This window comes from Equus asinus, chromosome 17, assembly GCF_041296235.1.
Source record: "Equus asinus isolate D_3611 breed Donkey chromosome 17, EquAss-T2T_v2, whole genome shotgun sequence".
Classification (NCBI taxonomy): Eukaryota; Metazoa; Chordata; class Mammalia; order Perissodactyla; family Equidae; genus Equus; species Equus asinus.
Window position 1 is genome coordinate 41,743,440 of NC_091806.1, and position 121,896 is coordinate 41,865,335.

At 45.1% G+C, this 121,896-nt stretch overlaps 3 protein-coding genes and 1 pseudogene across 8 annotated transcripts; 2 read left to right on the plus strand and 2 right to left on the minus strand.

Annotated features, from left to right (window-relative positions):
• Positions 1 to 25,451: 25,451 nt before the first annotated feature.
• Positions 25,452 to 32,009, plus strand: LOC106841610 (phospholipase A and acyltransferase 4-like). 3 transcript variants are annotated; one of them, XR_006515271.2, is made up of 4 exons: positions 26,393 to 26,417; positions 28,291 to 28,464; positions 29,011 to 29,255; positions 31,130 to 32,009. XR_006515271.2 is itself a non-coding variant. In XM_044750265.2 (3 exons), the coding sequence occupies exons 1-3, from the start codon at positions 26,372 to 26,374 to the stop codon at positions 31,358 to 31,360; spliced, it is 522 nt and encodes a 173-aa protein (XP_044606200.1). In that variant the 5' UTR covers positions 25,452 to 26,371; the 3' UTR covers positions 31,361 to 32,009. The 3 variants fall into 3 exon arrangements, 1 of the variants encoding a protein (XP_044606200.1); XR_011495147.1 differs by having other exon boundaries at positions 26,398 to 26,417; positions 28,291 to 28,382; XM_044750265.2 differs by lacking the exon at positions 28,291 to 28,464 and having other exon boundaries at positions 25,452 to 26,417.
• A 6,915-nt stretch (positions 32,010 to 38,924) lies between these two features.
• On the minus strand, positions 38,925 to 52,693 carry PLAAT2 (phospholipase A and acyltransferase 2). 3 transcript variants are annotated; one of them, XM_044750156.2, is made up of 7 exons: positions 52,176 to 52,291; positions 51,862 to 52,081; positions 50,788 to 50,878; positions 49,214 to 49,276; positions 48,591 to 48,699; positions 45,139 to 45,407; positions 40,352 to 40,993 (listed from the first exon to the last, which is right to left on the minus strand). In XM_044750156.2, the coding sequence occupies exons 3-7, from the start codon at positions 50,827 to 50,829 to the stop codon at positions 40,880 to 40,882; spliced, it is 597 nt and encodes a 198-aa protein (XP_044606091.1). In that variant the 5' UTR covers positions 50,830 to 50,878; positions 51,862 to 52,081; positions 52,176 to 52,291; the 3' UTR covers positions 40,352 to 40,879. The 3 variants fall into 3 exon arrangements, with proteins under 3 accessions (XP_070344157.1, XP_044606091.1, XP_044606092.1); XM_070488056.1 differs by lacking the exon at positions 49,214 to 49,276 and having other exon boundaries at positions 38,925 to 40,993; positions 52,176 to 52,693; XM_044750157.2 differs by lacking the exon at positions 52,176 to 52,291 and having other exon boundaries at positions 51,862 to 52,150.
• A 17,158-nt stretch (positions 52,694 to 69,851) lies between these two features.
• Positions 69,852 to 111,707, minus strand: PLAAT3 (phospholipase A and acyltransferase 3). Of its 2 annotated transcripts, none has more exons than XM_044750030.2 (5): positions 111,497 to 111,707; positions 110,922 to 110,987; positions 95,806 to 95,908; positions 91,753 to 92,021; positions 69,852 to 70,129 (listed from the first exon to the last, which is right to left on the minus strand). In XM_044750030.2, exons 2-5 carry the CDS (start codon positions 110,934 to 110,936, stop codon positions 70,028 to 70,030), a joined length of 489 nt encoding a protein of 162 aa, XP_044605965.1. In that variant the 5' UTR covers positions 110,937 to 110,987; positions 111,497 to 111,707; the 3' UTR covers positions 69,852 to 70,027. The 2 variants fall into 2 exon arrangements, with proteins under 2 accessions (XP_044605965.1, XP_044605966.1); XM_044750031.2 differs by lacking the exon at positions 111,497 to 111,707 and adding an exon at positions 111,228 to 111,485.
• Positions 75,503 to 78,540, plus strand: LOC139040848 (E3 ubiquitin-protein ligase MSL2-like; annotated as a pseudogene).
• Positions 111,708 to 121,896: the final 10,189 nt, after the last annotated feature.

Here is a 121,896-nt window from a genome sequence, read left to right on the forward strand (position 1 = left end):
GAGACTGGATATGGGGTGGCAGGGACAGGAGGAGAGGGGCAAGTCTGGATAACTGTGGGGAGTTCCCAGAATTCCCAGAGTTGCCCCAGAAACAGAGACAGGGCTGCCCTGAACCATGTCAATGGGTGGGAGGTGATGAGGAAGTGAATTCAGGAGGCACTTCCAGGGTCAGCAATGGTAGTTGGTATTGGAATGAGAAAGAGGACAAAGGTCAGCTGACCCCTGGCCTCAGATTGGACAGCCTGGGATGAGGGATAGAGGAGGTTTGTCATTCTCGGAGATCAGGCACAGAGAGGGAGAAAACTGAAGAGTTCATATGAGGAGGCTGTGGTGCTCTGGGCCAGGACAATGAGGATCGGGAAGGAGGTGTGGAAGGAGAGGAAGGCAGGGGCAAGTCAGGCCCAGGGGGAGAAGTGGCAGAGAAGACCCAGCTCAGCCACGGCCCAGCTGACTGTTCTCAGGAAAGTTCCTTCACCTCTCTGATCCTCAGCTTGTCACCTGATCAATGGAGTGATGCTTCCTTCCTAGGGACAGTGTGAGGGTTGCAGATATTGTAGGAAAAGGGCCGGCAGAGGCTGGCTGTGTGAGGGCAGCAGCCCCATCAGTGCTGGAAGCTGGGCAGCCCCTCAGGGTCCCCTCCAAGGCTGAGGTCTTATTAGGATGCTGTCAGTTTGTGTCTCTTAGGTGGGCATCTCCAATGGTGGATGTCCTGAGGCTGGAGGAAACAGAGTCTGAGGAGGAGCAGGTGCCTGGTATAGCTGTGGGCAACCAGGGGCGGGAGGCACGATGAGGACTTGAAAGTCTGTCTGGGAAGGGCAGAGAATCTCAAGACTGATCAGCCCAACTTTGCTGGGGATGGCCCTGGGGCTGCCACATGTACACTCTTGTGTCAACACACTTAGGAGCACATGCACAATGCACCTGTATACGCATCCTCAGTGTGCCCACATGCACACACAACAAACCTAGAGACACACCACACAGATACAGAACACAGTGCACACACATACATACAACACACATGCACACAACACACACAACATACATGTACCCAACACATCTATGTATATGCATAAAATGGCAGACACATACCACACACATGCATGATATACACACACTGGACAGATCCCCACTCTCCCACTTCACAAGGTCGTTTTTTCCAGGCTTCCAGCTCCTGGTTGTGGAGGAACGTCTAGAAGTGACAGCAGGCTGAGGACCTCAGGGGGGCCAAGAGCTCTTCCTTCCACCCCAGGCTCTCACCAGGTGATGAATATCATCAAGGGGGCCCCAGGTCAAACCAACCTCTTCAGTCAGGGCCTTTGCTGTTGCCTAGATGCCTGTCAACACCATCTTGGGTTTTTTTGTTGCAGTTTTGTGTGGAACCTGAGCCTGGAGACCTGATTTTCCATATTGGCTACGAGCACTGGGCCATCTACGTGGAAGGTGGCGATGTGATCCATCTGGCTCCTCCAAGTGAGGACTGTTGAAAATATAATTTTTTAAATGTTTATTCAGATAATGAGATCAATGGGAAGAAAGAGCTGAGCAAGGGAAACCTGAGTTGGATTTTCCCTGAGCAGTACTTGAGCAGACCGAACCCTATGTCCTGTTGAGTCATCACAGGGGGTCCCATAGGTCCTGACAGAAGCAGAGAAAGAGGTTCATAGGCTCATCCAGTGAAGCTGGGGACCTTTAGCACTCAGGTCTGTCCAGCTGACCAGTTTTCCCTAGTATGCAGACTCTCATATGACTTCAACCAGCAAAGTTTCTGAGGGTCTACAATCTTAAAGTAAGTTTCTCTTAAAGATACTTTAAGATCTGTGGTCTAAGGTCTGTGGTCTTAAAGAAAGAAGTGTGTTTCTCAGTGCTATGTTATTTGTTCTCATGTGGTTTCACAGACAACATGTTTTGAGAGTATTTACTTAACACTCCTTAACAGAACAAGCTCTCATAGGCTTACACATCAAAAACAATTCTCATACAAGTGCACAGTGAGTATATGTGAAAGATTTATTTAACTCATTGATAACAGAAGCAGCAGGATGACAAAGCCAGTTAAAAGGAGAATGCAGGGAACATATGAATGCATAGACAATGAAAGAAACAGAAAGCTGGAAAAAGCCTACCAAATTCAATGCACGTGGTTTGTGTCCTACAGCGTGATGGTACCACAAACTTTGATGTTCTCTTCTCCACCAAGTGTCTGCATTCTCACTGGACAAAAATCATTGTCATCTCGATCAGAATAATATATGTGCATCTGATCAGTTTTCTACAAGTTATCATCTACCTTGGCAGAGTTGTAAAAATATCAAAATTGATGGTAAATGGTAAAATAAGCCCACTTAATCCAGATGACCCTGAGGAGGGCCTGTCAGAGAAAGCATGACAGTGAGGACATGTGCTCCTTTTTGTGCCTAACTTCCAGGATGTGGATAGTTTTTTTTAAGGAAATGGATTCTAAGTGGAAACATCAGTCTTTAGAAGAGAAACAGAAAATAAACATACTTAATTAACATGTCCATTAGTGACTCTCCCTCTTTGAAAATAAAACCTGGACTCACCCTAGGATGGAATTTGGATTCCATGAGCTGATGGCTCTTCTGTGGCCCTCTCCATGTGCCCAGAGTGGTGCCCGGTCCTAGGAGAGAAGACACTCACGTGAGGGATTCCCTAAGGCTCAGCTCAGCACCGTGGAAGGAGCCTGCCCTTTGGAGCTTGAGAGAAGCAGTTTCACATTCGGGTTCTAGCACTTTCCACAACACAGAAAAGTCTGAAAATGTCTCTCTGAGTCCACTATTTGTTGTAAAATGAAGATGATGATACTTACCTTGGAAGTTAAAAAGGAGATTAAATTAGGTAATATGTGAAAAGTTGCCCAGCATAGTGTCTGAAACACAGTGGGTACTAAAACAAATTTGACCTCTTTCTGAAATTCACAAGTACACAAATATAAATAAATCATTACTGTCATTATTTATAATGGCTAAATTTGTGAACAACCTAAAAGCTCAGTAATAGTGGACTGGTCAAATAGATGACGTACATTCATATAATGGAATGCAATGGCAGCTATTGACAATCCCAACAGTCATTGACTTGAAAAATATTCACAACTTGTTAAGTTAAAAGAGAAAAATCTGTGACTCCTCCAATCACGTTTTTGAAAGGAAAAGAAGGAAAAGCTCAATTGTGGATTCCCTTCATCCTTCTTTCCTGTCTGGTCCCTACCCTTTCACTACCTCGCCTTCCCATACAGCTCTGGCTGACAGCATCTCTGATTCCAGGTGAGAAGCCTGGGGCTGGCATCTTCTCCAGCATCTCAAGCATCTTCTCCAGCATCTCAAGCATCTTCTTCATTCTGAGCAGCAGGGCAGTGGTAAAACAGGAGCGCCTGCAGGACGTGGTGGGAAGCTGCCGCTATTGGGTCAACAACTACTTGGACCACAAATACAGGCCATGGCCTGTGAACCAGATCATCAGTTCTGCAAAGGAGAAGATTGGTGAGGAGACGGAATACAGTGTTCTGGGCAAGAACTGTGAGCACTTTGTCACCCTTCGGCGATATGGCAGGGTCTGCAGCAGGCAGGCAAGGCCCTCTTTGGGCTGATCCCTCTGCTTCCTGGAGGTCTGCTTGGGGTGGGAGTGAGCGGGCGGTACAGCCAGAGGGGAGAATCACTGTGAAGGACACAACATGGGCTCGTGGGGACCTGTTGGTCAAGAGGCAGCATCTCTGAGCTCAAATCTTGGATCTGCTTCTAAGCCACTGAGGGTCTTTGGACAGGTTACTTCCCCTCTAGGACTCAGTTTCCCCATCTGCAGAAGGAGGAGTTACATGGAGGACCTCTGGAGTCCTGACCAGCTCTGACCTTCTGGGATCCTTTGCCTCTAAGATCCACCCTGAAAGGCAGCTCCTGAAGCCCCCGGGTTGTCAGGGAGACTCTGGGCCAATTCAGGTCCGTGGCCCCAAAAGGCACTCAGGCAAGGCATGCTTAAGGTCAGGGGGCCTATGTAAGAGCTCAGGAACATTTTTATGTAATATCTGGGGCACAACTTGTACCTCCTCCCCCTTAACAGTCTTCCAAATTTCTTATCTGAAAACACACAGCTAAGAAGTGGCAGAAGCAAGATTCAAACCCCAAGCTGTCCCCCTCTAGAGTCTCTGCTGTTTCCTGCCACACTACATCACCTCCAGAGCTCCCAGCCCAAGTGGTTGAGTGGATGGGGGGCCCTGCAAGAGATGCAGATGAGGGCAGGAGGAGCAGATTTGGGGAGAGAAATCAAGAGTTTGGACGTGGTGATGGGATGTTTGAGGTGGCCAGTGTCAATGCAAATAGTCCATATTTCATCTATAAATCAAAACTGGGGTGAGTTTAATATATGAGCCAGTTTGGGGAAAACAACCTTCACCAAGGAAGGAAGCACTCTGAAGCATCAGGGTGTACAGAATGGTTATATGCCATCTTGGGACAAGGAACATACATCAAATATGACAGGAAGATGCCTTTTTTCACAGTCACGAGATGCTTTGCTGGCACAGCAGGTCAGTGGTCAGCAGGTCTGTGGTCATGAGATGAGGATGGTAGGTCAGTAACTAATCCTTACTTTCTGGGAAGAAATGTTTATCTATAAAGAAATGCTGATATGGGGGAGGCAGCATCCCTATCTTTGTAGGCATCATTTGTGGCTTTGGGACATTACAACTGTTTATAGCAGGTGTACAAAGCATGCTTGACAGTTCATGTCAGCCCTTTCTGGAAAAACAAGGTCAGGACGAGTTAGTTTTACACCAAATGACTTCCTCATATACTCCAATATATCTTATTGCTTGTCATTTATTTATCACTGGTTAGACATCTAGGTGCAGATAGTGTAGCAGTTGGACATTTGAGTCTGGAGTTCAGGGCTGAGGTGGGGCTGGAAATGGAAGTTTCCAGGCTGCACTTGCAGACAGTACACAACGTACAGTGAACTAAAGTGCCATGGCTTCCCGAAACTTCCCCTCAGCTTCCCCCACAGCCCCTCCCTCGCAGGGGAGTTGCCCAGGCAGAACCCAGACCACAAAAAGTCCCCAGTCTCACCCCCGGAGCAGTGGGGGAAACCAAAAACAAAGCCTGCTCCCTACCCACCCCGAGTCAGGGACGAATGTCCTCACCCAGAAGCTCACACAAAAGGAGTCCATCAGCCCATCCTGCAGGCTGTCAGGACAAGCCCAGACAAGCCCACCACTAAGTGGTCACGACTTCCCGTTGTCCAGGAAATGGGGCCTCTGGGACACAGCCGGCTCCCTCCCTGGGAGAGGACTCTGGGCTGGCCAGCTCAGAGGGAAGCTGAGAGGCCAGGCCCGAGGGAGGACGGGAGAATGAGCGTGGATTCCGGGCCCTGGGGAGGGAGGGAGAAGTGCCTGGACTTGCTGTGGACTCTGAACACGGCTGCTCACTTCCAGGTGGAACAGGCAGTGATTGGAGGAGAGGTGACCCTGGGACTTGGAATCCTGGGTGTCATTGGATATTCTCTTTTGAAGAAACGATATCAAAACCAATGACAGCCTGAAGAAGCCACAGGATCCTGCATTAGAAGCCGCTGTGGAGGCCAGAGGAGAGGGCCTCCCAAAGCAATTCTGTCTGCCTGACGATCTCACTTGGGCAGCATGTAGTTCCCTCCCTCGCTTTTCCTCTCTCACTGGCTGGAGGATGGGCTAATTGTACCAAGACTGAAGAATCGATACATCTATCTATCTGTCCCTTCAGAAAGGATTTCCACTGTGTTTTTGTAGACTTCTGACCCAGAAAGGAAGAACATACCATTGACTCAGCGCCTGTTGGTACTCCCAGCAATGTCTAGCTGTGTGACCTTTCGGAAGCTCTTGAGTCTCAGGGCCTCAGCTCCTTCTCTGAGATGGGGGTCATGATCCACTTCACAGTGATGTCATGGGGATAAAATAAGATGATGTGTAGAAGACCGCTGCACGATGTCCAATACCTGGCGGGTACTCAGTGGGTTGTCTACATCATTCCGTGCACACTGACCGTTGTTGTAATTAGACATCATCTCAGGATGCAAAAGAAAAAAATTTAATTATGTTCCACTCTAGTCACGTTATGTGGTGCATATATCCCCTGACAACACATAGACATCTCCCAGCATCTTCTTAATGACCTCCTTCTGTCAGCCCTCCTTTTCAGAAAGTATCTTTCTTTTTTAACTCCAAAGACTAGTCCTCACCCCTCTGTGACTACCAGAAGGAATTATATTATCTTTCCATGACCACACTGCCATGGCTCAAGCTGCCCCTGGGTTGAATGCTGAAAATTAGCCCCCTCAGTCTTTAGGGCTGTGAATACTCTGTATGATGCCAAGTGGGGGCTACGTCATCATACATCTGTCCAAACCCATAGAATATACAGCACCCAGAGTGAACCCTAACGTCAACTACGGCCTTTGGGTGACTATGATGTGTCAATGTTGGTTGATACATCTGCCCTGGGATGAGACTCAGGCTCCCAGGAGCTCTTAAGTGGACAAAGACTGGTGCTGGCTCTGCCCCACCCCTGGGTGCCCCTGTACCAGGGGTGTCACTTATGCTGGGCTCACCCACAGTCCCTTCCCAGTGAAACTGCCTCTGTATCAGGTTGGAACTATGTGACCCTGCCCCATCAGGCAGAGCTGATTGGCCTACTAGGGGTCGCCTGACCCAATGGCAGCCAATCTGTAGGCCAAAATAGGATGTGACGAGCTGAGCCGATCAGATTCTCTCTCCCGAAGGCAGCTGGAGAGATGGAGCTGAGCTGATGCAGGAAGAGAAACCACAGGAGGGGATGTGGGATCAAAGACTTGAGGGTTGGCTGAGTCACATTCATGGCTGGCAATCTTCAACACAATTCCAGCCACTGAGGTCCCGGGCGCTGAAAGGCCAGTGGTTCCTGTTCTTGTCCATCATAGATCTGTCTACCCCCGCCCCTCCTGTATCCTCACACCATATGAAGAATACAGCCCTCCAAGAAAAAAAACAAGAAAAGCAGTGAATGGCCAGGACCCACTTCCATGTAGCTGGGAAGGAGCCTGTATTTGTCAGCTTGGGCTGTGTGATATGATTTATAACAAGAAATATATATGTGGTCTTAATTCCCATTTCTAGCACACAGCTCCTAAAACCCTTGGAATTTTATTTTTATTGCGGACATATTGGCTTTTACCATTGTGTAAATTCCAGGTGTACATTATTACATTTCAGTTTCTGTATAGATTGCATCATGTTCACCACCAATAGTCTAGTTTGCATCCATCACCTTACACATGTACCCCTTTACCCCTTTTGCCCTCCCCCCAGCCATTTTTCCTCTGATAAGCACTAATCTGTTCTCCCCATCTATACGTTTGTTGCCTTCCACATATGAGTGAAATCATGCAGTATCTGTCTTTCTCTGTCTGGTTTATAATGCCTTCAAGGTCCATCTATGTTGTTGCAGATGGCACAATTTTGACTTTTTTGGCTGACTAGTATTCCATTGTATATATATACACCATATCTTCTTTATCTATTCATCTGTAGAAGGGCACTTGGGTTGCTTCCACATCTTGGCTGTTGTGAATAATGCTGCAATGAACATAGGGGTGCATAAATCTCTTTGGATCATTGATTTCAAGTTCTTTGGATAACTACCCAGTGGCGGGATAGCTGGATCATATGATATTTCTTATTTTTAATTTTTTGAGAAATCTCCATACTGTTTTCCATAATGGCTGCACCAGCTTGCATTCCCACCAGCAGTGTATGAGCATTCCCTTCTCTCCACATCCTCTCCAACATTCGTTGTTTTTTTGTCTTGGTAATTCTAGCCACTCTGACCAGAGTGAGGTGATATCTCATTGTAGTTTTGATTTGCATTTCCCTAATAATTAGTGATGTTTAGCATCATTTCATGTGTCTGTTGGCAATCTGTATATCTTCCTTGGAAAAATGTCTGTTCATGTCCTCTGCCCATTTTTTGATTGGGTTGTTTATTGTTTTGTTGTTGTTGTTGAGTTGTATGAGTTCTTTATATATTTTGGAGATCAACCCCTTGTCTGATAAATGATTTTCAAATATTTTCTCCCAGTTGGTGGGTTGTCTTTCCATTTTGCTCATGATTTTCTTTGCTTTTCAGAAGCTTTTTAGTCTGATATAGTCCCATTTGTTAGCTTTTTCTTTTGTTTCCCTTGCCCAAGTAGACATGGTATTCAAAAAGATCCTTATAAGGCTGATGTCAAAGAGAGTACTGCCTATATTTTCTTCTAAGAGCTTTACAATTTCAGGTTTCCATTCAACTCTTTAATCCATTTTTGAGTAAAATTTTTTGCATGGTGCAAGATAGTGGTCTACTTTGATTCTTTTGCATGTGGTTGTCCAGTTTTCCACACACCGTTTATTGAAGAGACTTTCCTTTCTCTGTTGTATGTTCTCAGTTCCTTTGTCAAAGATTAGCTGTTCATAGATGTGTGGTTTTATTTCTGGGCTTTCAATTCTGTTCCAGTGATCTGTTTGTTTTTGTGCCAGTACCATGCTGTTTTGATTACTATACCTTTGTAGTAGGTTTTGAAGTCAGGGATTGTGATGCCTCCAGCTTTGTTCTTTTTTCTCAGGATTGCTTTGACTATTCAGAGTCTTTTGCTGTTCCATATAAATTTTTGGATTCTCTGTTCTATTTCTGTAAAGAATGTCATTGGACTTCTGATTGAGATTGCATTGAATCTGTAGATTGCTTTGGGTAGTGTGGACATTTTAACTGTGTTTATTCTTCCAACCCATGAACATGGAACATCTTTCCATTTCTTTATGTCTTCTTCAATTTCTTTCAATAATGTCTTATAGTTTTCAGTGTATAGGTCTTTCACTTCTTTGGTTAAGTTCATTCCTAGGTATTTTATTCTTTTGGTTATGATTGTAAATAGGATTGTAGTTTTAATTTCTCTTTCTGCTACTTGGTTGTTAGCTTATAGAAATGTAACCAATTTTTGTATGTTGATTTTGTATCCTGCGACTTGACTGTATTCACTTATTGTTTCTAAAAGTTTTTTAGTGGATTCTTTAGGGTTTTCTATATATAAAATCATGTCATCTGCAAAGAGTGACATGATTTTCCAATTTGATCCCTTTTATTTCTTTTTCTTGCCTGATTACTCTGGCTACGATTTCCAATACTATGTTAAATAAGAGTGGTGACAGTGGGCATCCTTGTCTGGTTCCTGTTCTTAGAGGGATAGCTTTCAGTTTTTCTCCACTGAAAATGATATTAGCTGTGAGTTTGTCATATATGGTCTTTATTATGTTGAGGTATTTTCCTTCTATGCCCATTTTATTTAGAGTTTTTCTCATAAATGGATGCTGTATCTTGTCAAATGCTTTCTCTGCATCTATTGAGATGACCATGTGATTTTTATTCTTCATTTTGTTATGTGGTGTATCACATTGATAGGTTTGCAGATGTTGAACCATCTCTGCATCCCTGGAATAAAACCCACTGGATCGTGAGGTATGATCTTTTTAATGTATTGTCATATTCGATTTGCTAGTATTTTATGAGGATTTTTGCATCGATGTTCATCAGTGATATTGGCCTGTAATTTTCTCTTTTTGTGTTGTCCTTGTCTGGTTTTGCTATCAGTATAATGTTGGCCTCATAGAATGAGTTAAGAAGCCTCCCCTCCTCTTCAATTTTTTGGAAGAGTTTGAGAAGGATAGGTATTAAGTCTTCTTTGAATGTTTGGTAGAATTCACCAGGGAAGCCATCTGGTCCTGGACTTTTATTTTTTGGAGGGTTTTTGATTGCCGTTTTAATCTCTTTACTGGTGATTGGTCTATTCAAATTCTCTCCTTCCTCTTGGTCCAGTTTTGGAAGGTTGTATGTTTCTAAGAATCTATCTATTTCTTCTAGATTATCCACTTTGTTGGCGTATAGCTTTTCATGGTATTCTCTTATTATCTTTTGTATTTCTGAGGTGTCTGTTGTAATTACTCCTCTTTCATTTTGGATTTTATTTATTTGAGCCTTCTCTCTTTTTTTCTTGGTGAGTCTAGCTAAGGGTTTGTCAATGTTGTTTATTTTTTCAAAGAACCAGCTCTTGGTTTCATTAATTTTTTCTATTGTTTTTTAGTCTCTATTTTGTTTATTTCTGCTCTGATTTTTATTATTTCCTTCCTTCTGCTAATTTTGGGCTTTGTTTGTTCTTCTTTTTCCAGTTCCTTTAGATGCACTGTTAGATTGTTTATTCTGGATTTTTCTTTTTTGTTGAAGTAGGCCTGAATTGCTAGAAACTTCCCTCTTAGATCCGCTTTTGCTGTATCCCATAGATTTTGGCATGTCGTATTTTCATTTTCATTTGTCTCCAGGAATTTTTTTATTTCTCCTTTTATTTTTTCATTGACTTAATCATTGTTCAGTAGCATTTTGTTTAATATCCACAGTTTTGTGGCTTTTCTGATTTTCTTCCTGTAGTTGATTTCTAGTTTCATACTTTTGTGGTCAGGAAAGATGCATGGTATTATTTCAATCTTCTTAAATTTATTGAGACTTGTTTTGTGGCCTAATATCAATCCTGGAGAATCTTCCATGTGCATTTGAAAAGACTGTGTATTCTGTGGTTTTTGGATGGAATGTTCTGTATATATCTACTAAGTCCATCTGGTCAAATGTGTCTTTTAAGACTAGTGTTTCCTTATTGATCTTCTGTTTGAATGATCTATCTATTGATGTAAGTTGAGTGTTAAAATCCCCTACTATTATTGTGTTACTGTATATTTCTCCTTTTATGTCTGTTAATAATTGCTTTATATATTTAGGTGCTCCTATGTTGGGTGCATAGATATTTACAAGTGTTACATCTTCTTGATAGATTGTTCCCTTTATCATTATGTAGTGTCCTTCTTTGTCTCTTGTTACAGTTTTTGTTTTAAAGTCTATTTTGTCTGATATAAGTATTGCTACCCTTGCCTTCCTTTCTTTGCCATTTGCATAGAGTATCTTTTTCCATCCTTTCACTTTCAGTTTGTGAGTGTCTTTAGGTCTGAAGTGTGTCTCTCGTATGCAGCATATACATGAGTCTTGTTTTTTAATCCAATTGGCCACCCTATGCCTTTTGATTGGAGTATTTATTCTATTGACACTTAAAGTAGCTATTGATAAATATGTATTTCTTGCCATTTGGTTACTTTTTTTCTGGGTGTTTTAGTAGTTCTTCTCTGTTCCTTTCTTTTTCTCTTTCTCTCTTCCCTTGTGGTTTGATGGCTTCCTTTAGTAATGCGTTTGCTTTCTTTCATCTTACTTATTTGCTTACTTATTATGGGTTTCTGGTGTGTGATTACCATGATGATCCTGTATAATATTCTATGTATAACAGTCTATATTGAGTTGATAGACTCTTCAGCTTGACCTCTTTCTAAAAGTTCTACTTTTTCACTCCCATCCTCCCACATTTTATGTCTTTGAAATTATATCTAATCTCTTCTCTTGTGTGTATCTATCCATTTACCCTCTTATCATTGAAATAGGTAATTTTAGCACTTTTGTCTTTTAACCTTCATATTATCTTCATGGGTGGTTGATCTGCTACCTTTACTATATTTTTACCTTTACCAGTGATTTTATTGCCTGTTTTTTCAATTTTGGGTTTTCTTTTGATAATTTTTGTACCCATATTTGTGCTCATCACTTTCCTGCTTAAATAAGCCCCTTCAGAATTTCTTGTAGAACTGGTTTCTTGGTGATAAGCTCCTTTAATTTTTGTTTGTCTGGGACGCTCTTTATCTCTCCCTCCATTCTGAATGACAGCCTTGCTGGATAGAGTATTCTTGGCTGTATGTTTTTTCCTTTCAGCACTTTAAATATGTCATGCCATTCTCTTCTAGGCTGTAGGGTTTTGACTGAGAAGTCCGCTGATAGCCTCACGGGATTTCCTTTGTATGTCACTTGTTGTCTTTCTCTTGCCGCTTTTAGGATTCTCTCTTTAACTTTAATTTTGTCATTTTAATTACAATGTGTCTTGGTGTGGACCTCTTTGGGCTTATCTTGTTTGGAGCTCTCTGTGCTTCCTGTACCTGGATGTCTGTTTCTTTCCTTAAGTTAGTAAAATTTTCAGCTATTATTTCTTGAAATAGATTTTCTGCCCCTTTGTCTCTCTCTTCTCATTCTGGGACACCCATAATACGAATGTTAGTGTGCTTAATATTGTCCCAGGGTTCCCTCAGACTGTTGCCATTCTAATTCTTTTTTCTTTTATCTGTTCAGCTGGGGTGATTTCCTCTAATCTTTCATCTAGCTCGCTATTCCATTCTTCTGTATCATCTACTCTGCTATTGAGACCCTCTAGTTAATTTTCATTTCCAGTATTGGATTCTTCATTTCTGATTGATTCTTTTTCATATGTTCCAATTCTTTGTTGAGGATCTCAGTGCATTCATCTAGTCTTCTCCCAACACCTGGGAGCATCCTTATCAGTTTTTATTTGCACTCTTTGTCAGGTAGATTGCTTATTTGTGTCTCATTTAGTTCTTTTTCTAGGATTTTGTCCTGTACCCTTGCTTGGAATGTATTCTTTTCTCTCCTCATTATGCCTCTTTCTCTGTGCTTATATATATATATATATATGTATTAGGTGAGTTGGTTGTGTCTCCTGATCTTGGAGAAGTGGCCTTATGTAAGAGATGCCTTTTGAAGCCCAGCAGTGTGCTTCCTTCTCATCACCAGTCTAAATGATCCAGGCGTGACCCCTTTGTGGGTTACTTGTGCCCTCCTGCTGTGGCAGGGTTGCTGTTAATGCAGGTACCCAGGAAGTCTAGTCTTTCCCTCCCTGGCCATCTGTTTGTAAATCTGGTTGGGGAGCCTCAGGACCACTGGCTACAAGGTCTAACAGCATAGTCCTGTTGCAGTTTTCCTGTTAATCAGGTAAGTACCCAGTGTAGCTGGTTGCTAGGTTCAGGGGCTTAGAGCTGCTAAAGGCCTCAGGCCTACAAGGCTGTTGTCAGTTCTCTTAGGGGTGCAGCTGAGTGAGACTGGCCCTAGGCATGGGAGCACTCAACTCTTTCAGGCTTTGGAAGGTGGGGCTGAGCCTTTGTATGGCTATTTATGAAGCAAATAGTCTTCTGCCACTGACAAGCCCTACCTCCCACAGGCCCACACACACCATCAACACAGTCCTGGTCCATGCACACTTCCCAACCCCCTGGAGTATACCCCAATGCCCCACTGCAGAGGCCCCCACCTCTCCACCAGTGCCCTCCACAGTTCACCTAGTCCTCGCATAGGCCCTGTCCCACAGAGGCTGACACACTCGCCTGCCTGTAGAGGATCAAGGTACCCAGTCGATGCAGGCCAACAAGTAGCCTGAGGGCTTGCTGTTGGGTGGGGCCAGTCCATAGGGCAGGGTGCCTGTCCTGGCTGAACTGGATTAAATCTGCACTCTAGTGGGTGTGGCAGACTCTTGGGCTAAAAGGCCAGGGGAAGAACTTCCATGGTGTCTCCCAGGGTCTGTGTCAGCATGCCTGGACCAGGTGACAACAATGGCCACCACGAATGTCTCAGTCTCTGGAGAGGTCTCTCATCTCACCGAGATGCACCTGGAGCCTACCAGTGAGTCTCTTTTCACCAAAGGACTGTCAGCCTTCTTTCTGGTGATTTTGTGTTGCTCTTTGAGCTGGGTGAGTTTGTGCATAGGCCCTTTAAGACCCAACTTTTTTTGGCTTTTGTCTGATAGCTTTTCTGGGGGTATTCCCTGCTGCATTTAATAGCCAGCAAAGCCAGATAGCAAGACCCTCATCTCAGTTGTGCTGAATCTGAAGCATGCTTATATCAGTATAGGGCCCCTGCTCAGGACCTCACTCCTCCAGGGACGGCTGCATACCTTAGGGTGGCTCCCACCTGCCTGACTGAGAAACCCCAATGCTCGTGAAGATGACTTTTTTTCTCTCCAGAAGGAATTTCTGCCTCAGTTAGGACTGTCCCTTGTTGTGACAGTTCTTTGTATCCAGTTTTCAGTTTTCTATCCAGGATAATTTTTCCAAAAATAATTGCAACCTGGGCTGTGTTCATGGGAGGAGATGAGTTCAGAGCCTGCCTATGCCGCCATCTTGATGAGATAGCACTAAGTTGTATATATTTAATTGTAAAAGGTCATAAAGGGAAAGGTCAGCCTCCATATCCCCCACTTCCAACCCCCAACCACCCATTTCCCCCCTTTAGAGGAAAACATCAGTTTCTTGGTATCCTTCCAGAAATATCTTAGACTATGTATACTTTTAAATGAGCTTTGTTAAATCTTATATCTATATAGGAGAATATTTGTTAGTGTAAGATGTAAGAAATAACAATGAAACACCATGTAGCAACAACCTAGTTGCAGAAATAGAAAATATTCAGGATCTTAAATAAGTCCCATGACACAAGAAAATCTGTACACAGATGTTCATAACAGCATTGTTTATAATTATCCAAAGGTGGACAGAACCCAATCGTCCATCGACTGATGATAAACAAAATGGGGTATGTTGATACAATGGAATATTATGTGGCCATAAAAAGGAAGGAAGATTCATTCTACAACATGGAAGATTCTCGAAAGCATGCTAGTGCAAGAAACCAGTTCCCAAAGCCGCATATTACAAGATTCTATTTATATGTAATGTCCAGATATTACAATGGGCAAATATATAGAGACAAAACACAGATTAGTGATTGTTTAGGGCTGAGGGGGTTAGCGAGGCTGGGGGATGACAGGTAAGGGGTATGGATTTGTTTTTGAGGTGACGAAATGTTCTAAACTTCATTGCGGTGATGGTTTCACAACTCTGAAGATACTAAAAACCACTGAATTGTACACTTTGAATGTGTGAACTATATGTTGTGTGAATCATTTCTCAAGAAAGCTGTTATAAACAAAGATTGGCCCCATGTTCCTCTGCCTTCTAATATGGTTGTAACCATTCTCCTGAATTTTGTGTCCTTTACTGTCTTGCTTTTTGAAAACATTTACATATGTAAATATATCCCTTTACAATATATGTTAGGTTGCATTTTCTGAATTTGGTAAAAACAGAATCAAAAATCACGCATTCCACATTATTTTTGCTCCAGATTAAGTTCCATGTTGATGGACTGTAGCCACTGTTCATTCGTGTTCCCGATATTCCCGCTGTAGAATGCAGCACAGTTTAATTATCCTGCGTCATGTCAATGAGCAGCGTGGGTTCTCCCAGCGTGTCGCCATTACTGACCAAACTGCCAGGAGCATCCTCGCACAAGCCTCCTGGTGTACCTGGAGGCTCTTCTCTAAGCAGACGCTTTCACACTCTTGTGACCAAGACCCACAGTGAGAAATACATTTCACAATGCGTCAGGATATACATAGACTTGAAGGATGTAAACAAAAGTCTTACCAAAAATTTACCAAAAAACTAGATGAGATACACTCTGATAAATTCTATTCTCTATCATTCTGTTTCATTTAATGTTTTTAATAATATTGACTGTTACTCACTAAATTGACATTATCACTCAAGGGTCCCAAACCAGAGTTGCTGGGCGGTACGGTACGGCTGTCTCCAGCTTCATTAGAGAAAGGATGCAACATGAAGCTTCCCACTGGCAGCAGACCAGAATGGCGATTGCTCAACATCTTTTTCAATGTTTGTCAGCACGGTAGCTGTAGCACAGGATCTTTTAATTCACATTTCTATAATTGCTTATGAAGTGCCCCACTTTGTCACAAGTTTATTGAAGGTTTGTATTTACTCCTCTGTGGAGGGGCCATTAACATATTTGTCTATTTTCTGTTGGGTTGTTTGTCTTTTTTCTTATCGATTTGCGTGTTATTTATATGTTAGGAATACTAATCCTTTGTCAGTTTTTGTGTTACAAACATCTAGTGTTCCCTTGTGTTCTCATTTACTTGTATGGTGTATTTTGATAAACAGATGTTCCTTTTCCTTGGAATCAATTTATCTTTTTGTGCTTTACTTTCTTTTTATCCATTTTTGGGGGGTGTGTGCTTATGAACTACAGCGATGTCATAAAGATCTTCCCTTCTAAAAATTTTTTATTTTTGCCTGTGATGGTTAATTTTATGAGTCAATTTGACTGGGCTAAGGGATGTCCATTAGCCCAGGGTAACACATTGTTTCTGGGTGTGCCTGTGAGGGTGTTTCTGGAAGGGAACAAACACTTGAATTAGTAGGCTGAGGACAGAACATCACCCTCTCCAGTGTGGGCAGGCATCATCCAATCTACTCAGAGCCCCAAATAGAACAAGGAAGGTGGAGGAAGGACAAATGCTTTCATCTTGAGCTGGGATTGCCATCTTCTCCTGCTCTCAGACATGCGAGCTCCTGGTTCTCCAGCCTTTGGACTCCAGGGCTTCAACCATCCGCTCCCCTGGTTCTTGGGCCTTTGGACTCAGACTGAATTACACCACCAGCTTTGTTGGTTCTCTCCTTGCAGATGGCAGGTCATTGGACTTCTTGGCCTCCATACTGTGTCAGCCAATTCTTACAATACATCTTCTCCCATATCCTATTGGTTCTGTTTCTTTGAGGCACACTGACTAACACATTGCCTTTCACATTTAAGTCTGAAATCCCCCCAAAACTGACTGTTTCTGTACAGTGCAAAGTCCATATGGCTATTCAGTTGCTTGAGCCCCATTTATTGGTTGAGGGTCAGCAAACCATGGCCCACAGACCAAATCCAGCCCTCCACCTGTTTCCATACAGCCTGGGAGGTAAGAATGGTTTTGCATTGTTAGATGTTTGAAAAAAAATCCAAAAAATGCTAATATTATTTCATGGCCCATGAAAAGTGCATGAAATTTAAATCTTGGCACACATAAAGTTATGTTTTTGGCTTTTTTATAAATAAAGTTTTATTGGATACACAGCCATGTATTACAATACATAGACGAGTATTGCCTTGGGCTGCTTTCACGCTACAACAGCAGAGTTGAATTGCTGCATTGGACGCCTTGAGGCCCACAAAGCCTAAGATGTTTACTCCCTGGCCCTTTACACACACGGTTGCCAGCCTCTGAGTAATTCTCCTTCCTCACAGATCAGCAGAGCCACCTCTGTTGTGAATTAAGGGCTCATATATTTGCAGGTCTGTTTCGGAGGCTGCACTCTCTTCCTCTCTCAGCTTAACTCTCCCTGCACCAAAAATGCACTATCTCATCACAGTGATCATCGATAATAAATCTTGATGTTTCAGAGCATAAGTCTCCCTGCCTGGTGTTCCTTCGTGGTGATCAAAAAAGCTAACCCTCTCTCTTTACTTTTTCTATATTCATTTTAGAATCTGGTTGCAAATGCCAGGAAAGACCCTATTGGGCTTGGGTTTGGAATTGCATTGAATCTGCAGATGAATTTGGGAAGAAACTGACATACTCATGGTATTGAGGTTTGCTATCCATGAATAATGTATCTCTAACCATTTGTTAGATTTTCTTCAATGTCCGTCAATATTTTCTCCATAGAGACCTCACGCATGGGCTGCTTGAATGTTTGGTAAAACCCGCCTATAAAACCATCTGGGCATGCCATTTCTTTGTGGGAAAAATATTCATTACAGATTTAATTCCTTTAACGGCAACAGGATTTCAATCTTCTTAAATTTATTGAGGCTTGCCATGTTTCCCACCAGATGATCTATTTTGGAGAATGATCCATGTGCACTTGAGAAGAACATATATTCTGCTTTTTTTGGATGGAATGTTCTCTATATATCTATTAAGTCCATCTGATCAAGTGTTTCATTTAAATCTACTATTTCCTTGTTGACTTTTTTTCTGGACGATCTGTCCATTGTGGTGAGTGGGGTGCTGCTGAGGTCCCCTACTATTATTGTGTTGCTCTTAATTTTTCCCTTTAGGTCTGTTAATAATTGCTTTATGTACTTTGGTACCATTGTGTTAGGGGCATGTATATTAATAAGTGTTATGTTCTCTTGGTGGAATGTCCCTTTTCTCGTTATATAGTGCCCCTCTTTGTCTCTCATTGTCTTTTTAAACTTGAAGTCTGCTTTGGCTGATAAAAGTATGGTAATTCCTGCTTTATTTTGTTGGCCATTAGCTTGGAGTATTGTCCTCCATCCCTTCACTCTAAGCCTATGTTTGTCTTTGGAGCTGAGATGCGTTTCCTGGAAGCAGCATATTGTTGGGTCTTGTTTTTTAATCCACCCAGCTACTCTGTGTCTTTATTGGAGAATTGAATCCATTTACATTTAGGGTGATTATTGATATCGAGGGCTTAATACTGCCATTTTATCTCTTGTTTTCTGGTTGTTCTATGTTTCCGCTGTTTCTCTTTCTTTGTATTTCTGACTGCCATTTCACTTTGGTGGTTTTCTGAGGGAGATTTCTCAGTTTTCTCTCTTTTTGTGAATTGTGGCTGTGCTCTGATTTTTTGTTTAGTGGTTAACTGTGAGGATCGTATGAAAGATATTTGTGATGAGATAGACTTTAGGTGTTCCCTCTTTGGGGGCTCAGCAGCACTGTGAGCGCACAGGCGCGTGGGGCCTGGGCTGTGTTTACCCCAGTGTGTAGACCTGCTGCAGTCTCTGCCTGAGGTCTTAGGGGGTCACTGCTTGTCAGTCAGGGCTTACTCCCTGGAACCCAGGCTAGGGCCACTCCTAGGCGGCACAGGAGCACGGTGGGCTCCCCCTCCTCCCTGGGAGAGTGAGAGTGATCACAGGCACGGGCAAGGATTACCACTGCCTCCTCCTACAGTTGCCCTGGGCATGTTCCCACTTTCAGCATGCTTGCGTGCCAGGTTGGAAAGCATTCATGTGCATGCACATGGCTGCCAGGGGAGAGCAGAGCATGCTCACTTACCTCTGCCACTTCCCTGGGGTCCAGTCCATCCAGTTGATGTATAGCTGTGTGTGTCTCTCAGGCATCCTGTGGTGCTGCGTGGGCTTCCTCCATTGGTCAGTGGATGTCCATTTAGTTGTAGTTCAAAAGGGAGAGAGACAAAGGGAACAGCTCACTCTGCCATGTTGCTGATGTCATCCCCAAATGCTTCATTCCTATGAGAACTCTGGGATGTAGATGGGATAGAGGGATGAAGAACAGCAGACTGGCTAATAACTGCTCAGAAATCACACAGCTGGTCTATTGGGCACCAGAGTCAGAACCAGCTCTTATGTCTTGGCCAGTGCACGTTCCCAGAGTTCTCCATTGGCCATCCTCGTGAACATAGTTCCCCAAGCGAGCAGTGCTGTCTCAGGAGGAAAAACACCACCCTGCGTTCAAATCCTGATGCCTCAACAAGCTTAAATTTCAGGATTTAGGTGAATTCAGGGAGCTCACATGGAAAGGTACGAAATTACATCAACCTAGCAGGGTGCTTGTGAGAACCTATGAGTCAAAATCACTAAAAATGACTCATACCGAGTTGGAACTCAATAAATGATGGCTCTTACTAGTATTGTGAGAAATAATTTGTGGGCCCCACTGATGTTGTCATCGCTCCCTCCCCCAGCACGAGCAGAACCCTGGAAAATGAGGCCTCCTGCCAAAGGTGTCTCACCTGTGGGACCTAGCGCAGATCAGTGAGGAAGGGCTCACCTTGCTTTCCACACAGGGGCGTACTCCATCCGTTCACCAAATTTCTCTTTTACAGAACTGATGCTCACACCCACGGGTCAGGGTCTGTATTATATGTAGTCCAGGGCCTTGTTGACCTGGTTGCTTAAAGATGATGAACTCACCTGGGAATCACAGACTGAGAGACTCTCAGCTCCAGACAGTCTCAGGGTGCAGGGCAGACAGAGGAGGGAAAGGAGCAGGACAGGGAGATCCAAGCTCACCTTTCAGGTGCTCCACTGCCACATGTTCTCTTTCTCTCTCACTATGTATGGGATTCAACGATTCAATGAATCCTGCTCTTTTCATTTGATTATTCTGAAGGAGGCAGCTCTTCTTAACTACCTCCTTTGTGCCAGGCCCCATGCTGGTGGTTGACATGCTATCTCATTTCATCCCTTCCTCATCGCAAAGGGGTAAGTGTTATCCTCCCTTTATCAAACTGTCTCTTGAGCCTCAGGGGGATGGAGCAGCACACCCAGGTCTCTGCTTAGATGTTATGGAGCCAGGATTCGGAACCAGGACTCACAAACTCTGAAGGGCCTGCTCTCTCCATGGAGCCAGGCTGACACTGTGCGGACCTTTTGCAAACAAGTTGTGTTTGGGACACATGAGAGGTTTTACCAAAAAAAAAGCAACACGAGTGATGTACAACAAATTCCATCCTATAGGGAATAAAGGTCCAGAGTCTTTTATTTCCAAGGAATCCAAGGTTCTCGGTAGGAAACAATACAGTATTACAGTTCAGTGCGCACATGTTCATGCTTCTAAACTCAAGGGCTGATAGTTAAACTGAAAATCCTTTCCTATTTGCAGGGGCCAGATGGACCTCATTCTCATCTCCCATGTAGATGGTCCAGTGCTCATACCCACTCCGAAAAGTGTCAACCAGCTCTCCAGGTGTGGCGTTTGGCTTGCCTTTGATAGAGCAACCAGATGTACATGAACTGCAAACCCCCTTCCCCTCTAAGAGAGTAGCTTCTTTTGGGGAAGGGGTCATGCTGCAGCTTCATCTCATGGGAAATCAGGGAGATGGGAGCTCTTGTCACATGAGAGAGGCCAGGTCCTCCTGTCACCCTCATGGCATCCCCTTTGTGGAGGCCCTGGAGACCTGAGCCCAGTGACCCACCCACTCACCCCTCCTCCCCCACCACCCAAGATGAGGGGAAGGAGGAAGGGAGCAGGGAGTGTGCCTGCTGAGTACGCTTTCATTCTGTTGTGTGTTCACATGCACGTGCCTGTGTGGATGTGTTAGTGTTATTGCACTGAGTTTTTAGAATATCAGATAAAATAGTAATCAAGACCCAAAGCATTAATAAGAATAACCGAGGATACTTCCTGATCATACAATGTTACTTCGGTGTCCCCATTTTTACCCTCTCTGCTTGCAAAACCTATGTAACCAATCCCTGTATTAAATTCCACTGTTTGAAATACTGAATGTGTTCCTGAGTGGACAGTGACATGGAGAGCTGGCTCTGCCTTATCCGAATAAGGAACACAGACCACATTCTCATTTCCCACATTCATGACCCAGTGCCCTTTGTCAGAACATAAAATTTCAATCAGCTCTCTAGAATTTGGCTCTGGTACACTGTTGATTATGTGAAAAAATGGGTATAGATAAATCTGAGGAGTCTCTGGAAATGTCAGCTCCCCTGGCTGGGGCAGATCTGTGGATCAGTGACAGGAAGGAGAAAATGCTCCTCACACATGGGATCATTCCCCGCTGTCCCAGTTAGTGCCCACTAATGGCTGACAGTGCTGAGACTGGAAAAGATCCCCCCAGGGACAGAGGGAGTGAAGGGGTTTTCTGGATGTGTAACCCGTTGTGGCCCTGGGATGACCATATGTCTAGAGTATGTGTTTTGAGTGACTGTGTCCATGTGTGTCTGAGTGGATGTGCACGTCCACCTGTACAGATGTGACCAGACACCTGCAGAGTGTCATTGAGCTCCTTGTTGGTCCCACCTGGATGAACTAGAGCTTATTTGAGTAAGTGGCAATTTGAGCATTTAGGTTGTTTCCAAATTTTCATTCTTATTAAAATAATGTTGTGAATAGCTTTGTACCTTTGTCTGATGAGGAAAGAGAACACCACTTTCTCAGTACTTCCTTTCTGCCAGGCACTTATGCTGGATTCCTTTTTATATATTATCTCACTTAATCACCTCCATCACCTCACAGGGTAAGTTTTATTATCCCCATTTTATCAGACTATCCATTCAGCCTCAAAGAGATTAAGCAGCGTACCCAAGGTCTCTGCTGAGCTGTTGTGCAGCCAGGATTTGGAACCAGGCTCACAAGCTCCAAAGGCCCAGCCCTCCCTGTTGAAGGGCTGACATGGTGTGGACCATTTAGAAACAGGTTCTGTTCCTCACATTCCTCTTACATTCTATCACCTGGCACATGTGATTTATGGAAAATATGCAACTCAACTGATGTAGAATAACTTCCATTTGACAGTGAATAAAGGTCTCCAGTATTTTATTTCCACAAGGACAAGCTATTGGGCTCATCAGAACATAATACTGACCTTAGTTGACTGAAGGTTCCTACTTCTAAACACAAGACTGATGTTTAAATAGAAAAATGTGTCCCTAACTGGAGAAGCCACATCAACCAATGACCATCCTCCAATGATCACAGCAAGGGTAAAAATTGCCATCACTTGCCCAGGTTTTGGGGTTTTCTGCCACAGAGAAACCAGGAGACGAACAGAGAGAAAGGTGTGTAGACTAAGCTGCAGCTTCCCCAACCAGGCACCAGTATTCCTGGGTAAATCCAGCAAGGGGTGAACTCGTGTCACATGGAGGGTGCCCCAGCCTTGCTGTCACTCATGTGGGGCTACCCTTTGTAGGGGTGCTAGGGACTGGAGCCCAGGGAAATGCCTTCTGAGAGATGTGGAAGACGAGGGTTTGTCCAGGGAGGTGTGTATGTGCATGAGTATATTGTGTGTGCACTCACTTTGTCTGCGTGTGTGAGGTGTTTTCTGTTTCTGTGCAGGTGGACACATGTGCCCCATGAGCAAGCACATTCAGTGTGAGCACCATGCACAACCCAGGAGACGTGGGAGTTTGCTGTTTCCCCTTCCGTCTTTTCAGACTGACCTCAGGGCCAGACCATGTTCCTCCTGCCCACTGCGTCCATGGCCACATGCCACAGGATTCCTTCCTCAGATTCCCTCTCCAGCCCCGGCACACCCATCCCCAGGAGCTGACACCCAGAGAGACAAAAATTAATGGGAACGTACTGCTGGTCTCCCACAACCACCGCCAGAAGGAGCCTCTCTCCCTCTCTCCATCAGGTAACTGCAATTCCCAGATGTTGGGCAGTAGGGAAAGGCTGCAAATTGGAGGGGACCCTGCACCCCCAAAGGAAAATCCTGTCGGTGGGGTGTGTTACAGTGTTTTAGAGAGAAAGGCTCAATGTCCCTATCGGAATATTTTTGGCTCCAAGTTATAGAAGTTAATTAGAAGTTCATTAAATGATCCGATTTTGCGTTCTACATACCATTATCCACTGAAAGGAACCAGACTCTTGGAGAAATGACTGATTCCCGAGTAGGGACAGGGAAAGTACAAGACAAACCCGGATTATACTGCTATGCCAGAAAGTCAATGTTATAGGTTGAATTGTGTCCCCCCCCCCAATTCAGATGTTGAGGTCCTAACCCTTAGTGCCACAGAATATGACTGTATTTGGAGATAGGGTCTCTAAGAGGTAAATAAGTTAGACGAGGTCACATGGTTGGGTACTAATCCAATTGGTGTTCTTACAAGAAGAAAAGATTAAGACAAACACAGAAGGCTGACCATATGAAGACATAGGGGGAAGGCGGCCATCTACAAGCCACGGAGAGAGGCCTCAGAAGAACCCAAACCTGCTGACACCTTGATCTTGGATTTCTAGGCTCCAGAATCATGAGAAGATCAAATTCTCTTGTTGAAGCCACCTAGTCTGTGGTATATGTAATGGCACCCGTAGCAAACTGACATACTCTACCTTCAAAGCACATCAAGAATCGAATCACTTCTTGCTCCTCTGGTGTCTGGAAGACTGCAAACTGCTCTTCTGCCTCCACCCTCGACTCCACAGACTATACTCAACACGGGAGCGAGACGTAGTCTGTGAAAACTGCATGAGTCAGAGCATGTCACCGCTGTGCCCCAACCCTCCCCTGGCTCCCATCTAATTCAGAGTAAACATCAACACGGGGACAACAGCCTGCAGCCCATGTACATCGGGCTCTTGTTACCTCTCGGCTGTTGTCTCCTATGACCTGCTTCCTGGTTTCGGATACCTGGCCAACACCTGCAGGTTCAGGGCCTCTGCAATGGCTGCTTCCCTGCCTGGGACACTCTCTCTATGGATATGTGAAGGGCTTCCTCCCATCTCCCTGAATTCATGACTCAAAGGTCATCTCCTCAGTGAGGCTGTTCCCAACCACACTATCTGAAATCTCACCTCCCCATCATCCCTATTCCCCTTCCTTCTCCATTTTTCTCAGCATTTGGCCATCTCACATCATATCTATCTTACTAACTTACTAAATCTATCTCCCCAACAGGAAGGTGAGAACCACAATGGCACCGATTTTTATCAGTCTTCACTGATGGATCCCCAAGTGCCCACAACGGTGCTTGGCACACAGTAGGTGCTCAGTCGATACTTGTTGATTAAAGGTCCAAGGTGAGGTCCTACCGTGTGCTGGGTATTGCATGAGATCATCATCTCAGAGTTAGACCTTAGACTGCCACTGGCACTTGCTCACCTAGGGAGCAGTGCACCCTCGATGACTGGCACTACCTCTGCCCTCAGATGCCTCGTCCTCCCTGCTCTTCTGGTTGACACGGCAGGTTATGTTGTGACATGAGGGAGGACCCTAGAAATATCTGTGGGGATAAATCCCAGAGCTAGCTGAACATTTTTCAGGGAAGATCGATGCCACAAACTGCTCAAGAGCTGAGCCAACCTGACAGCAGAGCCGCTGAGGAGGAAAGAAGGCTGGAAGGTGAGGCAAGAGTCACATCCCAGATGTGGAAGCAGGAGAGGAGCAGCTGAGGGGAGAGGCACAGAGCTCAGCGGCAGAATCCTCCTGACGGCTTCTACCTTGAAGATGGGCCTCGGTAACTGAAGCCCAGTGACAGAGGTGGCTCCAGCTGGGCCAGCAATGACCCGAGTCGCCACCTTCTGGAGCTCCAGGTCCACAGACTTACTGCCTCTCTACTGACAAGGATGAAGCCCCCACTTTAAAGAGGAGACAACTGAGACCAGGAGAGGTCAGGCGAAGACCCAAAGTGACACTGCTTGAAAGAGACAAGGCCTGGCTGCTTTCTTTTTTCTTTTTCCGTTTTGAACATAACTTTAACGCAAGGAGGTGAACAGTCAGTGAATCTTTTACTTCTTTTACACATTAAGCTCTTTTGGAAACAGAACGGGCAGTGCCAGGCCTGGGGACAGGAACAGAGGAGCCAAGGGACTTTGGACCCCTGTGTCTGGAGCTCTGTCTGGTCAAAGGAACCTGGGGCAGGGGCTGATGCTGGGAGAGGCCGTGCCCTTCCTGAGTGCCCTGGGCGCAAGCTCTCTCTGATGGGGGCTCTGCCAACATCCACAAGCCTGCTGCGTACTCTTCCAGTCTCCAGTGAGTCAACCACCCCCACTTTCATGCCAGGTCCTATAGGGAATCAGGTGATTATTGAGAACTGGTTCCAGCCTCTTTGTAATCTCATAATAAAGCTGTTTGTTATGGTGGATGGAAGTAGGTGAGTGCACCTCATGTGCTGGTTGCCTAGTTTTTAGCCACCCCCCTCCATACACATCACTGTCACTCACCTTCTCCCAGGCTCACAGAGCCCTGCTGTTCACAGGGCAGCAGGAGCCCCTCCACAGATCCAGCTGATGCATCGTGATGGTCTGAGCCTGCCAGGAAGGCCCTTCCCCTTTACCCACGATTGGTTTGGGAGTGAAAATGTGACCCAGATCTGGACAGTGAAAGGTGGGAGCAAGACAGCCAGGGGACTATGGGAAAGATTTTACTCCCTGAAAAAAGGGGACAACTGATGAGAAATATCTCCCTCTACTGCTTTTGGACATTGCCAGGTGAAACTGTGCCACTTGAGGCTGCTGCAGCCGTCGTGGACCACGCAGGGTGTGACCACAGACACAGGTCCAGTGTGAAGGAAAAGCCTGGGTCCTCAGTGGCCTTTGAGCTGCTGAATGAACCTGAGTCACCGGCCTCCTGGTTTCCCGTTACAGAGACAGGCTATTGAAACCTCTCTTCTGCTTCTTGCAGCCACATGCATCCTGTGGGGGCAATGAGCTCCTGGGCCCCACATGATCCAGCGCACCCACCATCTGAAGGCTTTCCCCATGGAACACTGTACCCATCTGGCTTGGCCCATGGCTCCTGACCCAATATTTTCTGAAGTCGTTACCAGACAATGGCCTATGGTGTCCCCTGAGGATTGACACCTCTGTGCCTCTAAATGCCGCCCCTTCGTGCAGCAGGAACACTTGCCCAGGGCTTCTGTTGGGAGAGACCTGGGGTCTCTCAGGCAGGGGCAGCTTCTCAGGCTCCCCTCCTGCTCTGACTGCTTCCAGTGGCTTTAAAGGCACCAGTGATTCCATGTTTTGATATAAATAACCATTGGCCTTTCCCTTTAGAGCAAATATTTAGTCTCTTTAAAAAATGTTTAGTGTGGAGTTATTTTTAAAGGGTGTCAGAAGGAAAGCAAAAGTGAAAGTCTCGACTTCGGTATAAAAGCTGATGCAGGAGCAGCAGAACCCCAGAGCCCCGGGACACCATGGCTCAGGTAAGTCCCCGGGACATTTCCATCAGTGGCTCTACTGCTGGGGGGCCACTCTGCTGCTGCAAAGAGCTCAGTCTGGGTTCCTGGCCTTGGGCAGAGTTAACTACAGAGCTCGGAAATGCTGTAGAAGGCTTTTGTGCAAAACTGTATTTGTGATTTAAAAGTCCCTTTTCCTGTGGACTGAGAAGCCTTCTAGCACTGTAAGCCTCTCCTCTGTGTCTGGTACAGTGTGTGTGGGCGGCTGGGACCCCTGTGTGGGAGGAGCTGTGGGTGTCTGGGAGCTGTGGCAGCCTAAGCTGGGGGTAGCTGGGATGTGGATCATGGGGGGGGCCCTGGAACTGGGAAGTGAGTGAACCCCCTCCTTGTCTGCTCAGCTGCTGGCTGGAGTTTGGGGCCTTCCCAGCTCCAGTCCTGTCTCTCTCCTCTTTCCCCCACGGCATTTGTCCTGCCTTACTAAGTGCGTTAGAATTTCAGCATTCTGACTCTGAAACCTCCCTTCTCATCAGCCCTGATCTGCAGATTGATGCAAGTTCCAGGGAGGGGCAGGCAGAGCTCGGTGGTGTGCAGCTGAAAGGAACCAGCTGACTCGGGCTATTATTAGAAATGGGAAATCTTGGAGGTCACACTGCACGTTCTAGAGGGCAGACCACCCTGGGTATAACCGGGCTCTGAGGAAGGGCTTTCTTGCTGCCAAAACAGAATCAGGGCTCTGTTGCCTGGGAACCCATCTCCCTACAGGCAGGGCCCAAGCTCACAGTTCATCTCCCACCAGCTGCTGTGGACGGAGCCCGGGCCTTGCCTTAGCCAGTTAGCTTCAGAGTGAAAAATCCCTTTGTGATTCCAAACTGAAGATGGTCTTTGGGCCTGCCCTGCCTGGCTGAAATGGGGGAGGTGCTGGGCGGGAGACCTGTCCCAGTGACCCTCCAGGCCTCTTCCACGTACATTTCCTTGACCCCCATTCCAAGCCAGACCCTTCGCTGGATCCCAGAGATGCAGGGAGGCGGGAAATGACAAGTATACAGGATCCGGCTTGAATGGAGCTCAAAGCCTAGAGGGTGTGCAGACAGGCACACAGTCCATACAGGGAGAGGTGGAGGTGCCGGGGAGCCTGGGGACCCAGAGAGCGGCTGCCAAGCCAGGCTGGGGCTTTCCGGGCAGTTTCTCAGAAGAGTGATGTCTGATGGGAGGAGAGAGGTTGAGTGGGGGGTGGGGGGTAGGTGTTTGGGGACAGAAATACCTCATTTGCAGAGCATCAGAGACAAGAGCAAGCTTTGGGGTGAGGGACAGGAAGTGACTCAGTCAGCCTGGGGGGAGCGCAGATCACAGGGAGGGTGAGGAGGGATGAGGGGGCGCTGGTCATGAAGGGGCTGGGAGCTGCCCAAAGTCGTGCCCTGTGCCCTGGGGCCAGTGGAAAGTCGTGGCCAGATGGGCCCTCTGGGAGGGCCACAGTGGGTCCTGGAGAGACCGGATGTGGAGTGGCAGGGAGGGACAGGGGGCTGGCCCCAGCATCTGCATTCTTACTGGACAAAAATCGTTGTCATGATGATCTGAATCATATATTTGCAGCTTATCGGTTTTCTACAGGTTGTCATCTACCTTGGCAGAACTGTAAAAATATCTGAATTGATGGTAAATGGTAAAACAAGTCCACTTCATCCAGATGACCCTGAGGGGAGCCTGTCAGAGAAAGCATCACAGGGAGGACGTTTGATCCTTTTTGTGTCTAACTTCCGGGGTGTGGACAGTTGTTTTTTAAGGACATTGCTTCTAAGTGCAAATATCTGACTTTAGATTAGAAACTTAAAATAAACATGCTTAATTAGTGACCTCATTAGTGACTCTCCGTCTTAAAAAATTAAACCTGGACTCATCCTAGGACGGAATTTGGATTACATGAGCTGATGGCTCTTCTGTGGCCCTCTCCACGTGCCCAGAGCGGTGCCGGGTCCTAGGAGAGAAGACACTCACGTGAGAGATTCCCTAAGGATCAGCTCAGCGCCATGGAAGGAGCCTGCCCTTTGGAGCTTGAGAGAGGCAGTTTCACATTCAGGTTCTAGCACTTTCCACAGCACAGAAAAGTCTGAAAATGTCTCTCTGGGTCTAATATTGGTCGTAAAATGGAGATTATAATATTTACCTTGAAAGTTAAAAAGGAGATTAAATTAGGTAATATGTGAAAAGTTGCCCAGCATAATGTCTGAAACACAGTGGGTACTAAAACAAATGTGATCTCTTTCTGAAATTCACAAGTACACAAGGATAAACAAATAAAAATATGATTTACTGTCATTGAGTATAATGGCTAAATTTGAGAACCTAAATGTTCACTAATAGGGGATTGGTCAAATAGCTGTACATTCATTAAACAGAATGCGACAGCAGCCATGACAATCCCGTCAGTCATCGAGTTGAAAAATACTCGAAGCTCGTTGAGTTAAAAGAGAAAAATCTGTGACTCCTCCACTCACATTTGTGAAACGACCTACAGCAAAAGCTCACTGGTGGATTCCCTTCATGCTTCTTTCTCGTCCTGCCCCCTCTCTCTCACTACCTTGCCTTCACTTACAGTTCTGGGTGACACTCTCTCTGATTCCAGGTGAGTACCCTGGGGCTGGCTCTTCCAGCATCAACTCTATTCTGAGCAGCAGAGCAGAGGTGAAACAGCAGCCCCTGAGGGACGTCAATAACTACTTGGACCACAAGTACAGACCACAGCCTGTGTACAAGAGCATCGGTGCTGCGAAGGAGATGGTTGGTGAGGAGAAGAAGTACAGTGTTCTGAGCATGAACTGTGAGCACTTTGTCACCGAACTGAGATACGGCGCAGCCAGCAGCAGCCAGGTAAGGCCCTCTTTGGGGTGGTCCCTGTCCCTCCTGGAAGTCTGCTTGGGGTGGGGGTGAGCGGCTGTGCAGCCAGAGGGGAGAATCACTGTGAAGGATGCAAAATGGGCTCTTCAGGGACCCGCTGGCTGGGAGCAAGGACATCTGGGCTCAAATCTGGGATCTGATTCTAAGCCACAGAGTGTTTCTGGACAGGTTACTTTCTCTCTGGGCCTCAGTTTCCACAAGTGCAGGAGGAAGAGTTAGTTGGAGGGTCTCTGGAGTCCTGGCCACCTCTGACCTTCTGGGACGCTTCAGCTCTAAGTCCACCCTGACAGGCAGCTACTGAAGCCCCCAGGGTTGTCTGGGCCAACCCAGGACCATGGCGGGTCTCCTAAGTCCCCCAAAAGCACTCAGGCAATGGATACTCAAGGTCAGGGGGTCTATGTAAGAGCTCAGGAACATTTTTATGTCAGATCTGGAGCACAGCTTCTACTCTAGACGCTTTCATAGTCTTCCAGATTCGTTATCCCAAAACACATAGCTAATAAGTGGCAGCAGCAGGATTCAAACCCCAGCTGTCCCTGTCTAGAGTCTTTGTTTGTTCCTGCCACACTACAGCACCTCCAGGGCTCCTGGCCCAAGTGGTTGGGCGGATGGGCGACCCTGCAAGAGACGAGCATGAGGACGGGAGGAGCAGGTTTAGGGGGAGAAATCAAGAGTTTGGACAGTAACAGGATATTTGAGGAGGCCAGAGCAAATAATTCATAATCAATGTATAAAAGAAAGCTGGGGTGAGTTTATTACATGAGCCAGTTTGGAGGATGATGACCTGGGAGAAAGCAACCTTCACCAAGGAAGGAAGCACTCCGAAGCAATGGGGTGTACAGAGTGGTTATATGCCATCTTGGGACAACGAGCATACATCCAATATGACAGGAATATGCCTTTTACTACCAACACGAGATGCTTTGCTGGCACAGCAGGTCAGTGGTCAGCAGGTCTGTGGTCGTGAGATGAGCATGGCAGGTCAGTAACTAATCCTTAGTTTCTGGGAAGAAATGTTTATCTATAAAGAAATGCTGATATGGGGGAGGCAGCATCCCTATGTTTAAAGGCATCATCCTTGGCTTGGGGACATTATAACTGTTTATAGCAGGTGTACAATGCATGCTTGACAGTTCATGCCAGCCCTTTCTGGAAAAACAAGGTCAGGACGAATTAGTTTTACACTGAATGGCTTCCTCACAGATTCCAATACATCTTATTGCTCGTCATTTATTTATTCCCAGTTAGACATCTAGGTGCAGATAGTGTAGCAGTTGGACACTTGAGTCTGGAGTTCAGGGCTGAGGTGGGGCTGGAGATGGAAGTTTCCAGGCTGCACTTGCAGACAGTACACAACGTACAGTGAACTAAAGTGCCATGGCTTCCCGAAACCTCCCCTCAGCTTCCCCCACAGCCCCTCCCTCGCAGGGGAGTTGCCCAGGCAGAACCCAGACCACAAACAAGTCCCCAGTCTCACCCCCGGAGCAGTGGCCCCAGGGAATCAGGCACAAACCCCGCTCCCTACCCACCCCAAGTCAGGGACGAATGTCCTCACCCAGAAGCTCACACAAAATGAGTCCATCAGCCCATCCTGCAGGCTGTCAGGACAAGCCCAGACAAGCCCACCACTAAGTGGTCACGACTTCCCGTTGTCCAGGAAATGGGGCCTCTGGGACACAGCCGGCTCCCTCCCTGGGAGAGGACTCCGGGCTGGCCAGCTCAGAGGGAAGCTGAGAGGCCAGGCCCGAGGGAGGATGGGAGAATGAGCATGGATTCCAGGCCCTGGGGAGGGAGGGAGAAGTACCTGGACTTGCTGTGGACTCTGAACACGGGCTGCTCACTTCCAGGTGGAACACGCCATGTGTGTACTGATAGGCATGCTGATCATATTCATCATGCTCATCATACTCGTAACCTGGCTTGCCGCGTTACTTGCCCCTTCGAAGAAATCACGTCAAAACCAGTTCCAGCCTGAAGAAGCCACAGGATGCTGCATTAGAAGCCGCTGTGGAGGCCAGTGGAGAGGGCCTCCCACAGCAACTCTGTCTGCCTGGCACTCACACTTGGGCAGCATGTAGTTCCCTCTCTCGCTTTTCCTCTCTCACTGGCTGGAGGATGGGCTAATTGTACCAAGAGTGAAGAATCGATACATGTATCTATCTGTCCCTTCAGAAAGGGACACACTTTCACTGTGTTTTTGTAGACTTCTGACCCAGAAAGGAAGAATGTACCATTGACTCAGCTCCTTTTGGTACTCCCAGCAATGTCTAGCTGTGTGACCTTAGGGGGAGCTCTTGCCTCTCAGAGCCTCAGTTCCTTCTTCTCTGAGATGGCGGCCACGATCCACTTCACGGTAACATAGTGAGGATCAAATGAAAGGATGTGTAGCAGACCCCTGCCCGATGTCTAGTAACTGGCAGGTACTCAGTTGATCGTCGACATCATTCTGTAGACTGACTATTGTCATAAAAGACATTCATTTTACTCTCGGGGTGAAAAAATAGAAGAAGAAACTTCATTACCTCCCAGTCCACTCACATCCTCTGATGCTTGAATCCCCTGACAACACATAAACATCTCCCAGCACGTTTCCACTGACCTCCTTCCCTCAGCCCTGTTTTTAGATAGTGTTTTTCTTTTTTAGCTCGAATGTCTAATCCTTACCCAGCTGTGACTACCAGATGCAATTATGTAGCTTTCCATGAGCAGATGGCCACGGCTCAAGCTGCCCCTGGGTTGAATGCTGAAAATTAGCCCCCTCGGTCTTTAGGGCTGTGAATACTCTGTATGATGCCAAGTGGGGGCTACGTCATCATACATCTGTCCCAACCCACAGAAGGTACAGCACCCAGAGTGAACCCTAATGTCATCTATGGCCTTTGGGTGGCTATCATGTGTCAATATTAGTTCACCAATTGTAACAAAAATGCATCCTCTGCTGTAGGATGTTGATCATGGGGGAGGTGATGCATGTAGGGGGGCAGGAGGCCTATGGGAAATCTCTGTAACTTTCTCTCAATTTTTCTGTGAATCTAAAACTGCTTTAAAAAAATAAAGTCTTTAAAAAAAAAATGTGCAACTTCAGACTATCCCTCTGCTAGTTCCCAGCATGCCCTGGGTGTGGTCTCAGAAGTGTCAGTTCCCCATGTTCCTGTGCGTCTTCACCCAGCCTTTGCCACCAGTGACCCTACTGAATGGCCACTCCCTCTGGCCATCCTCCCCGGTGGTCACCACAGCCCCTACCACTCTGCCTTGAAGATTACAGATGTCACCCTCCCCTGAGCGGTACCTTCCCAAGCATGCAGTGCTGGTGGGCCCCTTAATGCCCCCAGCACAGTACAGACGAGGCTGGAACTATTCACAAGACTCCCCTGGAGGCTCAGGGCTTTCAGAAGGTTGAAGAACAAAGAGAGTAATTTGAAATTGCTTCTACCAAAGGGGGCCTTGCTCAAATCCCCAGGCTGAAATGTCAGCCTCCATGTTGAAGTTCCAGAAGGTCCATGCCTGCCTTGCCCCAGGGCTACCTTTGGTCAGAGGGCCTCACTGCTCTGTGCAGAGTCCAGGCCCAGTAACCAGAAGGCTGAGAGAGAGCCTTTCTCCCTTCCTGCTGTCTAAGGCTCGCCTCCTGGGCCTCATGTCCTGTCCAGGATCAATTACTCCAGCCCGATGGACAGGGGAAGTGTCCAGGCCCTTCCAGGGGGAGCTTGGCCTACACGACCAGGTCACATCCCCCTTACGATTCTCTGGCATCCACGTACCTGCCCTTCATGGCGATTCTCACAGCTGCCATTGAACACTGATCCATGAGGTTCTTTAAAAATTTCCCTCTCCCCACTAGACCTGCAGGGACCCCAAGAGCTGGGACTGTTGGAATTTGTTAAACTGGGACCCCCGTTATTCACAATGCCTGGCTTACCATAGTGCTCGATAAAAAGTTGTTTACTTAATTAACAATTTCATTATCTAATACATAGAAAATACAACTCTCTGTGATTGGAGGAAAAACTTCTACATGAAAAAAGTCGTCATCACTGTAACGCCCACCAGAAGTGTGTTGCTGTGATGTTTAAAAATGCACCAGACCAGTTGCAGACCCCTAGCCTCTGGACTGACTTTTCTGAACTGGATTTCTCTAAAATGTGAAAAGTAAATGTAATTAATAAAAGCATACTGTACTTTCTCCTAAGCTTTCTCTCACTTTTTCTTTGTAAGTCTGGCTAGGAGTTTGTCAATTTTATTTATCTTCTCAAAGAACCAGCTCTTTGTTTCACTGAGCCTTTCTACTGCCTTTTTTGTTTCAATAGTGTTTATTTCTGCTCTCATTGTTATTATTTCTCTCCTTCTTCTGACTTTGGGCTTTGTTTGTTCTTCTTCTAATTCAGTTAGGTGTAGTTTGAGATTGCCTATTTGGGAAATTTCTTGTTTATTAAGGTGAGCCTGTACTGAGATGAATTTCCCTCTTAGTACCACTTATGCTGCATCCATATGAGTTGGTATGGTATGTTTTCATTTTCATTTGTCTCCAGATATTTTTTGATTTCTCCTTTAATTTCTTCAATGATCCATTGCTTGTTCAATAGCATGTTGTTTAGTTTCCACATCTTTGTCCTTTTCTCAGCTTTTTTCTTGTACTTAATTTCTGCTTCACAGCAGCATGATCAGAAAACATGCTTGGTATTATTTCAATCTTCTTAAATTTATTGAGGCTTGCCTTGTTCCCAACATATGGTCTATTCTTGAGAATGTTCCTTGTGGACTGGAGAAGAACGCGTATTCTGCTGTTTTGGCCTGGAATGTTCTATATATGTCTATCAAGTCCATCTGGTCTAGCTTTTTGTTTAACGCCACTGTTTTCTTGTTGATTTTATGTCTGGATGATCTATCCATTGATGTGAGTGGAGTGTTGAGGTCCCCTACTATTATTGTGTTATTCTTAATGTCTTTCTTTTAGGTTTGTTAATAGTTGCTTTACGTACTTTGGTGCTCCTGTGTTGGGTATGTAAATATTTATAGTGTTATTTCTTCTTGACGGAGTGTCCCTTTGATCATTTTATCCTGCCCCTCTTTGTCTCTCTCTACCTGTCTCATCTTGAAGTCTACTTTGTCTGATATAAGTATTGTGACACCTGCTTTCTTTTGTTTGCCATTGGCTTGGAGTATCATCTTCCATCCCTTCACTCTGAGCCTGTGTTTGTCGTCGGAGCTGAAATGTGTTTCCTGGAGGCAGCATATTGTTGGGTCTTGTTTTTTAATCCATCTCGTCACTCTGTGTCTTTTTATTGGAGAATTCAATCCATTTATGTTTAGGGGGATTATCGATATATGAGGGCTTAATGCTGCCATTTTATCACTCATTTTCCGGTTCTCCTGCATTTCCTCTGTTTCTCGTCCTGTTTATTTTGGTCTACCAATCAAGCTATGTAGTTTTTTACATCACGTTCCTTTGTTTTCTCCTTATTTATTATTTGTGTCTCTGTTCTGCTTTTCTGCTTAGTTATTACCCTGAGGTTTGGATTCCAAATCTTGTGGATAAGATAGTCCTTTTCTGATGGCCTCTAATTTCCTTAGACTAAACCGATTCAGTCCCTTTCCTCTTGCTCTCCTAAGTTGTTTTTCTCACATCTTATTCCATCTTGTGTTATGAGTTTGTGGTTAAAATGACAAGATTGTCTTTGTTTTTGGTATTGTCCTTCCCTTTGTCTTTAATGCTATACTTGAGTATTTGCTATCCTGCTCTGACTCTGTCTACCTGTTTAGCTCCTTACTCCGTGCTTTATAACCCCTTTCTCCTTTCTTTTTTTCAGGTATGAGGGACTTCTTGAAGATTTCTTGGGGGGGGGGGCAGTCTCATGGCTATGAATTCCCTTAGCTTATATTTGTCTGGGAAAGTTTTTATTTCTCCATCATATCTGAAGGATATTTTTGCTGGATTTGACTATGTCATTCCAGTCTCTCCTAGCCTGTAAGGTTTCTGAAGAGAAATCTGCTGAAAGCCTGATGGGGGTTCCTTTGTAGGTTATTTTCTTCTGCCTTGCTGCCCCTAGTATTCTTTCTTTGTCATTCAGCTTTTCCAGTTTCACTACTATATGCCTTACAGTACGTCTTTTTACATTGACATATTTAGGAGATCTGGAAGCCTCTTCCACATGAATTTCCTTCCCTAGGTTTGGGAAGTTCTCTGGTATTATTTCTTTGAACAAGCTTTCTGCTCCATTCTCCTTCTCTTCTCCTTCTTGAATACCTATAATTCTTATGTTACATTTCCTAATTAAGTTGGATATTTCTCAGAGACTTTCTTCATTTCTTTTCAGTCTTAGTTCTCTCTCCTCCTCTATCTGGAGCATTTCAACATGTCTGACTTCAATTATGCTGATACGCTCCTCTATGGTGTCTGCTTGAGCGTTCAGGGAATCCATATTTTGTTTTACTTCTTCCATTGTGTTTTTCATCTCTAATATTTCTAATTGATTCTTCTTTATAGTTTCAGTCTCTTTTGTGAAGTAGCTCCTGAACTCATTAAATTGTTTCCTTACCTTCTCTTTTACCTCGTTGGGTTTTCTGATGATAGCTGTTCTGAATTCTTTGTCATTTATATTATATATTTCTGCGTCCTCAGGAGTGATTTCTGGGTACTTGTCATTTTCTTTCTGGTCTGGAGGTCTAATATAGTTTTTGATATTGCTAGAGGTAGTGGCTCCGTTCTTTCCCATCTGGCATTATTTGGTCGCAGTTACTGCCTAGTGCCACTAGGTGGGGGTCAAGAGCCGTGTATGCTGAGCCCTCTGCCTTCAGCCAAGATGCCAGAGGCTGGAGCCGGGTGCTGGGCGGGTGAGGGGAAGAGCGCTTCCTCCTGTGAGCTCTCAGGGTTTTCTCCCTCTGCTCTTGCTATCTGCTCTCCTGGGATGTTGGCTTGACGAGGCCATCCCCTGGGGAAAGCTTTCACCCTGGCAGAGGGCTTCCCTCCAGGCTGCAAGGGCCCTTGGGAGTCCCTGATGTTCCCGAGAATGAACGTCCCCTCCTCCATTCCTTCCCTCTAGGAGGCCTCCTGGGGTCTCAGATTACAGAACTCAGGGGAGGGAGTGAACATTTCTCATACTCCATTCCAGCTCCTCTGAGAGGGGCTCCAGCCTCTCCGCCCTCCGTCGTATGGCTGTGTGGATATATCTGACGTTTTTTGTGTTGTGTTTGGGTGTCCTCTGTTGGAGTATGGATGTTTTTTCCTTTGTGTATTGGAGGGGAAGGATGTCTGAGAGACCTCACTCTGCCACGATGCTGACATCACTCTGCACTTTCTCCTGATAAGCTCATAAAATGGTTGTGCTGCCTCTGGACAATCCTTGGTCTCAAGAAAACTTTGTTTTAGGGCTATAACTTGCTTTAGAGAGCATGCATATATTCCACAGACTCAGGAAAAGTTAGGAAAAGACTCGGCTCAGGAAAAGTTAATCCAGACTGGTGCTGGAGAAACAAGAATCCTGAGGCCTGTGTAGCATGATGCAGGTTCCTCTTTCAATGTCATTCTGTTACTTTTGTAAGACAGCATCTCTGTCCCCATCTCAGAGCTGTGGGACAGCTGGCAGGACACAGGGAAGTCCCCAATGCTGCCCTCCTGCCTGGTGGATGGCTGGGAGTTTTCCTCTGTGTGCATCCACCAGAATCACCATGTTCTGAAGGTGGTTGGGATCTGGGATGACAAGGACATAAGAGAAACAAGTGAGCTTTCAGGGTAGCCAGCCGACTGGATGCCCCACAGAGACGTTCTCCAGGGGAGAGACCCTGTGCTGCCCTGGGTGAGGGGACAGGGGAGCCACCTGCCAGGGTAACAGCAGTGCTGAGAGCACTTGGACCCCTCAGCAGCCCCTCTTGCTGCAGAGAAAGGGCCAGTGTCCCAGCTCCTCGTGGCTGGGTCACCTGGAAACCTGCCAGAGTCAGCACCAGTCGCTCTCATTGCAGGTTTTGGGGGGACGGCCTCCTAACCCCAGTCTGTTTCTATCTGCCCACCTGGTGCCTCAAATTTGCCATATTGAATTCAGATTTTAGCATTTGCCTTCTCACATGACATTTACATTCAATCTCTTTTTGAGCCACTGGTATTTTAGTAAAAATGAGTCCTTTCATGGCTTTCAGCTGTCTGGTAGAACATGGAAGAAATGGGACTTCAGATGGGTAAGTCTTGGTGTGTGTTTGTGTGTGAGGGTGTGTGTAGCCTGGAACCAGGGTGGTGGGGAGGTGGGTGTGGCTGTGGCAGGTGGATTCTTTGAAATAAGTGATCAGGGTGGGAGTAGGGGAAGCAACAAGGGGTCAGGAAGGAGGGACGCTGAAGTGGGAGGTGGGGGACGTGAAGACAAAGCCCACTACAGATTTCCCAGGAGCCCCCTGCATCCTACACAGCATGAGGGTGAGTCCTGCTCTGGGAGCTTCAGGAGATGAGGGGGGCGGAGGGCTCTGTGGATTTCCTCGGGAGGGCTGGTGAGGAGTGAAGGCAGGAGGCCAGGTTTGTGGGGATCCCCTCTGCCTTTCCTCCTCAGGGCACATGTTGGCCCCATCAGACTGCTCTCTACGCCCTCCCTGTCTGCTTTGCTCTCTGGGCAACTCTAGCTGACCTCCTTCCTTGAGACTTTTCCAGAAAGGAGTAATTCTTAGTCCCTAGGCGCATTCTCCTGCTGCCTCAGAAACAAGAAGGATAGAGGCTGGGTTCCCCCAAGGACTCCCAGGTGTGGCCAGCTTCTACTCAGGAAACCACACCCAGGGCAGCAGGCTGGCACTGTGTCTGAAAGAAGCGGCTCACATGTCTTTATCTCTGATCACCGGATGTGTTTCGAATCAGCACACTGAATATTCAAAACGGTTTTTCCTTGGGCAAATTAAGGATTTGATGATCAGCGTAACAGGGGTAGAAAGGACCTCTCACTGGCGAAGTGGGCGCTGTTCACGGGAGGTGGACTGGCTACCGCATCTCAGACCCTCCTCACCTTGTGGGAGCAGAGTGTGAGAGAGGAGCCTGCAGACCGTTCCTTAGGGGCGACACCCGAAGCTGATCTCTGACTATGCCCGTGCCCTCCCTGCGGGATGATTTCTGGTTACCTAAGGCTGACTGTTCGGACAACAGAATCCTGCGCTGAGTGAACCTTTCACACAAGATGGGGTCACAGCACCTAAAAGGACAGAGGCTTGTGTCTTCATTGAACTTTCAGAACAGGATGGATGAACGCTCTGTGCCTCCGTGGTGAACACGTGTTTAATAAATGCCTGTGTGCGTGACGTAATTTGGTGAGATTTGCTCTCATTATAAGCTGTAGGTGAGGCTTGGGAAAGTAGCTAAGGTGAGCTCACGCAAACGTTTCAGTGGTGACCATTATTCCCAAATGGAAACCCAAGAGCTGTGCGAGCCATGAGAGCTCAGGTGCATTTGCCGCAGTGGGTGACAGGCTGTGGCTCAGAGAACCGGTTCTGCACCCACAGTGGACCCCTCACAGGTGCTGGCCCTCTTATCTTCACACCTTGGGCCCTCAGTGCAGACAGCCGGTCTCGCCAGGTGAGGGGTAGGGGCCAAGGGGACAGAGCCATCTTCCTTCTCTAACCGCTCCTGATGCCTCGTAATGAAATGGGCATTTGAGACACGAAAAGATAAATAAAAGGTTTGGAATCAAACATTTTATTATCCAAATAGTAGTGGTAGTTTGGGGAATGAGACCTTATGAGCGATGTGAGTTCCACCCTGTAATTCCAGCCATTGAATCTGCCCTGGGACAAGACCCAGGCTCCCAGCAGCTCTTGAGGGGCCAAAGACTGGTGCTGGCTCTGGCGCCTCCCCTGGACCCCTGTAGCAGGTGTGTCACTCCCGCTGGGCTCACCCACAGTCCCCTCCCAGTGAAACTGCCTCTCGTCAGGTTGGAACCATGTGACCCCGCCCCACTGGGCAGAGCTGATTGGCCTAGTGGGGGTCACCTGACCCTACGGCAGCAAATCCGTAGGCTTAGCTACGATGTGGTAAGCCAAGCCAATCGGATTCTCTTGCCCACAGGCAGCAGGAACTGACCTGGGAGAACCAGAGGCAGCTGGAGAGATGGAGCTGAGCTGATGCAGGAAGAGAAACCACAGGAGGGGATGTGGGATCAGAGACTTGGGGGTGGCTGAGTCACATTCATGGCCGGGAATCTTCCACACAATTCCAGGTGATGAGGCCCCAGTCCCTGGCAGGCCAATGGTCCTTGTTCTGTCCATCACAGTTCTGTCTCCTCCTGCCCCTCGCGTATCCTCACATCACATAAAGAGCACAGCCCCACCAAGAGAAAACTAAGAAAAGCAGTGACTAGCTGGGACCCACCTCTGTGTAGCTGGGAAGGAGCCTGTATCAGTGAGCTCCAGCTGTGTGATATTGTGACTTATATAAGAAATATATACTTAGTCTTTATCCCGGATTCTGAGTTCCTAAAACCCTTGGAATTTCATAAGCGGTGAGAATGATAAAGGTGTCTTTTATGTTAATGAGGTGACTTTTGGAAAGCCCCTAGGTCACCTAAGGAACTGGTTGCCAGTGGAGCCAACCATGTGATTAGAGGGTTGGAACTTTCCATCCTGCTCCCTAACCTCCCTAAGCTTTATATGATGGAGGATGTGCGAGGGCCAGGAGGAGACAGAACTGTGATGGACAAGGAGGGGAGAAGGGCTGGAGATTGAGTTCAATCACCAATGGCCAATGATTTAACCAATCAGCCTATGTACTGAAGCCTCCTTAGAAACCCCAAATCCAGGGTCCAGAGATCTTCCGGGTGGATGAGCTGTGGAGATTTGGGGAGAGCGACACACTCAGAGAACATGGAAGCTCCGTGCCCCTTCCCACGTACCCTGCCCTATGCATCTGCCCTATATCATCTTGTAAGACTGAACCCTGAAGCTGTGGAATTGACCTATCTCCCAGTAGCTGGAGTCAGAACTGAGTTGAACTGTAGGACACCCAGCTGGTGTTAGAGAATTGCTCGGTGGTGTGTGGAAAACACACACACACACACAGACACTAGAATTTGGTATCAGAATTGGAGGCTGCCATAACAGCATACCACAGACCTGGTGACTTAAACAACAGATGTTTATTTCTCACAGTTCTGGAAGCAGAAAATTCCAAGATCAAGATTTGGTTCCTGGTGAAGACCCTCTTCCTGGCTTGCGGATGGCTGCCTTCTCCCTGTGTCCTCACATGGAGAAGAGAGAGAGAGAGAGAGAAAGGGAGAGAGCTCTGGTCTCTCTGTCTTCTTGTAAGGACACTAATCCCGTCATGGGGGCCCCATCCTCATGACCTAATGGTAATTATCCCCCAAAGGCCCCGCCTCCAGGTCCCATCCAATTGGGGGTTGGGGCTTCAACATGAATTTGGGGGGACACAAACGTTCAGTCCATACCAGAGCCCAACTGTGTCTTCAATAGAGTTCACGCTAGCCTGCATTTCACCAAATAAAACCTTCCAGCACTTTTATTTAGCTCCATTAAAATAAATCTAAATGATCACAAAGAGTGAAATCAATAAACCAAACTCCATGCCTGCTGGCCAAGCCAGATTTCTCCATAAAACGGGCTGCTCTCAGGGCAATTCCCTGGCCTTATTGCTTTTCCCGCTTGCTTCTGGTCCTCAGGATCCTGATGAGTCCTGCGGCAGCCAGGCCTACCACTAGGATGCCTGCTGTCACACCTACTGCCGTGACCATATCAGTGACCTGCAGCAGAAGAGAGGAGGGGTCACACTCAGCATCAGGCGTCTGACCACAGATACATACACCAAGAACCTTCATCTCAGGAACGATCTCTCTGGCCCTTGTTCTCTTTAGTGGAACCACAGAGGGAACAAATATGGGCAAGGAGGGCAGATCCCAAGAGGGCAAGCCACCCAGGAAAGAGGGGAGGAGGTGCCCGGTGGGGAAAGAATGAGAGGAGGAAGGAGCTGTAGGTGTGAAATAGAGACTCGAATAGAGACTCGATCCCCCTGTGGGGATTTAAGGCATAATAACCCTTCAAGGAATGGCTGTGGAAATGACAGAGGGGCAGTGCCCGGATGTTCCAGGTCAGGGCTGGCCAACTGGGCACCTTGAAGCAAGTGTGAAGCTGAGAAACCAGCCCTGTGAATTCTCACTACCCAGGGTTTGAGGGCAGAGAGCGCGCCTGGATTGTTCTCGGAGTCCCAGGTACTCACTCAGCCCACCTCCAGGCAAAGGAGGCACTCAAGATTCGTCTGCTGAACAAATGTCTTCACTATGAGTAGCACTGAGGCTGTGCTTCTATGAAATAAGATGACCACACTTGTGATCTGATAGGAAAAGGGCTCTGATAAAGGAGGTGGTCATTCTGAAAAAAACACACGATGCAGTAGAGACATAAGGTTGATCCCTGAGCGTCAGTGTACTTGGCACAGCTGGTGGGAGCCTGTGGGCCCACCCTGCCCACATCACTGTGTCAGGGGACCAGCAAAGGCCACGAGAATGGCTGCTTTCCAGCTGTCAGCACTGGGCTGGGCACTTAACAGTCACCGTATTTTTCTTAATCTTCCCAACAGCCCTACTTATAACCGTAGTATATTCCCACTGTACAGAGGAGAAGACTGAGGATGGACAGTGTAAGGAACACAAAGCCACACAGCTGGCAAGTGACAGAGCCCAGAGCTGCCTGACATCCTAGCAGACACACTTAAGCCCTTCACAGCCAGGGAAGTGAAAAACTGTAAAGAATTGGTCAGTGTAAATGTGATTAGGCCAGTTGTGTCTGCTAGTTGGCAAATACGGAAGTTAGGATTCTACCCTCCCACGAGACAGGGGACGGGCTGGTCCTTCCTAATGACTACATTCAAGGGAATGGCTTCCAGGTCCCGGAGGGAGAGCTTCTGCGTTGTAGGAGATACACTACACCTCACAGGGGCAGAGGCGGGATTCATAGCTGTAAGCCCCTTTTAAGTAAAGGCTCTAAGACAGGGAGGTCAGGGCCCCATCCTCAGACGTTGGCTGGAAGGAACAGTAAGTTCTCCTGGCAGCAGGAGCTTTTCCAGGCAGGCATTTAAGGGGAGCTGGGGTCACCCTAGGGACGTGGCCTCCTGTTGCTGGAAGCCCTGCTAGAGTTTGGTCGTCTCTAGCGCAGAAGTTCTGATGGAGTCGTTCTGTGCGAAGAGCTCTGCCCTTCTCACAAGTCCACTTTCTTACAGAGAACGAGGCGGACAGAGGAGAGTCTAGACAGACAGAGTCAGAAGAGGAGTGGAAATTAATTTCAAAAAATCTTAACTAAATTGGAGTGAGGAAGGCCTGTAGGGGGAGCTCTCATGCCCTGTCACGCATGTCACTTAGACCAAATAAGGGAAAAGATGGACAGGAAATAAAGCTGCTTTACTACTGAAGGAAGTGCAACAGCCCAGCCAGTAAGAAACGCCACAGCCCAGCCAATGAGAAACGCCACAGCTCAGCCAATGAGAAACACCACAGCTCAGCCAATGAGAAACGCCACAGCTCAGCCAATGAGAAACGCCTCAGCTCAGCCAATGAGAAACACCACAGCCCAGCCAATGAGAAACACCACAGCTCAGCCAATGAGAAACGCCACAGCTCAGCCAATGAGAAACGCCTCAGCTCAGCCAATGAGAAACACCACAGCTCAGCCAATGAGAAACACCACAGCTCAGCCAATGAGAAACGCCACAGCTCAGCCAATGAGAAACACCACAGCTCAGCCAATGGGAAGCTGTTGCTGCCCTGCACTCTTACTTTCCCCCCATGGACTTTCCTTTAGAAAGGCCCCACGCCCCCCCCCCCCCCCCCCCCGCCCCTTTTCTCTATAAAAGCAGCTCCTCTCCTTTCTTTTCCAGATTTGCCTGTGCTCTACCTAGCATGCACATCCTGAGTTACAGTTCTTTTGGCTTTTCCCGAGTAAACTCATTTTGAGATAAAATAACAGGCAAATTTTCTTTCTAAGTTGACAAAGCAGTGAGAGGGAGAAAGAAAGGTAAGCTAATGAGTTACCTGCAGTGGAAGGAGTTCAGAAAGAGGGGCGGCAGGGCAAGGGGCACATTAACTGGATGAAAAGACCCGCCTCCCCCGAGTCCCTCCTGCTGTCTCGACTTGTAACCCCTCAGAAGCACAGCAGAGGGCCAACCACCCTCGAAAAGCTGGGGTCTCCCACGTTGATCCTGGGGGCTTCAGCACAGCCTTTGGGCAAGCTTTTAGATGCATGATACGGCAGCTCAGCCCCACCCCCCAGCCTGCCACCCCTCCCTACCAGAGGCAGGTCTACCCTCCCCAGCTAAAAGGAGGGGGACCCCATCAGCAGGGTGACTGCCCGGCACCCTGGAGCAGTTCCCACTGGGCCCCGGGGCCAGGAACGGTGCCTCAGCTAATAGCCCGGGCTCCATCCTGGGGTCCTCATTTCCAGCAGTTGTGGTTCTCTTTGCCCACCTCCCCTTTCACCAGAGCCCTTCTCCTACCTTACAAAAGAAGCCTAACCTTCAGCCATCCTGCATCTACAGTGCATGGCCTAAGGTGTAAGCCTTCCTGGATGCCAGTAGGGACGATTCGGGAATGCTCTGCTCCCAAACAGACAGGACTTCAGGGAGAAATATGTCACCACAAACCCACCTCCTGGGAAGCTCCCTCTTATCCATCTAGTGTTTTAGATTCAAATTCTGAAGTCAGACAGTTGTCGTAAAAATATGCTTTAACATGTCTATTTGACAAAAATTTGTCACTTTTTTTTCTAAAAGAAATTAAGTTTGACTGATTGGTTTGACAATACTGCCTGGCTTGGCTATTTAAATTACACGCAACAGTTTTCATTAATTGAATGAGCTAAACGTGCAACTCCAAGGATATGAGGAAAATATGTACTTAAAGCATGTACACCATGCACAATGTATCAGAAATTCCATCCTCTGAAATGTTTTGTATTTATGATTTTTTAAAATGCCTGACATCACCTAAACATGTGTGCAGGGGTACGTGGTTTTTCACATTAATTTAGACCAGGAATCGGCAAACTACGGCATGTGGGTCGAATCCAGCCTGTCGCTTGTCTTTGTGAAAATGCCTTTACTGGAGCGCCGCCTGGCCCTTCGGTTACATATTGTCCAAGGCCGCTTTTGTGCTACAAAGCTACCACGGCAGAGCAGAGCAGCGAGACCATCTGGGCCACAGAGCCTCAAATGTTTACCATCCGGCCCTTCACAGAAAAAGTTTGCCTGACATGACCTGGGCTGTTCCTCCTCCCGGCTCACACTGTTCCCTCTGCCTACACTTCTCACTGCCCTATTCCCTGGTAATCTCCAGCTCATTTTCCAGTTTCAGATTAATCAAAAGAATGAAGTCAGACTCAGCTCAGGTGTCACCTCCTCTGTGAAGCCTTCCTTGCTCAAGGCCTTGGGAGCAGGACAGACCTGGGTTCAAATCCCACCGCTGCACAGTGGCAGTCGCGTCCTAGAGACTCAATGCCTAATTGTCCAGTGAGTTTGGACAAGCTACTCAAGTGCTGTGAGACTCAGTTTCCCCATCTCTAAAGCGGGCATAATAGCACCTGCCTCTGGGGCTGTGGGAAGGGTCCATCTCAGGGCCAGGCGGCCAGGGAGGGCTCGGCAATGGGGCTGACCATCATTCTGTGACTCAGGTCCTGGGCCATTGCCCCCTAACCCCACTGGTCAGCTGTGCCGACTTGCTGGTCTCCCCGCCCTCATCCCCACCGCAACTGTGACATCCTCAAGGACAGGGATTCTGTCTCTGCTGTTTTGTCTTGTTCATGCCCCTGTCTCCACCCCAGCCCAGCCCATGCTGACACCCAGCGACTGTCAGCTGAGGGAACGGCCTGGGTCCAGGGGACGGGACACGGGCTGAGGACGCACCTGGTCGCTGCGGGAGATTTCATAGCGCAGCTCGTTCACAAAGTGCTCGCAGTTCTCGCTGGTCAGCGAGTAGGGCCACACCTGCCCCACCAGCTCCTCCGCCCGCTGGACGATTTTGTTGGAAGGCAGCGGCCGGTACTTGTCATCGTGTTTGTTATTGACCTGGTACTTGTCCCTCCCGGCCACGACACACAGCGGTTCCTTCTTCACTATGGCCTTCTCAGTCAGGGTGCACATGATGCTGGAGGCAGCAGCTCCCGCGATGTCATCTGTGGATTCACACAGAGGAAACAGGGAGTCCGACCCGGGCAAGCCCACAGGGGCTCAGAGCGGGCCCAGCAGGCCGCCCCAATGCCCTTGGCACCATCAATATGGATGAGCCAAGGAAGGGTCTGGCCATCCTGCCTGGCCTCAAGAACGAGTCAGACTCCAGCCTGGGTGACTCTGGAGAAGTCACCAGAAGTCCCTGGGCGCTGGTTTCCTCATTTCTAAAGCAAAGGACATGAGTTGTTCTGAAGGACCACATGACGTCCCCGACAGAGTCAGGTCAAGGCAGAGCCATGCAGGGCAAAGAGAGGAGGCAGAAGACATGCAGGTCCTCATCCCAGCTTCCCCTCGCTAGCCTGTGGCCTGGAAACCGTCACTGGGCCTCCCTGAGCCAGAGCCGTGGGGCCCGCAGGCGAGGGTGGCATTTAGAAATAGTAAGAAAGGAAGCCGCTGAGCAGGACGGAGGCCTGACCTGGGAATCCAGGGCCCAGGGTCAGCCCTGGCTCACCGCTCTGTGACTCAGGCAAGTCCCTTCTCCTCTCACCCACTTTTACCATCTACAGATTAAATCGGGAGGGTGCACACTTCCTAGATCTAAATTCTCCGATTCACTTCTAAAGGGGACCCTGGCCTGCTGCCTCACCCAGGGAAGCTGGAATGACACGGCGAAGTGATCCCCCCAGAACCCTCAGGTTGGGGCTGTGGACCCGCTGGACGAGCCTGGCTCACAGAAGGCCTCTTGGTGTAATGTCAGTCTCTGAACAGTCAATTCATCTAATGACCAGCTTCTAAATTCATTTGTGTGTGTAATGTTGACACTTTAGTTCACTGGATTTTATTTTCTTTTCAAAGGGCATTTTAAAAAATGTCTCTGCCCCCGCTCATTCCAGCTGCAGGAGCAGGGATGGGGCGGGGAGACCCTCTGCCAAGGAAAACCAGAAAGGGCAGCCACAAAGAGAAGGGGACACTGGAGGAAACAAGAGAAACATAGGCATAAAAATATATCGTCAAGAATTTACTCTTTTTCATGAAGAAACACATTGTCTCCTCCATCTCTGCCCCTCAGGAGCCCTCAACCCCCGGTCTCTTCTTCTCAGCTTCTAATTTTCCCTTTTCTGCCCCTTAGTCTTCCATCTCTTTCCTTCGTCCTCTCCCCGCCTCTCTCCCCTAACTCCACCCCTCAGTCTCCCCCAACGCCCCCCCTCTTTCCCCTTTTCCTCTCCCTTCCCATCCCTGCCCTCAGCCTCCCTCTGTCTGAGACGGGTTTCTTCCTTTCGCCAGCAGAGGGCGCCCTCCTAATTGCTGTGAGGAACTTGACAAGAGTGGCAATTTCTTGTGCCAAACATTCGCTTGCCATACCACCGACCCCATAATCCCAACCCTAGATGTTACCCAGAAGAGATGAAAACCTATGTTCAAATATATAAAACAAACCTATATGGGAATATTTATAGTGGCTCTAATAATTATGTCAAAAATCAAAAACCACCCAAACATCCTTGAGCTGGAAGTGGATAGACAGAGGGTGATCCACCCACACAGTGGGCTAGTACTCAGCAGCAAAAGGAACAAAGCACTGTCACGCGCCACAGTATGAACGACCCTCAGCTGCATTATGCTAAGTGACAGAAACTGGACACAAAAGGCAACATTCTGCATGATTCCATTCCTATGACAGTCTGGAAAAGGCAAAACCATAGGGGCAGAAAAAAGACCACAGGCTGCCAGGAGCTGAGGGTGTGGGACCTGGGGGTGCATGGGTTGACAAGGGGCGTGGGGGAACTTCCGGTGGGGGTGGGGTGAGGGAGCTCTTCTTTATTTGTTTTGTGGTGATGGTTACGTGATCGTAAGCATTTGTCAGAACTCTTAGAACCGTATATGAAAAAGGGTAAAGTTTACTATTTGTAGATTATTCCTCAAAAAGCTGTTGGGGGGGTCATCAAGAAGACGTGAAGGCCAGTGGACCCTTGAGCTGGACCTGGGCAATTGGAGGCTCCTCGCCCCCTCCCCTGTCTGTGGAACGTGCATCCCACTCACCTCCCCCGCTCTCCGAAGGTGTTCCGGGGATGCAGCGTTGACAGGGAAATGTGGTGAGAAGAGTATCTAGACCGGCCGCGTGACTGAGCCCAGTGAAAGCCTCTATGTCAACTTTTAAGATGTGGCGGCAGGTGCAGAGATTTACTCATTTTGCAGCCACACAAGACAAGCCTCACGAGTAAGTGCCCTTCCTTGTTGAACCGCCACCTACCAATCCTGAGTGGGGGAGTGGGGCTGCCTTTTTCTGCGGTCTCTCCCTGCCCTCCGAGGACGGGGGGCAAGTTTCAGATTACACCCGGGAAGCCCCTGAGTAGGTTGCATAGCAGCATTAGCCTGAGTGTTTAAGAACTGAATTTGAATATATATGCACGTGTGTATATATATATATATGTGCGTGTGTATATACATACACTCGCTGTACAGCTGCTTTTAATGTTTGTAGACCATGTCACTATCTGCAGGTATCTATTGTATCTGGCCAGTTCCCTGCTATTGAATGGTTTCCAGCGTTTCTGCGTTTTCTTCCATGGCACGATGCTCCAGAAGGAAAGGGAGGTTGGTTCAGCCCACGGCCAAGCCCTGCGCCCCTGTCTCCCGCGCCCTCCTTCCTCTCATACCTCAGCAACCCCGGAGGTAGATTCTTCTCCCTGCTCGACAGAGGGCGCAGCTGAGCTCAGCGAGGTGAAGCCACGTGTGCGCCTCACACAGTGGATGAGCGGAGCCAGGGTTCCGAACTGGTTCTGTTTAACTGAGGGACCCACACTCCTTCCATCACTCTGTGCAGCCAGCTGTCAGTTATTCGAAGGGAACAGCTGCTTCTTACTCTTGTCTGTCCCTCCAGAACAGCAAATGCATAGGAGATTGGACCCATGAAGGGTAGGTTCCCAGCCCAACCGCCCCCGAGTGGGTTGGCTGGAACTAAACCCCGTTCTCTCAGGGGATAAAGGTCAACAGTCTCTCTCTCCAGGAGCTCACTGCTTCGGAAGAATTGCAGTTCGTACACCTCGCAGGAAAGAGCATGATTCACTCAGCAAATGGCTGCTAAGTGCCTACCATGGCAGGCACGGAAGTGAGAACAAGCACATAATTGTGCCACTGTTCCCACTCTCCACCTCAACCCTCGTGCTTAAACAGAGGACCATCCTTACCTGCGAGAGCCAGGTGGACCACATAGCCTCCTCCCACGTAGATGGCCCAGTGCTTATAGCCAAAGCGAGAAATCTCAATCAGGTCTCCAAGTCTTAGTCTCGGTTTTGTCTGCGAAAGAAAAACCAGAGACAGGCAGAGGTGAGTCCTCCTAGGGAACATTCTAGAACCTGACCTGCAAGGAGCCCCAGCCCAGCCTGCAGACTCCCTCCGTTCATCGCATGCAGGAATCAGGGAGGAGGGAGCCCTCCTCGCACAAGTGGGAAGCCCGTCCTTTACTGAGGCTGCTGGGCTGGAAATGAGCTCCTCAGAGGACAAGGAAGAGATGGAGAGGGTGTCCATGAGGGGCAGTGTGGGCGGGTGTGCAGCGTGGGAGTGTGGTGGAGTGGTGTGCACAAGCTGGGTGTGAACGAATCTTATGCACAGTGCATGTCTGTGCCAGCGAGTGAGTGTGTGATTCCCAGGAGTCCTAAAATACCCCATAAAGGGCCTCCCGCCTCTTACGGGGGCCTGCGTGATGCTTGTCAGTTACAGAGCTCCAACGCGCAAAGCCCAACATGCCAGACACAGTGCTCAACAAGCGATCCACGTTATGCATCACTGCCTGAGTGAGAACTCTCATTACCCCACTTGACAGACGAGAAGACTGAATCTCAGGAAGATTAGGGAACTTGCCAAAGATCCTTCCCTAATGAGTAGAAGAGCAAGACTGAAACCAAGTCTGAAGATTACAATCCCAAAATGTCGCAGTCAAGCCTGCGGCCACTGAAGTCTGAGCTCCAGGCCAACAGCCGGGCTGGGGCTCACGGGAAGTGGCGGGCGTTGGTGGAGGGGCAGCGCCCTCTGGAGTTTACATGAGCAGGAGGTATGTTGACCCATCACACTCAGAGTGCAGATACGCCCTTGCCAAGGGAGTCCTGTCTCAGGAATGCTCTGAGGCCAGTGGGCACCCACCCTCCCCCTGACTCAGCTGAGCAGGGCCACACGGCTGGACCCTGACGGGGGACTGAGCTGCTGCTGGGAGGGGAGGATGCCAGCCGACCGGAAGTCTGGTGGGGAGACATGGCTGAGAGTAAGGCCTTTGACGCCAGGAGTCAAGAGTCAACTTGACCCAAAATGGGACAATCTGAGCATCAAAAAGAATAATAACTGCACATAGATCGAAACACATCAAATATGTTAAAATCCATGTGTTCATAAGGATATTTTTAAAACGCTTTGGAGAATGCAAAAGAATCACCTTATTACTCCAAAAGCTGGTAAATAAAGGAAAAGATTCAACCATTTCCTAAATGAACTGTACTCAAGGAATCAAATTAAAAACTATAGCAAAACCCAAACCCGCAAAAGAACAGTTCTAAGGTAACTATATCTATGCAGACAAATGAGTAGAAAAGTATCTAGAAGGACATACACCAAGCTGTACAGGGAGGAACTGTCTACAGTGGGGAGGATGGTGGAAGGGGACTTCAGCTTTAATGCTAATAGTTTCAATTTGGGTTTTGATTTGTTTTTTGGGTTTTTTTAACAAGGAAAATGTATTCATGTGTTTATTTTGGAATTAAAGAAATTAGTTAAGAAAAAAAAAGTAATGGCTGTGGAGTCAGACCCGCCTAGGTTTGAATGCCCTCTCTGCCTCTTGGGTGATAAAGTTGCGAGTAATTATTCCTCCTTCACGGGGTTGTTAAGAAGATGAAATAAAAGCCTTTGGTAGGGTGTCAAGATGCAAGGATCACTCTGGAATGCGGCCATTATTGAGCCGGAAGGAAGAAGGGACATATGGAAGAGGAATAAAGAGTTGGAGGGAAAAGGACACTGGTGCTATTGGGAGATGAGGGGGGATGAGAAGACGCTTGTGACAGCCCCCCACCATGGTCCCACACGGCTGTGAGCCATTTTCCTGCCCCTCCTTCCCCAGCTCATTCCACCTACCGAGGACAGTGTGGCTGAGGAGGGGGGCCTGGGCAGTGGGGCAGGGGCTGCCTTCTCTGAGCCCACCATCCCTGCCCCATCAGGACAACCCAGAGCAGCCCACCCCTTTCCTCATCTCTTTCCCCTTCCCCACCTGCCATCCCCAGGTAGCCGGGCCCTCAGGCCTCAGCACTACCGGTGCCCAGAGTTGCAGACCAACAAGAAAACCCCCCACATCACCACTAACAGAGTCATTGTTTTTCAAATAAAAGCTGAGTGGGAACTCACCGGAGCCATCCTTGTGTCAAGACTGCGTCTGTGTGTTGCCATCTGTATGTCCAGCCTTCTATTCCTTTTCAGTTTCGTTTTCCCTCTGTCCCTGCCCAGGCAGACAAATATTTAAAATTGTGAATCACAGGGGGCCAGCCCAATGGCGTGATGATTAAGTTCCTGCGTTCCCCAGGGTTGGCAGGTTCGGATCCAGGTGCGGACCCACACGCCACCGCTCATCAAGTCACGCTGCGGCGGCATCCCACATAAAAAATGGAGGAAGATTGGCAACGGATGTTAGCTCAGGGCCAATCTTTCTCACCTAAAAAACTAAGAACATGAATCACAATTATACTGTAATAAAATAAATAAATATGAATCAAAGTTCACATTAAAGATGTTCTATCTTCAAGTAGGGCCAGGTTACACGCCCAGTAGACAAGCAGGCCTGGAAATCAGTGAGAGAGAAGAGAAATCAGAGTTTGAATGTAGATTCAGAAGGATTTGGTGATGGTTGAGGTCAGGGGCATGGTCAAAAATCACCAAGTCCCAGGTCAGGTCAGAGAGGAGAGGAACGAGTGAAGTCAGGTGGGTATGGGGGTGAGTCAGGGTGGAGAGAGCAAGGCCAAAGTGGACGAGTTTCAAGAAGAAGGGAGGAGCTCCAAGGAGATCCGAAAACTGGAACTGACCATGACCAGAACTTACAAACGTTTCCACCAGCCTCAAAGTCCGTGGAACTAGGCAGAACATGTCATCAGAGGCGCATTCCCCCCGCACTGGAAACCGTGAGCCTGCTGGGCCAGGAATATGGCAAGAGACCACTCCACTTCCTCCCTCTTGCCCACAGTTCGGAAACACACATTCTAAACCCAGTGGAAACCCAAAGTCCGCTACTGCCTGGCTGTGGAGGGGGTGCTTCTTTAGACACCAGCGTGCTACCCCGCCCAAAGCCCCAAATAAGTATCTGACAGCCACTTACGGGCTGTAACATCCTGGGAAAACTGGGCAGGATGCCGTGGGTGGAAGTGACGATGGCGCTTAGCATCCTCACTGTGGGGCATGTGGGCCGGGAAGTGAGGACCAGTAACTTACCTTCTCTAGGCTCTTAAAAAAAGAGAGCTTTATGGTCAGGATACAGGTGGACTGGAACAAGACTGGACAACCAGTCAGGATTTAAGGCATCTCTGTAGACCAGCCACTCTCACAGCAATGCGGTCTTGCCCCAGTGGAGACTCAGCCTCTGTCAGCAGCTCCACTCCAGTTTCCTCTCGCTTCAGTGGGACAAAGAGAGAAGTACTCCCCTTCCTCCACTCTGCAGGAAGATAACGGGATTAGCTTAGCTTATGACCTCCTCCCCGTTGGCTGGAGCCCTTCGGGCTGGACCCCACTGGACACTGGACACCTACGAGTGGCTGGCTTGAGTCAGGTGATCTCAGTTGGTCCAGACAGTGCCATCCCCTTGAAACAACGTCACAGCCCTGTTTCCTTGAGCAGGCAGACTTGGCTGGGCGCTGTCAGCTGAAAAGAATTTGGGTGGGGCTAGCACAGTGACTAACTGAGCTGTGCTGGTTGGGAAAGGAAGAAACATTACTGACCCCATTCTGGAGCTTGTAGCTTTTCCCCTAATCCAACCTGTTCAGGGTGTCAAAAAATCAAGTCCAAGAGCCACATGAAAGGAGAGTCATCAAAGCAAGGGCTGGTGGGCTGGGGATTCTGCTTGTCCCACTGCTTACTGTCCATGCAGCTGCTGGGCGGGAAAGGGGCCAGAGTGCTCCCAACTGGGCAGAGTGGGCAGGGAGGGATGAGCCACATGAGCTAGGACCACAGCCTGGAATAGACATTTTTGCTCTTGCATGTGTATCCATATGAACATATATATTTTAAATTGTATAAAAGGCCATAAAGGGAAAGATCAGCCTCCATACACCCCACCCTTAGCCCCCAGCCACCCAGTCCCCCTCCTTAGGGGTGAATTTGGCAGTTTCTTGGTATCCTTCCAGAAATATCTTACACTACATGTATTTTTTAATGAGTTTTATTAAATTTTATGTCTGTATAGAAGAATATTCGTAAGTGTAAGATGCAAGAAATAACAATGAAACATCCATGCACCAACAATCGAGTTGAAGAAATAGAAAATATCAATATGTTAAATAAGTCCCATGATGCAAAAAAATCTGTACACAATATTCATAACAGCGTAGTTTATAATTGCCCAAAGGTAGATACAACCCAATCATCCATCAACTGATGAATGGATAAACAAAATGGGGTGTATCCACATAATGGAATATTACGCAGCCATAAAAAGGAAGGCAGTACTGTTTCATGCTGCAACATGGAGGATCCTTAAAAGCATGCTATTGAAAGAACCCAGTCACAAAAGCTGCATATTATAAGATTCTATTTACATGTAAGGTCCAGGAGGGGCAAATATATTGAGACAAAAAAAATAGATTAGTGATTGTTTAGGGCTGGGGACTGAGGAGGCTGGGGGATGATAGCTAAAGGGTATGGAGTTTCTTTCTGAGGTGATGAAAATATTCTAAAATTGATTGTGGTGATGGCTTCACCACAATATACTATTATACTAACACTCACTGAATTGTACACTTTAAAGTTTGTTCGGTTTTTTTTTTTTTTTTTGGAAGAGTCACCCTGAGCTAACCGTCTGTTTCCAATCTTCCTCTTTTTCCTCCTCCTTTTCCCCAAGCCCCAGTGCGTGGCTGCATATATGATAGCTGTAGGTTCTTCTAGTTCTTCTGTGTGAGCCACCACCACAGCATGGCCACTGACAGACAAGTGGTGTGGTTGCACACCCAGGAAGTGAACCCCGGCCGCCAAAGCAGAGCATGTCGAACTTTAACCACTGGCAATCTGGGCTGGCTCTGAATTGTAGACCTAAATTAAGTGAACTGTGTGGTATGTGAATTATATCTCAATAAAGCTGTTATTAAAAAAAAATTAGCCTCAGGTCTTCTCTCTCCTAATACGGTTGTAGATACTCTCTTGAATCTTATGTCCATTATTGTCTTGCTTTTTGAAAACATTTTACACATACAAATATATCACTTAACCATATATATCAGGTTGCATTTTCTGAATTTGGTAAAAACAGAATCAAACATCATGCATTCTACAACTTGACTATTTTTGCTCAAGATTAGGTCCCCTTTCGATGGACTGTAGCCAACGTGCGTTCACGTCCACAGTGTTCCCACTGCAGAATGCAGTGCAGTTTACTTATCTGTTTCTCGTCCATGGACATTGGAGGTGCTCCCAGTGGGTAGCCATTACCGACTAAACTGCCACGAGCATCCTCACGCAAGCCTCCGGGAGACTCCTCTCCGAGCAGAAGCTTTCAAACCTTTTTGACCAAGACTCATAGTAAGAAATACATTTTACAATGTGTCAGGACGTAGAAGACTGCAAGGACGTAAATGAAAGTCTAACTGAAAAATCTACCAAAAAACTAGACGAGACGCACTCTGATAAATTCTATTCTCTATCATTCTGTTTCATTTAATGTTTTTAATAATATTGACCATGACCCACTAAATTGACGTTATCACTTAAGGGTCCCAAACCAGAGTTGCTGGGTGGTAGGGTATGGCTGTCTCCAGCTTCCTTAGAGAAAGGGTGCACATGAAGCTTCCCACCGGCAGCAGACCAGAATGGCAATTGCTCAGCATCCTTTTAAATATTTGTCAGCACGTTAGCTGCAGCATAGGATCTTTTAATTCACATTTCTATAGTTACTTATCAAGTGCCCCACTTTGTCATAAGTTTATTGAATGTATTTACTCCTCTGTGAAGGGCCATTAATAAATTGGTCCACTTTTCTGTTGGGTTGTCTTTTTTCTTATTGATTTGTCTGAGTTCTTTATATATTAGGAATACTAAGGCTTTGTCAGTCTTTGTGTTACAAATATCTTCTCCCAGCGTTAGCCTGCCTTTTCATTTACTTTTATGGTGTGTTTTGATAAACAGGTGTTCTTATTTCATGGAATCGAATTTATCTTTTTGTGCTTTACGTTTTTTTCAATCCTTTTGTGTGTGTGTGTGTGAGTGTGCTTATGAACTACAGCAAGGTGACAAAGATGCTCCACTGTGTTTCATTCCAAAAATTTTGTATTTTTTCCTGTGATGGTTAATTTTATGAATCCATTTGACTGTGCTAAAGCATGTCCAGATAGCTGGTAAAACGTTATTTCTGGGTGTGCCTGTGAGGGTGTTTCTGGAAAAGAATAAACACTTGAATTAGTAGGCTGAGTACAGAAGATTGCACTCATCAGTGTGGGTAGGCATCATCCAATCTATTCAGAGCCCCAAATAGAACAAGGAAGGTGGAGGAAGGACAAACTCTCTCTTCTTGAGCTGGGATTGCCATCTTCTCCTGCTCTCAGACATGGAAGCTCCTGGTTCTCCAGCCTTTGGACTCCAGGACTTAAACCATCCGCTCCCCTGGTTCTTGGGCCTTTGGACTCAGACTGAATTACACCACCAGCTTTCTTGGTTCTCTCCTTGCAGATGGAAGATCATGGGTCTTCTCGGCCTCCATACGGTGTGAGCCAATTCCTATAATACATCTCCATATATACATATATCTCCTATTCATTCTATTTCTTTGGGGAACGCTGACTAATACACTGCCTTTCACATTTAAGTCTGAAATCCTCCCCAAACTGGCTGTTTCTGTACAGTGCAGAGTCCATATGGCTATCCAGTTGCTTGAGCCCCATTTATTGGTTGAGGGTCAGCAAACCATGGCCCACAGACCAAATCCAGCCCTCCACCTGTTTCCATACAGCCTGGGAGGTAAGAATGGTTTTTGCGTTATTAGATGTTTGAAAAAAAAATCCAAAGAAGACTAATAGTATTTCATGACCCATAAAAAGTGCATGAAATTTAAATCTTGGCGCACATAAAGTTATGTTTTTGGCTTTTTTATAAATAAAGTTTTATTGGATACACAGCCGTGTATTACAATACATAGACGAGTATTGCCTTGGGCTGCTTTCACGCTACAACAGCAGAGTTGAATTGCTGCATTGGACGCCTTGAGGCCCACAAAGCCTAAGATGTTTACTCCCTGGCCCTTTACACACACGGTTGCCAGCCCCTGAGTAGTTCTCCTTCCCCACAGATCTGCAGAGCCGCCTCTGTTGTGAATTAAGGGCTCATATATTTGCGGGTCTGTTTTGGAGGCTGCACTCTCTTCCTCTCTCAGCTTAACTCTCCCTGCACCAAAAATGCACTATCTCATCACAGTGATCATTGATAATAAATCTTGATGTTTCAGAGCACAAGTCTCCCTGCCTGGTGTTCCTTCGTGGTCATCAAAAAAGCTAACCCTTCCTCTTTGCTTTTTCCATATTCATTTTAGAATCTGGTTGCAAATGCCAGGAAAGACCCTGTTGGGATTGAGTTTGGAATTGCATTGAATCTACAGATGAATTTGGGAAGAAACTGACATATTTGTGATATTGAAGTTTCCAATCCATGAATAATATATCTGTCACCATTTATTAGATTTTATTTAATGTCCGTCAATATTTTCTCCGTAGAGACCACACGCATGGACTGCTTGAATGTTTGGTAAAACCCGCCTATAAAACCATCCGGGCATGCCCTCTCTTTGTGGGAAAAATATTCATTACAGATTTAATTCCTTTAACAGTAATAGGACTGCTTAGATTTTCTACTTATATTTGGTTCAATTTTGGTAACATATTCTTCTTGGAACGTATCAGTTCCACCCAAATTTTTCAATTCGTTGTCATAAAGTCATTTATTGATATTTCTTACTGTTTGCTTGATCTCCTTAGCATCCATAGTTATGTCTCCTTTTGTATTTCTAAAACTTTGACTTGTACATTCTCTCTTTTGTTTTCTTTTTTTTAAGATTTTATTTTTTTTCCTTTTTCTCCCCAAAGCCCCCCAGTAAATAGTTGTATATTCTTCATTGTGGGTCCCTCTAGTTGTGGCACGTGGGACGCCACCTCAGCGTGGTTTAATGAGCAGTGCCATGTCCGCACCCAGGATTCGAACCAACGAAACACTGGGCCGCCTGCAGCGGAGCAGGCAAACTTAACCACTCGGCCACGGGGCCAGCCCCAGACATTCTCTCTTTTATATGCTTTTTTGCTTCATTTGTTTTTGTTCATATTTTTAAAATTTCCTCCTTCTATTTTTTCCCCTGTCTTTTCCTGCCTTCTTAAATTAGATGATTAACTCATTAATTTGCACACACTTTTTCTTTCTGCTTTTTAATGTTATGTTATTAAGGTCATAATAATTTATGACATTGTGAAATTTCAGTTGTATATTCTTCTTTGTCAGTCACCATATAAATACGCCCCTTCACTCCTTGTGCCCACCTCCCAACCCCCTTCCCCTCTGGCAACCACTAAACTGTTCCCTTTGTCCGTGTGTTGGTTTATCTTCCACATATGAGTGAAATCATGTGATGCTTGTCTTTCTCTGTCTGGCTTATTTCACTTAACATAATACCCTCCAGGTCCATCCATGTTGTTGCAAATGGGACAATTTTGTCTTTTTATGATTGAGTAGTATTCCATCATGTATGTATATATATATATATATATATATATATATATATATCTCACGTCTTCTTTGTCCAATCATCAATCAATGGGCACTTGGGTTGCTTCCACTTCTTAGCTATAGTAAATAACGCTGCAATGAACATAGGAGTGCATAAGTGTCTTTGAATTGTTGATTTCAAGTTCTTTGGATAAATACCCAGTAGTGGTATAGCTGGATCATACCAGTTCTATTTTTAATTTTTTGAGAAATCTCCATACTGTTTTCCATAGTGGCTGCATCAGTTTGCCCTCCCTCCAGCAGTGTATGAGGGTTCCCTTTTCTCCACATCCTGTCTACCATTTGTTATTTTTTGTCTTGGGGATTATAGCCATTCTAGCAGGTGTAAGGTGATATCTCATTGTAGTTTTGATTTGCATTTCCCTAATGATTAGTGGAGTTGAGCATCTTTTCATGTGCTTGTTGGCCATCTGTATATCTTTTTTGGAAAAACGTCTGTTGATATCCTCTGCCCATTTTTTGATCAGATTTTTTTTGTTGCTGTTGTTATTGAGTTGTATGAGTTCTTTACATCTTTTGGAGATTAACCCCTTGTCAAATAAATGATTTGCAAATATTTTCTCCTGGTTGGTGGGTTGTCTTCTCGTCTTGCTCCTCGTTTCCTTTGCCTCCTTTTTCTTTCTTGTTTTTTATTATTTGGGGGGGGGGGGTGGAGTAGAGTATTAGCCCTGAGCTAACATCTGCCTCAAGTCTTCCTCTTTTTGCTGAGGAAGATGGGCCCTGACCTAAGATCCATACCCATCTTCCTCTACCCTATATGTGGGACGCCTGCCACAGCATGGCTTAACAAGCAGTGCATAGGTCTGCACCCAGGATCCTAACCAGTGAACCCTGGGCCACCAAAGTGGAACATGTGAACTTAACTGCTGCACCACTGGGCCAGCCCCTCCTTTTTCTTTCTTAATATAAGAATTTATGCTATAAATTTCTTTCTAAATATCCTTTTACCTGCATGGCCCAAATATTGATATCTAATCAATTGATTAATTAATTGATATCTAATATTTTTGTCATCATTCAGTTATAAATATTGTATAATTTCCATTATGTTTTCATCTTTGACTCATATTTTATCTAACAATTTATCTAACATAAATTTCTAAAATTTATGAAGGTACAGGGTTTTCCTAGCTATCTCTGTTACTGGTTTCTAACTTAACCGCATTATGGTTAAAGAAGATGATCTCCATATTACTAGTCCCTTGAAATTTGTTGAGACATGCTTTAAGGCCCAGGATATGGCCAGTTTTCATAAATGTTCCTTTGTGTGTGGTTGAAAAGAATCTACATTCCACAATTGTCCTATATATGTCCATTAAATCAACTTGGCAAGTTTTTCAAATTTTCTGTATCTTTACTGACTTTCATGTCTCCTTGAGTCATGAGTTCCTGAGAGAGGGGTATTTAGACCTCCCACTATGATGATGAATTGGTCAATTTCTCCCTGCAATTGACAAAAATTTTCATTATCTATTTTGAGACTTTTACTAGATGCAAACAAGTTTAGAATTATTATATCTCCCTAGTGGGTTGAAACTTTTATCAGAAAGTCTTTGGAGTGTTTTCCAATACCAACACCCAATTCTCTGATTCTCTGGACACCAGCCAGGGGTTCAACAACTCAATTCAATTATGACACTAAGTATTCAGAGTTAGCAAAGACCCCACAGCTTAGGGCTCATTTGTACCAGACTGCCCCCCTCCACCTTCAGACACCATTAACAAGCCCCAGGTCACTCATGCTTATGTTGGTGGGCTATAAATCAGGCATTTCTATGACCCTTCCTGAGGTTCAATAATCGCTAGAACAGCTCACAGAACTCACAGAAGCAATTTACTTACATTTACCAGTTCATTATAATGCATACAACTGAGGAACAACCAAATGGAAGACATGAATAGGGCAAGGTATGAGGGGAAGGGTGTACGGAGCTTCCATGCCCTTTCTAGGCTTGTCCCTCTCCCAGCACCTTGATGTGTTCACCAGCCAGAAGCTCATCAAGTCTTCTTTTCCAAGAGTTTCTGTAGAGCTTAATCTCCAGCCCCCCTCTCATTCCCAGAGATGAGTGAGTGGGGCTGAAATTTCAAACCCTCTAATCACTTGGTCTTTCTAATCACCAGCCCCATCTTAAGGCTATCTAGAGCTCCACCCTAAGTCACCTCATTAGTATAAACTCAGGTATTGTCAAAAAGGGGCTCATTATTAATGACAAAGGCACTCCTATCACTCAGGAAGTTTCTAGGGTATTAGGAAATCTGTGCCAGGAATCAAGGAAAAAGACTAAATCTATTGTATACTATATCATATATTTTATCCTTTTTCTGTCTGGTAATAATTTTTGCCTTTATCTTTGCTGATATCAATATAATTATACCAGCTTTCAGTTAGTAAGTATGTAACTGCACAAAATTGGGGTTCTCTTGCCCAATGAACATTAAAGACACCATTGACTATGGCATCAGCTTTTGGGGGAGATATGAACTTTATTCTGTGAGATTGATCTGCAGGGAGACAGAGGGAGATCCATCTCCCACATTCAGGATTTGGGGTGAAACTTAAGAGATTAGGGAGAGCAGGCTGGCACACAGAAATGCTGGTAGGATAGGTTCATATTTAAGGGCTTTAAGCATTTATGGTAAGGTTTGAAATATTTATTACAGAGTTCTGAACATTTATGATGAGGTGGGGAAGGAATTTTAGCATCAGATCTTCCTGAATGAGGGACCCCTTCACTTTTGACAAGAGTCTGACTTTTAAGTTCTGGTCATGTCCTGGTCCTCTGGATTCATGGGGAGGAGAATCTTTGGTTCTGCAGTCATTTCTGGTCATGATTTCTTCTTCTGTGTATACTCTGGCTACATGACTTTGCAAATTTTCTGAAAGGCAGTTCTTGATCACTCTGTTGATAAGAGATGGGGTCAGTTGAACTGGTCCCAAAGGGCATGCAGTTAAAATCCTCCATTTTTGTTGTTCATTCCTCAATCTTGAGGGATATAGGGCAGTCACTGCTTTAGCTAACTCCTGCTGGTGAGGGGCATAGGTTGTTCCATTTCTCTGAACCAGTCTCTTAGACAATGATGCAGGTTGGCTCCAAAAATTAGGCCTATACTGTGTAAGCAAGTAACCAGGTATTTAATAAGAAGCATTTCTAGAGAAACAAAAAGAAAAACAAAGTAAATAGTTGGAGCTAATTATAAACCAGTTTCTGAGCCCAGCGGGCAGCCAGTCAGGAAGATTTCTAGATGTCAGAATTGAAGCATCTTTTGCAGCTTGAAATGTCTTTGATGATGTCACTGGGTGTTCAGGTATCTTCCTGAGTGGCTTTCACAGCAATAGACATGAATCTCTCTTCAGTTTATATCAAGTGTCCAGCCTCAGTTTGCAAAGCTTCAGGAAAAAGGACAGATTCAGTTCTCAATGATCTCAAATGAAAATGATGGAAAAAACTGAAAATATTAATTTGAAGATTTGTAACCAGATATTTCAGGAGACCAGAATTCTGGATCCAGGCCAGTTTACAGTTAGAAAATAAAAACCTCAAAAGACAATTAGCAGAACTAGAATCTAATATCCATTAATGTGTGTTATAGTTTTTGTTGAAACATAATTTTTACCTCCAAAATCACCCTCATTTTTACCAAACATAGCCAAATTAAGACTCATTTGTTGGCAAAAGAAAAAGTCTAGTTTCAATGATCTTGGTCCAATTATTTACGTAAGTGCAGCAAGAATGGAAATTGATCATATAGGCTCTTATAAATCTGTTTTGCTTCAACTTTTCATAAGGAATCTCAGATTGAACTTTAAAGGCCTCTCACGGCCAGGAAAATCAAGCCAAGGACTTGTCATTGGACTCTTCCTGCAATACCTATAGATCAGGGTGAATTCCTCTCTTCTCTTGAGGTTTCCCCAAATATTCTGAGGTTCTTTGCATCTGCCAGGGAAGTGACCTTCCTTATTAACCTTGTAAGGTTGCTGGGAACCTGTAAGCAAGGTATCAGACCAATATTTCCAAGTGGCTTTTATTCCATGAAATCAATCTTTGTCCCTTAGCTGCCTTGTCATATCTGAGTCTGCATGTTTCTTTCAATGTGACATTCAAATCAAAGCTTTGGTAATATAACCAATGTTTCTAATTGTGTCCTGTTATAAGGAGAACAGATTCTTAGTGAATTTATGCAAATAACTGTACTGCTATGAAAACAATCCTCACTCACTAAGAGTTTTCAAATTCTGGAGGGATCAGGTAGGGAGAAAAAGGTGAATGTTTCAATTCTGCTTACAAAGGTATAATTTACCAAATTGCTATAAGTTATAGTTATCTTAAGAGAAAAAGGATCCTTAAAAATCAGCAATATCTCAAATGAAAAGTCATAAAAACTATAATCATCCTCACCAGTTCATTCAGTCCTATGTAATTGATTCTCGATCTTAATCTTCTGTTAGCAGTTTTATGAGGCCATCAGTTTCTCCGTTACAATGAGTAATTTCTTACCCAGCTCAGTTTTATAACCTGAAAGTTTATTAGAAACCTGTATTCTAGAGTAAAAGTCAGAGATCTTTCCACGAATCTCCTTGAAGATGAAATACATCTGCAGAAATATCAGAGTAAAACAACAACTGTCTGAAAATGACATAAGACTCAAAAAAAGGCAACTGACAGAGAAGCTTGGCTATTTCTGTGACATGCAACTCTTCAAAATAATAAGAAGAATTATGGCTAACAACCAGGACAGATCAGAATTTTAGGGATGTTATATAATTTTTAAAACACTTATGTCAATAACATTTACCCACATAATATCACAGGTCCCTATGAAACAATGCTTAGTTATTCATTTAACCAAGGTGACAATTAAAGATTTTCAGGCATATGCAGAGAATTAAATAGCTATAAGAAAAACCTTACCACCTGTGATTAAAGACCTCATAAAAACAATACAGGAAATTTATTTTGACAAAACATAAAATACCTGCCCTTCTGGTAGACTACTGAAGAAAATCTTTTCATAATGCCTTTATCAAGAGCGGACTAAAAGTTTAAGAAAATCATCCTTTCAAGAGAGAGAAAATAAAATTTTAATTTTTGCAATAGCTTACTTTTTACATTAAAACGTTTATTTAACTGAATTCATTTTGATCTTGGCCAACTTGGCCATGTGCAAAATTCTTTCTTCAGGGTTCCTCTTCCACAAACCTTCTATAACTTCCTTTTTACATTCAGAATTTGTCCCATGCCTTCTTTCTTCTTCCCTAGTACTTTAGGACAACTTTATCTTTCTTAACAAAACAAACAAAAATATTTCCATTCTTTATTCCTTCTTTACTGAAAACATATATCTTACTTTCCTTGAATACAAAGATGTTTCTCTTATTAATTTTTAGTAGCTTTAGTCACATATATTAATAAGAATTTTTAACCCTTACAGACCTTAACTTTTGGTGAAAACTAAGAAGTAAGCAATTATAAACTGTCTTTTACATTAGCATTCTGTGGTTTGGCAAGTTAATAAACACTTTTCATAATTTCCAGAAACATGCTACTTCATAGTACAATTTTTAATAAAATACAAGACACGTTTACTAATAGACCTAAACATCTTTTAGTTTCTCTGTATAAGAAGCCCAAAGTAAGTAAACTTAGACATGTTTAGCAATAATGTTTCAGTATTTTATCTTATTTGAAAATGACTCAGATATTCAATGGATTTTTTTATCATTTAATTTCACTTAGCAAAACTTCAAAGTTTCAATTTGCCAGAAAGATTTTGGAAGTTATTTTTAAAACACATGCTATAACACACAATTATTGTTAAAAAGTTCACCCAATGCTTTTATCTTTTTCACATCTATTTAGTTTACTCACTCCCAATAATTATATTTAGATTGCCCATAAAACTTGATGAGACATTAGACAAAATTAGCTATTATTTTAAGTTATTATTTTTGTTAACCAGTTTTGTCATAGAGATAACATTAGCTTATTTGACCAACAAACGTAGAATAAAGGCGGCATGTCTGCATCATATCCAATGCTGATAATCCAGAGGACATGCCTATTTTAATCAAACCAACAATCTTAAATAAGCTTTCAGTTACCAGAGATTAATTTATATCATGTTAACTTTAAAGACATTTGGGTTAGTTGCTATTACATTTAGAAATAATTTCTATAAGTGCTCACTTTAAGCCAATTAAATAGAGCTCTTTAGAATGTACACCATCCAGAGGTGAGATATGACACACATACACAGAGATTCCACAGCTATTGTTTTAAAATTACTCCATGAATCAGGTACAGTAATTCAAAGCTCCCTAGTTACAAACCTAACTTTTGTTTTAAGATTTTTACTAATATTTGTGGAGAAAACACAAAAGATTTTAGATTTTTGGCAAGGGTGCTCTTACGGCCATTTTTCTTTCCTTTTTTCCCTTTCTTTCTTCAGTCTTAGGAATTGGTGATGGGCTAGATAGTCCCTGGAGAGTTTGCAAGCTCTTTGAGATAAGGGAAGTGGCTGGAATCTGAACTACCTCTAGAGCTACACTTCCAGTCTTACAAGGATTTTTTTAAGGACAGTTGCTCTTTATTCCTCAGAGATTGGGTTGTAACTTAAATGACATTATAGGTTGATCTGCCTGTCCAACTACATCACAAAGGCACAAAGAAAGCATTCAAGTGTCCGCCAAGGTGGAGTTTCTGGGGCATATTTGTCTTATTAGTTTGCAACATCCCAACATCTATGAGCATTTTGAAAGGAACAGGGGAGGCTTTGGGATTGGAAAAAGGACAAGTAAACTGTGAACCACTTTCTAGAGTGGTACCTCTGGTCCTGCACAGATTTGCAAGAAAAAGATGGTTGTCTCCAGTTTCCCAAAGAACTGGATTACAGTCTGAATGATAAAAGAGGTTGACCCACCCTTTCATCTACATTTTTCCAATTGCTTCTTTATACCAGGGAGATTTTTAACTTAAGAGGTGAATCGAAACATTTTTATGTTCTAACACTTCAGGACAAGGTATCACACCTTTAAAAAGTTTGCACAAAGTATTTAATAAATGCCCTCTTTCCAAGTGTACAATTCAATTCTAGACCAATTTACCCGGGCAGGGAAGTGGGGGAGGTGAAGCATTCATTAGCATCTGTGAGACCAAGAAGGGAAGCTGAGATTCCAAATTTGATTTGGTTCTTAAGACTAGTCATTACAGGGGCTGGCCCCGTGGCCGAGTGGTTAAGTTCGCGCGCTCCGCTGCAGGCGGCCCAGTGTTTCGTCGGTTCGAATCCTGGGCGCGGACATGGCACTGCTCATCAGACCACGCTGAGGCAGCGTCCCACATGCCACAACTAGAAGAACCCACAACGAAGAATACACAACTATGTACCGGGGGGGCTTTGGGGAGAAAAAGGAAAAAATAAAATCTTTAAAAAAAAAAAAAAAAAGACTAGTCGTTACAAGAGCTCTCTAAATACTTTTCCAATTTAGAAGTTTTTCCAATTTAAAGATCCATCCTCTGGCCATTGACAAGTAGGATCTTAATAGCAACTCAAACCAATAAGCCTTTTATGGTTTAACTATGGATGCAAGAGTCATCCCCTAAAGAGAGTGCAAAAGAAGTAGCCCTCACAAGACCCAGACAGTTCACCCCTAAAATAATCCAAGAAAGCAAAGGCCTCCACTGCATAGGTGGCAGTGCACTAACAAGCAACAAAGGTTGAGAGGACAAAAGGCCCCTGATGGACTGAGGCCCCTCATGACAAACGCCCCTGAGAGCTGACACAGCTGGACAAAGAGTACATCTTGGAACCGCAGTCTACTAGACTAGTCACCAAGATGCACACAGGTAACGTGCATCCTCCATATGGCAGAGACCAAAGAAGTCACAAAGCCAAGCTCTCAAGACAAAGAACAAGAGAAAAGGAAAACTTCATCTTACATGCACAGTAACAGCTGAAGCTAAGCCTTGGGTCTCTTGGAGCCAAACTCACACCTGATAAGGAGGTGTCTCAGGGTTTGGGTTTGTGTGTGTTTTACAGAGTACCTTGTTGCATGGAAACTTTCTTGAGGTTGGCAGGGGACCTGTGTCATTTTACCCCATTCTGAGGCCAACTTATACCATCATAGGAGTCTTCTTGAGGTGGGGAGCACTCTAATGGCTCTTAACTGCTTGACCCACGCCCACCAATTTTGAGGCCTCTTTTGTTTCTGAGATGCCTTAAGCAACAGCTTTCACCTCATGCACATATTAACCCACAGCAAAATTCACTGCAGGACCAGCCCAGATGATAGGCTTATGGAGGTGCCTGAGTCTTTCCCTGTGGTTTTCCTTTTTATGACAACAGACACAAAAGACAGAGACAAGGAAAACAGTGACCATCTCGGGAAGGAGAAGGATCAGTAAACCAATGAGGACTCAAACAAAATTTCTCAGAGTCACTGAATAACCACTTGGCCATTTTCTCCAGAGTCTAAAGAATATCGTGGGCATGTGGTGGTGTAAAAGAATATCACCTTTTCCTGTGTCATGGGGTCACAGCTAAAAGTCACCCAATTTGGGAAAATGCAGCCTAGGAGGCTGTGGTGGAGGTTGAATTAGCATTTCCCATTGTTTCAGAATTTAGACCCAGCTGGTCAAGAGTAAATTTATGCTGCAGTTAGAACCAGATCTCGAAAATATCGGGTGTCCTTGAAACCAAGATCCTCACAATGAAGGCCAAACCAAGACTTCCTTCTAACGGCCAAGGTAATTTCCCTGAGGCTGACAGCTGTTTGGTAGGACCCTTAGCCACAAAAGGGGGTGCAACCGGCATTGCTGTCTGACCATCTCTGACCACAAAATGGGTGCAAACACATTTTTGCCCACCCATATTCTTTGGGACCCTCTCCCCCATCTGAAGACTATCAAGCCAAGCCCTCAGGACACAAAAAAAGTTTGGTAAGATTCTAAAGTTCTTCATAAACATTTACAGCTTCTGGAAGCTTTAGGTCAAAAGTGCAGCCCTTGACTTTCTAAAGATTTCTCCGTGTTTCTTGGTTTGGAGGCTCAAAAAGAGCCCAGAATGGCCATTGTAGTTTTAAATTATCCCAGGTTAACTTGCCAAGCTGTTTACCATTATTCTCATTTTAGGGGGCTTTTCCAAAGGTGGCCACAACAAACAAGGTAATTTCTGTCACAGTCACCGAGAAACTCAGTCCCCAAAACAGCCAATACGATTTGGACAACCATTAACACACAGTACAATTCTACATATAACACAGACCAGAATTACTAGCTAGTTTTCCAGGAGTAACTCAGAACCAGTGCCAGGAGCTACTCAAAACAAGATTGCCGGGGGCAGCTCGGAACCAGTGTCAGGACTTGCCCAGATCCAGAAGCAACTTCATGAGTGAACCTTTTTTCCTGCCTCTAATTATCTTGGATGGTTCAGACCCAAGGTTTGGCACCCAGTCCACCAGGATTCCCCAGGATACAAGATAAACTTCTATTTCCAGGAGATCAAACCAGAGAGACGAGGTAAGGGACAGTCACTTTCTTCAAGTTACTCACCCAGAGCCCAGAGACATCTTGATCCAGAAGCTGTATCTTCACCCAAAAGAAAAAAATGCCTTGGGGCCTGGAGCACCACAGCAGGGAAACAAGAATCGAATCAGTCGAGTGTCTAGAAAAAGTTGTCTGGGCAGCTACTTATGGTCAAGGAAAAGACCCCACATCCTGCTGAGGGCTCCAGAGCCTCAGGCAGGCGGTCACAGGACCTTGTCCCTTCTTGGTCACCAAATTGTTACCACACAAAATTGGAGTTTCCTTGCCCGATGTGAATTTAAAAACCAATTAATTATGGCATCAGCTCTTGAGGGAGAAAGCTTTATTCTGCAAGATTGATCTGCAGGGAGACAGAGGGAAATCTGTTTTCCTGATTCAGGATTTGGGGTGAAACTTAAGAGGTTAGGGAGAACCTGCTGGCACACAGAAATGCTGGTGGGGCAGGTTTTGATTGGTGGGCTTCAAGCATTTATGGTAAGGTTTGAAACATTTAGGACAGGGTTCTGAACATTGATGATGAGATGAGGAAGGAATTTTAACATCAGATCTTCCTGAATGAGGGATCCCTCACTTCTGATAAGAGTCTGACTTTTAACTTCCAGTCACGGCCTGGTCCTTTGGATCCGTGGGGAGGAGAATCTTTGGTTCTGTGGTCATTTCAAGATTCCTTCTTCTGTGTATGCTCTGGCTACGTGACTTTGCAAATTTTCTGGAACGCAATTCTTAATCTATTGACAAGAGATGGGGTCAGTTGAACTGGTCCTGGAGGGCCCACGGTTACAAGTGTACCAGTTCTTACTTAGTATTTACCCAGCATATTGTTTTGTCCTTTTAATTTTTAAAAATTATTATATACTTTACTGAAGTAGATTCCAAAGTCCTATTGAAACCGTCAAGTTCAAATTTCAGATATTTTAAAGATGTTTACTACGTAGCTTTTTTAACACAGAGAAAGTACTATAAAGACTAGTATGATGACCACCCACACACCTACTGCCTACATTAAAAACTTATTGTTTTACCACATTTGCTTTATCTTCATCTTTTTTTTTAATTAGGCCATGAGTTTACATAAGACTAATACTATTATCACACTTAATAAAATTAATAATTCCTTAATATTCTTTAATACCCAGTTAGTACTCAGATTCCCCCAATTACCCCAAATTGCTTTTATAATTGTTTTTCACATTTAGTTGTTTTTGTCTCCAACGTCTTTCAATTCAGGACAGTTCTCATGCACGCTCAATTTTTCTCCTTGATAGCATTAACTTTTTTATCATAACAGACTAGCTGTCATGTAAAAAGTTCATCCTTTTAATTTCAATCTTTGTGTCCATATATTTTAAGTGTATCTGCTGTGAATTGTTCTCCCTGAATTAGTGTTCTAATCCAGTGTGCTGGTTGTCTTTTATTTGGCAAGTTTCGTCTATTTATATTGATGATGATTAACAATATATCTGGAATTAGTTCTTCCACATTATGTGGTTATTTCTACACATCCCACTTTTTTATGTAATTTTTCTTTTTTTTTTTTTAATTGAAGTGGGTGTTTTTGCTTTGCCTCCTTGTGTTTATTTTTCCTCCTTGCTTTTTTCTCCATAATTAGTTTGGAGCTTTGCACTCTGTGTATCCCGGTCACTTTATGCCATGTGAGAGAGGGCTCCAAGAAACCTACCCTTTGGGCTTGGCCTGTGTCCCTTGGGTTTGGGGAGCCTGAGAACTGGCACAAAATGTTCCATCAACAACTGAGGCAAAAAGAAAGGAAAGGGCACTGGAGAAAACTACTCTTATACCAAGACTGGGGCATAGACTAGGCACATGTTTATCCTGGACCAGATTTGAGCCAAGCAGGAAGGAGCTGGCTGGGAGCCATTTGTAAATCCCTTCCAGGATTCCAGTAGACAGATGGTCCCCCAGACAACCAGGGCTGACAAAGGAAACATTCGCAACCAGTTAGAGAAGCCTTGCCCTGTGGACTGAAGGACAGCTGGCCCCAGGAGAGCATTTCTGAAGAACCCACAAAAGCCCCTTTCAGAGAACTGTCACTCTGAACATCTGCCAAGCCCAGCGAGCAGCAAGAGTAGACCCCAGGGCCCCAGCCACAGATGGTCAGAGTTCACGCCTTCTCACCAGCCCCTCCCGCAGCAGTCCACCCTGGAGACATCAGTCACGAGGCCTGCCGCACCTTCACCAAATAAGGGCGGAGGCAACTTTGTACCATGGGACCCCGCCCCATTGAGCTGAGTTGATTGGCCTAGTAGAGTCACCTGACCCAACGGCAGCCAATGGGTAGGCTGAGCTAGGATATGGTGAGCTGGGCCAATCAAATGCTCTCTCGGGAACTTGAACTGGGAGCGCCAAGCAGGTAGCGGGGAGAGACGGTGCTGAGCTGATGCAGGAAGAAAAGCCACAGGGAGGGGGTGTGGGATCAGAGACGGGGACGGGGCACAAGCTCAAGTGGTAAGGAAGCAGGACCACTGAAGGTGGAAGCAACAGGGCAGAGAAAAGATGGAGGGAGCAGAGGGAGATAAGGAGTTTTAACAAAATTGGCAAGAACATATACTGAGTTTCCTTATGGCACAGGTTTGGTTTGGTTTGGTTTGAACGCCACTGAACATCTACAGACTCCAGCGGCCAAGTCCTAGAAGCCCTCCTGGGTCTAGATCCAGGCCAAGTGTCCTGGCTATCCGGTGGATCCTGTTCTTCATCAGTCAGGTCTATCCATCTTGCCGCCCAAGTGTATCCTTACAACCAGAAACCCCCATTACTTGAGATAACCGGAGTTGGTCTCTGTTTCTTGCAAGGTAAAGAATGCAGCCAGCAAAGAGAAAGTGAGAGAAAATCATCAAAGAGCCAGGACACAACCAGGAACAGAGCCCAGCGTGTGCCCTCAACAGACTTCACACTAGGCAGTTCTTGCTGCATTTCCTCCAGTAAAATCTTGCCTTCTTGGGCTTTATTTTATTCTGTGAAAATAAGCCTTATTATAAAACAGAATGAAATCCACAAACCAAACCTCAAAGCTTCTAGCCAAACAAGACACCCCCCTTAATATATAAAGTCATTGCAGACAGGACAGTCCCTTCAACTTATTGCTTTTGTCGCTTGTTTCTTGAGAACAAGACTCCGATGAGGCCCACAGCTGCCAGGCCCACTCCTGCGATGCCAGCTGCCATGATGGCGTCTCTGACCTGCAAGAGAGAGGAGGGCAGATCAGACTCCGTGTCAGGAATGTGAGCACAGGCCATACTTGCAACAAGAACATTCAGTTCAGGGAGCCTCACATGCCTCTTGGCCTCCTTGACAAACTCAGGAGTCAACAAATAATGGCAGTAAAATGAGGAGAAAAGGGCTGGATGGGGAAAGAATCTGGGGATGGAGCCAGCTGGCCAGGAGTGTACGGGCCTGAAGAAGGAAATCTGATTCACCCTGTGGGTATTTACAGCACATAAATCCCCAGAGCGTGGCTGTGGAAAGGACAAGGAGACAAAGCCAGGATGGTTGAGATCCTAGCTGGCCACCAGGGAGCACTTGAAGCAAGTTTGAAGTCGAGAAGGAACTGCTATCGAATACTCAATAAACTATGACCTCACTCTCTTATTAATCGCTGTACCCCCAGCACCCAGTCCTGCCAGGCTCAGGGGTACTCTTTACGTATTCTTAAATAAATGACTCAGCTATGAATAGTAGTGCTGTTATACTTTAAATTATTAGGATAGCTGACTTGTATTGCTTGTACTAGAAAAAAAAGTGCTGCAAACTTAAAGTAAGTTTCAAGGTGAAAATTGAACATGTCAAATTTCACTCTTTCTTGAAACCCAACTAAAAATAAAGTAAGCTATTTGTTTAGGGCATAATCCACCAGGACCCAGAGAACACTAAATTCTAAGGCAGCAGTGGGAGAAGCTGAGGACCAATCCTAATTATACAACAGAATCCTTGAAAAAGATCACCTGTTGGCACCTCTGGAAGTAGGAGAGAAAAAGAGAGAGCTTTAGCTAGGTCCCTGGACCGCCCCCGCCCCACCACCACCACAACAGGAGTCTGAAAGTTTATTCACTTGAGAAGGGACAACAGAACATTTGGGGGCCTGGAAATCTAGAAGCACATGTGAGGATGTGAGTATCATCACAAACAAGAGACTGAGAGACAATAAACATGCAAATGTGAGACTCTTGCCCTCCTACCCATCTCTGCTCCCAGAACCTTACCCTCCACACAAGAGACAGGAAAGCTTTTCTGGGGAATCTGACCAACCCACATGGAAACGACAAAAGTTACCCATACTGAGGATTCCCAAACAAAGAGCCCACCCAGCTCACCCGGAAGTGAAACTCAAAGTCAACAAGCCACTGCCCCCTCCCAGCTCAGGCAGAGCTTCCATTCAGTAGCAAGCCCTTAATCCTGAGCACACAACCAAGGTACCAGACATCTGAGGAAGACCTCCCGAATAGAAGACAGAAAGCAAAACAAGCAGGAAAAAGGCCACTTGGAGAAACAGAAACCATATATAGAAAAGAAAATGTCTTTTAAAACTATCACTAGAGAATAAGAAAATATATTGCATCCAATAAATAAGATGCTATAAAGAACAATAGAGGGGCTGGCCCAATGGCACAGCAGTTAAGTTCATGTGCTCCACTTTGGCAGCCCAGGGTTCACTGGTTCAGATCTGGGCATGGACCTACACACTGCTTATCAAGCCATGCTGTGGCGGGCATCCCACATATAAAGTAGAGGAAGATGGGCATGGATGTTATCTCAGGGCTAATCTTCCTTTAAAAAACAAAAAGAATGTTGAGAGAACCAAAACAGTTCTTAGAAAATGAAAATATGATAGAAATGATAACCTCAAAAGAAAAGTTGAAAGATAAAGTTGAGGAAATCTCTCAGAAGGAATAGCTAAAAGATAAAGATATAGAAAACAGAAGCCAAATATTAAAAATAGCCAAAAAAATATAAACTATATATATAATCAACCCAGACAGTCTGGCATCTGAATAATAGCCATTCTAGAAAGAGATAATAACAGAAACACAGACAAGGGGACTCAAGAGTGAAATAATTCATGAAAATTTACTAAGACCAAAGGATGTATGTTTTCAGATTGAAATGGTGCTCCAAGGCCCACCTTAGTGGATAAAAGCAGACCTATACCAAGGCATGTTATTGTGAAATTTTAGAACACTGGGTAAAGAAAAGATATTACAACTGGCAGAGGAGTAAAACAGGAAATAGAGAAAAGAGCAAGAATCAGGATTGCCTCAGATTTCTCAAAAACAATTCTGGAAGCAATAAGACAATGCAACCATGCCTCCAAAATTCTAAAGCAAAATGATTTCTAACCTAGAATTCTATACACAGACAAACAACCAAATCAAGTCAGAGGGTAAAAAAAATCAGAGTCTCAAAAAATTTACCATCCATCATTTTTCTGGAAGCTTCTAAAAGAGGTTCTACCTAAACAAGGGAGCAAACCCAGAAAGAAGAGACACAGAGCCAGTCCTGATTGCCTAGTGGTTAAAGTTCAGTGTGCTCCACTTCGGCGGCCTGGGTTCGGTTCCCAGGCGTGGAACCACACCACTCATCTGTCAGCAGCCATGCTGTGGTGGTGGCTCACATACAAGAACTAGAAGGACTTACAACTGGAATATGCAACTATGTACTGGGGCTTTGGGAGGAAAAAAGAGGAAAAAGAAGAGGAAGATTGGCAACAGATGTTAGCTTAAGGTGAATCTTTCCCAGCAAAAAAAAAAAAGAAAAGAAAAAGAAGAAGAGATACAGAAGATGGTGCTCTAGTGCAGGACAGAATAGATGGGAATTACCCTAGAGTGATGGTAAGGGGAGATCCGAGGACAACAACTTTGTACCAAGTGTACAGAGTAACTAGTAGGTGGAATAATAGCCCCCTAAAGATGTCCATGTCCTAATTCCAGGAACCCGTAAGTATATTATGCTATGTGGTAAGGGGGAACTAAGGATGCAGATGGAATTAAACTTGCTAATCAATTTACCTTAAAATAGGGAGATTATCCAGGGGTGCCCAATGTAATCACAAAGTTCCTTAAAAGATGAAAGAGGGAGGTAGAAGAGTCGCGTCATAGTGATGCAATGTGAGAAAGACTCAGCCAGCCATTCTGACTTTGAAGATGGAAAGGGGCCACAAGCCAAGGTTTGTGGGGCAGCCTCAAGAAGCTGACAAAGGCTAGAAAACAGATTCTCCCCAGGAGCCTCCAGAAACACAGCCCCAGTGTCATCCTGATTTTAGCCCAGAAAGACCATTTTCGGACTCCTGACCTCCAGAACTATCAGACAATAAATTTGTGTTGTTTTAAGCCACTAAGTTTGTAGTAATTTGTCACAGCAGCCATAGGAAACTCATACAGTACCAAATCCAGATTAGAGCAGTGGGACTCGAGCCTGGCATGTTCAGTTGACTGTCATCACCATTGTCCTCTCCCATGTACTCTCTTTCTAACCCAAAGCACCTTCTGGGGGATATGGTCTACCTAAATAAGAGAAAGAGCAAACAAAGAAGAAATGAAGAGACTGTGGAACCAAGGAATCCAATCCAAGAGAAAGGCAGGGGAAATCTGAAGGATGACAGCAGAGGATGTCCTAGAGTGAAGGATGCAGTCAGCCAAGGACCAACCAGCACAGACAACAGAATGGCTGTCTCCAGGATGGATGTACCCAAGAAAAACATGCTAGAACTGATGGATTGCTTGATGGGATTTCCCTCGTGGAACACTGCACTGAGAGCTAATTGGATGCTGTAGGAAGAACTGACAAGAGGTACAAGGAAAACTAAGCAATGAAAGGAGGTAATAATTATCTTCAAGAAAAAAGAAACCCCCTCCTCCCAAAAAAGGAAGGAAACTATCACAATGCACCACAGCACTCAACTGTGAGTAAAATTTGCATAGGCATAAAACAAACACTGGATATTAATTTAATAAAAATGTATAATATGAAATTATACTGAGAGAATGGGGGAGGGAGAGGGGCTTATGGTATTAAACAGTTTAACCCTCACTTACCATTATAAGAGGTCAAAAGAGCATATCCAAAATTTCTGAATAAAAAAGACAGCAGTATACACATATTGTTTCAAAATTCAGAAATAGGTAAGTGCCAAAATAATTGACTAAAAGAAAGAAGAGGGGTTGCCTCTTGGGATGGAGGATGGGAGGAGTAAGAGGGGTGGGGCAGGGAACTCCGTGTTTTGTTATAAGTCTTTGAGCACTAGTTGTCTTTTCAAGTTCTGTGCCTGCATTACTTTGAAAAACTAAAAATTAAATTTCGCTAACTTTTCCAGGAAGAAGAACGAAAGATGAAGAAATAGAGACATGCACAGTAAGCCCAGGAACCTGATGCAAAACCATATTGCACCTGCTAACTTCAAACGTCAACACCATTTCTACAAAACTGGAAAGGCAAGAGATGAGGAGGAAACCATCCCTTAGTCGAGGCAAAGATTACAGGCAGTTTTAGGAAGACAAACAATTAAGCATCTTAGCGACTAGTCACAAGAAAATGTTGCTAATATATTACACAGATAACTATGCTGGCACAGATATAAGAGAAGCAACTGATTACCATTCTGATATGTTGGCTTTGTCCAGTGACGGGCCATTGCTTTGAGAGGATATGCACACACAGATACACAGCTCAGACTTATCCTTCACTTCATTTGAAACATTTGCCTTTACCTTTGACCTCTGATCTTCAATCTGGTTTATCTCAAGTGCCTAAAAGTGCACTGAATATTCCTACTGGTGTTTCAGATTTTAGAGATTTGTCACTTTTAATAAGCTTTCAGTAGTCAGCATTGGTATAGCTAGCTCTTCTTTCACCTCAGCATTCAAGTCCATTTGATGTTCACAACACTATTCACATACAGCTCAAGGCCCTATCTTACAGTCTGCTGACAGACTAAAACATGGTAGCCATGGACTTGAGCTCCAGTGGAATTAAGAGGTTCAGATTCAGTGCAGATAAGGAGCCTCTGTTAATGAGCGTTAAGGATGCACTCCAGGAGTGACGTCAGCATAACAGCAGAGGAAGCTCTTCCCCTGGACTCTCCCCTCTAAGATACAACCAAAAGGACATTCATACACCAGCAGAGGGCATATACACATCACAAAAGACGTCTGGGAGACCCACGCAGCCATACGCCTGAAGGTGGTGGTGGGGCTGGGTCCTCCAGAGGAAGTGGAAGCTGATGTGGAGGAGCTCTGTGGAGAGAGCCAGCCCCGGTGGTGGGAAGTACACAGGTGAGAAGGGTGCCCTGTCTCTGCCAAGTACTCTAGGCCCAGAATCGTCTGGAGCACAGTGTGGTGAGCATGGTAGTGGTGGCAGGGAAAGGGTGTAGGCACTCCAGCCCCTGGTTCACCCAGAGCAAGGAGTAGAGTGCTTGGTGGTGGCAGCAGGAAAAGTGTGCAGCCCCAGAGCCATCCAGAGCACAATGCGGAGAGTGGCAGCCATGGAGGGGATAGGGCACAGCCAAGAGGCACCCCGACCCCCGCCCAGTACTCCAGCCCCAGAATCATCCAGAGCACAGCATGGAGAGTGTGGCAGTGGCAGCAGAGAAAGGGAAAGTGCAAAGGCCTTTCCATACAGAGAGACAAGCAGGGGCTGGGAGCAGCACTGGGGAAGGAGAGTACTCTTCCCCCTGCCCAGTGCTCCAGATCTGCCATCAGTCAGTCACTCAGAGAGAAAAGCAGTCAGTGGCTGGAGCTGGGGAGCCCCTGCTCATGCTGGGCCCAGAATACACAGCACCTGATGCCCATCCTGTGGCAGTATGTGGCAGCTGCGACCTGATGAGGAAACAAAGATCGACTCCATCAAGCAGCGTGAGTAGGTATATTAAAGCTCCAGACCAGAAGGAAAGTGACAGGTACCCAGAAACCAACCCAGAAGAAACAGAAATTCATAACCAAACCAACAAAGAACTCAAAACAGCTATCATAAAAAAAAAAAACAAAACAAAACTCAGTGAGTTACAAGAGAACACAGAAAGACAAATTAACAAATTCAGGAGCTTCTTCATAAAGGAGATTGAAACCATAAAGAAGAACCAATCAGAATTGTTGGAGATGAAAACCACAATGGATAAAATAAAGAAAAATCTGGATTCTCTAAACAACAGAGCTGACAATATAGAGGCGAGAATCAGCCAGTTAGAGAATAGTACTATAAGAATGCTTCAGAGGGAGGAGAAGAGAGAACCGAGACTAAAAAGAAATGAAGAAGCTCTCAGAAATATCTGACTCAATCAGGAAATGCAACATAAGGATTATAGGTATTCCAGAGGGGGAAAGAAGGAAAATGGAGCAGAAAGCTTGTTCAAAGAAATAATAGCTGAGAAGTTCCCAAACCTGGGTAGTGAGCTGGAAATCCATGTGAAAGAGGCCTCCAGATCTCCTAACTTTGTCAAGGTAAAAAGACCCACTCCAAGGCATATAGTAGTGAAGCTGGCAAAAATCAAGGATAAAGAAAATATACTACAGGCAGCAAGGCAGAAGAAAATAACCTACAAAGGAACCCCCTAGTAGGCTTTCAGCAGATTTCTCAGCAGAAACTTTACAGGCTATGAGAGAGTGGAATGATATATTCAAAATCTTGAAAGACAAAAACTTTCAGCCAAGAACACTCTATCCAGTGAAAATCTCATTCAGATATGATGGAAAAATAAAAATTTTTGCAGTTAAACAAAAGCTAAGGGAGTTCATCGCCACAAGACCCCCCCATAAGAAATCCTCAAGAAGGCCATCATACCTGAAAAAGAAAAAAAAATAGGAAAGGGGCTACAAAGCCCTGAGCAAGGAGATGAATAGGTAGGCAATAATCCGAAAATGGCAGCTCTCTATGAGCTCGGGTTAGTAAATGCTGAACTCTAACATCAAGGATAAAGAAAAGGACAACACCAAAACAAAAATGATCTCAACTTTTTGACCACAAACTCACAACACAAGATGGAAAAAGATATGACAAAAATAACTTAGAAGGGGAGGAGAAAAAGGATGGAATCACTATAGTCTAAGGAAATAAGAGGCTATCAGAAAATGGACCATCTCAACTACAAGATTTTTTATACGAACCTAAGGCTAACCACTAAACAAATAATTAGAACGGAGACATTTACAATAAACAAGGAGAAAAAGAAGAAAACCAATGGAGAAAACTACTTAATCAAATTGGTAGTCCGAAATACACGGGGTGAGAAACAAAGGAAATGCAGAAGAACCAGGAAACATTCAATAAGATGGCAGTATTATGCCCTCATATTTCAATAATCACCCTAAATGTAAACAGATTGAATTCTCCAATCAAAAGACAAGGATTGGCAGGATGGATTAAAGAACAAGACCCAACAACATGCTGCCTCCAGGAAACACATCTCAACTCTAGAGATAAACACAGGCTCAGAGTGAAGGGATGGAAGACAATACTCCAAGCTAATGGCAAACAAAAAAAAGCAGGTGTTGCCATACTTATATCAGCAAAGTAGAATTCAAGATAAAACTGGTAAAGAGAGACACAGAGGGGCAGTATATAATGGTAAAAGGGACTCTCCACCAAGAAGATATAACACATAAACTTGTATGCACCCAACACAGGAGCACCAAAATACAAAAAGCAACTATTAATAAACCTAAAAGGAGATATCAATGACAACACAGTATTAGTAGGGGACCTCAACACCCCACAAACATCAATGGACAGATCATCCAGACAAAAAGTCAACAAGGAGATAGTGGACTTAAACAAAAAATTAGACCAGCTGAACTTGATAGATATATAGAGAGCACTCAATCCAAAAACTGTAGAATATACATTCTTCTCAAGTGCACATGGAACATTCTGAAGGATAGACCATATATTGGGAAACAAGGCAAACCTCAATAAATTTAAGAAGGATGCACTCCAAAGCTTGGAAACCATTCCCAACACAGAGGTCTGTTGCCTCATTCACAGTCCAGCAGGAAGGCCAGTGTATCCCACGGCCCTTTCACCAGCTTCCTTCCCAGTCTCTTAGCCATGATGTCCTCACATTCGCCATTTCAACCCTTCATGTTTTATCAGGTCCAACAGCAACACTGAAGGTAACACAACTGAATAGAAATGATCCAGATCATCAAGCAACAGTGAGAAAGTTCAGCCTCTTCCTATTTCTAGCATTTTCCAGGACCCAACTCTGGGGGCATCAGCTCCTGTGACAATGCAAAGAAGGAGCAAAATCTCTTGTCAGCTTATAGCAACCATTCCCAATGAAAGCACAATGGCCAAAATCAGCAAAACTGTACTTTTTCCCACTGAAGGCATGAAAGAGTGTTGTGAACATGGATCAGGAAATCTCACCCTAAAACCAAGCCAGGCACTTAAGTAGAGTCAAGAGCAGCAAAGGAGAAGATTCTTAATCATCATTTTATGCCAAGAAGTCCAATGAAGACAGTATACTGAATCCCAGGAACAAAAAGGATGAAAATGTGGGGGAGTTCTCATCAAGATGGCACTGTGAGCAGACGTTGAACTCGCCTCCTCCCACAAACACAACCAGGTTACAACAATTTTAGGAAGAATCACCCTGGATTGAAAACTGAAAACTGGATAAAAAGAACCCCCACAACAAGGGACAGTCCTGACGAAAGCAGAAGAGGCAGTAACTCCAGCCAGAGAGGAAAAAAGCCACCTTTGGGAGCAGCGGAGCTTCTCAGCTGGCCAGGCGGGAGCCAACCTAAGGATATCCAGATAGCATCTCAAGATGCCTAAGAGTCTCGTGCTACTATACATCGGAAGGCAGACAGACTTCCCACTGGGAGGAGGTGGAAATAGGTGAAAACTCTCCAACCCCTGACCCCCGACCCCCGGTCAGCCTAGTTCCTGCAGGAGGCTCTCTTCCAGCGGACTCCCCCATAGCATCGCCACACACCAAGGGCGGGAGTGTGCACTCACCAGCAGAGCGATGGTGGAAACAGGTGACAACAGCCCTACTCAAGCCCCCCGCGATTACATCTAAGCCCAGGGGGAATCCCCAGGGTCCCGCACCCACTGGCAGGGAAGGCCTCCGCTCGCCATTAGCAGGGAGGCACCGCCCAGAATACAGAACAAAGGGAAGCTCCCGGCAGGCGGATTCCCTGGCACGGCACCAGACCGCAAGCTGCTGCTGGGTCCACAGCCTCCGGCGCACGGGTCAGTGCAGGGGGTGCCTGGACTTCCCGTGGATGTGCTTGGGGACACGGTTGGAGGTCCAGCACCCGGCTCTGTGGCCCGGGGGGAGGCTCCGGGGTCCCACACCCCCCCGGCAGGGAAAGCCTCTGCTTGCCATTAGCAGGGAGGCTCCGCCCAGAATCCAGAACAAAGGGAGGCTCCCGGCGGGCAGATTCCCTGGCACTGCACCAGACCACCAGCTGCTGCTGGGCCCACGGTCTCTGGCACAGGGGGTGCCCGGACTTCCCATAGACATGCTTGGGGACTGGGTGGAGCTCCAACACCCGACTCTGAGGCCCAGGGGAACGCTCCAGGGTCCCGCACACCCCCAGCAGGGAGGGCCTCTGCTCGCCATTGGCAGGGAGGCCCCGCCCAGCATCCAGAACACCAGGAAGCTCCCTAGAGCAGAATTCCCCACAAGGCAGCAGCTTACAAACCACCGCCAGGCCCACGGACTCTGGCCATGTCCTAGATGAGGCAAGGGGCTCCCAGAGATCCCGTGAGAGTGGAGTGGGGCAGAGTGGAGCTCTGGTGAAACGGCTACGTAGCCCAGGGGGGAACTCCAGGTTCCTACAGCAGCCTCAGTGAAAGCCTCTGCACAGCACTAGTGGAGAGGTCCTGACTGGCAATCGCAAGGCAGGAAGGCCCTGGGGCAAAAGTAGCACAGCCAGGTGAGCTAACAACAGACTGCAGAAGATACCCATAGCTCTGCTGGGACCTATAGTGGACAAGTGTGATCTTGTGGGCTCTGTTTGAGACAAAGCAGCGATTATAGGTGATCCTGCTCCTGGCTGCTGGGAAAGCCCACAACACCACTGCAGACCACAAGGAGGGAGCACGTCTAAGTGGGCTGCAACAGTAGGCACCAGCAGCCTGAGGCCTCCTTGCGATTGCCCCCACAACTGATGAGGGACCCCACAGGACCACTGTGACTACGAGGAGGGGTCCAGGTCCAGTCAGTAACAGCTGACAGAGTTCCTGGTTGGTGCAGTCTAAACAGCTGCCCCCACACACACACCAGTCGCAACAAGTGGAAGCAGCGACTAAACTCTATCTCTATGCGGAGGCACAAATCCACACCATCAAGCAGTATGAAAAAATATATTAAATCTCCAGAACAGAAGGAAAATGATAAGCACCCAGAAAACAATCCCAAAGACAATGAAATCTATAACCTAAATGACAATGATTTCAAAACTGCCATTATTAAAAAATTCAACGAGTTAAAAGAGAATTCAGATAGACAACTCAATGAGTTCAGGAGCTATGTCAAAAGAGCTTGACACTATAAAGAAGAACCAATTAGAAATACTGGAGATGAAGAACACAATGGAGGAGATTAAGAAAAATCTGGACTCCCTGAACAGTAGGGTCGATAATATGGAGGACAGAATTAGGAATTTGGAGGATAGGAATATAAAAATGCTGCAGGCAGAGGAGGAGAGAGAACTAAGACTAAAAAGAAATGAAGAAACTCTCCGAGAATTATCCGACTCAATTAGGAGATGCAACATAAGGATTATAGGTATACCAGAGGGAGAAGAGAAGGAGAAGGGGGCAGAAGGCCTGTTCAAAGAAATAATAGCTGAGAACGTTCCAAACTTGGGAAGAGAGATGGAACTTCATGTGACAGAAGCCAATAGATCTCCAAACTTTATTAACACAAGAAGACCAACCCCAAGGCATATAGTAGTGAAACTAGCAAAAGTCAACGACAAAGAGAAAATACTAAGGGCAGCCAGGCAGAAGAAAATAACTTACAAAGGAAACCCCGTAATGCTATCAGCAGATTTCTCAGGAGAGACCTTACAGGCTAGAAGAGATTGGAATGAAATATTCAAAACTCTGAAGGACAAAAACCTGCAGCCAAGAATACTCTACCCAGCGAAAATATCCTTCAAATACGATGGAGAAATAAAAACTTTCCCAGATAAACAAAAGTTAAGGGAGTTCATCGCCACAAAACCTCCTCTTCAAGAACTGCTCAGGAGGAACCTCAGTCATGAAAAATCAAAAAAAGGAAAGGGGTGACAAAATCCAGAACAAAGGAGATAAGCAGAAGGACAATAACACAAAGTAACAGCTCTCCATCAGGACAAAATGCAAAAGAACCAGAAAACAAGTGATAAAATGGCAACAGTAGGCCCCCACATTTCAATAATCACTCTAAACGTGAATGGATTGAACTCTCCAATCAAAAGACACAGAGTGGCAGGATGGGTCAAAGAAGAAGATCCAACAATATGCTGCCTCCAGGAAACACACCTCACCCCAAAGACAAACACAGACTCAGAGTGAAGGGATGGAGAACAATACTCCAAGCCAATAATGAACAAAAGAAAGCAGGTGTCGCTATACTAATATCAGACAAGGTAGACTTCAAAGCAAAACAGATAAAGAAAGACAAAGAGGGGCAGTATATAATGATAAAAGGGACACTCCACCAAGATGACATAACACTTATAAATATATACGCACCTAACACAGGAGCACCAAAAGTCATACAGAAACTATTAACAAAACTAAAAGGACAATACAATAATAGTAGGGGACCTCAACACTCCATTAACACCAATGGACAGATAATCCAGACAGAAAATCAACACGGAAATTATAGAATTAAATGAAAAATTAGATCAGATGAACCTAACAGATATATATAGGACACTTCATCCAAAAACAGCAGGTTACACATTCTTCTCAAGTGCGCATGGAACATTCTCAAGGATAGACCATATCTTGGGAAACAAAGCAAGCATCAATAAGTTCAAGAGGGTTGAAATAATATCAAGCATCTTTTCTGATCACAATGCTATGAAACTAGAAATCAACTACAAGAATAAAGCTGGGAAAGGGCCAAAAATGTGGAGACTAAACAACATGCTACTGAACAAACAATGGATTATTGAAGAAATTAAAGAAGAAATCAAATATTATCTGGAGACAAATGAAAATGAAAACACACCGTACCAAATGATTGGGATGCAGCAAAGGCAGTCCTAAGAGGGAAATTCATTGCAATACAGGCTCACCTCAACAAGCAAGAAAAATCTTACATAAACAACCTCAAATGACACCTAAAAGAATTAGAAAAAGAAGAACAAACAAAGCCCAAAGTCAGTAGAAGGAGGGAAATAATAAAAATTAGAGCAGAAATAAATGATACTGAAATAAAAAAGACAGTAGAAAGGATCAATGAAACAAAGAGTTGGTTCTTCGAAAAAATTAACAAAATCGACAAACCCTTCGCCAGACTCACTAAAAAAAAAAGAGAGAAGTCTCAAATAAATAAGATTAGAAACGAGAGAGGAGAAATCACAACAGATACCGAAGAAATACAAAGGATCATAAGACAATACTATGAAAAACTATATGCCAACAAATTTGAAGAAATGGATAAATTCCTAGACTCATGCAACCTACCCAAACTGAATCAGGAAGAAATAGAGAATCTGAATAGACCAAGCACAAGTAAAGAAATAGAAACAGTAATCAAAAACCTCCCCAAAAATAAGAGTCCAGGACCAGATGGCTTCTCTGGAGAATTCTACCAAGCATTCAAAGAAGATTTAATACCTATCCTTCTCAAACTGTTCCAGAAAATAGAGGAAGATGGAGCACTCCCTAATACATTCTATGAAGCCAACATCACCCTGAACCCCAAACGAGACAAGGACAACACAAAGAAGGAAAACTACAGGCCAATATCACTGATGAACATAGATGCAAAAATCCTCAACAAAATTTTGGCAAACCGAATACAGCAATATATCAAAAAGATTATACACCATGATCAAGTGGGATTTATACCAGGGACACAGGGATGGTTCAACATCCGCAAGTCAATCAACGTGATTCACTACATTAACAAAATGAGAAACAAAAACCACATGATCATCTCAATAGATGCAGAGAAAGCATTTGACAAGATCCAACATCCATTTATGATAAAAAACCCTCAATAAAATAGGTATAGAAGGAAAGTACCTCAACATAATAAAGGTCATATATGACAAACCCACAGCCAACATCATACTCAACGGACAAAAACTGAAACCCATCCCTCTCAGAACAGGAACAAGACAAGGGTGCCCACTTTCACCACTCTTATTCAACATAGTACTGGAGGTTTGGGCCAGAGCAATTCGGCAGGAAAAAGAAATAAAAGGAATCCAAATAGGCAACGAAGAAGTAAAACTCTCGCTGTTTGCAGACGACATGATCTTATATATAGAAACCCCCAAAGAATCCATAGAAAAACTATTAGAAACAATCAACAACTACAGCAAAGTTGCAGGGTATAAAATCAACATACATAAATCAGTAGCATTTCTATATGCTAACAATGAACTAACAGAAAAAGATCTCAAGAACTCAATCCCATTCACGATCACAACAACAAGAATAAAATACTTTGGGATAAATTTAACCAAGGAAGTGAAAGACCTATACAACGAAAACTACAAGACCTTCTTGAAAGAAATCGAAGACGACATAAGGAGATGGAAAGACATTCCATGCACATGGATTGGAAGAATAAACATAGTTAAAATGTCCATACTACCTAAAGCAATCTACAGATTCAACGCTATCCCAATCAGAATTCCAGTGTCATTCTTTAGAGAAATTGAACAAAGAATCCTAAAATTCATATGGGGCAACAAAAGACCCCGAATTGCTAAAGCAATCCTGAGAAAGAAGAACAAAGCTGGAGGCATCACAATCCCTGACTTCAAAACATACTACAAAGCTACAGTAATCAAAACAGCATGGTACTGGTACAAAAACAGGTGCACAGATCAATGGAACAGAACTGAAAGCCCAGAAATAAAACCACGCATCTCTGGACAGCTAATCTTTGACAAAGGAGCTGAGGGCCTACAATGGAGGAAAGAAAGTCTCTTCAACAAATGGTGCTGGGAAAAGTGGACAGCCACATGTAAAAGAATGAAAATCAACCAATCTTTTTCACCATTTACTAAAATAAACTCAAAATGGATCAAAGACCTAAAGATTAGGCCTGAAACAATAAGTCTTCTAGAAGAGAATATCAGCAGTACACTCTTTGACATCAGTTTCAGAAGAATCTTTTCAGACACCATAACTCCTCAGACGAGGAAAACAATAGAAAGAATAAACAAATGGGACTTCATCAGACTAAAGAGTTCTTCAAGGCAAGAGAAAACAGGATTGAAACAAAAAAACAGCCCACTAATTGGGAAAAAATATTCACAAGTTATTTATCCAACAAAGGGTTAATCTCCATAATATACAAAGAACTCACACAACTCAACAATAAAAAATCAAACAACCCAATTACAAAATGGGCAGGGGACATGAACAGACATTTCTCCAAAGAAGATATACGGATGGCCAATAGACACATGAAAAGATGCTCATCATCACTAATCATCAGGGAAATGCAAATCAAAACTACACTAAGATATCACCTTACACCTGTTAGAATGGCAAAAATATCCAAAACCAAGAGTGACAAATGTTGGAGAGGCTGTGGAGAAAAGGGAACCCTCATACACTGTTGGTGGGAATGCAAACTGGTGCAGCCACTATGGAAAACAGCATGGAGATTCCTCAAAAAGTTAAGAATAGAAATACGTTATGACCCAGCCATCCCACTACTGGGTATCTATCCCAAGAACCTGAAATCAGCAATTCCAAAAGTTCCATGCACCCCTATGTTCATCGCAGCATTATTCACAATAGCCAAGTCATGGAACCAACCTAAGTGCCCAGCAACTGATGATTGGATAAAGAAGATGTGGTGTATATATATATATATACAATGGAATACTACTCAGCCATAAAAAAGGACAAAGTTGTCCCATTCACAACATGGATAGACCTTGAGGGTATTATGTTGAGTGAAATAAGCCAGACAGAGAAAGACAAACTCTGTATGACTCCACTCATAGGTGGTAGTTAACATATGGACAAAGAGAACTGATCGGTGGTTGCCAGGGGAAAGGGGGGTGGGGGAGGGCACTAGGAGTGAAGTGGTGTACCTACAACATGACTAATAATGATGTACAACTGTAATTTCACAAGGATGTTAACTTTCATAACCTTAATAAAAAAAATCTAAAAAAAAAAAAAGAGTTAGAACTAGGCAGGAAAGTTGGAATTGCAAAATTCTTGTCTTGTTTTGGGGGAAGGTTTATGTACCAATTAGCTCAAGATTTTTATAAAATAAAAAAGTTTAATACTAAAAATTTTAAGGGCAGCTTAGGAGAATAAAAACAATGTAGGAAATCAAAGCCAATAAGGAGAATTTTAAAAGAAAGATCTCATAAAGAAAATAAATAAAATGGCAAGAATAAATCCAAATATATCAATAATCAAAATAACTGTGAATGAATTAAATGCCCCTGTAAAAGAGAAAAAAAAAAAAAGGATGAAAATGTGGACTTGGTACCCAAAACCCACATCCTTACATGATGCTGCCCTTGATTCTCTAAGCACAGAGCTTGCCTGGATTGTGTATGTTGTGGCTGCTAAAACTCCTATGTGACCAATGTAGAGAAGAATGTGGAGGTCTTCCCTGGTATATATATGTGTATATATATTGGCACTGCCCATGCTTATCTGGGCCACAAATATGTCCAGCATAGATGTGTGAAACGGCGGGAAATGCACCAGTGTGACTAACATCACAAGGTACCCAGAACTGACGTTCTCAGCAGCCAGAATGCATGGAAAGTAATAAAAAGAAACTTGAACGAAACCGGAGTTGGGAAGGCCAGTAGGGGGAGCTCTCATGCCCTGTCATACATCATCAATTACACCAAACAGGAAAAGATGGACAGGAAGTAAAACTACTTGACTACTGAAGGAATATTTCTCTCCTCTCGGGGCAGCAGCTCAGCCAATGAGAAACAAACACCACAGCTCAGCCAATGAGAAGCTGTTGCCGCCCTGAACTGTTCCTTTCCCCCAATGGACTTTCCTTTAGCACAGCCCCTCCCACTCCCCCTTTTTCTCTATAAAGGCAGCTCCCCTCCTTTCTCTTCTGGATTTGCCTGCGGTTTGCCACAGCACGCACATCCTGCTTTGCAATTCTTTTGGCTATCCCCAAATACACCCATTTTGAGATAAAACAACAGGCAAATTTGCTTTTTTAGTTGACAGCACGATGACAAAAGTTCGGATGAAGCTACTGGACCTGAGGTTCCATTGCCGGTCAGTCTTCAGACCTTCCTCTTAAAGGTGATTAGGCATGACTCTGTGGCAGCTGTGGTTCTGTTCGGCTAACTTGCTAGGGAACCTGCATAAAACCACTCGTATCCAGCATTTTCCTTCCTATACTATGTGTCAGGGCGGGAGAAACGGTTTGCCGATAATGGAGGAAGCACAATATGCCCCGAGTTACAGAACCTCATAGGGTGAGAACAAATGCTGATGCAGCTGGTTCGTACAAAGAATAGTCTGTCCAGGAAAGCAACAATAACCTCATTGTTTACGGTCATGCTTTGTACAGAGTCAAAGAGTATAATTAAATACAAGAAAGTGGTACCTAGTTAGTCCTGATGGTGCAAATTTTACAAGGAAAGAATCTGCCTAAGAATCAGCGCTACCTTCAGGCGCCATTGATGATTTTCTTGTTAAAAGGCTGATGGGTCCAGCCCACCCACGGGGCTGAAATTACAGTTCTGATCTTGAAAATGGGCGACATGGTGTGCATCACAGGTCTTAAATCAGAATATTATGAAAGAGAAAAAGTCCCTCATTAGAAATGCTAAGAAATCTGCCATTTTTTAAAGCAGGCAAACTGGAATTCTATCAGACTGCAGACAATTAGCTGTTAATGCTAGACAGCTCCTCTGAGTGAAGCCCCTATTTAGTGAAGCCTGAACTGTTTCTGGGGAAAAAACAAATTCTGTGTTTTCTTCACTTTCAGCAATGTTCTAAGTGGATAAAAGAGAAAATGAGAAGAACAGTGTCATTCTGAAGGCAATTGAATTTAGACTATGAGAGGTTAAAAAATAAAAATGGTTACAAAATATTTGTATAGCAATTTGCTTTGTTTAGAGTAATTTAAAAATAATACCCTGCAATTTATCCAGATTTATGTAATATACATACTGCCATTGGCCACATCTTTGATTTCCATTTATCTAAATATTTTATCTGACACTGAATAGACTTAAGTATGAATGTAGCTCCTAGTTGCTTTTTTTTTAAGTAGTATTAAATATGGAAGCTTATTTACGAAAGCTTACTAAATATACCTTTTTGAAGCCTGAGTATTTTTAAGTAGGTGTCAGGCAGGAGAATCTATTTTAAACATTCTTATGCATGCAAAGCACAAACTACATTTTAAACTACAGTTTCAATCCGTCACTTGCCTTTCTGACCAGGAGGTTAGAGGAGTCACAAACTTCAGTTAAAGGAAACCTAGTCTGCTTCAAAGAGCCCAAAGCAACAACAAATGACGGACCAGATTCTTAAAGACCAAAATGCGTTCATGAGTTAAATGGAAAGGAGAAGGGCTGCTTCGACAGCACTTACAAAGGAAACCACTGCTGGACGTTTTCCTGTAGCTACTAACTCCACCGTCTCCAGTGAGATGGGACGTGGGTGGAAGTTACATTTTAATGTGGCCACCCCGTGTATTGTGATCATTACTCACGGAGCCAGTAGTTCTCAACTGGCACAGCTTTGCCCCCTGGGGGAACTGAGCCAACATCTACAGACATTTTTGGTTCTTACACCTGGGGATCAGGGAGGGAGTGCTGCTGGCACGCAGTGGGTAGAGACCAGAGACACTGCTCAACCCCCTGCAGGGCACAGGGCAGGTCACAACAATGAGGAATTATCTTCACTGTCAATGGCCCCAAATGTCAATAGCACTGAGGTTGAGGAACTCTCATCGTAGGCCAAGAAATGAAAGAGGAAATCTTTGGAAGATGGCACCTCTGTTCATTTTGTAGTCGATTCTGGTTTCCTTTTCTGTGGTGGGGTCCAGAAGAATTGTTTATGCTGTTTTATTGTTGTTGTGTTGCCATCGTTCTGCCACTTTTGGGTGGACGGGTAGGTGCACAGGGCTAACGCCATAGGAAGAAACGTGTGATGCGTCCAATTTGTATTGTTTCATTTTGCAAGAAGAGTTGAATTATTGTTTATCAAAAGAGTAAATGATAGAAAATATTTTTTAGTTATTTCACTATCTCAAGAGTTGGAATTGCACTTAATTACTCTAAATATTATTCATGCCTGGTGACATACGTATTTTACTAAATTATGCGACAATTTTGCATTGATACAAAATATTCTACTTACATAAACTTGTGAACCTGTTCTTTCATCTGCTTAGTTTAGTTTAGTGATTAATAATCACTAAAGAATAACTAAAAATGAAATGATTAGGAGATATCTTATAAATCTATCAAATCTTCCTAATGCAGCACCTTGAATTTCATAGGGTATTTTATGGCTTCACAAGTTTGCAGCATAATCCTTTTTTTTTTTTTTTTGGTGAGGAAGATTGGCCCTGAGCTAGCATCCATTGTTGCCAATCTTCCTCTTTTTTTTGCTTGAGGAAGACTGTCACTGAGCTAACATCTGTGCCAATCCTCCTCTATTTCATGTGGGATGCTGCCATAGCATGGCCTGAAGAGCAGTGCTAGGTCCGCACCCTGCATGTGAACCCATGAACCCAGGCCACCAAAGCAGAGTGCGCAAACTTAACCACTATGCCACTGGGCCAGCCCCTGTAGCATAAATCTTTATGTGGAGTTTACTGCTGCATAGGAGTATGGAAATTTACCTGAAGTAGAAGCCATGCATGAGTGAGGATCTCAATTTTGCGGCAATATCACCAATGATGAAATCAGATTTATTTAGCATAAGTTTCTCTTTTTCATGCTGATATTGTCACTGCTACTTTTTTTAAAAAAGAACTTCTATTATACCTAAGTCTATCAATAAATGTTAGTTTTCCAATTTAAAAAGATAATTAAATAGAAAACAGGCGAGAGACAATAAGAAAATCAGAGGAGGGGCCGGCCCGGTGGCACAGCAGTTAAGTGTGCACATTCCACTTTGGTGGCCCCGGGTTCACCAGTTCAGATCCCAGGTGCAGACATGGCACCGCTTGGCACACCATGCTGTGGTAGGCATCCCACATATAAAGTAGAGGAAGATGGGCACGGATGTTAGCTCAGGGCGAGTCTTCCTCAGCAAAAAGAAGAGGATTGGCAGCAGTTAGCTCTGGGCTAATCTTCCTCAAAAAAAAAAGAAAGGAAAAGAAAAGAAAATCAGAGGAGCGGTCTTAGGGGTCCAACATCCAAATAATAGGAGTTCCAGAATGAGAGAAGAGAAAATAGAATTTCCCAGAACTGAAGGAATGGGGTGTCCAGATTGAAAGGAGCCATCAAGTGCCCAGCACAACACATGAAAACAGATCCACACAAGGTCTATCACAGTGATATTTCAGAACACTGAGGATAAAGAGAAGATTCTACAAGCTTCTGGAAAGGAAAAACAGGTCACATACAGAGGGTCAAAGGTCAGAACGCTTTCAGACTTCTCGACAATAATAGCATAAGCTAGACAACAATGGAGCGATGCCTTCAAAATTTTGAAAAAAAGTTATTTTCCGCCTAGAATTCTATATCCAGCCAAACTATCAATCAAAATATGAGGGGGAAATGAAGACATTTTCAGGCAGGCAAGGTCTTTTTAAAATGCATCCTTTCTCAGTAAGCTATTAGAGGATGTATTCCACCAAAACAAGGGAGTAAACCAGGAAAGAGAAAGATGAGAGCTACAGAAGATAAAAGCATTAATAGGAGAGAGAACTGAAGGGGATCTCTGGGGTGCTGGTAAAGAGAGATACCAGGATGGCAGCTGTGCATCGCCAGGTGCGACTCAAGACAAATGTTTTGAAGGCCATTATCCCCAAGAGATAGATGTGTTGAGTGGCATCGTCCTCCAGATTCCTTCTTTGGTTGCATCACCTTTTCAAGCGGAGGTACTAATGAGGTTCTTCTCCTGGCCCTGCCCACTGGCTTCCCCAAAGGAGGCTCTTAGGAACTCTCAGGGAAGTTGAAGCCAGACTGACTCAGAAGCTCTCGGAGTCTTCACCAAACGTTGGCAATATTGCCCTTTCCTTATCTAGCTAGATGTATACTTGCTATTCCTACACTTTTATGTTAATCACCTTTCACATTCATATATATACATAGAGGGAGACAACAATAATAACACAACTGACTGAAGGAAAAAAATAAGAGAATGCCCACTGGAAAAGATCGCATAGCTCATCACAGAGATGACTAGGTAACCAACATGGGGGTGAGTGTCGTAAACAGCTGGTTATCAGCAAAAGAGGAAAGCTGGGAGTGATTCTTGGAGGTGGTGCTGGTGAATGACTCGCCATCACGTCACTGCGGCCCAGAGAGGCCAGTGGACAAGGCACTGGGTGAACCGAGAAAAAGAATGAAGATGAGGACAATTACGACACCTCTACTGCTACAATTTATTGTGTGCTTTCTGAGCTGGCACTCTGCTCAGCATAAAGATGCTCTTATTGAATTCATACAATAACCCTCCAGGATCAGCATTATCATTTCTTTTACCAAGGTTTCGAGAACTTGAATAAATCTGCCAAGTTCATAAAGCTGGCAAAAGGCAGAGCCCAGATCCAGCCCAGGTCTGCCCGACTCCAGGATCCCATGCCCGTGACCACCTCCCCGAACAAGAAAGAGACCACATCTCCAAAAAATTAAAAAGTAATAAAAATAAACAATCTGGCAGATCTTAACCTCCTCATTCATTGAAACAAAAAATCCTACTTTTTGCATCGACAGGCCTCTAAGAACTTTTCCAAACAATATTCTCGCCAAGAAAAAAAATTGGTGTCAAAGGTGCAGAAAGGGAGAGAAGATGAGAGAGAATGAGAAGGAAGCTAGTTACTCAGGAGAAAAAGAGATTCAAAAAACAGAGGGAGCAGGGCCACAGTCAAACTAAGTAAATGAACAAAAGTGCATCCCAAGGGCCCCTGGACTGACCCTGGGGTTTCAGCGGGGCTGAGGACAGTGTTTTTATAAGCATGAAAAGCTGTGTCAAACAAACCTGGACTTCAAATCCCACGTCTGCTACAAAGTCAGCACCGTTGCAGACAAACCCCAGGAAAAGACAAGCCCCAGGTCTGGAGACTCGACACAGATTCGTTTGATGAAACGAATGGCCGTCGACAAGCTATTTAAGTGCTGGGAGCCTCGGTTTCCCCATCTGTAAAGCGGGCATAATAAAAACTGCCTCTGGGGCTGTGGGAAGGGTCCATCTCAGGGCTGGTCGGCCAGAGAGGCAGGCTCAGCAACCAGGCTGACCGTCATGGCTATGACTCACGTCCTCGGCCGGCGCCCCCTAACAGCACTGGTCTGCGGTGCCAACTTGCTGGTCTCCCCACCCCCGTCCCCACCCCGACAGTGACGTCCTCAAGGGCAGGGATTCTGTCTCTGACATTTTGTCTCGCTCACACCTCTGTCTCCACCCCAGCACAGCCCAGGCTGACACCCAGCCACTGTCAGCTGAGGGAACAGTCTGGGTCCAGGGGACGGGACACAGGCTGAGGACGCACCTGGTCGCTGCGGGGCACTCCGTAGCGCAGCTCGTTCACAAAGTGCTCGCAGTTCTCGCTGGTCAGCTTGTACAGCACCTCCTGCCCCACCAGCTCCTCCGCCCGCTGGATGATTTTGCTGGGAGGCAGCGGCGAGTACTTGTCATCGTGTTTGTTATTGACCTGGTACTTGTCCCTCCCGGCCACATCATACAGCAGTTCCTTCTTCACTATGGCCTTGTCAGTCAGGGTAGACATGATGCTGGCCGCACCAGCTCCCGCGATTTCACCTGTGGATTCACACAGAGGAGACAGGGACTTCAATCCTGGGCAGGCCCGCGCGGGCCCCCAGCCAGGCATCCACCCTTGCCACTATCCACAAAGGAATAAGCAGGTGTGGAAGACTCAAAGGGGAAGGATCGGACACATGCTGTGTGGCTTTGGAGAAGGCGTTTGCTGTCTCTGGGCCTTGGCTTTCTTATCTGAAATGAGGAGTAGTGAAGTTCCATGACTGGCCGTGATCTTTTTTTAACCTAGAGAAGCTGGTCTTCTACATCCTGTGACACTCAGTGGGACTCTCGGTTATGCAAATATGGGCCCTGAGCACCCCCATCTCCCTGGGGGAATAGAATGTGACCTTTGGTGATTCCATCAAGGCTACACTTCCTTAACATATGCGAAGCTGATCACTGCAGAAAAGCTGGACAATCGTGGAGACGGCACTTGGATAAGGCAAACAATCCATGACTGAATTTAGGGAAACGTCAGACCGGGCAGGATGCATCGTGGTTAAACACAGAGAATAGAGAGTCGACAGCCAGGGTTTGAGTCCCACCTCCCCCATTACCTGCTGTGTGACCTTGGGCAAGTTGCTTAACTTCTCTGAGTCTCCGTTCCTTGTAGAATAGGGACAATGACAGTCCCTACCTGTCCCTAGGGTACCACACAGGGAGCTGTGGATTAAAGAGTTGGCAATGCACAGTGCCTTCACCAGGGCCTGTGAAGTACAGGGCAGTGCCCTGCAGTGTCGGCTGTCATTATTATTGGGGTTGTTCTCTACGCTGCCTTCCAATTCTCATTTCTACCATTTTCTCATTAGCGTGAGGTTAGCCCTCCTCGCCTCACCTGTTTCCCAAGATTCCTGCGAAGCTCGAGTAAGAAGATGCAGGTAGAGCATCTTTTCCCTTTAAAGAGCATCCCTCACCCAGTGATGGGTGGTACCTGTCCACCCAGATCCCTGTCATGCCTTCCCCTGCCCCTTGGCCACCAGTTAGACCCACTCAGTGCAGAGAGTCAATCAATACTTAGGCCCTACCCCGTGCCAGGCCTTGTCCAAGGTGCTGGAGACAGTGGCGTGAACTAGACACCACACCTGCCCTCAAGTAGCTCACATTCTAGTGAAAGGACACTGACAATGAACAAGAGAGAAAATGAGACACTTTCAGGTGCTGAAAATGCTCCAGAGAAGAAGAAAGACAGTAACACAGGAGAGGATAACGAGGGGAGGCTGCTCTGGCTCCGGCTGGGGAAGGCCACCTTGGGAATGGTCACGTGAGTTGACAATTGAATGATGAGGGGGAGGCAGCTGAAAGCCAGGGAGAGCATCGCAAGAAGAAGGAAAAGCAAGGGCAAAGAGCTCAGGGAGGAAAGAGCGTGGCATGTTCCAGAGGCTGCAAGGAGGCCAATGTGGCTGAAGTCTGGGGACCCGGGAGGAGGGAAGACACCGAGGAGGGTCAGAGAGGCAGCAGGAGCCAGACCATGCCACGCCTCACACGCCACACACAGACTGATCTTATTCTACGTCTGATGGAAATGCCAAACCAGAATTCTAAGGAGAAGAGTGATATAATCAGCTTTATACTTTAGACCGATCACGCTGGCTGCCCAGTGAAGCAGGGACTGACCATAAGTGGGCAAGAGGCAGAGAGACCAACCGGGAGCCACGGTGGAATCAGATGAAGGAAGATGTAGCTTATAGCAGGACACAAGCAATGGAGATGATGAGAAGTGATCAGATCCGGAGGCAGTTTTGGAGATAAAGCCAACAGAGTTTCCTCATGGCTTAGCTATGGGGTGAAAAGGATCAAGAATGCTGCCTAGATTTTTGGCCTGAGAGCTGGATGGTGTCATCCACCAGAGCCTTCCATGTGGGGCATGTCAAGTTCAACACGCCAATTAGACACCCAGGTGGAGATGCCAAGTAGTCAAGAGGTTATACAAGCCTGTAGCTGAGCAGGGAGGCCTAAGCTGCGGACATGGGCTTGGACTATATGGACAAATAGAAGGCATGAGAAGGGGCCGGCCAGGTGGTGTAGCGGTTAAGTTTGTGCGCTCCGCTTTAGCAGCCCGGGGTTCACCGGTTCAGATCCCGGGCACAGACCTATGCACTGCTTATCAAACCATGCTGTGGCAGGCAGCCCACATATAAAATAAAGGAAGATGTGCACAGATGTTAGCTCAGGGCTAATCTTCCTCAAAAAAAAAGGAAGGCATTGGAAGCCAGGGGACCCAATGAGGTCACCTGGGGAAAGTAAGGATTAGTGATATGGGAGAGGAGGATCCCACACAGGAGACCGAGAAGGAAAGGCCCAGTGGGAGAGGAAGAAAGACAGGTGCCAGGTGAAGAACAGAGAGGTCACTTGTGTCAAGTGCTGCAGAGAAGCTGTGACCAGAAAATCAACCCTTGGCTTTGTCAAGACATGGAGGGTCTTTTGGTGGCCTTGATAAGAGCTGTTCCAGGAAGGGGTGAAACAGACAGCCTGGTGGAGGGAACTGAATTGAGAATAGGAAGTGAGGAATCGGTGATGGCCATGGTAGACAAGAGACCTGCTCTTTGGGGAGTTGGCTGGAGAGGATGTGAGGTCTGGGGGTGTTTGTTTTATCAACAGGAGATATTACATGGTTTCTATGCCGATAGGAATAACCTAGTAGAGAGGGAGACGATGATAATACGGAGGGAGGCAGGGAATTTGAGGAGCAAAGTGCTTATGAAAGTAACAGGTGGGGGTCCAGGACCCACATATAAGGGCTGGCTTTCTAAATGAGGGCAGGGGCACTGTGCATTTTAACAGAACAAAAGGCAGATTATGTGGGGACAGGTATTGGTGGTTTAGTTAATCAGGGGTGGGGAAGATGACATCTACTCTGGTTACTCCTGATTTCTCTATAAGGACAGCGGGAGGCCATTAAAGGGATGAGTGAGAGACATATCCAAGAATGTCCACAGCAACTGTGTTCACAGTGACCGAAAATTGGAACCAATCTGACGTCCATCAGCAGAAGAATGGATGACAAATTGAGATGTATTCATATAATGGAAAACCCACAGCAACGAAAAAATACAAACGATTACCACTCAACGTGGATGACTCTCACGGGCCCAGCAAAAGAACCCAGGCCAGACTGTGATTCCTCTCACATGAAGTTCCGAACAAACAAAACTAACCGATGGCAGGAGAAGCTAGAATAGTGGTTGCCTCTAGGGAGGGGAGAGGATATCGAGGAAGAACGCAGGATTAGGGTAGGCAGAATGTTCTAGATCTTGATCTGGGTCATTGTCACATGGATGGATACATTTTTTAAAAATTCACTGACTATACACTTTATTACATTTGTGCACTTTACTGTATTTATATTATACCTCAGTGTGAATAAAAAGTTTAAGAAAGGGAGTGGGGAATTCTCACAACATTTCTCCAAGTCAAGTATTCTTAGCCTCATTTACAGATAAGGAAACCGAGGCTGGAGAGTAGAAACTGGGTTCATAGCCAAGTCTGCTGCCCAAAAACCGATACCTTAAGAGTTGAACGTGGTTTATCCAAAACCATGGTATATAAACCCATAAAAGCAGAGCTGCCCCCTGGGAAGCCCATCTCAGGCCCTCTATAGAACCCCTAGGGTTCCAAGGAGCAGAGTTTGAAAACCACTGCCCCACACCAAACTGCCTTCTTGTAGCACCCAGGAACCACCCGCCAGTCGGGAAGCAAGGAGAATGTTGGGGCCACCTGTTACCCACAGCTCCGCCATCTCCCTCTCCTCCCAGCCCCAGCACAGTGGAAGCCCAGGCGTCCTTACTTGGGGGGGCCAGGTGGATCACATATCCATCGCCAACGTAGATGGCCCAGTGTCTGTAGAAAGGGCGGAAAATTTCAATCAGGTCTCCAGGCTTGGGCTCCGGCTGCAACACCAAGAAGAGGACTGTCAGAGGTGACAGGAGCGAGAACTGGGAACCAGGTTGCAAAGGCTGGGGGCCCTGCCAGAGGATGTCAAACCGGGAGGGTGAACCACAGACACTCCCCAACCTAGCCCAGTGGTTCTCTGGCAGAAATGTCCTCCTGGCTGCTCATCCTGATGATGAGGGGGTGTGTGTGAGTGTTAGTGTGAATGGACAAGTAAAGGCAAACACTGTCTCCTCTACACCGTACTCACACCAACACTTCCGACACCAGATATGTGGGTTTTCCAAGCAATTCAATTCTCAATAGACAAGGACTGGGGGTCCCACAGTTTACCTCAGTTCTGACACTAACTGCACAGGGTTAACACAGACCCCACAGGTTAAGGGCTCAGTCCCACGAGAGTGCCCGCCCCCCAGTTCAGCTGCCAGTCACAAGTCCTGTTGTCACCTGTGCTTCTGACCAACCAGCTATAAATCAGAGGTTCCCACAACCCCTCCTCAGACTCAATAATTAGCTAGAATGGCTCACAGAACTCAGGAAAATGGTTTACTTACTGGATTACCAGTTTATTATAAAGGATACAACTCAGGACCAGCCAGATGGAAGAGGTACATAGGACCAGGCATGTGGGAAGGCACACAGAGCTCACACGCCCTGCCCCGGCGTGCCACTCTCCCAGCACCTCCATGTGTTCACCAACCCAGAAGCTCTCTGAATCCCTCACGTTAGGGCTTTTTATAGAGGCTACATTACCTAAGCGTGATTGATTAAATCATTAGCCACTCGTGATTAACTCGGCCTCCAGCCCCTCTCCAGCCCCAGGGGGCTCGGAGGTGGGATGGAAGGTTCCAGCGCTCTAATCCCGGGTTGGTTGGCTGGCTCCTCTGGCTCCGAGCCCTCAACACCTCGTTAGCATAAACTCAGAAAAGGGTGAAAGGGGCTTGTTATGAATAACAAGAGACTCTCCTCTCACCCCAATCACTCAGGAAATTACAAGGGTTTTAGGAGCTCTGTTCCAGGAACTAGGGAGGAAGACCAAAAATATATTTCTTATCATATCACACTGAGTGCGGGTGTGGGACAGCGCATGTATGTGTGTGTGCCTGTGCCGGGGAAGGTAGCAAGGATGCTGAAATGCTGCTCAGAGCCCCACGCTGTTAGGGGAGCACGGAGCAGGGCTGGAGAAAACTTCCAGGAGGGTCAAGAGCACTTTCATTCAACGTTATTGAGGTGCCAGTAACAGACGTTGTGCTGAGTGCTAGGGGAGGGGGGAGGGGGTGGGGCAGGACTTCCGACTGGGACCAGCATTGGGGGGATGAGCTCCTCTGGTCCAACCCAGTCTTAAATCTTATCTCCTCTGTCCTTTGTAGTCTCCACTCGCAGTCACGGCCTCGTGCCCTTCAGTGCAGTGAAGAGCGGGGCGGGGGCTCTGGCTCTCCTGTTCTTAAAGCACAGACTCACAGGGGTTTGCCCACATCCCGCCACCACGCTCTGTGCGCCTGACAGATGCTCACCCTTGTGTGGCTTCCCTTGGGATGAAAACAATGGCCAGTGGGAACAGCCAATCACAACTCTACAAAGCCCGTGAAGCAGGGTCAATGGCAGTTCATTTCTATTTATAGAAACACTAAAACCACAAACAAGATGACATATAGTAGGAAAAAAAATCTTTTCACAGGAATTTTACAGATAAATCATGTATTCTTCTGCAGCAATTATAATTTATCTTCCAAAAACAAGGCACCCTGACCTTACTGAGAAGCTATTTCAGAACAAGGGACTCTGGTCGCAATTTAGGAATCCCATTTGTTTTCCAGAATGAAAGAAAAAAAAGGGGCCAGCCCCAGGCTGAGTGGTTAAGTTCCCTGGCTTAGGTGGCCCAGGGTTTCACTGGTTTGAATCCTGGGCCCAGACATGGCACCGCTCATCAAGCCATACTGAGATGATGTCCCACATAGCACAACTGGAAGGACCTACAACGAGAATATACAACCATGTACTGGGGGGGGGGGGGGGGGGGGTTGGGGAGAAGAAGAAAAAAAAAAGATTGGCAACAGATGTTAGCTCAGGTCCCAATCTTTATATATATATATATATATAAATTGTTTGGTGAGAGTTAGAGGATCTTCAAGGATCCCCCAAGGGGAATTTAACTGGGGGTCTCCACAAACAAGCAAGGCCGTAAAGACAAGACAGGGACCCAGCCCCCAGGGAGGCTACCAATTGCACAGTAGCACGTCAGTAACAAGGTGTCAAGTAACAGGCAGCCAGCAGGTGCACAGACCCAAGGAGTTCACCGTGCTCCAGACAAATATCAATGAAAGGAGACCTACACACAGAAACAGGGCTGGAAAAAAAATTCTTATTACGATGACCAACATACCTACAAAGAAACTCAGACTTTATAACACTAAACACCAAAAGATAAGGGACCAGCAAACGCATGATGCTAAGTGGAAGAAGCCATACCCACAAAGCAACGTCATGAATGATTCCAGTCATGTGTCATTCCAGAACAGGCATCACTTGACGACAGGAAAGCGATCAGTGATTGCCAGGGGCCAGGAGTAAGGAGAGGGGTTGACCACAGAGGGGTGTGAGGGAATTTGGGGGCAGTTCAACTCATGGTTATGCAATGGTAAGTGTTTATCAAAACTCATAGAACTGGGGCCAGCCCCGTGGCCGAGTGGTTAAGTTCGCACACTCCGCTTCAGCGGCCCAGGGTTCACAGGTTCAGATCCTGGGTGCAGAGCTACACACTGCTCATCAAGCCATGCTGTGGTGGCATCCCACATAGAAGAACTAGAATGACCTACAACTAGGATATACAGCTATGTACTGGGACTTTGGGGAGGAAAAAAGTGGCGGGGAGAAATTGGCAACAGATGTTAGCTCCAGACCGCTCTTCTTCACCAAAAAGCATACCTTAAAAAAAACCTCATAGAACCGAACTTAAAAGGGGTAAATGAGACCTTAATTTTTTTTAAAACAAATTTTTAAAAATAAAAATGAAAAAAATTTTAATGAATATCTACAGTTCGAAAGGAAAAAAGTTGTGATTTTTTAAATACTCAAGCAAACTGCCTGTCCCTTGTAAGGGGAAAAGACACAAATTTCCAAATACACACAAGTTCAAAATCTAATACCACTCAAGGACACTTCTTTTTCAAAATGAAGTGAAAGCAGGTGGACTCACTCATGGAGCCCTGTGCACTTGTTCGAAGTAAGGGCTCAATGTTCACATGGCAACATGGATAATCTTCAGACATAGTGCCAAGTGGAAAATGAGAATGAACTCTGCAACCCAATACCACTTATATAAATTAAAGATGCCCACACACAAACCAATAATGCACATCCTATAAGAACCAGACCTGAAAAAATACTTTTTAAAAAAACAACAACAAGAAAAAAATCATACAAACTAAAGTACATACATTAAACACATTAGGATGCTGGCCACTGGGAAGATGGGGTAAAAGACCATGATAAAAGGGAACCAAAGAAAACAAAACACACACACAAGAGAGGGCGCCTTGCAGGAACCAGAGAGCAGAGGGCGTCATGAAGTAAGGATATGAATAATTCTCTTTCACTGTCACTAACATCTAACTAGAGAAACAATTCCTTGATACACATAAGCCAACTCAGCTAAATAAAAATTAAGAACTCAAGAACTCGTGTTATAAAATTCGAAGTAGAACTACAGTCCATGAGCCAAATTTCTGCCTCTGCTTATTTTTGGATGCAAGCTAAGAATGGTTTTTCACATTTTTCAAATGGTTGGGGAAAAAGTCCAAAGAAAAAGACTATTTTGTGACACATGAAATTATATGAAATTCAAACTTCAGTGACTGTGAACTTTTACTGGCACACAGCCACACCCAATCATTGACATATGGTTGACGGCAGCCTTCTCTCTCCTAGAGTTGAATATTTGCAACAGAGATCGCATGGCTTGCAAAACCTAAAATCTTCACTATCTGGCCCTTTACAGAAAAAGTTTGCAGACTCCTGTTACAAAAGGATGGGCAGTGATGTCTCCCTCATTCAGCTTGATGCTCAGTCCTGGAATCCAATTGTATCACATTACCAGGCATTTCTTCCCCCAGGAACAGGGACCAGCAGGAAGCACCAGGAAGAGAGCAGCCTCTCCAGGGCAGGGCTGGGGGTGGGGATCCCCAGCCAGCACAGTAATCAGGGCTCTCCTGGCAACACAGATGATAACAATGGCAAAGCAGAGACTCTGCGCCCACGAGATTCCAGAACAAAACGTCTTTATTCTCCCCACAAAAGCAGAGTTACAAAGAGCTGTGTAACAGCCATTTTCCTTAACAAGCGAATTGAGGAACAATTTCTGGCCTCCAAAATTCACATTGGGAAAACAACCTAAACAACCATTAATAACGACCAATTAAATAAATTATCCTACATCCATAAGTACATACAGCCGTTAGAGAGAATAAGGTGGATTTACAAGAGCAGACACGGAAATAATCGAAAAAAGTAAGTTGAAAAATATTACTATCCCATTTTTGCTTAAAATACATTTTTATACATTTCCAGGCAAAATGTATTATACACTATGTATGATCTGAGGAAAATACACCAAACTGCTGCACAGTATATGGGGGGAGGGGTTCAGAGACTTTTTCCTTTTGTGTCATACTATTCTATTTTTTTACCAATATGAATTACTTTTATAATAAAATTTTTCAAAAGATTTTTAGATGAGGAAAAAAAATCCCTCATGTTGATGAACTTTCAGTGTTTAATTGGAGAACATGGTCATTATCTGTCACCAAAACCTCTTGCAACCATCTCCCGTCTGGTACCTGTAAATATGAGCATGCTGATGCTTAAAAATCAGCGACACTTAAATGCAACAAATAAAATCATAAAATAAATTTTAAAAGAACACAGATGGATATGTGTAGATCTTGGAATAGAGGAAGACGCTCTAAGGAGAAAAGCCAAAGTCAAAGGAATAAATGAAAAGACTAAAAGTTTTGACAAATAAAAATGGCAAGCAATAGGATATATTGGAGTATATGAGGAAGCCATTTTGTGTAAACCTAATTCGACCTGACCTTGTCTTTCCAAAAGGGCCTGACCGTGGCTGTTGAGCATGCATTGTATATCTGCTTTAGAGATTCCCTATGGCAAGAGCAAAGGCCCTTGAGATAAAGGTGCTACTTCTCTCCCCCTCCCAACGTTGGCATCTCCTTAAGGGTTAAGCATCTTTCCTTAGGCTAGAAACTGATTGCTGCGCTCACCTGTGACCGCCCAGCTTGAGACAATAGACTTGCCTCCTGCTACGCCCACCGAGATGGCAGACCCACTACCTGCTGTGTCCATCAAGTGCTGTGCCCACAGGGCAGTCTTGTGACTATTGTGGGAGGGATACTTCAATCATATGTGAAACACCCTCTTTGAGGGTATATAACCACCCTGTGTACCCCAACTTCTTTGGAGTGCTCTGTTCCTTTGTGGAAGGACTCTCCCGGGTTATAATCCTAAGATTTAAGTTCAGAATAAACTCACCCAAATTTTCATTTATAGATTGGTTATGGATTATTTTCGTCGACAGTTTTGATAATTTAAAAAATGTTAAAGCTCTTATTATTAAAAATTTCTATCATTGCGTGTTATGTTCATACTCCATTTTAAGGGAAACTGGTCACCTACAGTCTCAGCTGCCCATGCAGCCATGTTTTCTACCATGTGACCACACAGCCCAGCCCCAGTCAGCTGGACGAGAAGACGGTACAGGCCCCAGGCAGTTGGCAGCCTGTGACCCGCCGTGAGAAGTGGAACTAGGCCAATCGAATCCTCTCTGTCTCTCAAAAATAGGAACCAAGCAATGGAAAACAAAACAGGTTATTTGGCAGCAGGGACTAAAACTGAAAAGTCATGACGTAGAAGAGGCAAGAGAGACCCCAATGGACCATGGGCCAAGCAAACGGTGGGAGCAGAGAATGCCAACTCTGACCAAACAGAAGACTCCTGTTGATAATGGGAGAGAAGGAAGCAGGCGTGTCAAGATCTGCTGGCTGAGTCGCATCAGTGGTGGGGCACTAGCACTGAGATGCACACACTCCAGCTGCTGAGTAGCCTCGAGTCACCTTGATCCAGAACTGACTCCCCGCTCTAGGCCTTGAGAGGCCCTGTTATTATAGCTCCTGTTCTTAGATTTTCACGAGAATCCCCTTACCTCTCCATGTATGTCCTTAAACTAAATCTTCTTTACTTGAGCTAGCTTAAGTGGCCTGCTTTCTTATTTTATAACCAAAAGAGCCAGGCCAGAACATTCTATGCATTGAGAAAACACCACAAACAAGGTACTATGAACAACTGGAAGAAAATGACCCAAAAAATCAGTTAATGTCTTTCCTATATAAAGAGTTTTTATGAATCAATAAAACAGATTTAAACACCAAAATAGAAAAAAATGGACAAAGGGCATAATAAATAATTTTTAAAAGAGGAATACATATTACCATTAATACAAGAAAACATATTCTACCTCACTCGTAATCAAATAAATGAATATTAAAATCTGGTTTGGGTGAAAATTAAAATACTAGTATTAAATATAGAAAAAGATGCAGGTAAACAGGTGATCTCATTCTCACTGCTGATGGGAATAGAAAGCAGTACAACTTTTTTGAAGGGCTATTTGGCAATTTGTATCACTAACCTTAAAAATATTCATTCCTTTTGACCCAATTTCTATTTATAAACCAGATCTTAAGGAAATAATCTGAAATGCCCAGAAAGATGTCCATCACAAGGTCACAAATATCCTACAGAAAGAGATGAGTTAAATCTTGCCATATTTATATACTAGGATACTATACAGTTATGTTTTAAAAGTTTTGTTTTAAAAGAATACTTAATAACAAGAAATGTCCATAACATAATAGTTAATGAAAAAGCTTTATGAGAAACAGTATATGTTTTAAACCTCATTTAAAAAGGAAAATTTAAACACATAAAAGAAAAACTGTGGAAAATACACCACAACGTAAACAGTGTTTATGACTAAGTGGTAGAATTTTGGGTATTAATTTTCTTTTGAATTCTTTTCTAGTTTTCCAAAGTGTTTAAATAAACATACATCTGTATTAGATTCAGAAAGAGCTTGACTTGACAAACAGCAGTGTGTTCAATTTGGGGTAATCCACATAATTATTACTATGCAACAGAGTAAATACAAGGTTTACACTAATATCTTAGCATACACTCCCTCTGGGTGCCAGGACTAAGGGTGCTTATTGTGATGGTTTCATTTCCTTCTATTTTTCTGTATTTTCCGCTTTTCTGCAATGAACATTTTTAAGTTCATAGCATGCTTCCTAACATTTTATTATGAAAATTTTTCGAACCTACATTTTCAAACATTCAGAATTGAAAGTGTTTTTTTGCTGAGGAAGATTGGCCCTGAGCTAACATCCATGCCACTCTTCCTCTATTTTGTATGTGGGTTGCAGCGTGAGTGACGAATGGTGTGGGTCCGCACCCGGGATCCAAACTCCCAAACCTGGGCCGCCAAAGTAGAGCACATGGAACTTTAACCACTTGGCCACGGTGCCAGCCCCGGAACTGAAAGCATTTTTTAGTGAATATCTGTATACCATCACCTAGATTCTCCTAAGTTACTGTATTAGCTTTATCTCAAATATGTCCACCGATGCATTCTCACTGTGGAGTATCTTAAACTCTCCTTTTAAATTTAAGTGATCAGTGTTCTGAGAGGCAGAAGGGAAGCACTGAGGAGGTCCAGGACAATGACAACAGCAATAAAACGAGCGTGTGGTGTGCCCTAACTCTATGCTCGGGAACTCACTGGGTGCCTGCCACCAAGCCTGCGGCCTTTACCCCCAGCTGTGGTTCTCAGCCTTGAGCCTGCACACAGATGACAGGAGAGGGGGTTGCTGGCAGGCATGGAGAATCACTCTGCATTTTTAACAAGTACCCTCCCCCTACCCCCAGGGAAACGGTATATGTGACCGAGGTCACCTCTTCACCTTGGGGGTGCCCACCTCGGCCCAGGAGGGTCAAGGAACTCATTCATTTGCTCATTCACTCAACAGATGCTCACAGAGCGAGGCACCGCCCCGGGCTCCTGAGCTCCGGCTATGAACAAAGCGAAGATTCCTGCCTTGGTGAAGCTTTTGTTCAGTGTCAGGGAGAGAGACAGAAAATTTTTAATTTTTTTAAAGACCTTAGTAAACAAGTAAATCATCTAGAATATTAGAAGGGATACCAAATAAAAACAAAAAGAAAGAAAAGGTAGAGCCTGCCCTGATGGCCTAGTGGTTAGAGTTCGGTGCTCTCACCACTTCAGCAGCCCGGGTTCGTTTCCCGATCACGGAACCACATGACCCGTCTGTCAGTTGCCATACTGTGGCAGCAGCTCACATGGAAGAACCAGGACTGACAACCGGGATATACAACCATGGACTGGGGCTTTGGGAAGGGGAAAAAAAAGAGGAAGATTGGCAACAGATGTTAGCTCAGGGCAAATCTTTCCCTGCAAAAAAAAAAAGAAAAAGAAAGAAAAGGTAGAGCAGAATGGAGGGGGCTGGAGTGCAGTGGGATGGGGCAGGGGGTGCAATATTAAACAGGGCATCAGGGATGGCCAAAGCGGGCCCTGCAGATGTCTAGAACACCCAGGCAGAGGGAACAGCCTGAGCAAAGGCTCCAGGTAGGAGCGTTCAAGGGCAGCCCAGAGGCCAGCATGGCTGGAGTGGAGGGGGGAAGGCGGGGAGAGAGGGAGAACGGAGGATGGAGAGCGGAGATGATGGCTCATCTCCAAGATAAGATGGGGCAGTGGGAGATGAGAGGTGATGGATTCTGGGTTGCTTTGAAGGGAGAGCCAAGAGGATTGGCTGATGGAACGAGGTGGGGTGTGAAGGGAAGAGGAGTCAAGATGACCCCAAGGTTTCTAGCCAAAGCAACTAGGAGGCTGAACGGCAGGCTGCAGACAGAGCAGGTTGAGGGAGGACAGAGTGCCCCTGCTAGGACCTGCTGGGCTGAAACGTCCACCAGGTGGCCAAATGGAGAGGCTAAGGAGGCAGCTGAGTCCACGAGCCTGGAGGTCAGGAGAGTGGCCTGGGATGAGGGTCATTGGTGACCTTTACGAGAACAGCTCCCATTGAGAGTTGGAGGCAAAAGCCTGGCTGCAATGGGTGTGAGAGAGAACGGGAGGAGAGGAGCTGGAGACGAGCTGGGAAAGGCAGCCTCTGAGACTTTTGTTGAAGTCTTGAAAGATGAGGGGTACCTGTAGGAGGCAGAGACAGAATTCAAACCCAAATCCTACACTCTTAGCCCTCACACTCTCCTGCCATCAGAGACTGCGGCGGGAAGGGAGTGGCCCTAAAGGGGCTAGAGAGAGGTAAGCAGGGGTGCGGGGAACACCGGAGCAAGAGCATGGTTCAGGGGGGCATCTCAGGGTGCTCTTGGGCCAGAAGCAGGACCCCCGGCATGAGGCCCAGGCCTGACATTTTTTTAAAGCTTCCAGGTGATTCTACTGTGCAGCCCAGACTGAGAACACCAGGAGAGGGTGTTTGAAGGGGAGAGAGGGGGAAGACTAAGGCGTTAGGCTGAGCTGGACAGTCATACCTCATTTTGCAGGTGGGGAAACTGAGGCTAAGGGAGATGAGGTCACTTACCCAAGGTCAGCCTGAAAGTGGCAAAGTGTGAACTTGAACCCCAGCCTCTTCCCTCCGACGAAGGAGAAGGGAGACCGCCCCACCCCCCCCATCGGATTCCACCATCTCCCATGTCATCCCTGGGGACTAACCCACATCTCCGGCCGGAGACCCTGACCCAGTGCGAGACCCTCGGCTGTGGGCACTGGGCAGGACCAGAGCGGGAAGCGAGGGCACTTTGAGAATTTTCACCCCAAGGATTGAAACGAAACCAAAAGAATGTTTTTCTTTCATTCAAGGCCACCACGGCAGAATTCGAATCCACCCACACTCAGCCTCGGCATGGGTTTGCCAGTTGGTTTTTTTGACAAAATATTTCAGGCGTACAAAAAACGCAGAGGGTAGGCGAATGAGCATGGCCGCTCTGTGTTTAAATCGAGATGGATTTAGTTTCCAGAAACAGCAGACTGACTACCTTGGGGCTCCGGAGCCAGAAAGCCTGGGTTCAAATCCGGGCTCTGCTACTTCCTAGCTGGATAACCTTCAGAAGTTACCCGACTTCTCTCGGCCTCAGTTTCCTCAGCTGTAAAATGGGGATGACTATAGCACCCGATTCGTGGGGCTGTCCTGAGGATAAGAGAAGTTAATGCCCCAAAACCACTCAGCAAATACCACCTGGCACATGGGAAGCGTTCTGTCAACGGCAGTTTTTGCTGCCACTGTTCTCGGGGGTGTTTTTATGAGTTTTTTTTTGGAAAGGTCGCAGACAGCTCTGGGACCAGCTGGAGACACAGTGGAGGTTGTGAAACCCAGCGTGACAGCAAGTTCTCCTCTGAGGTCCCAAAATCACACACTGTGGTCAGTGTGGAAATCCCTAACGTCATCCCCTTCATTTCTGAGGCTCTGGGAAAAACATTTAGAAGCCTGTAAAAAGAAAGACTGAAGTCCTGGGTGGGTGCTGAGAAGGGGCTTCCCGGGAGAGAGCTGGGAGTTTCAGTGCCAAGGTTTTAGGAAGAAAAGAAAATATGTGAGGAACTGGGTGCCAATCCCATCTCTCTGAGGCAGCGTTTTCAGAAGCAGAGCCCAGCCCTCAAACTGGGCCCCTCTCTGCTCTATTGCTGTGTGACCTGCAGGAATCACTTAACCTCTCTGAGCTTCTCTGGTAAAACAGGGCCATTAAGGCCCATCTGGCAGGGTTTGTGTGAGGAATAAATGATATGGGGGCGAAGGCTGTAAAACCACTTAGGCCCATGAGAGGGTTGAGACCCCATGCCCCCAGCTGGGTGGGTGCAGGCAGCACTGGGAGGGTGAGGCCTGACTGCCCAGACTCCCCAGTCTCAGATGTGTCTCAGTCTCTCTTCCCCTGCCAGCCGCTGGGAGAGGGACGCGGCAGCCCCAGTGGGCACCAGCCCCAGCAGCCCAAAGGTCATGGGTGTCCTGGAAAAAGGAGGCAAAACTCATTCGCCCTCTCAGGTTCCTGACCTCCAGGCCCCAGTCCTGTTCCACGTGCCCAACTTCACCCGCTGTGAATCAGGACCGCCCCCTGATTCATCTGGGAACCATCACCAGCACCAGGCACGTCCTGGAGTTTTCACAAATCACCTGGAATCCTTACAGCAGCCCCATTTTACAGACCAGGAAATAGCTCAGAGATGGCAATTAACTTGGCCAAGGTCTCAGAGCACCCCGAGAACCGCTACCAGGATTCCACTGCAGGTCTCCCAATTGAATCCAAAGGCCAAGTTCTTTCCACTACACCAAGTAATTCACACGAAGGTACCGACGTCTGATAACGACCCCCGTGGCGAACACTGCCTCTGCATCACAGTGCTCGAGGCCTGGCAAACTCCTACTCATCCCTCAAGATGGGCTCAAAGTCTCCACCTCCTCAATGCCTCCCCTGAGGCCCGCAGAGGATTGCCACTGCCCCCATGGCCTGTTTATCAGATGACTATAATGGTTGAGCGGAGCCCAGGGGAAGGAGTGAGCACTTTCCACGCCCAGCCCACCAGCTAGACTGCACAGCCAGCCTGGCACATACAATGCTCTCAGTAGAGGCTTGTGGCCTCGTGGGACACACCACTTTCTCCTCAGGCCCCTCCTAGCCTGTGGCCTCTGCAGAGTGAGGATGACCCCCTGCAGGGCCTGAAGCCCCACTGCTGTTTGAGAAGGGTCTTCTTCCCCCTCACCCCTTTACAACTTCACTAGCTCCGCAGAGCCCTGTCAGAACATCAGGCAAACTTGGAGGGTCATAGAGAAGTCGCTAAGTCTCCAGTCAGAAATCAGAGCGGGCCCATCAATTTCCTCATAGTCTGGAGCCTCAGTTTCACTTTGGATTTCACATCCCCAGCGGCAGGTGTTCAACAAGCCACAGGTTTAAGGATGATTTAAGGACGCAGTGTGGGTGGAGGAGGGAAGGCAGAGGCTCCTGGCCCATGCATTCTCAGCAAATCTGGAAGACCGAGAGGAGAGAAACAGTCAGCGCCGGCACTGACCCGGGGCATCCCAAGGAGGTCTGCTGAGCGGCTTGAAGGATAACAAACATTCGTGAAGCCCTAGGAGCCAGCAGTGACACACCCAGAGCTAGGAGGTGGGAGCCGCAAACCCCGGATGCACGACAAAGAGAAGTGAGCTGTGCACAGAGAATTTTAAAACAACACGACAACACAACAAAAGTCAGTCTGCTGTTTATTACTGCACGTGCCAACAATTTTAAACAGTATCAGTGATAAAATACTACTCCCCCCCAAAGCTATTTTGTTCAAAGTTCTCATTGCTGCAATTACTGCTGAGATTTAATAACACAGATGTGAGTCTCAAATTAGCGCATTGTTATTTCTTGTTCTTTAAAAAGCTTTGATTTCTCCATGGAAGTTCAATCAGAGAACATCCAGTTATACGGTCAGCCCCCGACACACACAAGATTCACGTACGCGCATCTGTTCCCACAGTGAGTTCCAAATGGCTCAGAATGGTTGGAACTCACTTTCTGCACGGCTTGTGCCACCAATTCCTGTGGTTCTATGTTTTCCTGTTTTTAAACAGAGGACAAAGAGTCTGCTCTCTCTAAACCACCCGTAGACAACCTGCTTCTAGGAAACATAGGGGGGGTTTCTGAGCGCTCCCTCACTGTGATCTATTGAAAGGCAGCCTCAATACAAGGGTTTTTTTGTTTGTTTTGTTGTTGTTGTTTTTAAGATTTTATTTTTTTCTCTTTTCTCCCCAAAGCCCCCCAGTACATAGTTGTATATTCTTCGTTGTGGGTCCTTCTAGTTGTAGCATGCGGGACGCTGCCTCAGCATGGCTTGATGAGCAGTGCCATGTCCGCGCCCAGGATTCGAACCAACGAAACACTGGGCTGCCTGCAGCGGAGCGCGGGAACTTAACCACTCGGCCATGGGGTCGGCCCCTCAATACAAGGTTTTTAATTTAAAAAATGTTTTAAAAGAGTCTGCTCTCCCAGTGCCAGAAGAAACTGAAAAGAAGTGTTTGAAAGCCTGAATGATTTTCACCAAGAGCTCGAGTCCCATTCTAAAGCAGTGGTTTAAATGAATGTTAATGTTCACCATCATTCAACCATTTTCTCTGACTTTTGCAGAAGAAAATCTTGGGAGAATTTTGCCAAATAAGATAAAAACATATGAGACTTTTCTGGTGAAGATGTTTTAGTGAAAATGTTTCAATTGTGGAGATATTTAAAACCACTAGAATTGATTTTTAAAAAAAGACATAGGTAGTATTGCAATTTCTGGAATTTATTATGAAATGGGGTTTTTATGAATCTCTGATGAACTCATGCTAATGTTGAAGGCTTTCCCTATTTGGATATCTGTTGTTTCACATGAAGAGAAGCTTTCGAAATTAAAATTAATAAAAAAACGTTCTTTAATTAACCGTGAGCAAAGACTGACACACTGACTAGCTCCACTGAATAGTAAATATGACCACGCAAAGAAGGTCAATTTTGACAAAGTCATGGTCAGCTTTTCAGAAGTTAAAAAGTTCCAAAACAGAAACTGTAATGTTATTATTCATTACGGCAACCAACCTATATGTAAGAATAAGTTTTTTTCAAAATCCATTCATGCAATTAAAAACCATTAATCCACTACATTTTTCTATTTTTGTCTATATTTACCTTATTTTTCATTTTTTAGTTTTTCACTGGCATGATTGTCACACACAAAGCTCAATAAAAGAAAATTGTCACTGGGTTTCTTTTCTGAACATCATTACTATTCATTTCATGATTATGACTAAAAATAATGTCGTCAGATAAAGGAGAGGGGTGATTAAAAATGACCATGACCACTTCAGGGGCCAGCCCGGTGGCTCAGTGGTTAAGTGCACCTGCTCCGCTCCAGTGGCCTGGGGTTCGGCAGTTCAGATCCCGGGTGCAGACATGGCACCGCTTGGCAAGCCATGCTGTGGTAGGCGTCCCACATATAAAGCAGAGGAAGATGGGCACGGATGTTAGCTCAGGGCCAGTCTTCCTCAGCAAAAAGAGAAGGATTGGCAGCAGATGTTAGCTCAGGGCTAATCTTCCTCAAAAAAAATTAAAAAGACCATTCCAGGCATCAGATATGCCAGGTACACCCTCATGCCGGGAGTGGTGCGAAGGTCTTTACAGCTATTTAAATAATAATAATAGTGAATTACAGTTGAACACTTAATATGTGTTTAAAGTATCCTAAGTATCCAGTCATATGATCTTCACTCCGGGGAACAGAGGGGTTTTGAAACTGGATCAAAGTGCCACAGCTAAGTGCTCAGTGTGAACACAATCCCAGGGGGGTCTACTCTGCAGCCGGTCCTGCTGAGTTGAAAGGAAGCATTTGCTAAGCCCCTTTATGATTTCTGAACCACACCACAGGTTAGAAAAAGGAAAAGTGAGAGCTGGGAAATTGCTGGCAGGGCTGGTCATGAGGTGGGTCAGCTGAGACCAGAAAAGGCCCCGCTGGTCAGACCCAGGGAGGCCCAGGGCAACAGCTCCAGTCCCAGACACGCAGCCCCAGGGGCCAGTGCAGGTGTTGTGGACTGACTCAAGAAGGCAGCACAGCGCCTTTGTGGAACAATTCGTCCCTTCCTCCTCCCTCCCCAGGTAGGTCCTGAAGGCCCTTCCCGGGGGCCTGGTTTCAGCAGGGCGGCCTCCACACCCGCCCTCGCAAGTGCAGCCCTGAGACGAGCCCAACAGGCGCCCGCTGACCCACGTCCGACACCTGACGCCCAGCGGCCGTGGAGGTGTGACCCTACGGACTGAAGCATCCTCTGTCTGAAGTGGTAACTCAGGCCCAGGACGGCGAGTCCCCACTGAAACACGACCCCCACCCCCAGCCCACGCCCGCCACACACTTACGATGGGCGCGCGCATCTTCTTCCGTGCGGTGGACCCTCCGTTTCAGGCTGGAGTTCGCTTTATCAGCTGTGGAAATGCCCGAAGCAGGGCGAGCAGGGGATACACTACGTCGTTAACAGGAAACAGCGCACCGGAGACCCCAGGGGACGGGGGTTTCTGGCGGGGGTGACCGTGCACGGTGCGTCTCAGACTCAATTCAGAAACACTAACTACTCTCCTGGAGTGCCCCGCCCGCCGCGTCCCTGCCCTGCGCTCTGCAGTGATCGGATGAAACCCTAGAGGGGGCCGGGGAGGGTCACCCGATACCTGAGAGGCGGGCGGCGCAGCTGCGGGGAGCGCAATGAGAGTGGCCGGCCCGGGGCGCCGCGCCCCAAAAAGCCGGCCACCGCCGCCAGCGCCCGGCCCTCCCTCCCCGGCCCGCGGGGCCAGGCGGCCGCAGCTGCTCGCAGGCTGCTCCCTAACTTGTTTACTCCCGCCTCGCCCAACTTCTCCCTCTGCCACACAGCTCTCGGGCGGGGAGAGCGCCCCAAGCCTCTCACCCTCCCTTAAGTCCCGGAGAGAACCGCTCCACCCACCTCGCGGACTTGGAGGCAGCGCGGCGGCCACCGCAAAGGAAACGAGTTTAATGGCCGCAGAGGCTAGGCCAGCGTGAGGTCACCCGGCCCCTCCCCGTGTGGCTGGCTAATGAGAGCCTCGCAGAGCTCCCTTCCCCCCCGCCCCTCGCTGTCTCCCATCCAGACAGGCCGGGATGCCACCCGCTCCTCCCCCCGCCCCCCGCCTCCCACCCCGCCGCCCCCTCCTCTGCCCTCCTTTCCCCGGGGGCACCCACTGAACCCGGCTCCAGGACCACCTCCTCACCTCTCACCCGCCCACTGCGGGCCAGCCCAATATTTGAGAACGTGTTGTATTATACTGTTCTCTGTGTACACATCACACCGGAATGTAATCAATTTACCTATCTCCTCCACTCCCGTGGGCTTAGAGTTCAAACCTATATTAAATTTTAAAGCCATTGGAAGGCAGGAGTCTAGCGGAAAGAAAGTACTTTTAAGTATTGGGTCTTAAGCCATCAGACGTCCTCCAAACCTGGCACACAGTAAGCATTCCATCAATGAATGAATGAATGAATGAGTGAATGACCAGCCGCAGGCCCTGACTGGGGCTTTGACTCCACAAGAGTAGACCCAGCTCTATATTCCCGCCACTCCCAGCCAGCACCGGGCCTTGGAATCAGGATTCTTGGGCCAAATCCTGGCCCTGTCACTTGCCAGCTATGGGGTCCAGGGCACCCTTCCCTCTCTAAACCTCAGTTTGTTCATCTGTAAAATGGAATGATGATGGTATTGTACAACGTATAAGATAATATGTAAAAATACATTCCCCAGAGAGAGAGCAACAAATGAAATGATGCCTATTAAGGTGCGGAGCCTGATGTCTGGTTCGCGGTAAATTCTCAGGACACGTTGACTGTTCTTAACACGAGGAAAGGCCCGCGCTCATCAATAATCACACGTTATTCACCAGCTTCCTGATAAGGAGAGTCAGAGGCAAGAGAGAGAAATACCAGAGCTTTGCGTGCATTACCACCCACCCAACAAATTGTTGTGCATATTGACCAAGCAACTCTCTGTAAGGCGGTCCAAACCCAGGAAGGAGAGGTTTGGTTTGGAGGAAACCAGACTGACTTCCACTTCTCCTTACTCTTTACTTCTAGAATTGCCCAGTTGCCACTTCCTTTATTTATTTTTTGTTCTTGTTGCTGTGCTAGGAAAAACAAAAAGCATGCTGAGGGGCGGGGATATCAAAGAAACGATTTTTACCTTTCATACAGCGCTCACAATAGGAGCTCTGCAAGAAAGGCCCCGGGACTGAGAAGCTACCGAATAATGTCAGCACCATCACCAGCAAGACCGTCACTAAACCGCATTCCAATTCCATCACCCTGGGATGGGTGGACAGCCATGTCGGGGTCAAACCGGTATCTGCCTCCAAGGCCTCCAGTCTTTTTCTGCAGTTATGGAGGCCCGTTCTTCTTCTTGTGACAGGGGAGAAACATTAATTTTTAATTATTTGCAATCTCTCCATTCTCTGCTGTCTGAGGAGGAAGATGGCTCCTCCAGGAGAATCCATTGTTCTGCTGTCTCTGAGAAAGGAGTAACTGAGAAAGTGGGAGGAAATGGGACGAGGCTAAATGCTGTGCAGGTGAGGGGCCCTGTGGGGATTCTGAGGGGGTGGGGTGGGGTGGGAGGAGAAGGCCAGGGCAGGAGGCGAGGGGATAGCGGAGGGGAGAGAGAGGACAGGCAAACCACAGTTAAGGAGCAGAATCCACAGGAGCATTTCGTGATAACATGAGGGTTTCTGTTACTCAGCAGCAACTCTCAAGTCACAAGCAGTCCTGAGGGAAAAGGTCCTGAGGTTCCATCAGCCAACTGAAAACAGGGTTTTTACATGTGTCCCAACTACTCTGGCGAGGCTTTGTGATTATGCCAATTTTGACAGTTTGCTCTGACCAGAAAAATCAGGCTTTTATGAAGGAAAAGGAAGGTGAAGTATAACTTCCTCGTGAACCCCCTATCTCTGAAACTCCTCATGCCTTACTGAAACAGAGAACAAATCCCCATGGTGAGGCCCTGAAGAGTTGCTGATACTGGCCCTGATATGTGTCCCCTACACTAAACCCAGCACATATGGGGTTAAAACGAAGAGTACCCATCCCCCTTCCCTGCTTCTCTACATTCATGCGTAATTATCGTTTTCTTTAACCTTTGTATCCCTGAACTTTGCAAGGCAAATAGAAGTTACAAACTGTTAGAGCCCGGGTGGCCTCATGTTAACATTTTGGCTAGTTATGGGTCCTTTGAAGTTTTATTACAGGGAAACTGATATCGAGAGAATATCAAGAAGCTGAAGTTTCCCACACCCCACCCAACTCAGCTTCCTGGCACCACAATCCACCACCCGTTGTGGTGCAGACAACCAAGGACAGCTACACACAGATTCCCTTATCTCACCATCCTCCTGCCTACAAGCAGCTTCATTCCTTGCAACATTGCCTCTTATCTTTCGGGAGGTGAGAGGAATTTGACTACTAACTCTCATCTCTTGGCTGACATCACCTGAAATAAAAGCCCTTTCCTTGCCATAAGCCTGGCATTCCAGTTTTTATTTGGCCCCACTTGTGTGGCAGGTAAGGAACTTGTATTTGTGTCCAGTAACATTTTGGGGAGCCAGCCAGGAGGCTCTTGCCCTTGGCTCCTCAGCCTGGGCTGACTGGTATTTCCTGGGCAACAGTCCAGCAACTGCCTAGGTAATTTACCCTAGGGACTGTCCCCAGTACTTTCCATGTGACCCAGCACCACTGGGCCTAGGCACATTTTCTCATGCCAAGGAAACAGGCTCTAGATTCATTTGCTTGTTGTTGCTTCTGGTGAGTCAACGGACTCAGTGTGGAATAAGGTAAGTTGCCTTGGGATGCCCGTGAACTCCCTTCCCCCCGCACTGGGGTCTTTCCATTTATGGCAGGGCCATCTGGGGTCCCTTCCATTTGCAGAGGGGTCATCTGGCTGCCCATTCAGAGTGGGAACAGTTGTAGGACTTTCTACCCTAAATCTGGGAACCGGTTCACTGGTGTCTGGTTTTTCTCTTCTGGATCTGTGTGTCTGTCCACCTCTGTGTATCAGAATGGGGAGCATGCCATCTGTCCCCAAGCAGAGCCTGTTGGGGTTGATTCTGAGTAGATGGTCTAATTATAGTCATAAGCCAGTGTCTAAAAAGGGATGATTTTCTTTTGTAACATCACATGGCCACAGTAGTCTTTAGATTCTGGAAAGAAAATGGCCAAACAATGGATCCTTAAGTTGGAAAAATTTTTAGAGAGCTCTCATCATAAACAGCTGTCTTATTGGTACGTATGAAAAGACCAAATTAAAAGGAAAATACAAAGACTAGTCTTTAGAACTTAATCAAACTTGGGGTCTCAGCTTCTTCTCATGGTCTTACAGATGCTAATGAAAACATTAAGTTAACAAAAGAATAAAAGGAAGCTGACGAAAAATAAAGGGACTCTTTTCAACAAGGTGAATTTTTTTTTGCTTTTTCTCCCCAAATCCCACCATAGTTGTATATTTTAGTTGTGGGTCCTTCTAGTTGTGGCATGTGGGACGCCACCTCAGCATGGCCTAATGAGTGGTGCCATGTCCACACCCAGGATCCAAACCAGGGAAACCCTGGGCCACTGCAGAGTGCAAACTTAACCACTCGGCCATGGGGCCAGCCCCACAAGGTGAAAATTTTTAAAGGACAAATATTAAAGGGGAGAAAAACAAAGAGAAATCAAAAAGGGAAGAGTCACAGGACTCATCCCAACAGGATGGAAATCTTTAACTAGTTATTCAAAAGAAAAATGGGATGAATAGAAGAGACATGAATAAAGTTAAAACAAAGGTTTTAATAAAACACTGCCTAAGGCTGGACAGGCTAAAGGGACCCCCTATTGACCTCCCCCAACACTAAAGGATCTCAGACAAGCCTGTTCTGTTCACCCCAGGTTAAAAAAATTTAAAAAGCCATAAGGCAGAAATCACCCTGAGAAACCTGATCAACAATTGTTTGAGCCAACAATTAGGCTGCTAAGGTTGATAAGACTATAAAGATTAAAGTGTTTAAGCTAATATTATATAAAGAGGTCATGTCAACTTTGCCTGGATTTTTTTTTAGAAATAAGTGTTATGTCTGGGGGGGAATGCTTCCCCTACACGGTACTATAATACCAAAATTTATTAATGAAACCCTAATATAAGTTATAATTAGAGGTATAAGAGCTGATAAAATTAAGGTAAAGTTTTATAAAAATTGGTATATTTAAATGGGCTTTATAGAAAATGATTACATTTCTTTTTGCCTGATTGTATTGTGGGGATAAATCTGCCTTTCAGGCAATGTTAATTAAACATACTAAAGAGAAGACGATAAGCTTGCCTGAGCCCACACCATATGAAACAAAACTAGACACTAATATCAGGTGCTAAAACAATAAAGGCTCCCCCTCCGAGGTAAATTGGGGTTATGGTTAAATGTACGCTTAGAAAGAGGGCCTTTGTTCAATGCTTTGTGCAGACTTTTAAAGGTGTGATACATTGTCCTAAAGTTTTAAAACAATAACTATGGTGTCTTTGTGTACATTTGTGTCTATATATTTGTTATATATACATATGGTATTTTACCTCTGGATGGTATGACTAAAATTAAAAGCTCTATTTAATTGGCTCAAAGTAAGCACTTACATAAATTATTTCTAAATGTAATAAAAACTAACCCAAATGTCTTTCAAGTTAACATGATATGAAATAATCTTTAATAAATAAAAGTTTATTTAAGCTTGCTGGTTTGATTTAGAATAGGCATGTCCTCAGGATTATCAGCACTGGATAGAACTTGTCAGCAAGAATAATAACTTAGAATAATAGCTGATTTTGTTTGATGTCTCATGAGGTTTTTGTAGACAGCCTAAATATAATTGTTGAGGACAGGTAAACTGAATAGATACAAAAAAGATAAAAGCTCTTTGAGGAGCTTTTTAACAATAATTACATTTTATGACATATACGCTTGAAAAATAACTTCCAAAATAATTTTGGTAACTTAAAACTTTAGAGTTTTGCTAAATTAAGTAAATGATAAAGTTTGTTGAGTATCTAGGTCATTTCCACATAAAATATTAAAAATTGATTCCTAGGCATAGATTTGCCTGCCTTTGGTTTCTTATCTCAAAGAAACTGAAAGATGCTTGGGTTTGTTGATAAACGTGTTTTGTGCATGCTGAGGTATTTTCTATTGAAAAATATTTCATATTTAGAAATAAATATATAGAAATATTTCATATTTCTAAAAAGTCTGTATACATGTAAAGTAAAATGTATGTTTTCAGTAAAGGAGGTCTAAAAATAGAGATATTTTTGTTTGGTTAAAGAACAATGAATTTGTCCTAAAATACCAGGAGGGAAAAAAGAAGACATGGGACAAATTCTAAATGTGAAAAAGAAAGTTATAAGAGGTTTATGGAGGAAGAACCTTGAGGAAAGAGTTTTATACGTGGTCAAGTTGGCTAAGATTGAAGTAAATAAGTTTCAATATCAAAAGTAAGCTGGAACAAAATTCGAATTTGGCTTTCTCTCTCTTAAAAGGAAAATTTTCTTGAATTGTTTGGTTTGCTCCTGATAAAGAATATTATGAAAGTTCTTTTTTCCTTTGGCTGTTTTGACTCTGCCTTTGACTATTCCTGTTGTCACTTTGATTGAATGGATAACTAAGCATTGTTTCCTACCTGATCAAATGTTTTAAAATTTTTTGACATTTTTGACAAAATTCTCCCAAAATTAGTCTTCTTTTAACTTAAAAAGAAAACTTTGAGAATTTCCAATCAGCCCTGCAACTTCTCAAAAATTTGGTCTCTCTTTCTATAAAGAGGAAAATATTAAACTAACTTATTTGGTATGTTAAATTACATGGGAAATATTATCAAATAAATGAGAATAAGCCTTCCTAGGTCATATTGTGGGTAAATGTTATTGATATAAGTGTTTTAAAAATTATATAACATTCAGGAGTGATGTCAGCATCGTGGCAGAGTGAGCTCTCCCAGTAAACTCTCCCCCCAAAGTTACAAAGAAAAGGACACACATAATTCCAACAGAGGACATCCACACAACACAAAACATGTCTGAGAGACCCACACAGCCACATGTGGGAAGGTGGAGGTCCTGAGGACTCCCCTCCTCATGCTAAGGAAGTGAATCAAGGTAAGAGGACACTTCTCTTCCTCACAGAAGGACAGTGACCCTGGGATTAAGTGCAGCCACAGGGAGGAAAGCAGGGAGGGAGTGGTGGCCCTCTGAGAGAACACCATAGATCCCTAAAGTCCCTCACAGCTTGGGGAAAAGCCCCACACAGAGGGGACTTGCTATCGCAGGGGTGTCTGCATCAAGCCAACACCCCAGGAGACCAGACAGCGAGGGCAGAGCAAGAAGCCCCTGAGATCACACAGGAGGAGGAAGAGCCCCTTCCCACTGCCCACTGACCCCACCACCACAGCCCAGCAACTTGGAGCTCTCCCCTCAGATCATAGCGGGCTCAGGATACACAGCTCTTGACCCCCATCTAGTAGCAAAAGGTGCAACTGACAATCAAATAATACCAAAATGCAGAAGCACAAATCTATGCCATATAGCAGTATGAAAAAAATATTAAATCTACAGACCAGAAGGAAAATGACAAGTACCCAGAAATCAATCCTGAAGACACATAAATCTATAACCTAAATGACAGAGAATTCAAAATAGCTACCATTAAAATCTCAACGAGTTAAAAGAGAATACAGATAGACAATTCAACAAGTTCAGGAGCCGCTTCACAAAAGAGATTGAAACTAGAAGGAAGAAACAAGCAGAAATATTGGAGATGAAAAACACAGTGGATGAGTTTAAGCACAATATAGATTATCTGCATGGTAGAGCAGATATCATCAACGAACAAATCAGCATAACTGAGGACAGAAACATAAAAATGCTTCAGATGGAGGAGGAGAAAGAACTAAAACTAAAAAGAAATCAAGAAAGTCTGAGAATTATCCGACTCAACTAGGAAAGGCAACATAAGGATTATAGGTTTTCCAGAGGGAGATGAGTAGGAGAATGGAGCAGAAAGCTTGTTCAAAGAAATAATACTGGAGAACTTCCCAAACCAGGGGAAGGAGATGGAAATTTACATGAAGGAGGCTACCAGATCTCCTAACTTTGTCAATGCAAACAGACCTACTACAAGACACATAGTAGTGAAGCTGGCAAAGTAAATAACAAAGAAAAAATACTAAGGGCAGCAGGGTAGAAGAAAGTAACTTACAGAGGAACCCCTATCAGGCTTTTAGCAGATTTCTCAGCAGAAACCTTACAGACTAGGAGAGAGTGGAATGATATGCTCAAATCTTTGAAAGAAAAAAACTGTCAACAGGAATACTCTATCCAGTGAAAATATCCTTCAAATATGAGGAAGAAATAAAAACTTTCCCAGATGAACAAAAGCTAAGGGAGTTCATGGCCACAAGACAACCCTTACAAGAAATCCTCAAGAAGGCCCTCGTACCTGAAAAAAAAAAAGGGGGGGGGGGGTTACAAAGCCCTGAATAAGGAAATAAATAGGTAGACAAAATCAGAATATTGGAGCTACCAAGCAGAATAGGTTAGCAAATACTCATGTACAACATTAGAGATGAAAGGAAGGAAAATACCAAAAATAGAGATAACCTTGTCATGTCATTTTAATCACAAAATCACAACACAAGATGGAATAAGATGTAACAGAAACAACTTAGGAGGGGAAGGGAAAAGGGACTGAATCAGCTTAGTCTAAGGAAATAAGAAGTCATCAGAAAATGGACTATCTCATCTGTGAGATTTTGCATACAAACCTTATGGTATCCACTAAACAAAAAAGTAGGTCAGAGTCACGAATAATAAATCAGGAGAAAGCTAAGAAATCCAGCATAAAAAACTACCTAACTGAATTGGTAGTCCAAAATATATAGGACAAGAAACAAAGTAAATGCAGGAGAATCAGAAAATGAACAATAAAATGGCAGCATTAAGCCCTCATATATCAATAATCACTCTAAATGTAAATGGGTTGAACTCTCCAATAAAAAGACACAGAGTGACAAGACAGATTAAAGAACAAGATCCAACAATATGCTGCCTCCAGGAAACACGTCCCAGCTCCAATGACAAACACAGGCTCAGAGTGAAAGGATGGAGATGATACTCCAAGCTAACTGCATACAAAAAAAAAAAAAAAAAAGCAGTTCTTGCCATACTTATATCAGACAAAGTAGACTTCAAGATAAGACAGATAAAGAGAGACAAAGAGTAGCAGTATATAATTATCAAAGGTACTCTCCACCAAGAAGACAACACTTATAAATATCTATGCACCCAAGACAGGAGCACCAAAGTATATAAAGCAACTATTAACAAACCTGAAAGGAGATATTAACAGCACAATAATAGTAAGGGACCGCAACACTCCACTCACATCAATGGATAGATCATCCAGACAAAAAGTTAACAAAGAAAAAGTGGAACTAAATGAAAAGCTAGACCAGATGGACTTAATAGATATATAAACACTCCATCCAATAAACAGCAGAATACACATTCTTCTCTAGTGCACACAGAACATTCTCAAGGATAGACCATATGTTGGCAAACAAGGCAGGCATCAATAAATTTCAGAAGAGTGAAATGATAACAAGCATCTTTTCCAACCACAATGCTATGAAACTAGAAATTAACTACAAGAGAAAAGCTGAGAAAGGGACAGAGATGTGGAGACTAAACAATATGCTACTGAACAAACAATAGATCATTGAAGAAATTGAAGGAGAAATAAAAAAATGTCTGGAGACAAATGAAAATGAAAACATTGCATACCAAATCATATGAGAGGCAGCAAAAGTGGCCCTAAGAGGGAAATTCATCACAATACAGGCCCACCTTAACAAACAAGAAAAATCCCAAATAAGATATCTCAAACTACACCTAACTGAATTAGAAAAAGAAAAACAAAGCCCAAACTCAGCAGAAGGAGGGAAATAAGAAAAATCAGAGCAGAAATAAATGCAACTGAAACAAAAAAGGTCGTAGAAAGGATCAAAGAAACAAAGAGTTGGTTCTTTGAGAAGGGAAAATTGACAAATCCTTAGGCAGACTTAGAAAGAAAAAGAGAAAGAAAGGTCAGGTAAATAAAATTAGAAATGAAAGAGGAGAAATTACAACAAATACCACAGAAATACAAATGATTATAAGAGAATACTATGAAAAGCTATATGTCAACAAATTGGACAATCTAGAAGAAATGGATAAATTCTTAGACTCTTACAACCTCCCAAAGCTGAATCAAGAAGAAATAGGAAATCTGAATAGATGAATCACAAGTAAAGGCATTGAAACAGTAATCACAAACATCCCAAACAACAAAAGTCCAGGGCCAGACGACTTCCCTGGTGAATTCCACCAAACATTCAAAGACTTAGTATGTATACTTCTCGAACTACTCCAAAGAATTAGGGAAGACAGAATACTTCCTAACACATTCTATGAGGCCAACATCACCCTGATACCAAAGCCCAACAAGGACAACACAAAAAAGGAAAACTACAGGCCAATATCGCTGATGAACATAGATGCAACAAAATACTGGCAACCCAAATACAGCAATACATCAAAAAGATCATACACCATGATCAAGTGGGATTTATGCCAGGGACATAGGGATGGTTCAACATCCACAAAGCAATCAATGTGATACACCACATTAATAAAATGAGGAATAAAAACCACATGATCATCTCAATAGACACGGAGAAAGCGTTTGACAAGATCCAATAGCCTTTTATGATAAAAACTCTTAACAAAATGGGGATAGAAGGAAATTACTTCAACATAATAAAGGTCATATATGACAAACCCACAGCCAACATCATATTCAACAGGGACAAACTGAAAGCCATCCTTCTGAGAACAGGAACAAGACAAGGGTGCCCACTCTCACTACCCTTATTCAACATTGTACTGGAGGTTTTGGCCTGAGAAATTAATTAGGCAACAAAAAGGAATAAAAGGGATCCAAATAGGAAACTAAGAAGTGAAACTCTCACTGTTTGCAGACGACATTATCTTATATAGAGAGAAGCCTAAAGAATCCATTGGTAAACTATTAGAAATAATCAACAACTACAATAAAGTTGCAGGGTACAAAACCAACTTATAAAAATCATTGCATTTCTATACTCCAATAACGAACTAACAGAAGAACTCAAGAATACAATCCCATTTACAACTGCAACAAAATGAATAAAATATCTAGGCATAAATTTAACCAAGGAGGTGAAAGACCTATACAATGAAAATTATAAGACATTGTTGAA

Coding starts and splice junctions, on each gene's coding strand:
- PLAAT2 (XM_044750156.2), bottom strand. CDS start 50,829: ATGGCAACACACAGACGCAGTCTTGACACAAGGATGGCTCCG. Junction 48,700..49,213: donor CTTCTCGTCTGTCAAGTGGG/GTAATGAGAGTT, acceptor TTTCTTTCGCAG/ACAAAACCGAGACTAAGACT. Junction 40,994..45,138: donor AAATCTCCCGCAGCGACCAG/GTGCGTCCTCAG, acceptor CTTCTGCTGCAG/GTCACTGATATGGTCACGGC.
- PLAAT3 (XM_044750030.2), bottom strand. Junction 92,022..95,805: donor GATCCACCTGGCCCCCCCAA/GTAAGGACGCCT, acceptor GTGAATCCACAG/GTGAAATCGCGGGAGCTGGT. Junction 70,130..91,752: donor GAGTGCCCCGCAGCGACCAG/GTGCGTCCTCAG, acceptor TCTCTCTTGCAG/GTCAGAGACGCCATCATGGC.
- LOC106841610 (XM_044750265.2), top strand. CDS start 26,372: ATGCAGGAGCAGCAGAACCCCAGAGCCCCGGGACACCATGGCTCAG. Junction 26,418..29,010: donor CCCGGGACACCATGGCTCAG/GTAAGTCCCCGG, acceptor CTCTGATTCCAG/GTGAGTACCCTGGGGCTGGC. Junction 29,256..31,129: donor GCGCAGCCAGCAGCAGCCAG/GTAAGGCCCTCT, acceptor GCTCACTTCCAG/GTGGAACACGCCATGTGTGT.